The 144,179-nt window shown below is 42.6% G+C and overlaps 2 protein-coding genes and 1 pseudogene across 4 annotated transcripts; 1 reads left to right on the top strand and 2 right to left on the bottom strand.

The window, feature by feature from the left end:
- Positions 1-32,327: 32,327 nt before the first annotated feature.
- Positions 32,328-95,283, top strand: LOC139392391 (alpha-tubulin N-acetyltransferase 1-like). 3 transcript variants are annotated; one of them, XM_071140348.1, is made up of 12 exons: positions 32,328-32,714; positions 36,397-36,457; positions 36,555-36,646; positions 37,269-37,326; positions 71,099-71,212; positions 72,553-72,654; positions 75,519-75,564; positions 85,139-85,213; positions 89,417-89,636; positions 93,705-93,808; positions 94,049-94,121; positions 94,671-95,283. In XM_071140348.1, exons 1-12 carry the CDS (start codon positions 32,623-32,625, stop codon positions 95,065-95,067), a joined length of 1,434 nt encoding a protein of 477 aa, XP_070996449.1. In that variant the 5' UTR covers positions 32,328-32,622; the 3' UTR covers positions 95,068-95,283. The 3 variants fall into 3 exon arrangements, with proteins under 3 accessions (XP_070996449.1, XP_070996451.1, XP_070996450.1); XM_071140349.1 differs by lacking the exon at positions 94,049-94,121 and adding an exon at positions 79,702-79,747 and having other exon boundaries at positions 32,414-32,714; XM_071140350.1 differs by lacking the exons at positions 93,705-93,808; positions 94,049-94,121; positions 94,671-95,283 and adding an exon at positions 90,575-90,708 and having other exon boundaries at positions 32,330-32,714.
- A 2,596-nt stretch (positions 95,284-97,879) lies between these two features.
- LOC139391610 (uncharacterized) lies at positions 97,880-112,884 on the bottom strand. The gene is made up of 5 exons (XM_071138981.1): positions 112,360-112,884; positions 111,136-111,185; positions 109,971-110,101; positions 102,192-102,358; positions 97,880-101,444 (listed from the first exon to the last, which is right to left on the bottom strand). The coding sequence occupies exons 1-5, from the start codon at positions 112,882-112,884 to the stop codon at positions 101,274-101,276; spliced, it is 1,044 nt and encodes a 347-aa protein (XP_070995082.1). The 3' UTR covers positions 97,880-101,273.
- Positions 112,885-118,599: 5,715 nt separating this feature from the next.
- Positions 118,600-119,520, bottom strand: LOC139391609 (uncharacterized; annotated as a pseudogene).
- Between the last annotated feature and the right edge of the window lie 24,659 nt (positions 119,521-144,179).

Raw genomic sequence — 144,179 nt, 5'->3', positions numbered from 1 at the left:
AGCAACGTCATATCATAGTAAAGTGAAATGTTTTATTTCTTATAGTTCCCCTATACAAAGATATAGATTATAAAAACAAATTATTAATTCATAAATAAGAAAATAAGTATATCTCATGCCTTATATATACATTTGCATTAAATACTTAGAGAGGAGGGGGGATGGTGACTTAAAATTTGATGAGGACTCTCCCCCCGCCCCCCCCCCCCCCCCCTCCCCCTCCCCCTCCCCTTGTGTGCTTGGCCTAGTTTAAAGAGATGGAAGGAAGTGACTGATACACCATTACAAACAGCAGCCATGACACTTATCTTTTGGCCCATATTTGGCAAATGAGGAAATTTGCATGTGAGAACTTACAGTGCATTCTGAAAATATTCAGACCTCTCCCCCTTTTGTCTATATTTATTCTCCAATGGATTAAATACACATATTTTCCTCATCAATGTAGTAATACATGATTCTAGCGTGTGGTTTTGCTCCAGACCGACCACATCAAGGCCACCACTGGGCTGGAACACGGCAGAGGTGATTACCCACTGAGGAGGTGGGCTTCACCAGAAAGGTGAAACGGGGATGAAGGTGGGGCATTTCTAGGTGACTAATCTGACAACGTGAAAGGACAAAGAGAGAGCGTCACCTTCACATAAGAACAAGGGGAAGACCCATATTTTTACCGACTAGCTTTGAATCAACTTGAACCATCAAAGCTTTTTAGTGGCCTTTATTCAACCTCTATTTAAAAGCTGGTTCTGAAATCATGTACATAATTGTCAAATGAAAAACTTTATTTATCACATGCGTCGAATACAACAAGTGCAGACTTTAAAATGAAATGCTTTACTTACAAGCCCTTAATTAACCAACAACGGAGTTCAAGAAATAGAGTTAAGAAATTTTTTATCAAATATATATATTTTTTAATAATAAAAAGCAATACAATAAAATAACGTGATAATAGCAATAACGAGACTATATACAAGGGGTACCGGTACAGAGTCAATGTGGAGGCTATATACAGGGTGTACCGGTACAGAGTCAATGTGGAGGCTATATACAGGGGGTACCGGTACAGAGTCAATGTGGAGACTATATACAGGGGGTACCGGTACCGAGTCAATGTGGAGGCTATATACAGGGGGTACCGGTACAGAGTCAATGTGGAGGCTATACACAGGGGGTACCGGTACAGAGTCAACGTGGAGGCTATATACAGGGGGTACCGGTACAGAGTCAATGTGGAGACTATATACAGGGGGTACCGGTACAGAGTCAATGTGGAGGCTATATACAGGGGGTACCGGTACAGAGTCAACGTGGAGGCTATATACAAGGGGTACCGGTACAGAGTCAATGTGGAGACTATATACAGGGGGTACCGGTACAGAGTCAACGTGGAGGCTATATACAGGGGGTACCGGTACAGAGTCAATGTGGAGACTATATACAGGGGGTACCGGTACAGAGTCAATGTGGAGGCTATATACAGGGGGTACCGGTACAGAGTCAACGTGGAGGCTATATACAAGGGGTACCGGTACAGAGTCAACGTGGAGGCTATATACAGGGGGTACCGGTACAGAGTCAACGTGGAGGCTATATACAGGGGGTACCGGTACAGAGTCAACGTGGAGGCTATATACAGGGGGTACCGGTACAGAGTCAATGTGGAGGCTATATACAGGGGGTACCGGTACAGAGTCAACGTGGAGGCTATATACAGGGGGTACCGGTACAGAGTCAATGTGGAGGCTATATACAGGGGGTACCGGTACAGAGTCAACGTGGAGGCTATATACAGGGGGTACCGGTACAGAGTCAATGTGGAGGCTATATACAGGGGGTACCGGTACAGAGTCAATGTGGAGGCTATATACAGGGGGTACCGGTACAGAGTCAATGTGGAGGCTATATACAGGGGGGTACCGGTACCGAGTCAATGTGGAGGCTATATACAGGGGGTACCGGTACAGAGTCAATGTGGAGGCTATATACAGGGGGGTACCGGTACAGAGTCAATGTGGAGGCTATATACAAGGGGGTACCGGTACAGAGTCAATGTGGAGGCTATATACAGGGGGTACCGGTACAGAGTCAATGTGGAGGCTATATACAGGGGGTACCGGTACAGAGTCAATGTGGAGGCTATATACAGGGGGTACCGGTACAGAGTCAATATGGAGGGTATATACAGGGGGTACCGGTACCGAGTCAATGTGGAGGCTATATACAAGGGGGTACCGGTACAGAGTCAATGTGGAGGCTATATACAAGGGGTACCGGTACAGAGTCAATGTGGAGGCTATATACAGGGGGTACCGGTACAGAGTCAATGTGGAGGCTATATACAGGGGGTACCGGTACAGAGTCAATGTGGAGACTATATACAGGGGGTACCGGTACAGAGTCAATGTGGAGACTATATACAGGGGGTACCGGTACAGAGTCAATGTGGAGGCTATATACAGGGGGTACCGGTACAGAGTCAATGTGGAGGCTATATACAGGGGGTACCGGTACTGAGTCAATGTGGAGGCTATATACAGGGGGTACCGGTACAGAGTCAATGTGGAGGCTATATACAGGGGGTACCGGTACCGAGTCAATGTGGAGGCTATATACAAGGGGGTACCGGTACCGAGTCAATGTGGAGGCTATACACAGGGGGTACCGGTACCGAGTCAATGTGGAGGCTATATACAGGGGGTACCAGTACAGAGTCAATGTGGAGGCTATATACAGGGGGTACCGGTACAGAGTCAATGTGGAGGCTATATACAGGGGGTACCGGTATAGAGTCAATGTGGAGACTATATACAGGGGGTACCGGTACAGAGTCAATGTGGAGACTATATACAGGGGGTACCGGTACAGAATCAATGTGGAGGCTATATACAGGGGGTACCGGTACAGAGTCAATGTGGAGGCTATATACAGGGGGTACCGGTACTGAGTCAATGTGGAGGCTATATACAGGGGGTACCGGTACAGAGTCAATGTGGAGGCTATATACAGGGGGTACCGGTACCGAGTCAATGTGGAGGCTATATACAAGGGGGTACCGGTACCGAGTCAATGTGGAGGCTATACACAGGGGGTACCGGTACCGAGTCAATGTGGAGGCTATATACAGGGGGTACCAGTACAGAGTCAATGTGGAGGCTATATACAGGGGGTACCGGTACCGAGTCAATGTGGAGGCTATACACAGGGGGTACCGGTACAGAGTCAATGTGGAGGCTATATACAGGGGGTACCGGTACAGAGTCAATGTGGAGGCTATATACAGGGGGTACCGGTACAGAGTCAATGTGGAGGCTATATACAGGGTGTTACGGTACAGAGTCAATGTGGAGGCTATATACAAGGGGGTACCGGTACCGAGTCAATGTGGAGGCTATACACAGGGGGTACCGGTACAGAGTCAATGTGGAGGCTATATACAGGGGGTACCGGTACAGAGTCAATGTGGAGGCTATATACAGGGGGTACCGGTACAGAGTCAATATGGAGGCTATATACAGGGGGGTGCCAGTACAGAGTCAATGTGGAGACTATATACAGGGGGTACCGGTACAGAGTCAATGTGGAGACTATATACAGGGGGTACCGGTACAGAGTCAATGTGGAGGCTATATACAGGGGGTACCGGTACAGAGTCAATGTGGAGGCTATATACAGGGGGTACCGGTACAGAGTCAATGTGGAGGCTATATACAGGGGATACCGGTACAGAGTCAATGTGGAGGCTATATACAGGGGGTACCGGTACAGAGTCAATGTGGAGGCTATATACAGGGGGTACCGGTACAGAGTCAATGTGGAGGCTATATACAGGGGGTACCGGTACAGAGTCAATGTGGAGGCTATATACAGGGGGTACCGGTACCGAGTCAATGTGGAGACTATATACAGGGGGTACCGGTACAGAGTCAATGTGGAGGCTATATACAGGGGGTACCGGTACAGAGTCAATGTGGAGGCTATATACAGGGGGGTACCGGTACAGAGTCAATGTGGAGGCTATATACAGGGGGTACAGAGTCAATGTGGAGGCTATATACAGGGGGTACCGAGTCAATATGGAGGCTATATACAGGGGGTACCGGTACAGAGTCAATGTGGAGGCTATATACAGGGGGTACCTGTACAGAGTCAATGTGGAGACTATATACAGGGGGTACCGGTACAGAGTCAATGTGGAGGCTATATACAGGGGGTACCTGTACAGAGTCAATGTGGAGGCTATATACAGGGGGTACCCGTACAGAGTCAATATGGAGGCTATATACAGGGGGTACCGGTACCGAGTCAATGTGGAGGCTATATACAGGGGGTACCGGTACAGAGTCAATGTGGAGGCTATATACAGGGGGTACCGGTACAGAGTCAATGTGGAGGCTATATACAGGGGGTACCGATACCGAGTCAATATGGAGGCTATATACAGGGGGTACCGGTACAGAGTCAATATGGAGGCTATATACAGGGGGCACCGGTACAGAGTCAATATGGAGGCTATATACAGGGGGTACCGGTACTGAGTCAATGTGGAGGCTATATACAGTGTTGTACCCGTACAGAGTCAATGTTGTGGGGAAATCTGCACAGAGCCTTCACCGTGCACTGCCACTTTAAGAGCGCATGAGCAGTAAGGCTAAGAATATAAAGAGAGCTCGTTCAGCTCTTTGGGGAGGGGCTCTTTGGTGGCGCGACAGTTTGATTGTGTGTGCTGTGCTGCAGACGTTTTGTTTGTTTTCAGCGTGTGTAGTTTATAGAGTGTTTAACTCAATCATCGGTGTGATCGCTCTAGGTCGTGGTTGTTTTCGTTTGGGACCACGCCCGTTATGGATCGCATGGATTAGTAGCAACATTGTTGCGAAGCTTTAACATACAAACCATCGGACAGTCAGACAGTACACCTGCACGCCTGAAGACCACAGCTAAGATCTCTCTTGTTCTCTTTCTCTTGTTCTCTTCCCTCTATCGTTCCAGTGCTTTACCCTGAAACAGACTCTCTATTTTTCCAATGCACTTCCCATTGAAGTGCATTAGAGCTGGACTATTATTGCCCTGCCTGAAGTATTTGGACATTTTAGTTAAAAGGGAGGTTGCTTGCCAATTGTGTATTGTTATGTGAACTGTATTGAGATGTACTAATGACATGTGGCCGAGAAGACTGGACATTTTTAAGGCCTTTGTTGTGTCGATGAACACCCCCCACATTCATACCCTCTGCACTCATCTACTAGAAAATAATACAGATTATTGCAAATCCTATGTTGATGACTGGGTTCGTTCTTGTATGAAGTTGCTGTTGAATTGCTCTGCCATTATTAGTATTAGTATTATTGTATGAGGTATTCTTGTTTGGGTTACCCCTGTGCTGTGATGTGGGTTTTATATGGTGTGTATTCTCTTTTCTCTCCACTGGCTATCTGGTAAACAGGCTACACTCTAGGCAGTCTCTTCTGCTGATGTGTGTGGGTCTGGTAGTGGTTCTCTCTATTCTACTCTTTTCCTTTCGGCATGGTTAATACCTGCCTGGCGCCCGAACAAAAGCTTTCTTTACCCCTCTCTAATAAATACCGCTACAGAATTGGCACCCGAACAGGGACTTGAAGAGAAACACCCATGACACCATCCACACAAGGTTGAATCATGTCTTTTGTTGGAACCCCATACTGTGTCAATGTGGACACACCTGATGGTAATCATGTTCGGGATTCTTTCATTCAGGAAGGACTTAATGAACTAATGGAGTTGGATAGCACTGACCCTAATCCCCAGGTTTCTGGCTCACCTATAACATCTCCACCATTACCCTCTCAAACCCTTCCGGTTACCCTGTCCAGAGAGACTGGGAGAGGTGTCTCTGTGATCCCTGGACAACTGGAACATCAATGGACACACACCAATCATAGTTTGACAATGCATGAGAATGCCATTCGCAAACCCAGTGAATGTGTGGAGGCTCATCAGACAGATGTGCAGAGGAGGTTGGATTACCTTCCCTGTCAAATGGAGGAAAACCAACAACAAATTGTTCAGAGACAGAAATATTTACAAGATTCTCTGAAGCAGGATATTCAAGGAAAACTGCACCGGTTCAAAACACAAATGGAAACTAACCATCATCAAGTCATACTCTTTCTTGAGGACGAACAAAAACAGAGAGCAGAGGAGTCAGCCTCTGTTGTGAAGGGAGTGTGTTCTTATCTGAAGGAAGTTATGGAGGACATGAAGAACTCTCTCACAGGGGAACTACGATTTTTGATTGAACAGACTCAAAAGGACACCGTTAATGAGATGGAAAAAGCACAGAAGGCCACAGACCTTCAACTGGAAGGGCTGCACCAGGAGGTAATGCAGTGCTTTTCCCTTCTGGACAAATCTTCTGCACCGCCCTCAGGTTTTACCTCTGCCACTGGCTTGGCCAGTAAGGGAATAGGAACAGGTAGCACTACAAAAACCCCTCTGAAGATACTGTTAAACAGAACTCCCGCTGCCACTGTCATGCCTCCTCTAGAGAGCTCCCTCCCTATTAAACTACTTTTCCCCACTTTTGGCAGTCCAGAAGATGATGTTGATCCACTGTTTTTCTTATCTAAGTGTAATGATTTTCTTTCTATCCGGCCCCTTACTGACTTGGAGGTTCTTGCCACCCTCCGCAGTGTTCTCCATGGTACAGCAAGAGACTGGTGGGAGATAGCCCGTGAACATGTGTCAACCTGGGAGGAGTTTCAAAAAATATTCCTCTTAGCCTTCCTCTCAGAGGACTATGGGGATGAACTGGCGGAACGTGTTCGTAACAGAGTCCAGGGTGAAGCAGAGCCAATACGGGACTTTGCCTTCTCCTATCGAGTTCTATGTAGGAGATGGAAGGCTGACATTACTGAGCAGGAGATGGTCAAACTCCTTCTTAAGAACATGGTTCCCCGCCTTGCTAGTCAACTTCGAGAACGTGTGCAAAATGTGGATGATCTGGTTCGTCTTGGGACTCAGTTTGAGAAGGACTGGAAGCGCCACCTCCAAACTAAAAACCCGGTTCCCTCATCCCAGTATACCAATAACTCTCCTGGGGCTAAACCGTCTCAGATATTTGTACCCAAGATCCAGGACAAAAGTCCAGTTATGTGTTGGAGGTGTAAAGTTCAACATCCTCCAGATTCTTGCCCGCTCTATGTCCAGCGTCAGGATTCAGGAAAAGGTCAGAAAGGACCGAAGACTGAAAGTCTAGACAGGCGTGGTGGCTTGCATACAATTGGGTCAGCCTTAATGCCCACCATGAAGCCTTTAGACAGCACAGCTAGCGGTCTTATTCCTATTCCGCAACAACTATTGGTTCCTCTGACTGTTAGGAACTGGAGAGGGAAGGCCATAATCGACACAGGGGCATCTTACACCCTGATGCAAGAGGCCCTGTGGCAGAACATGGCATTACCTCATGAGGAGCTACAAACATGGGAGGAGGGACCATTGTACTTGGCCAATGGAGAACCTACCACTCCCTTGGGCTGGATTAGTATAATAATACAACTGCATGGTGAGACTATTAACCTTCCTGTGGCAATTCTTGCAGATTCAAGCCTTGCATTTGCTGTAGTCCTTGGCCTAGACTTCCTGTTCTTCAGTGGACTGACCATCTCGATGTCCGAACCCTCCTATCGGCTGCACTCTGACTATTCTCAGCCTCATCCATTTCAACCTGGTAATGCACTGATTTCAGGTTGGAGCCTGCTACATTATGCAGAGTCCGGACAAGGTCAAGTCAGAGACAGAGAAAATATAAAGAGACAAAGACAAAAACATGTTCCACCAGTGAAGTCTGAGAACCCAACTATCACCCTGATTACCGCCGTACCCCCCCTTCTATCCGAGAGCAAAAGCGAACCTGATGCTGATTTCTACATCAAACAAGCGGTGGAACAGGCATGTCTGTCGGATGATGAAAGGTGGCAGCTATCCCAGATGTTGGACGTGAACAGTGAGGTCTGTACTCTTACACTCGGCCGTACAACCGTCTTCAAACATAAAATCTATACCCGGCATGAGGTCCCCATTAAGCAGCGTCCCTACAGGCTGTCCCCCGCCAAACTGGCAATTCTCAATGAACAGCTCAAAAGCATGTTGGAGAATGGAATTGTGGAACCTTCTTTTTCCGGATGGGCTTCTCCGGTTGTCCTGATTCCTAAGAAAGATGGTGGATATCGATTCTGTGTGGACTACAGGAAGCCGAATGCCATAACAGAAAGTGATGCCTACCCTCTACCAAACATAAATGACATACTGGAATCTCTGGCAGGAGCATCCATCTTTAGTAATCTGGATCTGAACAGTGGCTATTGGCAGGTGTCAATGGATCCCGCTAGTCAGGACAAGACTGCCTTTGTCACCCCTGCTGGTTTGTACTCCTTCAAAGTCATGCCTTTTGGTTTGAAGAATGCTCCAGCAACCTTCCAAAGGTTGATGGAGACTGTCCTGGGAGATCTGAGGGGTAGAAATTGTCTTGTTTACCTGGATGACATCATAATCTACTCCTCCTCTGTTGCGGAACATCTGCAAGACATTCAGTCCGTCTTCGACAGACTAAAGGCTGCAGGTTTGACCTTGAACTTGAAGAAGTGTCGTTTCTGTCTGCCAGAACTCAAGTTCCTTGGTCATGTGGTTAATGCTGAAGGTATCCATGCAGATCCAGACAAAGTTGCAGCCGTGCAGGAATTCCCAATTCCCACATCCCTCAAGGCTGTTCAGCGGTTTCTGGGTATGGCTGGATGGTACCACAGGTTTGTGCCTGACTTTTCAAAGGTAGCCGAACCCCTCAATCACCTTAAGAAGAAAGGTGTGAAATTCCAATGGACCCCTGCATGCCAAGGTGCATTTGAAGCACTCAAAAACAGTCTAATTACTCCTCCAGTGCTTGGACATCCTAACCTGAATGCTCATTTCATTGTGTACACGGATGCAAGTCAAACAGGACTTGGAGCAGTCTTGGCTCAACAAACAGGACTTGGAACAGAAGAAGTTCTTGCCTATGCAAGTCGCACCCTTAATTCAGCCGAGAGGAATTATTCAACGACTGAAAGGGAATGCCTCGCTGTGGTCTGGGCTTTGGAGAAATGGAGCTACTACTTGGAGGCAAAGATCTTCACCGTTGTCACAGACCACGCTGCTCTGCAGTGGGTTCTGGCATCAGGCGAGACCAACAGCCGTCTTATTCGCTGGTCTATCAGACTGCAGAAGTTTGACTTCATCATTGAGTATCGCAAAGGAAAACTGAACGTTGTACCAGATGCCCTTTCTCGGATTACAGAGACTGCCAATGTTTGTCCTCCCTTGTGCAGTACCTATACTACCGCTAAATGTCTGGATGATTCCTTTCCTCTGGATGATGAGAGTGTATGGAGAGCACAGCAGAAGGATGCTGCCATCATGGCGATCCACAAGAGTCTGTCTGAAGAAGACTCCAAGAGTCGCTTCAATGATAAGTATAGCATAATTCAGGATAAAGTGTATCGAAAAACTCCAAGAGGGGATGGAATACACAGCACCCATTATCGCGTCTTCATTCCCTCTACATTGTGTGACCAGATAATCCAAGCTTATCATGCCAATCCCATGAGTGGCCATCTTGGAGTTTTTAAAACTTATCGAAGACTACAAGAGGTGGTTTACTGGCCAGGGTTGATACCCGGAAGTTTGTACAGCAGTGTGAAGTCTGCCAGAAATACAAACCAGACATTGGCAGACCTGCCGGGAAAATGCAGCAGACCGTGGTGAACCATCCAAATGAAATGTTGGGAATTGACCTCATGGGACCTTTTCCTCCCAGCCGGGGGACACGGAATGAATTTTTATTGGTGGTAGTGGACTACTACACACACTGGGTGGAGTTGTTTCCCCTCCGCAAAGCCACTGCATCAGCCATTGCTCTAATTCTGCGAAGGGAGGTTTTTACCAGATTCGGAATTCCGGACCAAATCCTCTCTGACCGAGGTCCGCAGTTCATATCAGGAATATACAAAGAGCTCTGTACCTACTGGGGTGTAATTGCCAAGTTGACCACAGCCTACCATCCTCAGACCAACCTGACCGAGAGGGTAAACCGAACCCTGAAGGGGATGATTGCTTCATTCGTGGGGGATCAGCACACAAGGTGGGATCAGCATCTTCCAGAATTTCGCTTTGCACTGAACTCTGCCGTGCAGGAGACTTCTGGGGTCACTCCCGCCGAACTCCACCTGGGAAGACCACTAAAAGGACCGATGGACAGGGTCTTGCAAAGTTCGAATGTTTCACCTGACTGCCCAGCGTTTGATGCCGTACAACACCACCACACCTTGCTAGCCAGAGTGGAGGCCAGCAAAACCAAAGCCAAACAACGACAGCTGAGAAACTATGACAAACATAGACGAGACGTGTGTTTTCCACCCCAGTCTCGTGTCTGGGTACGTTCACATCATCTGTCAAAGGCATCTAAGAAGTTCACTGCCAAGCTAGCTTCGAGATGGAAAGGTCCATACCGTGTAGTGCAGCAGTTGGGACCAGTGAACTACTTGGTCTGTTTGGAGGACACTGGGGAAGATGTCAGGACAGTGCATGTTGTTGACCTAAAGCCCTGCTACCCTACGGCAGAAGAGCTGGATCGCAGGCAAAAGCAACACCTGCAGGACCTCTTCGTGGAGGACTCTGATGAGGAGGACTTCCCTGGTTTTGTGTAGCAGGAACATGAACCTGTCAAAGCCTGCATCCTCTCTGTTTCTACAGGCATTGTTTTTTCATGGGGGGAGGAGTGTGGCGAAATCTGCACAGAGCCTTCACCGTGCACTGCCACTTTAAGAGCGCATGAGCAGTAAGGCTAAGAATATAAAGAGAGCTCGTTCAGCTCTTTGGGGAGGGGCTCTTTGGTGGCGCGACAGTTTGATTGTGTGTGCTGTGCTGCAGACGTTTTGTTTGTTTTCAGCGTGTGTAGTTTATAGAGTGTTTAACTCAATCATCGGTGTAATCGCTCTAGGTCGTGGTTGTTTTCGTTTGGGACCACGCCCGTTATGGATCGCATGGATTAGTAGCAACATTGTTGCGAAGCTTTAACATACAAACCATCGGACAGTCAGACAGTACACCTGCACGCCTGAAGACCACAGCTAAGATCTCTCTTGTTCTCTTTCTCTTGTTCTCTTCCCTCTATCGTTCCAGTGCTTTACCCTGAAACAGACTCTCTATTTTTCCAATGCACTTCCCATTGAAGTGCATTAGAGCTGGACTATTATTGCCCTGCCTGAAGTATTTGGACATTTTAGTTAAAAGGGAGGTTGCTTGCCAATTGTGTATTGTTATGTGAACTGTATTGAGATGTACTAATGACATGTGGCCGAGAAGACTGGACATTTTTAAGGCCTTTGTTGTGTCGATGAACACCCCCCACATTCATACCCTCTGCACTCATCTACTAGAAAATAATACAGATTATTGCAAATCCTATGTTGATGACTGGGTTCGTTCTTGTATGAAGTTGCTGTTGAATTGCTCTGCCATTATTAGTATTAGTATTATTGTATGAGGTATTCTTGTTTGGGTTACCCCTGTGCTGTGATGTGGGTTTTATATGGTGTGTATTCTCTTTTCTCTCCACTGGCTATCTGGTAAACAGGCTACACTCTAGGCAGTCTCTTCTGCTGATGTGTGTGGGTCTGGTAGTGGTTCTCTCTATTCTACTCTTTTCCTTTCGGCATGGTTAATACCTGCCTGGCGCCCGAACAAAAGCTTTCTTTACCCCTCTCTAATAAATACCGCTACAGAATTGGCACCCGAACAGGGACTTGAAGAGAAACACCCATGACACCATCCACACAAGGTTGAATCATGTCTTTTGTTGGAACCCCATACTGTGTCAATGTGGACACACCTGATGGTAATCATGTTCGGGATTCTTTCATTCAGGAAGGACTTAATGAACTAATGGAGTTGGATAGCACTGACCCTAATCCCCAGGTTTCTGGCTCACCTATAACATCTCCACCATTACCCTCTCAAACCCTTCCGGTTACCCTGTCCAGAGAGACTGGGAGAGGTGTCTCTGTGATCCCTGGACAACTGGAACATCAATGGACACACACCAATCATAGTTTGACAATGCATGAGAATGCCATTCGCAAACCCAGTGAATGTGTGGAGGCTCATCAGACAGATGTGCAGAGGAGGTTGGATTACCTTCCCTGTCAAATGGAGGAAAACCAACAACAAATTGTTCAGAGACAGAAATATTTACAAGATTCTCTGAAGCAGGATATTCAAGGAAAACTGCACCGGTTCAAAACACAAATGGAAACTAACCATCATCAAGTCATACTCTTTCTTGAGGACGAACAAAAACAGAGAGCAGAGGAGTCAGCCTCTGTTGTGAAGGGAGTGTGTTCTTATCTGAAGGAAGTTATGGAGGACATGAAGAACTCTCTCACAGGGGAACTACGATTTTTGATTGAACAGACTCAAAAGGACACCGTTAATGAGATGGAAAAAGCACAGAAGGCCACAGACCTTCAACTGGAAGGGCTGCACCAGGAGGTAATGCAGTGCTTTTCCCTTCTGGACAAATCTTCTGCACCGCCCTCAGGTTTTACCTCTGCCACTGGCTTGGCCAGTAAGGGAATAGGAACAGGTAGCACTACAAAAACCCCTCTGAAGATACTGTTAAACAGAACTCCCGCTGCCACTGTCATGCCTCCTCTAGAGAGCTCCCTCCCTATTAAACTACTTTTCCCCACTTTTGGCAGTCCAGAAGATGATGTTGATCCACTGTTTTTCTTATCTAAGTGTAATGATTTTCTTTCTATCCGGCCCCTTACTGACTTGGAGGTTCTTGCCACCCTCCGCAGTGTTCTCCATGGTACAGCAAGAGACTGGTGGGAGATAGCCCGTGAACATGTGTCAACCTGGGAGGAGTTTCAAAAAATATTCCTCTTAGCCTTCCTCTCAGAGGACTATGGGGATGAACTGGCGGAACGTGTTCGTAACAGAGTCCAGGGTGAAGCAGAGCCAATACGGGACTTTGCCTTCTCCTATCGAGTTCTATGTAGGAGATGGAAGGCTGACATTACTGAGCAGGAGATGGTCAAACTCCTTCTTAAGAACATGGTTCCCCGCCTTGCTAGTCAACTTCGAGAACGTGTGCAAAATGTGGATGATCTGGTTCGTCTTGGGACTCAGTTTGAGAAGGACTGGAAGCGCCACCTCCAAACTAAAAACCCGGTTCCCTCATCCCAGTATACCAATAACTCTCCTGGGGCTAAACCGTCTCAGATATTTGTACCCAAGATCCAGGACAAAAGTCCAGTTATGTGTTGGAGGTGTAAAGTTCAACATCCTCCAGATTCTTGCCCGCTCTATGTCCAGCGTCAGGATTCAGGAAAAGGTCAGAAAGGACCGAAGACTGAAAGTCTAGACAGGCGTGGTGGCTTGCATACAATTGGGTCAGCCTTAATGCCCACCATGAAGCCTTTAGACAGCACAGCTAGCGGTCTTATTCCTATTCCGCAACAACTATTGGTTCCTCTGACTGTTAGGAACTGGAGAGGGAAGGCCATAATCGACACAGGGGCATCTTACACCCTGATGCAAGAGGCCCTGTGGCAGAACATGGCATTACCTCATGAGGAGCTACAAACATGGGAGGAGGGACCATTGTACTTGGCCAATGGAGAACCTACCACTCCCTTGGGCTGGATTAGTATAATAATACAACTGCATGGTGAGACTATTAACCTTCCTGTGGCAATTCTTGCAGATTCAAGCCTTGCATTTGCTGTAGTCCTTGGCCTAGACTTCCTGTTCTTCAGTGGACTGACCATCTCGATGTCCGAACCCTCCTATCGGCTGCACTCTGACTATTCTCAGCCTCATCCATTTCAACCTGGTAATGCACTGATTTCAGGTTGGAGCCTGCTACATTATGCAGAGTCCGGACAAGGTCAAGTCAGAGACAGAGAAAATATAAAGAGACAAAGACAAAAACATGTTCCACCAGTGAAGTCTGAGAACCCAACTATCACCCTGATTACCGCCGTACCCCCCCTTCTATCCGAGAGCAAAAGCGAACCTGATGCTGATTTCTACATCAAACAAGCGGTGGAACAGGCATGTCTGTCGGATGATGAAAGGTGGCAGCTATCCCAGATGTTGGACGTGAACAGTGAGGTCTGTACTCTTACACTCGGCCGTACAACCGTCTTCAAACATAAAATCTATACCCGGCATGAGGTCCCCATTAAGCAGCGTCCCTACAGGCTGTCCCCCGCCAAACTGGCAATTCTCAATGAACAGCTCAAAAGCATGTTGGAGAATGGAATTGTGGAACCTTCTTTTTCCGGATGGGCTTCTCCGGTTGTCCTGATTCCTAAGAAAGATGGTGGATATCGATTCTGTGTGGACTACAGGAAGCCGAATGCCATAACAGAAAGTGATGCCTACCCTCTACCAAACATAAATGACATACTGGAATCTCTGGCAGGAGCATCCATCTTTAGTAATCTGGATCTGAACAGTGGCTATTGGCAGGTGTCAATGGATCCCGCTAGTCAGGACAAGACTGCCTTTGTCACCCCTGCTGGTTTGTACTCCTTCAAAGTCATGCCTTTTGGTTTGAAGAATGCTCCAGCAACCTTCCAAAGGTTGATGGAGACTGTCCTGGGAGATCTGAGGGGTAGAAATTGTCTTGTTTACCTGGATGACATCATAATCTACTCCTCCTCTGTTGCGGAACATCTGCAAGACATTCAGTCCGTCTTCGACAGACTAAAGGCTGCAGGTTTGACCTTGAACTTGAAGAAGTGTCGTTTCTGTCTGCCAGAACTCAAGTTCCTTGGTCATGTGGTTAATGCTGAAGGTATCCATGCAGATCCAGACAAAGTTGCAGCCGTGCAGGAATTCCCAATTCCCACATCCCTCAAGGCTGTTCAGCGGTTTCTGGGTATGGCTGGATGGTACCACAGGTTTGTGCCTGACTTTTCAAAGGTAGCCGAACCCCTCAATCACCTTAAGAAGAAAGGTGTGAAATTCCAATGGACCCCTGCATGCCAAGGTGCATTTGAAGCACTCAAAAACAGTCTAATTACTCCTCCAGTGCTTGGACATCCTAACCTGAATGCTCATTTCATTGTGTACACGGATGCAAGTCAAACAGGACTTGGAGCAGTCTTGGCTCAACAAACAGGACTTGGAACAGAAGAAGTTCTTGCCTATGCAAGTCGCACCCTTAATTCAGCCGAGAGGAATTATTCAACGACTGAAAGGGAATGCCTCGCTGTGGTCTGGGCTTTGGAGAAATGGAGCTACTACTTGGAGGCAAAGATCTTCACCGTTGTCACAGACCACGCTGCTCTGCAGTGGGTTCTGGCATCAGGCGAGACCAACAGCCGTCTTATTCGCTGGTCTATCAGACTGCAGAAGTTTGACTTCATCATTGAGTATCGCAAAGGAAAACTGAACGTTGTACCAGATGCCCTTTCTCGGATTACAGAGACTGCCAATGTTTGTCCTCCCTTGTGCAGTACCTATACTACCGCTAAATGTCTGGATGATTCCTTTCCTCTGGATGATGAGAGTGTATGGAGAGCACAGCAGAAGGATGCTGCCATCATGGCGATCCACAAGAGTCTGTCTGAAGAAGACTCCAAGAGTCGCTTCAATGATAAGTATAGCATAATTCAGGATAAAGTGTATCGAAAAACTCCAAGAGGGGATGGAATACACAGCACCCATTATCGCGTCTTCATTCCCTCTACATTGTGTGACCAGATAATCCAAGCTTATCATGCCAATCCCATGAGTGGCCATCTTGGAGTTTTTAAAACTTATCGAAGACTACAAGAGGTGGTTTACTGGCCAGGGTTGATACCCGGAAGTTTGTACAGCAGTGTGAAGTCTGCCAGAAATACAAACCAGACATTGGCAGACCTGCCGGGAAAATGCAGCAGACCGTGGTGAACCATCCAAATGAAATGTTGGGAATTGACCTCATGGGACCTTTTCCTCCCAGCCGGGGGACACGGAATGAATTTTTATTGGTGGTAGTGGACTACTACACACACTGGGTGGAGTTGTTTCCCCTCCGCAAAGCCACTGCATCAGCCATTGCTCTAATTCTGCGAAGGGAGGTTTTTACCAGATTCGGAATTCCGGACCAAATCCTCTCTGACCGAGGTCCGCAGTTCATATCAGGAATATACAAAGAGCTCTGTACCTACTGGGGTGTAATTGCCAAGTTGACCACAGCCTACCATCCTCAGACCAACCTGACCGAGAGGGTAAACCGAACCCTGAAGGGGATGATTGCTTCATTCGTGGGGGATCAGCACACAAGGTGGGATCAGCATCTTCCAGAATTTCGCTTTGCACTGAACTCTGCCGTGCAGGAGACTTCTGGGGTCACTCCCGCCGAACTCCACCTGGGAAGACCACTAAAAGGACCGATGGACAGGGTCTTGCAAAGTTCGAATGTTTCACCTGACTGCCCAGCGTTTGATGCCGTACAACACCACCACACCTTGCTAGCCAGAGTGGAGGCCAGCAAAACCAAAGCCAAACAACGACAGCTGAGAAACTATGACAAACATAGACGAGACGTGTGTTTTCCACCCCAGTCTCGTGTCTGGGTACGTTCACATCATCTGTCAAAGGCATCTAAGAAGTTCACTGCCAAGCTAGCTTCGAGATGGAAAGGTCCATACCGTGTAGTGCAGCAGTTGGGACCAGTGAACTACTTGGTCTGTTTGGAGGACACTGGGGAAGATGTCAGGACAGTGCATGTTGTTGACCTAAAGCCCTGCTACCCTACGGCAGAAGAGCTGGATCGCAGGCAAAAGCAACACCTGCAGGACCTCTTCGTGGAGGACTCTGATGAGGAGGACTTCCCTGGTTTTGTGTAGCAGGAACATGAACCTGTCAAAGCCTGCATCCTCTCTGTTTCTACAGGCATTGTTTTTTCATGGGGGGAGGAGTGTGGCGAAATCTGCACAGAGCCTTCACCGTGCACTGCCACTTTAAGAGCGCATGAGCAGTAAGGCTAAGAATATAAAGAGAGCTCGTTCAGCTCTTTGGGGAGGGGCTCTTTGGTGGCGCGACAGTTTGATTGTGTGTGCTGTGCTGCAGACGTTTTGTTTGTTTTCAGCGTGTGTAGTTTATAGAGTGTTTAACTCAATCATCGGTGTAATCGCTCTAGGTCGTGGTTGTTTTCGTTTGGGACCACGCCCGTTATGGATCGCATGGATTAGTAGCAACATTGTTGCGAAGCTTTAACATACAAACCATCGGACAGTCAGACAGTACACCTGCACGCCTGAAGACCACAGCTAAGATCTCTCTTGTTCTCTTTCTCTTGTTCTCTTCCCTCTATCGTTCCAGTGCTTTACCCTGAAACAGACTCTCTATTTGTCCAATGCACTTCCCATTGAAGTGCATTAGAGCTGGACTATTATTGCCCTGCCTGAAGTATTTGGACATTTTAGTTAAAAGGGAGGTTGCTTGCCAATTGTGTATTGTTATGTGAACTGTATTGAGATGTACTAATGACATGTGGCCGAGAAGACTGGACATTTTTAAGGCCTTTGTTGTGTCGATGAACACCCCCCACATTCATACCCTCTGCACTCATCTACTAGAAAATAATACAGATTATTGCAAATCCTATGTTGATGACTGGGTTCGTTCTTGTATGAAGTTGCTGTTGAATTGCTCTGCCATTATTAGTATTATTGTATGAGGTATTCTTGTTTGGGTTACCCCTGTGCTGTGATGTGGGTTTTATATGGTGTGTATTCTCTTTTCTCTCCACTGGCTATCTGGTAAACAGGCTACACTCTAGGCAGTCTCTTCTGCTGATGTGTGTGGGTCTGGTAGTGGTTCTCTCTATTCTACTCTTTTCCTTTCGGCATGGTTAATACCTGCCTGGCGCCCGAACAAAAGCTTTCTTTACCCCTCTCTAATAAATACCGCTACAATGTGGAGGCTATATACAGGGGGGTACCGGTACAGAGTCAATGTGGAGGCTATATACAGGGGGTACCAGTACAGAGTCAATGTGGAGGCTATATACAGGGGGTACCGGTACAGACTCAATGTGGAGCCTATATACAGGGGGTACCGGTACCGAGTCAATGTGGAGGCTATATACAGGGGGGTACCAGTACAGAGTCAATGTGGAGGCTATATACAGGGGGTACCGGTACAGACTCAATGTGGAGCCTATATACAGGGGGTACCGGTACAGAGTCAACGTGGAGGCTATATACAGGGGGTACCGGTACAGAGTCAATGTGGAGGCTATATACAGGGGGTACTGGTAGAGAGTCAATGTGGAGGCTATATACAGGGGGTACCGGTAGAGAGTCAATGTGGAGGCTATATACAGTGGGTACCGGTACCGAGTCTATGTGGAGGCTATATACAGGGAGTACCGGTACAGAGTCAATGTGGAGGCTATATACAGGGGGTACCGGTACAGAGTCAATGTGGAGGCTATATACAGGGGGTACCGGTACAGAGTCAATGTGGAGGCTATATACAGGGGGTACAGAGTCAATGTGGAGGCTATATACAGGGGGTACCGAGTCAATATGGAGGCTATATACAGGGGGTACCGAGTCAATGTGGAGGCTATATACAGGGGGTACCGGTACAGAGTCAATGTGGAGGCTATATACAGGGGGTACCGAGTCAATGTGGAGGCTATATACAGGGGGTACCGGTACAGAGTCAATGTGCAGGCTATATACAGGGGGTACCGGTACCGAGTCAGTGTGCTGGGTACAGGTTAATTGAGGTAATTTGTACATGTAGGTAGGGGTGAAGTGACTATGCATAGATAATAAACAGAGAGTAGCAGCAGTGTACAAAACAAATGGGGGGGGGGGGGTCAATTTAATAGTCTGGTGGCCATTTGATTAATTGTTCAGCAGTCTTATGTCTTGGGGGTAGAAGCTGTTAAGGAGCCCTTTGGTCCTAAAATAGGCATTCCGGTACAGCTTGCCGTGCGGTAGCAGAGAGAACAGTCTATGACTAGGGGTCAAACTTTTTGAGGATCTGAGGACCCATGACAAAATGTTTCAGTCTCCTGAGGTGGAAAAGGTGTTGTCGTGCCCTCTTCACGACTGTCTTGGTGTGTTTGGACCACGATAGTTCGTTGGTGATGTGGACACAAACAATGCGAAAAAGCTAACTAAATAGCACAGTTGGTTAGAAGCCCGTAAAATGGCAGCCACCCCCCTCCGCCTCCATTCCCAGATGCTATAACCTCAACATTGATAACAAAAAATAAAAATGACAACAACAAAAAATCCCATATCAAATGCAACAGTAGTCATATGATATTAAAAGGAGGTACTTCAACAGACTAAAGAAAGTTTTATTCAATGTGAAAGTCACGTTAGCTGGAAAAGCCCATGAAGGAGAGTTGACAGGGAAGTAAAACCTAAAACCGCATTAAACCAAAAGGGGAATTGAAAGATAGAAGGCCATTCTAGGCAGTAAGATACAACACTGTGAAATCACGGCAGGAAGGAACAGACATTATTGTGGAGTATTGGTGTTTCCTTTCTCCCCCCCCATTTCTATTTTTATTGTTCTTGGTGTTGGCCTGAAGGTGACACGGTAAGCCCTTCCTGTCTTAAAGCCCAGCGTTATGAGACTATTAACATGACTGTGTCTTGAGAAAAAGTAGAATTAATTTTACCTTTATTTAACTCGGCAAATCAGTTAAGAACAAATTCTTATTTACAATGACGGCCTAGACCGGCCAAGCCCAGACGACGCTGGAACAATTTTGCGTCGCCCTATGGGACTCCCAATCACAGCCGGTTGTGATACAGCCTGGAATCGAACCAGGATGTCTGTAGTGACGCACTGAATCTCAGCGCTTGTGGCCTTAGACCGCTGCGCCACTCGGGAGTGAGAGAATGGAAGGAGTGAGAGAGGATGGAAGGAGTGAGAGAATGGAAGGAGTGAGAGAGGATGGAAGGAGTGAGAGGAAGGTGATCACAGGTATAATGGTATGACAAGTGAAACTGACAGAGAGGAGGAGGATAAGAGGGGCATTCAGAACTCTGACTAAGTGAAACTCTGTGGCTTCCCTCCTTCCTCTCTTTAGTATCCGTTACGCTGCTGGTGGTGGTAGTGGAAGGTGTGAGTGGCAAATATTGGAAGGAGTGAGCTTAAGTTTGTGGAGACAATGCACAACACACTGGTTGTAAAGTGTTGTGGAGACACTGCACAACACACTGGTTGTAAAGTGTTGTGGAGACAATGCACAACACACTGGTTGTAAAGTGTTGTGGAGACAATGCACAACACACTGGTTGTAAAGTGTTGTGGAGACAATGCACAACACACTGGTTGTGGAAAACAATTTGTACAGACAAACTCCATTATTCCACAGAAATATTGGTGAAATATCACAACCATTGTGTCGTAGGCCTACATTAGTTGTAGTGCGGGATCAAATGAGAGTCCAGATGTAGTGCAGACGCACGGCGTCATTTCATTGCCAGTTCAGTGGAATGTAGTAATATATGATTCTAGGGTGTGGTTTTGCTCCAGACCGACCACATCAAGGCCACCACTGGGCTGGAACACGGCAGAGGTGATTACCCACTGAGGAGGTGGGCTTCACCAGAAAGGTGAAACGGGGATGAAGGTGGGGCATTTCTAGGTGACTAATCTGACAATATGAAATGACAAAGAGAGAGCTTCACATACAGTGCATTGGTAAAGTATGCAGACTCCTCGACTTTTTGTTACTTACAGCCTTATTTTAAAATGGATTTAAAAAAAAAAATGAAATCCTCTATTCTGCCCTGGAATGGCGTTCCCATGCAAAACTAGACAGATAGTTGTTATCTAAGTCTTCAATAAAACTCACAAAGGCATGACTTTTCTTGAATGAATATATTGAAAACGTTTGTTGTTTATTAACTGCAAAAATACAGAAAATAATATACTTTAGTATTCAGTTTACGTCGACATACTGTAGCTGTACATTATACATTTCAAATTGAAGTTGCATAAATACAAAGAACGTGCCAAGGTACCATGTATCGGGCACGATGCCAAACCATATAACTAATTGTGACTCATATGGTAATTGGCTAACTCATTTCATTACGCTAATAATGTGCAACCACCTCTGTACAATAACAAAGCATATTACACTCGAAGAGCAAAGTAATACAGCTAACGGCGTACATGAAAGGAAAGGCAATTTGTATGAGTACATGCAACCAACTAACATTGATAAGTAAGCAATTCTATCAATAACAAGATTATCATCGCTAGCAATATGCTTGAATCGAATTTACAAACAAATGTTTTCAGAGGTTGAATCGTGACATGTATCAACTGCACCGAAAGACCGGCACCTCAGTGTTGTTTTTAGCTGCTTCTCTGCGTGTCTCTTCCTGTTTCCTTACAGTCTTTCTAGGTACCAGAAAGATCCACTAGGGGGCGATAAATAACAATGGAACACAATGAAAATCCATTTTAACCACTGTAATAAAATAATCTGATACCTTCTAATAGGATGGCAGCACACTCCCCGCTTGGTATAATGAAATTGTGCCACTATGAAATAAAACATGTATCAAAGAAAACAAATAATGTCCTTTTTATTTATTTTTATATTTTGTCTCTAGGATGCTTCAGAAAGAACAACAACAATCTCTGAGATTGGTCTCAGAAACACCTTAGCAGCTCCTTGCTTGACCATTTTTAGTTCTACTTTCCTAACCTTTTTTATCAGTACTGGGAAAGGTTTTTACCACAAGCCCGACTGGCCAGTCATTTCTGTGTGCCTGACTGTCTTTCAATAAGACAACATCTCACACTTTTACATTTGGCTTTTCTGCTGTCCATTTTCTGCGTCTCTGCAGCGTTGTCAGGTACCCCTGTCTCCACCTTTACCAGAAGGTGTCCAATGTCTCGCTGACTTGATTCCACTGTTTTCCATGAAGGTCGTTCATGCTGAAGTATCCAGAAGGGGCAGAAGGTAGCGCTGGTCTTTTGTGTCAGTAACATGGATGAGGTGAGAATGGCAGGCATGTCAGGGTCGGTTGACACTGACACTAGGGGTTTCGCATTGATTATTGCCATAACTTCAGACATAAGAGTAACGTGGTTCTTCCTGGGAAGGAGAGGCGGACCAAAACGCAACGCGATTATTTTTATACATCTTTAATAAAGATGATAACTTGGACAATGTATAATACAAAATAATAAACGTGAAAAACCGAAACAGCCCTATCTGGTGCAACAAACACAGAGACAGGAACAATCACCCACAAAGAATATGGCTGCCTAAATATGGTTCCCCATCAGAGACAACGATAAACACCTGCCTCTGATTGAGAACCACTCTAGGCAACCATAGACTTACCTAGACTACTTCACTAAACCACAATCCCATAACCTACAAAAAACCCCAAGACAAAACACAACACATAAATAACCCATGTCACACCCTGGCCTGACCAAAATAATAAAGAAAACACAAAATACTAAGACAAGGGCGTGACAATAAGAGTGCTCAAGACCTCATGTGTGAGACGAGTGGAGCCCGTCTGAAACAGCAAAGCATCAAGGATACGTCTGGCAACCCCAATGATTGTAGACCGAACATCTAGGATACGTCTGGCAACCCCAATGAGTCTCTCCCAAGAACCACCCATATGAGATGAATGTGGGGGTTTAAATATCCAAGTACATCCCTTGTCTGAGAGGTATTTAGTCAGTTCTGAGTCATTTGTGTCGATACCCAGTTCCCTGCAGGCACCTTTAAAGTTTGTACCTCGATCAGAGCGTAGCACTTTTGCTGGACCACGGACAGAGAAAAAAACGCCTCGTTGATGAAGCTGGATGTGGACATGGATTCGATGAGCTCAATATGGGACTGCTCTAGTAGACATACATGTAAAGAGCACCGTCCAGCGCTCGGAGTCTGCACTACCACCTCTAGTGAGATGAGTGATGACATTCCATGGTCCAAACACATCAAGTCCAACGCTGGTGAATAGTGGTTCAGATGTGAGTCTGTCTGCAGGCAAGTCAGCCATCTTTTGGTCAACTAACCTCCCTCTAACATTGCGGCAGGTGACACACGTGTGAATGATACCAGAGACCAGACGTTTGCTCCCAATAATCCAGAAGCCTGCTGCTTGAATAGCTCCATCTGAAAAATGACGGCCCTGGTGAGCCACTTTCTCGTGATAATGTCTTACCAGCAGAGTGGCGACATGATGTGTCCGTGGGATGATGAGAGGATGTTTTTCGTCTTGTAACATGTCGGCGGAGGATAAGCGGCCTCCCACCCTCAGCAACCCATCCTCATCAATCACTGGGTTCAGCTTTTTGAGTGTACTTTGTTTTGGGAACTCTTTTCCTTTTTTCAATGCATTTGAATTCCTCTTTTAATGCCTCTTTTCATGCCAGTCTTTTTGTCTAAAGTCCTGCGAAGTGATGTGAGACGGTTCATGACCTGCTCCCTGTTATTAGGAAGTGATGTGAGACGGCTCATGACCTGCTCCCTGTTATTAGGAAGTGATGTGAGACGGCTCATGGCCTGCTCCCTGTTATTAGGAAGTGATGTGAGACGGTTCATGGCCTGCTCCCTGTTATTAGGAAGTGATGTGAGACGGTTCATGGCCTGCTCCCTGTTATTAGGAAGTGATGTGAGACAGTTCATGGCCTGCTCCCTGTTATTAGGAAGTGATGTGAGACGGTTCATGGCCTGCTCCCTGTTATTAGGAAGTGATGTGAGACGGTTCATGGCCTGCTCCCTGTTATTAGGAAGTGATGTGAGACGGTTCATGGCCTGCTCCCTGTTATTAGGAAGTGATGTGAGACGGTTCATGGCCTGCTCCCTGTTATTAGGAAGTGATGTGAGACGGTTCATGGCCTGCTCCCTGTTATTAGGAAGTGATGTGAGACGGCTCATGGCCTGCTCCCTGTTATTAGGAAGTGATGTGAGACGGTTCATGGCCTGCTCCGTTATTAGGAAGTGATGTGAGACGGTTCATGGCCTGCTCCCTGTTATTAGGAAGTGATGTGAGACGGTTCATGGCCTGCTCCCTGTTATTAGGAAGTGATGTGAGGCGGTTCATGGCCTGCTCCCTGTTATTAGGAAATGATGTGAGACGGTTCATGGCATGCTCCCTGTTATTAGGAAGTGATGTGAGACGGTTCATGGCCTGCTCCCTGTTATTAGGAAGTGATGTGAGGCGGTTCATGGCCTGCTCCCTGTTATTAGGAAGTGATGTGAGACGGCTCATGGCCTGCTCCCTGTTATTAGGAAGTGATGTGAGACGGTTCATGGCCTGCTCCCTGTTATTAGGAAGTGATGTGAGACGGTTCATGGCCTGCTCCCTGTTATTAGGAAGGCGACGTCTAGCGCGGCGAAAGGGTAGTGGAGCCACCCAGTTGTTTCCATCATCCTGGAAAACCTGTTTGTCCATAATGTCCAAGAAGGCTTTGTCCTCCACTGATGGTGCTGGTTTATCATCGTCTTGTGTTTTGTCGAACACGGAACATCCCAGGCTGTCTGTGTTCACAGTTGTGCTTGGATCTCTTGAGTGCACTGTAGAGAGAGAGAGAGATGTATTTCTGAGCTAGTTCTCTTTCACCTGGATGATGTCAGGGCAAGGGCTCAGATAGGATGTGTGAAGGAATTTTGAAGTCTGTTTGTCCGGAACACGTTGAACCTGGCTGGTCGGTGAGCAGGTACCCTTCTACTTTAGCACTCTCCAGTTCGAGAAGAATGTCACCCAGTTCTCTTAGTTTGTGATTGTCTTTGTTAGCCAGTTTTGGAAAATCATCAATTTTCTTCAACAGTGCATTCTAGATCACTTCGGGTGTACCATAGCACTCTTCTAGTCGTTGCCAGACCATGTTAAGCCCTGCTGTTGCGTTGAAAATATGGACAGATCTAATTCTGTTTGCTTGCTCAGACGACTCTGCCCCATGCCACTTAGTAATTAGATCTAACTCTTCCCTGGCTGATAAATTCAAGTCTCTGGTCGCATTAAGAAAGGATGCTTTCCATGCCCAATGATTTTCAGGGCGATCATCAAACTTCAGGAGTCCTGAACTCACCATCTCACGGCGTAGGAGGTACTAGATGAGGTCTGGTGACACTTGTGACTCAGGGAAGCTTTGTGTGTGTGACTGGAAGTGGGCTTGTTTTCCATTTCCACCATGCTGCTGTTCATTCCTTTTTAACGGAGAGTCTCTGCTTATGCTCCGTTGTTTGCTACTTTCTGGATTATGGCATGTAGCTGGGTCAACACTAAGCTCTTGTTTCTCTACTTCAAATGGAAGTTCAGCAAAGTAGGGCCTAGCATGTTGTTGCACATATTCACAAGTACGTTGGACTGGACTTAAGGGCTGTGTCCCTGTGTCTAGTTCTTTGCGAAGCTCAATGCTTTCTGATCCTACAGCTTCTTCAAAGGCTGCAGCTTCAGCCAACGCAGCAGCAGCTTTAGCCAACGCAGCAGCAGCTTCAGCCAACGCAGCAGCAGCTTCAGCCAACGCAGCAGCAGCTTCAGCCAACGCAGCAGCAGCTTCAGCCAACGCAGCAGCAGCTTCAGCCAACGCAGCAGCAGCTTCAGCCAACGCAGCAGCAGCTTCAGCCAACACAGCAGCAGCTTCAGCCAACACAGCAGCAGCTGCTCTCTCAACTTGGAGAACATATTAACTTGCCTCAAGGTCAGCCTTTTGCTTCAACAAGCTGGCCTCTATTTCTGCCTTTTGTTTCATCACAGAAGCTTCCTCAGCATAGGAGACTTGTGCATGTGCTGTGTCCGCCTTGTCGCGTGCTTTGACGGCTGCAGAACTCACCGTTGAGGATCTGCTTGACTGTTTTGATGACCTTGATCTTGTAGACTGAAACTTGGTCCCAATGTGCTGAAGAGGCTCCTCCATCTCTCTCTGTCGAACACTTGGCTCTGGTTGTTGCATGGTAGACTGCTGGTCTTCCCTAGGATCAGATGCTTTGTTGGCTGATGAACGTAGAAACATAACCACCGTGTGCAGTTATTCTTGTGCTTGAGCCCGCCGTGGTGATTTTTCTCTCTCACTATTCTGTCCTGGAATCGCGTTCCAATGCAAAACTAGACAACGAAGTCTCCAATAAACCTCCCAAGGCGTGACTTTTCTTGAATGAATATATTGAAAATGTTTGTTGTGAAAAAACAAATGTTTTCAGAGGTTGAATCGTGACAAGAAATAACTGCACCGAAAGACCGTCACCGTAGCGTTGTTTTTAGCTGCTTCTCTGCGTGTCTCTTCCTGTTTCCTTACAGTCTTTCTAGGTACCAGAAAGCTCCATGAAAATCCCTTTTTAACCATTGTAATAAAATAATCTGTTACCTTCTGACAGGAAGCACATCCTCATTAACCTAAACACAATACCCCAAATTACAAAGCGAAACGCGAAGCGTTTTTACAAATGTATTACAAAACAAAAAACAGAAATACCTTATTTACATAAGTAGCCAGACATTTTGCTAAAAGACCCGAAATTGAGTCAGGCGCATCCTGTTTCCCTTGATCATCCTTGAGAAGTTCTACAACTTGATTAGAGTCCACCTGTGATAAATTACATTGATTGGTCATGACAGCCCGCTTGGAGTTTGCCAAAAGGTACCTGAAGACTCTCAGACCACGAGGAACAAGATTCTCTGGTATGATGAAACCAAGATTGAACTCTTTGGCCTGAATGCCAAGTGTCACATCTGGAGGAAACCTGGCACCATCTGTACAATGAAGCATGGTGGTGGCAGCATCATGCTGTGGGGATGTCTTTCAGCAGCAACCGACCGAGGGAAAGATTAATGGCGCAAAGTACAGAGAGATCCTTGATGAAAACCTGCTCCAGAGCACTCAGGACCTCAGACTGGGGCGAAGGTTCACCTTCCATCAGGACAACGACCCTAAGCACACAGTCAAGACAACGTAGGTGTGGCTTCGGTACAAGCTCTCTAAATGTCCTTGAGTGGCCCAGCCAGATCGTGGACTTGAACCTGATCGAACATCTCTGGAGAGACCTGAAAATAGCTGTGCAGCGACGCTCCCCATCCAACCTGACAGAGCTTGAGAGGATCTGCAGAGAAGAATGGGAGAAACTCCCCAAATACAGGTGTGCCAAGTTTGTAGCGTCATACCCAAGAAGACCCAAGGCTGTAATCGCTGCCAAAGGTGCTTCAACAAGGTACTGAATACTTACGTAAATATGATATTTCAGTTGTATTTTTTTAAAAATTTGCAAACATTTTTAAAAACCTGTTTTTGATTTGTCATTATGGGGTATTATGTGTAGATTGGTGATATAATATATATCTTTAAATCCATTTCAGAATAAGGCTTTAACGTAACAAAAAGCCACCATAAGTACACGGGGAAGTCCCATCTTTTTACCTTTGAGCTATGATTTAACTTGAACCACAAGAGATTTTTAGTGGTCTGTTTCAATCTCTATTTAAAAATTGGGTCTTGAAATCATGTACATAATTGTCAGGTGCTATAGCCTCAACATTGATAACAAAAATACCCCCCAAAAATTCGATATCAACTGAAACAGTTGTCATTTATGGTATTAAATGTACTTCCAATGACCTAAGTAAGTTTTATTCAATGTCATGTGACAGTCACTTACTTTTTTTAAAGACCATTTAAGGAGAGTTGACAGGGAAGTAAAACCTAAAACCGCATTAAACCAAAAGGGGAATTGAAAGATAGAAGGCCATTCTAGGCAGTAAGATACAACACTGTGAAATCACGGCAGGAAGGAACAGACATTATTGTGGAGTATTGGTGTTTCCTTTCCCCCCCCCCCATTTATATTTTTATTGTTCTTGGTGTTGGCCTGAAGGTGACACGGTAAGCCCCTCCTGTCCTAAAGCCCAGTGTTATGAGACTATTTACATGACTGTGTCTTGAGAAAAAGTAGAATGGAAGGAGTGAGAGAGGATGGAAGGAGTGAGAGAGGATGGAAGGAGTGAGAGAGGATGGAAGGAGTGAGAGAGGATGGAAGGAGTGAGAGAATGAAAGGAGTGAGAGAATGAAGGAGTGAGAGAGGATGAAAGGAGTGAGAGGAAGGTGATCACAGGTATAATGATATGACAAGTGAAACTGACAGAGAGAGGAGGATAAGAGGGGCATTCAGAACTCTGACTAAGTGAAACTCTGTGGCTTCCCTCCTTCCTCTCTTTAGTATCCGTTACGCTGCTGGTGGTGGTAGTGGAAGGTGTGAGTGGCAAGTTTTGGTCCACTAGTGGTTTAAGGTTAGGTTAGGTCAGACCTCCCGAGCCGCGCAGCACTCGAAGGCCCAGGTTTGATCCCAGGCTGTGTCACAACCGGCTGTGACTCTGGGAGTCCCATAGGGGGAAGGTGACTATATACAGGGTCAGCACCATATTAACAATGTACAGGGATACTGGAGTGATGGAGGTTGATATGTACAGGGATACTGGAGTGATGGAGGTAGATATGTATAGGGGTAAGGTGACTATATACAGGGTCAGTTCAGTACCATATTAACAATGTACAGGGATACTGGAGTGATATAGGTAGATATGTAGAGGTGTAAGGTGACTATGTACAGGGTCAATACCATGTTAACAATGTACAGGGATACTGGAGTGATGGAGGTAGATATGTATAGGGGTAAAATGACTAGGCATATAAGTCAGAAGTCTACATATACATCAGCCAAATACATTTAAATTCAGTTTTTCACAATTCTTGACATATAATCCGAGTAAAAATTCCCTGTTTTAGGTCAGTTAGGATCACCACATTATTTAAAGAATGTGAAATGTCAGAATAATAGTAGAGAGTGATTTCTATTTTTCATCAAATTCTCAGTGGGTCAGAAGTTTACATACATACACTCAATTAGTACTTGGTAGCATTGCCATTAAATTGTTTAACTTGGGTCAAACGTTTTAGGTAGCCTTCCACAAGCTTCCCACAATAAGTTGGGTGAATGTTGGCCCATTCCTCCTGACAGAGCTGTTGAAACTGAGTCAGGTTTGTAGACCTCCTTGCTCGCACACGCTTTTTCAGATCTGCCCACACATTTTCTATAAGCTTGAGGACAGGGCTTTGTGATAGCCACTCCAATACCTTGAATTTCTTGTCCTTAAGCCATTTTGCCACAACTTTGGAAGTATGCTTGTGGTCATTGTCCATTTGGAAGACCCATTTGAGACCAAGTTTTAACTTGACTGATGTCTTGAGATGTTGCTTCAATATATCCACCTATTTCCCCCCTCATGATGCCATCTATTTTGTGAAGTGCACAAGTCCCTCCTGCAGCAAAGCACCCCCACAACATGATGCTGCCACCCCCGTGCTTCACGGTTGGGATGGTGTTCTTCGGCTTGCAAGTTTCTACCTTTTTCCTCCAAACATAACAATGGTCATTATGGTCAAATAGTTATGTTTGTTTCAACAGACCAGAGGACATTTCTCCAAAAAGTACGATCTTTGTCCCCATGTGCAGTTGCAAACCGTAGTCTGGCTTTTTTTATGGCGGTTTTGGAGCAGTGGCTTCTTCCTTGCTGAGCGGCCTTTCAGGTTATGTCGATATAGGACTCGTTTTACTGTGGATATAGATAATTTTGCACCTGTTTCCTCCAGCGTCTTCACAAGGTCCTTTGCTGTTGTTCTGGAATTGATTTTCACTTTTCGCTACAAAGTACGTTCATGTCTAGGAGACAGAATGCGTCTCCTTCCTGAGCGGTATGGCGGTTGCGTGGTCCCATGGTGTTTATGCTTGCGTACTATTGTTTGTACTGATGAACGTGGTACCTTCAGGCATTTGTAAATTGCTCCCAAGGATGAACCAGACTTGTGGAGGTCTACAATTGTTTTCTGAGGTCTTGGGTGATTTCTTTTGATTTTCCCATGATGTCAAGCAAAGACGCACTGCGTTTGATGGTAGGACTTGAAATACATCCACAGATACACCTCCAATTGATTAAAATGATGTCAATTAGCCTATCAGAAGCTTATAAAGCCATGGCATAATTTTCTGGAATTTTTAAAGGCACAGTCAATTTAGTGTATGTAAATTCCAGGGGGTCATAAATTGGGATACAGTGAATTATAAGTGAAATAATCTGTCTGTAAACAATTGTTGGAAAAATTACTTGCGTCATGCACAAAGTAGATGTCCTAACCGACTTGCCAAAACTATACTTTGTTAACAAGAAATTTGTGGAGTGGTTGAAATACGAGTTTTAATGACTCCAACCTAAATGTATGTAAACTTTCGACTTCAACTGTATATAGCCCGTGCAGCCATTTTGCTTGCAAACTGATATGTGACACATATTAATGCCAAAATAACATGCATATATATATGTATATATGTGTATATGTATATATGTGTATATGTATATATGTTTAACTAAACAGGCTTTGCCCCACCTTCCCTGAATGACACGTCACCACTATACTACATTGTTATTGATTGCTGCGTTGTTGGGTTTAGAGCTGCAAGAAAGACATTTCACTGTACTTGTGCAACTGACATTACAACGTTAAACTTAACTATTGCAATGCTGTGAAATCCAAAATTGGAAACAACTGACTTAATGTTTTTATTTTGTATGTGCAATTATTATAATTTTGTCCAAACCTGAGAATATTCTAGATATTTAGAACATTTTATCTCTGAATTATGCCCAATTGTGAGTTGACACTAACACACAATTTTGCACACTGACTAAGGAGGAAGTGAAAAGTTAGCACTACATGCTAAAACGTTCCCTACCATGCATAAATTAATACATGTTATATTTTAACCTTCTACTGCAGTGGGCTAAATCATGGTCACACAAGAGTGTTTCTTGGTAGTCTTAAACAAATCTAGTTTGAAACAAAAGTATACACATCAGACACATGGTTATGGGCTTAAAAAAAAAGAAGGCACCTGTATCATGTCAGATATAGAGTTGAAATGTATTACATTTTGAGTTTGTATCCTGATATTACACTTTATATGCATCACAGAAGACTGAAATAGAACAAAGCTGTTTGACAAAGAAACACTGGATTTCAGCGATTAAAAAAAATAATTATGTTGATTAATTATGAAAAATATTAATAACATTCCGACCATGAGGCAACTAGGTCATTTGAATGCAGGGAAGGGCTTCCTATGTAGGGGAGGTGAGGAGGCTGATATTTTACAGTTGTAGATGTTCCAACTCTGGGTGAGTAGGCTATAACGATACCTTGACTCATCATATGCGTCCCAAATGGCATCCTATTGCCTAAACGGTGCACTACCAATAGGGCTCTGGTCAAAAGTAATGCACTATACAGGGAATAGAGTGTCACTTGGGAATCAGAAAATGAATAACTTTACTCTTCAACTCTTGTTATATTGACTGGTTTTGCCTGTTTCTCTGAGGGCATAGCGGGATTTCTTATAAGCGTCCGGATTAGTGTCCCACTCCTTGAAAGCGGCAGGTGCGAATGTTGCCTGTAATCCATGGCTTCTGGTTGGGAAATGTACGTACGGTCACTATGGGGACAACGTCTTCGATGCACTTATTGATGAAGCCGGTGATTGAGGAGTATACCACCTCAAATGTCATTTTTTTTACTGACATGGCTAAGGGCTACTGGCACAATATAGAACAGAGCAATAACACATTCTAGGTGCCTGCTCATCTGCAATACGTAATATTATGATATCTTCCAAAGTCAGGCAGTTGCTGGTGCATTGGCTTGATACAGTAAGGCCTTTATCAATTATATTACATATCACTATATAATTAAATTATTTGGTCTCAGATTGACAATCCCTTAGCCTATGCTAAATGGATACATTTGACTTTATAGTTTGTGGAAACAAACACTACTGTATTATAATGTTTTTTTTTGTGGACAGACAATAACCCCTTACCCGACAGTCTATCAACAACAACAAAAAATAGCATCTTGCAGCGACCTTTGACGACAGAGAACAGGTGCGAATGTTAGAATGCTCTGGGCTTGTTCACATTGGCTTTCCTAACCACGTTATCGAAAAAAAGAGAGCCCGGAAACATTTACCGTAGTGCAATGTATAAATGCACATATTTAATTTCAGGCTGCGTCACACGAACTAATACGGATTTTCAATCGAAGCATTTTAAAGTCTTGTGTATGTTGCTATTGTTAAATTTACATGTTTTGAATTTTGAACGTTTTAGTAGACTAGGTTTTCAGAAAATGGTGGGCCGTGTTTTTGGTTGTACTATGGTATTGGGTAACCTGGGAGTGGCTCCAGTCCACAACAGACACACAATGGATAGACGGACAGGATTGATACATTATTACCACTGCTTGGTCGGCCTTTTGATACTGTAGCTCGTAGGCAATTGATAACATGGTTTTTAGTGACTGTAAAATCATATTGCAATTACAGTGTGTCTTCAGTGGCCAATGTTGCTATCGTCGTTAGTTAGCTTTGCTAACAGCAGTGATATTGTTTAGCCGAAATCTCTAGCTGGCTAGCCTACCCCCACGTTAGCGAGCAGTAACACCTGCGGGAAAACTGTTTTTATACTCCGAGATAGCCGCCTTTCAAAGAATATGGAAACCACTTTTGATGTAAACCATCTTTTCCCTGAAACGATTACAGTTTTGGACCAAAACCTAATTGCAGGTGGAAAATCGCTGGGAAGGTAACGTTAGGCTTATCGTTTTCAGCAGCCAGAACAGCTTTTCATTTAGCATAATTATTTTCATTTGGCAGATTATATGCAAAAAAATGTTTTGAAGCAAAGTTTACGACCTCTGGCTACATGTGATGTTCTTTACAACATGATTGCAGAGAGCATCCGCCCTGTCAACCCAATACAGTTGTGCATGACGTCAATAGTGTATCGATATGCGGTGTTCATGTGCTAGTCTGAACTAGTGGAGCGTTAAAAACAACTGGGATTTAGGAAATCTCAGACTTTAGACTTCAGTGTGTTTTTAAGACAACTGTGAAAAATCGTTTTGAATTGTCAGGAATTCGGGAATTCCAAGTCAGAAACTTGTGCATCTTTTATAAAACGGACTTTCCGAACTGAAGATACAATGTGAATTTAACCTAATGTTTTCTCTCGAGTTCCCAGTTGTCTTGAAAGCACCACAAGAAAAGGACATTTCAGACTCGCTGAACTGCTTGTAATACACATGCCGCATTCAAAAAGTTAGCATGTCAGAAATGTCCGAGTTTCTACTAATCATTCAATCCCTTCCCCAGCATGCTAATGCAAAGTGACACACTGGCTATAAAGCCTATATGTAACCAACATTTATATTCTAACATTTTGGATAAAAGATCACTAAGCAGTATGAAACACTAGGCTACCATATCAGACCAATACTTTAAAATACACTTGAGATCAATAGAGCCCCACAGTGGAGGTGTCATAATGCCCATAAAACCTAGCGGTCAAACAAGGAAATGGTTCCAAGCGTTTTCCCATTATTCATTTTTCCAAAAGGGAATTTTAAAAACACTTATAATAAGGGCTGTGTTTCGTGTAGGCTTACCCCGGAGTGACATTTTGATAACCATGGAAATCTCTCTTGGACAAGGTGACTTAACAATAAATTTGGCTCTATTTACTCCCTGATTTGAACATGCTAATTATAATCAAAGTAGACATCATGCAAGTGTAAGAGTACAGACTTCTACGTCCGTCCCCTCGCCCCGAACCAGGGACGCTCTGCACACGTCAACAGTCACCCTCACAGCACCGTTACCCATCGCTCCACAAAAGCCGCCGCCCTTGTATAGCAAGGGGAACAACTACTTCAAGGTCTCAGAGCAAGTGACGTCACCGATTGAAACGCTACTAGCGCGCCCCACCGCTAACTAGCTAGCCATTTCACATCGGCTACGCAAGACCAAAAAAATCCCTGCAAGCTCTAGCACGTCATCTTTTGCTGGCACTTTTGTTAACAGGTATTGTCAATATAAAACATGCACGAGACAGTTCACGGAATTGTCAATTTAAAGAAGTGTAGCCAATTTACTAATTACAAAATGTAGCTAGCATTAGATAGTTACCTCCCTTTACCTCATTCGGTAATCTCATCCAGATCATCATGGGATTTGTAGTTCTTTATGAAAGCCACATTAGCAGCTAATTAGCGTTTCCTTTTTTTTTTTTCTTGTCCTAAATTGATTTACACTGTTAACAAAACGTCACGCCAGGGTAAAACTACACCAAACACAGACCTTATTTTAAGCGTTTCTAAAGTCCCCTATGGGGAAAAATTATTGGAACCATTTCCTTGTTTGACAGCTAGGTTTTATGGGTATCAATAACAAGATGCAACGAGCTACCACAAGGCAGCTTCTTGTCATTGTTGGTAGCTATCTGACGGTTCAGAATCATAACGACGCACGGCTTCCGGCCACATCAATGAGCAAGCATCATTTTGGTGTCAGCCAACCTGTCTATAGATCTCCAGGGACCTGTCCCAGTATCTATGCCTGAGTTTTTTCTCCTTTATTTAATTAACTAGGCAAGTCAGTTAAGAAAAAAATCTTATTTTCAAATGACTGCCTAGGAACAGTGGGTTAACTGCCTTGTTCAGGGGCAGAACGACAGACCTTATCAGCTCGGGGATTCGATCTTGCAACCGTCCAACGCTCTAACCACTAGGCTACCTGCCGCCCAGATGTCTCTAATGCCCAAGGATGCTCCAATTCAAATTCCCATTAGACGTCTCTGCAAGCGTTTTAATGTCAAAATATGTTTCTCACCAAATATGGAGTTTTGCTGAGCAACTATTTTCATTTACTGCCATTATTCACTTCTAAAAAAAGGTATAAATTGGAAGTACATACCGGCCGTAACGGGGATACATTTAAAGAAAGTTGCTCAGCGAAACTCCATATTTGGTGAGAAAATAACTTATTTTGACATTATTAAAACGCTTGCAAAGCTGTTTAATGGGAATTTGAATCTGAGCTTCCTGGGCGTTACGCCTCAAGCACACCGACAGCGGCACCAAACAGGACGCAGCAGTCATCTGGATGTGTGTGCAACAACAGTTCAACATTCACCTTCTGCTACCATTTCTGTCAAGTCGTCTACACATACAGTCTGATGCATACGTTCCATAAATCCAACACCAAAAGGCACCTAAAGACTCTCAGACCATGAGAAACAAGATTTTCAGGTCTGATGAAACCAAGATTGAACTCTTTGGCCTGAATGCCAAGTGTCACATCTGGAGGAAACCTGGCATCACCCCTACGGTGAAGCATGGTGGTAGCAGCATCATGCTGTGGGGATGATTTTCAGCAGCAGGGAACGGAGCAAAGTACAGAGATCCTTGATGAAAAGCTTCTCCAGAGTGCTCAGGACCTCAGACTGGGGCGAAGGTTCACCTTCCAACAGGACAACGACCCTAAGCACACAGCCAAGACAACGCAGGAGTGGCTTCTGGACAAGTCTCTGAATGTCCTCGAGTGGCACAGCCAGAGCCCGGACTTGAACCCTATCAAACATCTATGAAGAGACCTGAAAATACCTGAGCAGCAACGTTCCCCATCCAACCTAACAGAGCTTGAGAGGATCTGCAGAGAGGAATAGGAGACACTCCACAAATACAGGCGTGCCAAGCTTGTCGTGTCATACTCAAGAAGACTCGAGACTGTAATCGCTGCCGAAGGTGCTTCAACAAAGTACTGAGTAAAGGGTCTGAATACTTATGTAAATGTGATATTTCAGATTTTGAATTTTTAATGAATTAGTATAAAAAAATAACAGTCTATGCTTTGTAATTATAAGGGTATTGTGTGTGTGTCTGGATTGATGAGGGAATAAAACTATTTAATCCATTTTAGAATAAGGCTGTAACCTAACAAAATGTGAAAAAAAGTCAAGGGGCTGAATACTTTCCGAAGGCCATTCTGCCTTCTCCCGTGTATATATACCGAACAAGAATATAAGCCATTAGGTGATAATAACTCTCTAGGAGCTGATCCGTCGTCAGTATTGTGGAATAATTCTAATGTTAAGGTAATACTTTGAATGGAGAAAGCTGATCTGAGAGCAGCGATGCCTTTTTTTTTCTTCCTTTCGTTCCAATCAGTATCAACACACGCCTCAACGACACAGTTAGTGACTGTTCTCCCTGCTTGGTGTTTTTTTGGGGGAAAAGCATGTTACGTCTTCGGCCGTTGTAGGAAAGAGGAGTGTTTATAAAGCACTCGGAAGCCTAGAGAAGTTCCATCACTGTGTGGAAAGCTGTCCCTGATTGGTTCGCTGTTACAGTATGAAATGAATCAAACCTCCCTATCTCCTCTCTTCACATTTCTCCTCTTTTTCTTTTTTTGAAAATTCTTTAATATAGGTCAGATCCCCAACCCCAAATTGCAGCAGTCATTGATGAACTTGGAAGAGCCTCAGCCAAGGTGTGTAGCCAAGCTACTGTGGGTGGTTGGGTTCGTGCTGTGTCCTATTTGTGTTGCCGTAGGCTCTGGTTTCATTCACTCTATTGTCTTTCCCCAGGCCCAATACTTGACAGCCCCAATCACAAGTGCATCCAAGCTGCAGACCAACAAGCACCATCTCTACCTGCTTAAGGACGGAGAAAGCAATGGGTACCGCTACCTACCTACCTCACTCACTCACTCACTCACTCACTCACTCACTCATCACAGAACATGCATGCACAGCTCTCTGTTTCTATCCTCTTCTGGAACATAGAAATAGTATTACTAGAATGGGGAAAAAGCCTCCTAAAGCCTCATTCCCCATCACAGATTGCATTAGAAAACGTAATCATCTACTACTGAGGACATTTTGTCCAGCATTCAAACAGAATCCGACAACAGAACATGCATGCACATCTGTTTCTGTTCAGACCTCTCTTTTTGGAAGTCGTTTCAAGAATGAGCTAATGTTCACTGATACAGTAGCAAGAGCTTTTCAAGGCCACCTTGGCATGTCCACTACTGTCACAGAATGTTTTCCTTTCTTTACTTCCTCGTTTCTGTAATGAGTTGTGAGGTGACGAAGAGGGTGCAGTTAGTAGATAAACGGTATGGTGCTGAAACCAACACTAGCTGTTTACTACTTCTGCTTTCTCTCAGTGGAATTCACTCCAATGGAAAACTAAGTGAGTCATTTTATGACTTCTGCCTTCCTCTTGCTTCCAATGTAGCAGCTTGACTCTCTCTCTCTCTCTCTCTCTCTCTCTTCCTCCTCCCCCCACGCACACAGAGGAAGGGGACTTGCGGTGGGGTTTCTGAAGGTTGGCTATAAGAAGTTATTTCTGCTTGTGAGTCCCACTTTCTTCATTTGGTTTTTCCACAATGTATTTGATGCAACATAGGCAAACGGTTTGTTTCTATTAACGCAAAAGTGTGTTGTTGCCTGTTTGCAACGTTTACTCAGTAAGAGGGAGTGAACAGTTCATTCAAGTGTAGGACTGTGACAGTCTTGGAATTTTGGATGATGGCAATTGGCCAGCTAAAATAGCAAAACAAATAAGCATATGTCCTCCACTCCTGATTGGAGCATGTGCTGCCATAGAAATAGAATGAATAGAATGGGAGTCCCCATTCCAGTCAATGATGGCATAATGGGTGGACTGGCGGTCATTGCAAGTACACCCATAGCAACAAAGCAGGAATTAAAACATGTGCTGTGATTTGTTGATTCAACCGAAATGCATTCCGTTGCATGATCATTTTAAATGAACATTCTACATTACCATGGAAATGATTGCATCACAATACCAGGCAGCAATAGATCTAGGTTAATAATATACAGGTTAAGACAAGGATTCTAATATCCCATAACCCTTTGTGCCACTATTCAACAAGGGACTAGTGATGGAAGTCTCTCTTTTTCCTGACTCTGATCTTTTCCAATCGTTCAGTCAAAATGACTAATCTTTTGACTCATTTAGTACATTTGAGGCTGTCATTTGAGTCGGTAATGCCCCGAGCATGCAGGACTCCCTACCGGCGAACGATCAACTGAAAACATGAAAGAGTCAAGATTCTACAAGCCTCTCATTCACGTCTCGTTCTGCGTAGGGGACTTATTGCAGCTGCCAGAAATTAGACTTGTAAACGTGTGTTTTAAACATTTGTTGATTGCCAGGCATAAAAATATGTCCGCTTTGGACTGACTAGCAGGTCAAGCGAACGTTCAGAAATAACCAATCGTTCATCACTACAAGGGATAAGCTTCCGCATTTGGAATGACTGGGGAGGGAATTGTATCAGTACAGAAAGTTTACCTTCAAAGTGAAAAATAAACACAATCATAGTGAATTTTAGCTAAATACTCAGAAAAGACATAACATAACCATAGCCCTAGTAGACTCCATTACAATATTATCACCAGTGTTAATTCAATCCATTGGTCAAATGATTGTATTATTTCAGGTGACTTTAATAAGAATTGGCTAGATAAATCCTCTGCTAAGGATAGAAAAACGACTGAAAATATGTATTTTACTCAATTAATTGAAGAACCAACGAGAATCAACCAACACATTTCTAATGGGACTTTGCCTCTGTTGGCTCTTGGTGACACGTCCTGTCAGGATTCTAAATTCAGGTGTTCCTCCAGACTGCTTCAGTGATCATTCCATCATCTACTATATATAGAAAATTAACATACCTAAAGCACCACCCAAATTATTGATTTATTCAAGACAATGTAAAAATGTAAATATTGAGGACTTGTTATCCATAAAAGAGATAATGTAGTGGTGATTGTCATATGAAAAGCCACAGGAGAGAGCTGTCCATAACACGGCCACAAGAATCAGCTTTCCAAACGTTACTCTTTTCAGGTGAACTTCCCATTTATTGCGTATATAAAATATAAATAGCTCCAAAACACATATTCCTATAGAAAAGGTACATTCTATAAGCTGTCTCTGTCTCTGCATGTGCTCTCCTCTCATCTGTGCTAAACCCTTCCTATATATACACACACACACACACACACACACACACACACACACACACACACACACACACATACACACACACACACACACACACACACACACACACACACACACACACACACACACGATCAGCGACCCTTGACCCCAACATATAGTGCCCTCTAGTGTACAAAACAAGTAAAAACAAGCCTTGACAGACAACACATAAACCGGCAAACACAGCTCCTATATAGTCTTACAAAATAAAATAACAAAGAAATCCACAGCAGTTCTGGAAATACACAAATAACTTTTAAATACGTTCAAATAATCAACCTATTCAGCGAAATAATCCTAAACCACCGTGTCATTTAAGAACCGGCAGATATAGCTGATGTTTTAATCTATTACATCAATATATGTTACATCAGATAATCATTTCACCCACAATTCCACCAATGCTGGGGTATACAGTGCCTTCAGGAAGTAGTCACACCCCTTGGCTTTACACACATTTTTTGTAGTGTTATGGCCTGAATATAAAATGGATTCAATTGACATTTGGAATCACTGACCTACACACGATGCCCCATAATGTTAAAGAGGAATTATGTTATTATTATTATTATTTTGTTACAAATGAAAAGATGAAATGTCTTTAAGTCAGTAAGCGTTCAAACTCCTTTGTTATAGCAAGCCTGGATAAGTTCAGGAGTAAAACAGTGCTTAAACAAGTCACATAAGTTTCATGGACTCTGTGTGCAATAATAGTGTTTAACGTGATTTTTTGAATGACTGCTTCTTCTCTGTGCCCCCACACATACAATTATCTCTAAGGTTCCTCAGTCGAGCAGTGAATTTCAAACACAGATTCAACCACAAAGACCAGGGAGGTTTTCCAATGCCTCGTAAAGAATGGAACCTGTTGGTATATGGGTAAACATTTTTAAAGAGCAGACATTGAATATCTCTTTGAGCATGGTGAAGTTATTAACTACACTTTGGATGGTGTTTAAACAACCCAGTCATAGTGCTGAGTGATTAGTGCTTTTCTTAGTCTGTTCAATTTCGTTTGAATTATTTCAAAACAATCATGCTTTTTTTCCCGATTTTATATACATTTTTTAAACATTCAATGCATTACGGAAAAATGACATAAATAATTTGAGTCTTTTAATGGAAATTCCAAATCCCCAAATTGTGAACATTCAATTGCCAAAACATTGAAAATATTCCATTGTCTCTGTCAGGTCCACATTGAGTAAACATCAATAGAAATGTAGAAAATGTAGAAAAGTACTATGAAATTCTAAAATATATCAGTCGTTTTTAAATTTGACTTCATTATTTTTCATTCCTTATTAAAGTCATCATCTCATCTCTGCTAAGGTTGCAGCATCCAATCAGCCAGACATCGTTATCTCTGTGCTCCCCATACTGTACTGTCTGTAGTCATCATCTCATCTCTGCTAAGGTTGTAGCATCCAATCAGCCAGACATCGTTATCTCTGTGCTCCCCATACTGTACTGTCTGTAGTCATCATCTCATCTCTGCTAAGGTTGTAGCATCCAATCAGCCAGACATCGTTATCTCTGTGCTCCCCATACTGTACTGTCTGTAGTCATCATCCCATCTCTGCTAAGGTTGTAGCATCCAAGCAGCTAGACATCGTTATCTCTGTGCTCCCCATACTGTACTGTCTGTCATCCTATTTAGCTAGGCCTTAGCATGCTGCAGAGTTGTCTGACAAAATCATTTTACTAGTTCTTCCAAGTAGATAAGGCATACTTTCACCTCTCTCTCTCGTCTTTGTACTGTGTACATTAGTCTCTTATGCGGTTTTTGTGTTTCTAACCTAACGTAGCAGGTGTAAAAGTGTATCCCCATCTTATGCATCCGTGGATTATGGTCATTGTAGTTAATTACCGCGTTTCTATGCTGAACTAGATTGAATGTTTGCTCAGTGAAAACTACAACTCCCTTCAGCCCAGCGTCCCACATAGTTCCTAAGTTGATTTTATCTGGTGAATGATTTGATTTCTCTCAAGAGAAATGGCACATTGAGCTCACAAACAAAACACTAAACTAAATGGAATTCAAGTAATTTAACAAATTAATTAACTACAATGGTGAATTAGTTGTTTAATAACAACACCAAAAAACAAACTGTTAATTGCTCACCACTACTCACTAGTCACTACAAAGATACAGGCGTCCTTCCTAACTCAGCGGTTTCCTTCCTATCCGGCAACAAAGGGATTTCGCCATGAGTTTAATGGCTGTGATAGGAGAAAACTGAGGAGTTACCCCACAATACTAACCTAAATGACAGAGTGAAAAGAAAGAATCCTGTACAGAAAAAAATCCTGTTTGCAATAAGGCACTAAAGTAAAACTGCAAAAAATGTGTCAAATAAATGATCTGTATGTCCTGAATACAAAGTGATATGACCAGATGCTGCTGGAAGTGTCGTTGGAGGGCAAGTAGGAGGCACTCTTTCCTCTGGTCTAAAAAAATATCCCAAAGCCCCAGGGCAGTGATTGGGGACATTGCCCTGTGTAGGGCGTCGTCTTTCAGATGGGACGTTAAACTGGTGTCCTGACTCTGAGGTCACTAAAGATCCTATGGCACTTATCGTAAGAGTAGGGGTGTTAACCTGGCTATGTACCACTCTGCATCATTTTATGGGTATGCTTGTCATTGGCAAGACTAGGGAGTTTTTTTGGGATAAAAGGAAACGGAATAGAGCTAAGCACAGGTGAAATCCTAGAGGAAAACCTGATTCAGTCTGCTTTCCAGCAGACACTGGGAGACAAATTAACCTTTCATCAGGACAATAACTTAAAACACAAGGCCAAAAATACACTGGAGTTGTTTACCAAGATGACATTGAATGTTCCTGAGTTGCCTGGGTACAGTTTTGACTTAAATAATCTTGAAAATCTATGGCAGGACTTGAAAATGGCTGTCTAGCAATGAACAACAACCAATTTGACAGAGTTTGAAGATTTAAAAAAAAATATTAATGTGCAAGTATTATACAATCCAGATATACAAAGCTCTTAGAGACTTAGAAAGACTCACAGCTGTAATTGCTGCCAAAGGTGATTTAAACATGTATTGACTTGCGGTGTGAATATTTGTGTAAATTAGATACTTCTGTATTTCATTTTTAATAAATTTGCAAAAACTTGTTTTTAATTTTTTTAATCCATTTTCAGTTCAGGCTGCAACAAAATGTGGAATCGGTCAGAATACTTTCTGAGGAGACCAACACCCCAAATCAGACATCTCACTTTAGAAAGATTAAGAAAGATTAAGCCAAGTAAATACAGTGGCTTGTGAAAGTATTCACCCCCCTTGGCGTTTTTCCTATTTTGTTGCATTACAACCTGGAATTAAAAGGGATTTTTTTTTTGGGGGGGGGGATTCTCAATTGGATTGAGGTCTGGGCTTTGACTAGGCCATTTCAAGACATTTAAATGTTTCCCCTTTAACCACTTGAGTGTTGCTTTAGCAGTAGACTTAGGGTCATTGTCCTGCTGGAAGGTGAACCTCCGTCCCAGTCTCAAACCTCTGGAAGACTGAAACCGGTTTCCCTCAAGAATTTCCCTGTATTTAGCGCCATTCATCATTCCTTCAATTATGACCAGTTTCTCAATCCCCGCCGATGGAAAAACATCCCCACAGCATGATGCTGCCACCACCATGCTGATGGTGGCACCGTCATGGTGATGGTGTTCTCGGGGTGACGAGAGGTGTTGGGTTTGCGCCAGACAGTGTTTTCCTTGATGGCCAAAAAGCTACATTTTAGTTTCATTTGACCAGAGTATCTTCTTCCATATGTTAGGGGAGTCTCTCACACCAAACGTTCTTTAAGCGATGGCTTTTGTCAGGCCACTCTTCCGTAAAGCCCAGTTCTGTGGAGTGTACGGCTTAAAGTGGTCCTATGGACAGATACTCCAATCTCCGCTGTGGAGCTTTGCAGCTTCTTCAGGGTTATCTTTGGTCTCTTTGTTGTATCTCTGGTTACTGCCCTCCTTGCCTGGTCCGAGGGTTTTGGTGGATGGCCCTCTCTTGGCAGGTTTGTTGTGGTGCCATATTCTTTACATTTTTTAAATAATAGATTTAATGGTGCTCCGCGGGATGTTCAAAGTTTCGGATATTTTTTCATAATCCAACCCTGATCTGTACTTCTCCACAACTTGGTCCCTGACCTGTTTGGAGAGCTCATTAGTCTTCATGGTGCCACTTGCTTGGTGGTGCCCCTTGCTCAGTGGTGTTGCAGACTCTGGGACCTTTCGGGACAGGTGTATATATATACTGAGATCATGTGACAGATCATGTGACACTTAGATTGCACACAGGTGGACTTTATTTAACTAATTCTGTGACTTCTGAAGGTAATTGGTTGCACCAGATCTAATTTAGGGGCTTCATAGTAAAGGGGAGGGGCTTCATAGCAGAGGGGAGGGGCTTCATAGTAAAGGGGGTGAATACATATGCATGCACTACTTTTCCTTTTTTATATATATATATCACATTTTTTGAAACATTTTTTTTTCATTTCACTTCACCAATTTGGACAATTTTGTGTACGTCCATTTCATGAAATCCAAATAAAAATCAATTTAAATTACAGGTTGTAATGCAACAAAATAGGAAAAACAACAAGAGGGATGAATACTTTTGCAAGGCACTGTACTGCATCTCCTCAATGAAATGAATTACAGGAGCAGGTCTAGATGGACTGGAACCCACATGTATAAAGTGGTCTACTAATGTTATTACCTCTACTACTAATGTTATTACCTCTAGCACAGTGGTACCAGGAGCAGCGGACTCTCAAATGTTGTTTATTTATAAGCCTGCCACACACACACACACTATACAATACATTTATTAAACATAAGAATGAGTGTGAGTTTTTGTCACAAACCGGCTCGTGGGAAGTGACAAAGAGCTCTTTTAGGACCAGGGCACAAATAATAATATATTATACTTATAAAACCTTATTTGTTAATCAAAAATTGTGAACAACTCACCACAGGTGAATGAGAAGGGTGTGCTTGAAAGGATGCATATAACTCTGCAATGTTGGGTTGTATTGGAGAGAGTCTCAGTGTTAAATCATTTTCCACACACAGTCTATACCTGTATTTAGTTTTCATGCTAGTGAGAACTGAGACTCCGCTCTCACATAGGAACGTGGTTGCAAAGGGCATCAGTGTCTTAACAGAGCGATTTGCCAAGGCAGGATACTCTGAGTGCAGCCCTATCCAGAAATATGGCAGTGGCTTCTGATTTAAATTCAATTTTCACAGAACCACTTGTTGCAATTTCAATGAGGCTCTCTTGTTCAGATATCAGTAAGTGGAGAGGAGGCAGGGCATGAAAAGGCTAACAAATCCCGTTGTTTGTGTCATCTGTTATTAGTTGTAGTTTATTAGTTGTAGTTTATTACTTGTAGCGGTAGTGTTTATTAGTTGTAGTGTTTATTAGTTGTAGTGTTTATTAGTTGTAGTGTTTATTAGTTGTGGCGGTAGTGTTTATTAGTTCTGGCGGTAGTGTTTATTAGTTGTGGCAGTAGTGTATATTAGCTGGAGCGGTAGTGTTTATTAGTTGTGGCGGTAGTGTTTATTGGTTGTAGTGGTAGTGTTTATTAGTTGTAGCGGTAGTGTTTATTAGTTGTAGTGGTAGTGTTTATTAGTTGTGGCGGTAGTGTTTATTAGTTGTAGTGTTTATTAGTTGTAGTGTTTACTAGTTATAGTGTTTATTAGTTGTAGCGGTAGTGTTTATTAGTTGTAGCGGTAGTGTTTATTAGTTGTAGCGGTAGTGTTTATTAGTGGTAGTGTTTATTAGTTGTAGCGGTAGTGTTTATTAGTTGTAGCGGTAGTGTTTATTAGTTGTAGTGGTAGTGTTTATTAGTTGTGGCGGTAGTGTTTATTAGTTGTAGTGTTTACTAGTTATAGTGTTTATTAGTTGTAGCGGTAGTGTTTATTAGTTGTAGCGGTAGTGTTTATTAGTTGTGGCGGTAGTGTTTATTAGTTGCAGTGTTTATTAGTTGTAGTGTTTATTAGTTGTAGTGTTTATTAGTTGTAGCGGTAGTGTTTATTAGTTGTAGTGTTTATTAGTTGTGGCGGTAGTGTTTATTAGTTGTAGTGTTTATTAGTTGTGGCGGTAGTGTTTATTAGTTGTAGTGTTTATTAGTTGTAGTGTTTATTAGTTGTGGTGGTAGTGTTTATTAGTTGTAGTGTTTATTAGTTGTAGCGGTAGTGTTTATTAGTTGTGGCGGTAGTGTTTATTAGTTGTAGCGGTAGTGTTTATTAGTTGTAGTGTTTATTAGCTGGAGTGGTAGTGTTTATTAGTTGTAGTGTTTATTAGTTGTAGTGTTTATTAGTTGTAGTGTTTATTAGTTGTAGCGGTAGTGTTTATTTGCTGTAGTGTTTATTAGTTGTAGTGTTTATTAGCTGTAGTGTTTATTAGTTGTAGTGTTTATTAGTTGTAGTTTATTAGTTGTAGCGGTAGTGTTTATTAGTTGTAGCGGTAGTGTTTATTAGGTGTAGCGGTAGTGTTTATTAGTTGTGGCGGTAGTGTTTAATAATTTGTGGCGGTAGTGTTTATTAGTTGTAGCGGTAGTGTTTATTAGTTGTAGCGGTATTGTTTATTAGTTGTAGCAGTAGTGTTTATTAGTTGTAGTGTTTATTAGTTGTGGCGGTAGTGTTTATTAGTTGTGGCGGTAGTGTTTATTAGTTGTAGTGTTTATTAGTTGTAGCGGTAGTGTTTATTAGTTGTAGTGTTTATTAGCGGTAGTGTTTATTAGTTGGAGCGGTAGTGTTTATTAGTTGTAGCGGTAGTGTCTATTAGTTGTAGTGTTTATTAGTTGTAGCGGTAGTGTTTATTAGTTGTAGCGGTAGTGTTTATTAGTTGTAGCGGTAGTGTTTATTAGTTGTGGCGGTAGTGTTTATTAGTTGTAGCGGTAGTGTTTAGTAGTTGTAGTGGTAGTGTTTATTAGTTGTGGCGGTAGTGTTTATTAGTTGTAGCGGTAGTGTTTATTAGTTGTAGCGGTAGTGTTTATTTGTTGTGGCGGTAGTGTATATTAGTTGTAGCGGTAGTGTTTATTAGTTGTGGTGGTAGTGTTTATTAGTGGTAGTGTTTATTAGTTGTGGCGGTAGTGTTTATTTGTTGTGGCGGTAGTGTTTATTAGTTGTGGCGGTAGTGTTTATTAGTTGTAGCGGTAGTGTTTATTTGTTGTGGCGGTAGTGTTTATTAGTTGTGGCGGTAGTGTTTATTAGTTGTAGCGGTAGTGTTTATTAGCTGTGGCGGTAGTGTTTATTAGCTGTGGCTGTAGTGTTTATTAGTTGTGGCGGTAGTGTTTATTAGTTGTAGCGGTAGTGTTTATTAGTTGTGGCGGTAGTGTTTATTAGTTGTGGCGGTAGTGTTTATTAGTTGTGGCGGTAGTGTTTATTAGTTGTGGCGGTAGTGTTTATTAGTTGTAGCGGTAGTGTTTATTAGTTGTGGCTGTAGTGTTTATTAGTTGTAGCGGTAGTGTTTATTAGTTGTAGTGGTAGTGTTTATTAGTTGTGGCGGTAGTGTTTATTAGTTGTAGCGGTAGTGTTTATTAGTTGTAGCGGTAGTGTTTATTTGTTGTGGCGGTAGTGTATATTAGTTGTAGCGGTAGTGTTTATTAGTTGTGGTGGTAGTGTTTATTAGTTGTAGTGTTTATTAGTTGTAGTTTATTAGTTGTGGCGGTAGTGTTTATTAGTTGTGGCGGTAGTGTTTATTAGTTGTGGCGGTAGTGTTTATTAGTTGTAGCGGTAGTGTTTATTAGCTGTGGCGGTAGTGTTTATTAGCTGTGGCTGTAGTGTTTATTAGTTGTGGCGGTAGTGTTTATTAGTTGTAGCGGTAGTGTTTATTAGTTGTGGCGGTAGTGTTTATTAGTTGTGGCGGTAGTGTTTATTAGTTTTAGCGGTAGTGTTTATTAGCTGTGGCTGTAGTGTATTAGTTGTGGCGGTAGTGTTTATTAGTTGTGGCGGTAGTGTTTATTAGTTGTGGCGGTAGTGTTTATTAGTTGTGGCGGTAGTGTTTATTAGTTGTAGCGGTAGTGTTTATTAGTTGTAGCGGTTAGTGTTTATTAGTTGTAGTGTTTATTAGTTGGAGCGGTAGTGTTTATTAGTTGTAGCGGTAGTGTTTATTAGTTGTAGTGTTTATTAGTTGTAGCGGTAGTGTTTATTAGTTGTAGCGGTAGTGTTTATTAGTTGTAGCGGTAGTGTTTATTAGTTGTAGCGGTAGTGTTTATTAGTTGTAGCGGTAGTGTTTATTAGTTGTAGTGTTTATTAGTTGTAGCGGTAGTGTTTATTAGTTGTAGTGTTTATTAGTTGTAGCGGTAGTGTTTTTTAGTTGTAGTGTTTATTAGTTGTAGCGGTAGTGTTTATTAGTTGGAGCGGTAGTGTTTATTAGTTGTAGAGGTAGTGTTTATTAGTTGTAGTGTTTATTAGTTGTAGCGGTAGTGTTTATTAGTTGTAGTGTTTATTAGTTGTAGCGGTAGTGTTTATTAGTTGTAGCGGTAGTGTTTATTAGTTGGAGCGGTAGTGTTTATTAGTTGTAGCGGTAGTGTTTATTAGTTGTGGCGGTAGTATTTATTAGTTGTGGCGGTAGTGTTTATTAGTTGTAGCGGTAGTGTTTATTAGTTGTAGTGTTTATTAGTTGTAGTGTTTATTAGTTGTAGTGTTTATTAGTTGTAGCGGTAGTGTTTATTAGTTGTAGTGTTTATTAGTTGTAGCGGTAGTGTTTATTAGTTTGAGCGGTAGTGTTTATTAGTTGGAGCGGTAGTGTTTATTAGTTGTGGCGGTAGTGTTTATTAGTTGTAGCGGTAGTGTTTATTAGTTGTAGCGGTAGTGTTTATTAGTTGTAGTGTTTATTAGTTGTAGCGGTAGTGTTTATTAGTTGTAGTGTTTATTAGTTGTAGCGGTAGTGTTTATTAGTTGTAGTGTTTATTAGTTGTAGCGGTAGTGTTTATTAGTTGTAGCGGTAGTGTTTATTAGTTGTAGCGGTAGTGTTTATTAGTTGTGGCGGTAGTGTTTATTAGTTGTGGCGGTAGTGTTTATTAGTTGTGACGGTAGTGTTTATTAGTTGTAGCGGTAGTGTTTATTTGGAGCGGTAGTGTTTATTAGTTGTAGCGGTAGTGTTTATTAGTTGTAGCGGTAGTGTATATTAGTTGTGGCGGTAGTGTTTATTAGTTGTAGCGGTAGTGTTTATTTGTTGTAGTGTTTATTAGCTGTAGCGGTATTGTTTATTAGTTGTAGCGGTAGTGTTTCTTTGTTGTAGTGTTTATTAGTTGTAGCGGTAGTGTTTATTAGTTGTAGCGGTAGTGTTTATTAGTTGTAGCGGTAGTGTTTATTAGTTGTTGCGGTAGTGTTTATTAGTTGTAGTGTTTATTAGTTGTGGTGGTAGTGTTTATTTGTTGTAGTGTTTATTAGTTGTAGCAGTAGTGTTTAGTAGTAGTGGTAGTAGTTTATATTAGCAGTGGTAGTAGTTTATATTAGCTGTGGTAGTAGTTTATATTAGCTGTGGCTGTAGTTTATATTCGCTGTGGCTGTAGTTTATATTAGCTGTGGCTGTAGTTTATATTAGCTGTGGCTGTAGTTTATATTAGCTGTGGCTGTAGTTTATATTAGCTGTGGCTGTAGTTTATATTAGCTGTGGCTGTAGTTTATATTAGCTGTGACTGTAGTTTATATTAGCTGTGGCTGTAGTTTATATTAGCTGTGGCTGTAGTTTATATTACCTGTGGCTGTAGTTTATATTACAATACATCAATCATTACAGACTGTTACAATACATCAATCATTACAGACTGTTACAATACATCAATCATTACAGACTGTTACAATACATCAATCATTACAGACTGTTACAATACATCAATCATTAGACTGTTACAATACATCAATCATTAGACTGTTACAATACATCAATCATTACAGACTGTTACAATACATCAATCATTAGACTGTTACAATACATCAATCATTACAGACTGTTACAATACATCAATCATTACAGACTGTTACAATACATCAATCATTAGACTGTTACAATACATCAATCATTACAGACTGTTACAATACATCAATCATTAGACTGTTACAATACATCAATCATTACAGACTGTTACAATACATCAATCATTACAGACTGTTACATTACATCAATCATTAGACTGTTACAATACATCAATCATTACAGACTATTCTATTCATTCTATGTACCAGTCATATTACCAGGGTTAGAGGTTCTATTCATTCTATTTACCAGTCATATTACCAGGGTTAGAGGTTCTATTCATTCTATTTACCAGTCATATTACCAGGGTTACAGGTTCTATTCATTCTATTTACCTGTCATATTACCAGGGTTACAGGTTCTATTCATTCTATTTACCAGTCATATTACCAGGGTTACAGGTTCTATTCATTCTATTTACCAGTCATATTACCAGGGTTAGAGGTTCTATTCATTCTATTTACCAGGGTTAGAGGTTCTATTCATTCTATTTACCAGTCATATTACCAGGGTTAGAGGTTCTATTCATTCTATTTACCAGTCATATTACCAGGGTTACAGGTTCTATTCATTCTATTTACCAGGGTTACAGGTTCTATTCATTCTATTTACCAGTCATATTACCAGGGTTAGAGGTTCTATTCATTCTATTTACCAGGGTTACAGGTTCTATTCATTCTATTTACCAGTCATATTACCAGGGTTATAGGTTCTATTCATTCTATTTACCAGGGTTAGAGGTTCTATTAATTTTATTTACCAGTCATATTACCAGGGTTACAGGTTCTATTCATTCTATTTACCTGTCATATTACCAGGGTTACAGGTTCTATTCATTCTATTTACCAGTCATATTACCAGGGTTAGAGGTTCTATTCATTCTATTTACCTGTCATATTACCAGGGTTACAGGTTCTATTCATTCTATTTACCAGTCATATTACCAGGGTTAGAGGTTCTATTCATTCTATTTACCAGGGTTAGAGGTTCTATTCATTCTATTTACCAGTCATATTACCAGGGTTAGAGGTTCTATTCATTCTATTTACCAGGGTTACAGGTTCTATTCATTCTATTTACCAGTCATATTACCAGGGTTAGAGGTTCTATTCATTCTATTTACCAGTCATATTACCAGGGTTAGAGGTTCTATTCATTCTATTTACCTGTCATATTACCAGGGTTATAGGTTCTATTCATTCTATTTACCAGGGTTACAGGTTCTATTCATTCTATTTACCAGTCATATTACCAGGGTTATAGGTTCTATTCATTCTATTTACCAGTCATATTACCAGGGTTACAGGTTCTATTCATTCTATTTACCTGTCATATTACCAGGGTTAGAGGTTCTATTCATTCTATTTACCAGGGTTAGAGGTTCTATTCATTCTATTTACCAGTCATATTACCAGGGTTACAGGTTCTATTCATTCTATTTACCAGTCATATTACCAGGGTTAGAGGTTCTATTCATTCTATTTACCAGTCATATTACCAGGGTTAGAGGTTCTATTCATTATATTTACCAGTCATATTACCAGGGTTAGAGGTTCTATTCATTTTATTTACCAGTCATTTTACCAGGGTTAGAGGTTCTATTCATTCTATTTACCAGGGTTACAGGTTCTATTCATTCTATTTACCAGTCATATTACCAGGGTTAGAGGTTCTATTCATTCTATTTACCAGGGTTAGAGGTTCTATTCATTCTATTTACCAGTCATATTACCAGGGTTAGAGGTTCTATTCATTCTATTCACCAGTCATATTACCAGGGTTAGTGGTTCTATTCATTTTATTTACCAGGGTTAGAGGTTCTATTCATTCTATTTACCAGTCATATTACCAGGTTTAGAGGTTCTATTCATTCTATTTACCAGGGTTAGAGGTTCTATTCATTCTATTTACCAGTCATATTACCAGGGTTAGAGGTTCTATTCATTCTATTTACCAGGGTTACAGGTTCTATTCATTCTATTTACCAGTCATATTACCAGGGTTATAGGTTCTATTCATTCTATTTACCAGTCATATTACCAGGGTTACAGGTTCTATTCATTCTATTTACCTGTCATATTACCAGGGTTAGAGGTTCTATTCATTCTATTTACCAGGGTTAGAGGTTCTATTCATTCTATTTACCAGTCATATTACCAGGGTTACAGGTTCTATTCATTCTATTTACCAGTCATATTACCAGGGTTAGAGGTTCTATTCATTATATTTACCAGTCATATTACCAGGGTTAGAGGTTCTATTCATTCTATTTACCAGTCATATTACCAGGGTTAGAGGTTCTATTCATTTTATTTACCAGTCATTTTACCAGGGTTAGAGGTTCTATTCATTCTATTTACCAGGGTTACAGGTTCTATTCATTCTATTTACCAGTCATATTACCAGGGTTAGAGGTTCTATTCATTCTATTTACCAGGGTTAGAGGTTCTATTCATTCTATTTACCAGTCATATTACCAGGGTTAGAGGTTCTATTCATTCTATTCACCAGTCATATTACCAGGGTTAGTGGTTCTATTCATTTTATTTACCAGGGTTAGAGGTTCTATTCATTCTATTTACCAGTCATATTACCAGGGTTAGAGGTTCTATTCATTCTATTTACCAGTCATATTACCAGGGTTAGAGGTTCTATTCATTCTATTTACCAGGGTTAGAGGTTCTATTCATTCTATTTACCAGTCATATTACCAGGGTTACAGGTTCTATTCATTATATTTACCAGTCATATTACCAGGGTTACAGGTTCTATTCATTCTATTTACCAGGGTTAGAGGTTCTATTCATTCTATTTACCAGTCATATGACCAGGGTTACAGGTTCTATTCATTCTATTTACCAGTCATATTACCAGGGTTAGAGGTTCTATTCATTCTATTTACCAGTCATATTACCAGGGTTAGAGGTTCTATTCATTCTATTTACCAGTCATATTACCAGGGTTAGAGGTTCTATTCATTCTATTTACCAGTCATATTACCAGGGTTAGAGGTTCTATTCATTCTATTTACCAGTCATATTACCAGGGTTACAGGTTCTATTCATTCTATTTACCAGGGTTAGAGGTTCTATTCATTCTATTTACCAGTCATATGACCAGGGTTACAGGTTCTATTCATTCTATTTACCAGTCATATTACCAGGGTTACAGGTTCTATTCATTCTATTTACCAGGGTTAGAGGTTCTATTCATTCTATTTACCAGTCATATTACCAGGGTTACAGGTTCTATTCATTCTATTTACCAGTCATATTACCAGGGTTAGAGGTTATATTCAGTCCATTTACCAGTCATATTACCAGGGTTACAGGTTCTATTCATTCTATTTACCAGTCATATTTCCAGGGTTAGAGGTTCTATTCATTCTATTTACCAGTCACATTACCAGGGTTAGAGGTTCTATTCATTCTATTTACCAGTCATATTACCAGGGTTATAGGTTCTATTCATTCTATTTACCAGGGTTAGAGGTTATATTCATTCTATTTACCAGTCATATTACCAGGGTTAGAGGTTCTATTCATTCTATTTACCAGTCATATTACCAGGGTTATATGTTCTATTCATTCTATTTACCAGGGTTAGAGGTTCTATTCATTCTATTTACCAGTCATATTACCAGGGTTACAGGTTCTATTCATTCTATTTACCAGTCATATTACCAGGGTTAGAGGTTCTATTCATTATATTTACCAGTCATATTACCAGGGTTAGAGGTTCTATTCATTCTATTTACCAGTCATATTACCAGGGTTAGAGGTTCTATTCATTTTATTTACCAGTCATATTACCAGGGTTAGAGGTTCTATTCATTCTATTTACCAGGGTTACAGGTTCTATTCATTCTATTTACCAGTCATATTACCAGGGTTAGAGGTTCTATTCATTCTATTTACCAGTCATATTACCAGGGTTAGAGGTTCTATTCATTCTATTTACCAGTCATATTACCAGGGTTACAGGTTCTATTCATTCTATTTACCAGTCATATTACCAGGGTTACAGGTTCTATTCATTCTATTTACCAGGGTTAGAGGTTCTATTCATTCTATTTACCAGTCATATGACCAGGGTTACAGGTTCTATTCATTCTATTTACCAGTCATATTACCAGGGTTACAGGTTCTATTCATTCTATTTACCAGGGTTAGAGGTTCTATTCATTCTATTTACCAGTCATATTACCAGGGTTACAGGTTCTATTCATTCTATTTACCAGTCATATTACCAGGGTTAGAGGTTCTATTCATTCCATTTACCAGCCATATTACCAGGGTTACAGGTTCTATTCATTCTATTTACCAGTCATATTTCCAGGGTTAGAGGTTCTATTCATTCTATTTACCAGTCATATTACCAGGGTTAGAGGTTCTATTCATTCTATTTACCAGTCATATTACCAGGGTTATAGGTTCTATTCATTCTATTTACCAGGGTTAGAGGTTATATTCATTCTATTTACCAGTCATATTACCAGGGTTAGAGGTTCTATTCATTCTATTTACCAGTCATATTACCAGGGTTATATGTTCTATTCATTCTATTTACCAGGGTTAGAGGTTCTATTCATTCTATTTACCAGTCATATTACCAGGGTTACAGGTTCTATTCATTCTATTTACCAGTCATATTACCAGGGTTAGAGGTTCTATTCATTATATTTACCAGTCATATTACCAGGGTTAGAGGTTCTATTCATTCTATTTACCAGTCATATTACCAGGGTTAGAGGTTCTATTCATTTTATTTACCAGTCATATTACCAGGGTTAGAGGTTCTATTCATTCTATTTACCAGGGTTACAGGTTCTATTCATTCTATTTACCAGTCATATTACCAGGGTTAGAGGTTCTATTCATTCTATTTACCAGGGTTAGAGGTTCTATTCATTCTATTTACCAGTCATATTACCAGGGTTAGAGGTTCTATTCATTCTATTCACCAGTCATATTACCAGGGTTAGAGGTTCTATTCATTCTATTTACCAGGGTTAGAGTTTCTATTCATTCTATTTACCAGTCATATTACCAGGGTTACAGGTTCTATTCATTCTATTTACCAGTCATATTACCAGGGTTACAGGTTCTATTCATTCTATTTACCAGGGTTAGAGGTTCTATTCATTCTATTTACCAGTCATATGACCAGGGTTACAGGTTCTATTCATTCTATTTACCAGTCATATTACCAGGGTTAGAGGTTCTATTCATTCTATTTACCAGTCATATTACCAGGGTTAGAGGTTCTATTCATTCTATTTACCAGTCATATTACCAGGGTTAGAGGTTCTATTCATTCTATTTACCAGTCATATTACCAGGGTTACAGGTTCTATTCATTCTATTTACCAGTCATATTACCAGGGTTACAGGTTCTATTCATTCTATTTACCAGGGTTAGAGGTTCTATTCATTTTATTTACCAGTCATATTACCAGGGTTAGAGGTTCTATTCATTCTATTTACCAGGGTTACAGGTTCTATTCATTCTATTTACCAGTCATATTACCAGGGTTAGAAGTTCTATTCATTCTATTTACCAGGGTTAGAGGTTCTATTCATTCTATTTACCAGTCATATTACCAGGGTTAGAGGTTCTATTCATTCTATTTACCAGTCATATTACCAGGGTTAGAGGTTCTATTCATTCTATTTACCAGTCATATTACCAGGGTTAGAGGTTCTATTCATTCTATTTACCAGTCATATTACCAGGGTTAGAGGTTCTATTCATTCTATTTACCAGTCATATTACCAGGGTTACAGGTTCTATTCATTCTATTTACCAGGGTTAGAGGTTCTTTTCATTCTATTTACCAGTCATATGACCAGGGTTACAGGTTCTATTCATTCTATTTACCAGTCATATTACCAGGGTTACAGGTTCTATTCATTCTATTTACCAGGGTTAGAGGTTCTATTCATTCTATTTACCAGTCATATTACCAGGGTTACAGGTTCTATTCATTCTATTTACCAGTCATATTACCAGGGTTAGAGGTTATATTCATTCCATTTACCAGTCATATTACCAGGGTTACAGGTTCTATTCATTCTATTTACCAGTCATATTTCCAGGGTTAGAGGTTCTATTCATTCTATTTACCAGTCACATTACCAGGGTTAGAGGTTCTATTCATTCTATTTACCAGTCATATTACCAGGGTTATAGGTTCTATTCATTCTATTTACCAGGGTTAGAGGTTATATTCATTCTATTTACCAGTCATATTACCAGGGTTAGAGGTTCTATTCATTCTATTTACCAGTCATATTACCAGGGGTTATTATGTTCATTCTATTTACCAGTCATATTACCAGGGTTACCATTTACCAGGGTTAGAGGTTCTATTCATTCTATTTACCAGTCATATTACCAGGGTTACAGGTTCTATTCATTCTATTTACCAGTCATATTACCAGGGTTAGAGGTTCTATTCATTATATTTACCAGTCATATTACCAGGGTTAGAGGTTCTATTCATTCTATTTACCAGTCATATTACCAGGGTTAGAGGTTCTATTCATTTTATTTACCAGTCATATTACCAGGGTTAGAGGTTCTATTCATTCTATTTACCAGGGTTACAGGTTCTATTCATTCTATTTACCAGTCATATTACCAGGGTTAGAGGTTCTATTCATTCTATTTACCAGTCATATTACCAGGGTTAGAGGTTCTATTCATTCTATTTACCAGTCATATTACCAGGGTTAGAGGTTCTATTCATTCTATTTACCAGTCATATTACCAGGGTTACAGGTTCTATTCATTCTATTTACCAGTCATATTACCAGGGTTACAGGTTCTATTCATTCTATTTACCAGGGTTAGAGGTTCTATTCATTCTATTTACCAGTCATATTACCAGGGTTACAGGTTCTATTCATTCTATTTACCAGGGTTAGAGGTTCTATTCATTCTATTTACCAGTCATATTACCAGGGTTACAGGTTCTATTCATTCTATTTACCAGTCATATTACCAGGGTTAGAGGTTCTATTCATTCCATTTACCAGCCATATTACCAGGGTTACAGGTTCTATTCATTCTATTTACCAGTCATATTTCCAGGGTTAGAGGTTCTATTCATTCTATTTACCAGTCATATTACCAGGGTTAGAGGTTCTATTCATTCTATTTACCAGTCATATTACCAGGGTTATAGGTTCTATTCATTCTATTTACCAGGGTTAGAGGTTATATTCATTCTATTTACCAGTCATATTACCAGGGTTAGAGGTTCTATTCATTCTATTTACCAGTCATATTACCAGGGTTATATGTTCTATTCATTCTATTTACCAGGGTTAGAGGTTCTATTCATTCTATTTACCAGTCATATTACCAGGGTTACAGGTTCTATTCATTCTATTTACCAGTCATATTACCAGGGTTAGAGGTTCTATTCATTATATTTACCAGTCATATTACCAGGGTTAGAGGTTCTATTCATTCTATTTACCAGTCATATTACCAGGGTTAGAGGTTCTATTCATTTTATTTACCAGTCATATTACCAGGGTTAGAGGTTCTATTCATTCTATTTACCAGGGTTACAGGTTCTATTCATTCTATTTACCAGTCATATTACCAGGGTTAGAGGTTCTATTCATTCTATTTACCAGGGTTAGAGGTTCTATTCATTCTATTTACCAGTCATATTACCAGGGTTAGAGGTTCTATTCATTCTATTCACCAGTCATATTACCAGGGTTAGAGGTTCTATTCATTTTATTTACCAGGGTTAGAGGTTCTATTCATTCTATTTACCAGTCATATTACCAGGGTTAGAGGTTCTATTCATTCTATTTACCAGTCATATTACCAGGGTTAGAGGTTCTATTCATTCTATTTACCAGGGTTAGAGTTTCTATTCATTCTATTTACCAGTCATATTACCAGGGTTACAGGTTCTATTCATTCTATTTACCAGTCATATTACCAGGGTTACAGGTTCTATTCATTCTATTTACCAGGGTTAGAGGTTCTATTCATTCTATTTACCAGTCATATGACCAGGGTTACAGGTTCTATTCATTCTATTTACCAGTCATATTACCAGGGTTAGAGGTTCTATTCATTCTATTTACCAGTCATATTACCAGGGTTAGAGGTTCTATTCATTCTATTTACCAGTCATATTACCAGGGTTAGAGGTTCTATTCATTCTATTTACCAGTCATATTACCAGGGTTACAGGTTCTATTCATTCTATTTACCAGTCATATTACCAGGGTTACAGGTTCTATTCATTCTATTTACCAGGGTTAGAGGTTCTATTCATTCTATTTACCAGTCATATGACCAGGGTTACAGGTTCTATTCATTCTATTTACCAGTCATATTACCAGGGTTACAGGTTCTATTCATTCTATTTACCAGGGTTAGAGGTTCTATTCATTCTATTTACCAGTCATATTACCAGGGTTACAGGTTCTATTCATTCTATTTACCAGTCATATTACCAGGGTTAGAGGTTCTATTCATTCCATTTACCAGTCATATTACCAGGGTTACAGGTTCTATTCATTCTATTTACCAGTCATATTTCCAGGGTTAGAGGTTCTATTCATTCTATTTACCAGTCATATTACCAGGGTTAGAGGTTCTATTCATTCTATTTACCAGTCATATTACCAGGGTTATATGTTCTATTCATTCTATTTACCAGGGTTAGAGGTTCTATTCATTCTATTTACCAGTCATATTACCAGGGTTACAGGTTCTATTCATTATATTTACCAGTCATATTACCAGGGTTAGAGGTTCTATTCATTCTATTTACCAGTCATATTACCAGGGTTAGAGGTTCTATTCATTTTATTTACCAGTCATATTACCAGGGTTAGAGGTTCTATTCATTCTATTTACCAGGGTTAGAGGTTCTATTCATTCTATTTACCAGTCATATGACCAGGGTTACAGGTTCTATTCATTCTATTTACCAGTCATATTACCAGGGTTAGAAGTTCTATTCATTCTATTTACCAGGGTTAGAGGTTCTATTCATTCTATTTACCAGTCATATTACCAGGGTTAGAGGTTCTATTCATTCTATTTACCAGTCATATTACCAGGGTTAGAGGTTCTATTCATTCTATTTACCAGGGTTAGAGGTTCTATTCATTCTATTTACCAGTCATATTACCAGGGTTACAGGTTCTATTCATTATATTTACCAGTCATATTACCAGGGTTACAGGTTCTATTCATTCTATTTACCAGGGTTAGAGGTTCTATTCATTCTATTTACCAGTCATATGACCAGGGTTACAGGTTCTATTCATTCTATTTACCAGTCATATTACCAGGGTTAGAGGTTCTATTCATTCTATTTACCAGTCATATTACCAGGGTTAGAGGTTCTATTCATTCTATTTACCAGTCATATTACCAGGGTTAGAGGTTCTATTCATTCTATTTACCAGTCATATTACCAGGGTTAGAGGTTCTATTCATTCTATTTACCAGTCATATTACCAGGGTTACAGGTTCTATTCATTCTATTTACCAGGGTTAGAGGTTCTATTCATTCTATTTACCAGTCATATGACCAGGGTTACAGGTTCTATTCATTCTATTTACCAGTCATATTACCAGGGTTACAGGTTCTATTCATTCTATTTACCAGTCATATTACCAGGGTTAGAGGTTATATTCATTCCATTTACCAGTCATATTACCAGGGTTACAGGTTCTATTCATTCTATTTACCAGTCATATTTCCAGGGTTAGAGGTTCTATTCATTCTATTTACCAGTCACATTACCAGGGTTAGAGGTTCTATTCATTCTATTTACCAGTCATATTACCAGGGTTATAGGTTCTATTCATTCTATTTACCAGGGTTAGAGGTTATATTCATTCTATTTACCAGTCATATTACCAGGGTTAGAGGTTCTATTCATTCTATTTACCAGTCATATTACCAGGGTTATATGTTCTATTCATTCTATTTACCAGGGTTAGAGGTTCTATTCATTCTATTTACCAGTCATATTACCAGGGTTACAGGTTCTATTCATTCTATTTACCAGTCATATTACCAGGGTTAGAGGTTCTATTCATTATATTTACCAGTCATATTACCAGGGTTAGAGGTTCTATTCATTCTATTTACCAGTCATATTACCAGGGTTAGAGGTTCTATTCATTTTATTTACCAGTCATATTACCAGGGTTAGAGGTTCTATTCATTCTATTTACCAGGGTTACAGGTTCTATTCATTCTATTTACCAGTCATATTACCAGGGTTACAGGTTCTATTCATTCTATTTACCAGTCATATTACCAGGGTTAGAGGTTCTATTCATTCTATTTACCAGTCATATTACCAGGGTTACAGGTTCTATTCATTCTATTTACCAGTCATATTACCAGGGTTACAGGTTCTATTCATTCTATTTACCAGGGTTAGAGGTTCTATTCATTCTATTTACCAGTCATATGACCAGGGTTACAGGTTCTATTCATTCTATTTACCAGTCATATTACCAGGGTTACAGGTTCTATTCATTCTATTTACCAGGGTTAGAGGTTCTATTCATTCTATTTACCAGTCATATTACCAGGGTTACAGGTTCTATTCATTCTATTTACCAGTCATATTACCAGGGTTAGAGGTTCTATTCATTCCATTTACCAGCCATATTACCAGGGTTACAGGTTCTATTCATTCTATTTACCAGTCATATTTCCAGGGTTAGAGGTTCTATTCATTCTATTTACCAGTCATATTACCAGGGTTAGAGGTTCTATTCATTCTATTTACCAGTCATATTACCAGGGTTATAGGTTCTATTCATTCTATTTACCAGGGTTAGAGGTTATATTCATTCTATTTACCAGTCATATTACCAGGGTTAGAGGTTCTATTCATTCTATTTACCAGTCATATTACCAGGGTTATATGTTCTATTCATTCTATTTACCAGGGTTAGAGGTTCTATTCATTCTATTTACCAGTCATATTACCAGGGTTACAGGTTCTATTCATTCTATTTACCAGTCATATTACCAGGGTTAGAGGTTCTATTCATTCTATTTACCAGTCATATTACCAGGGTTAGAGGTTCTATTCATTTTATTTACCAGTCATATTTCCAGGGTTAGAGGTTCTATTCATTCTATTTACCAGGGTTACAGGTTCTATTCATTCTATTTACCAGTCATATTACCAGGGTTAGAGGTTCTATTCATTCTATTTACCAGGGTTAGAGGTTCTATTCATTCTATTTACCAGTCATATTACCAGGGTTAGAGGTTCTATTCATTCTATTCACCAGTCATATTACCAGGGTTAGAGGTTCTATTCATTTTATTTACCAGGGTTAGAGGTTCTATTCATTCTATTTACCAGTCATATTACCAGGGTTAGAGGTTCTATTCATTCTATTTACCAGTCATATTACCAGGGTTAGAGGTTCTATTCATTCTATTTACCAGGGTTAGAGTTTCTATTCATTCTATTTACCAGTCATATTACCAGGGTTACAGGTTCTATTCATTCTATTTACTAGTCATATTACCAGGGTTACAGGTTCTATTCATTCTATTTACCAGGGTTAGAGGTTCTATTCATTCTATTTACCAGTCATATGACCAGGGTTACAGGTTCTATCCATTCTATTTACCAGTCATATTACCAGGGTTAGAGGTTCTATTCATTCTATTTACCAGTCATATTACCAGGGTTAGAGGTTCTATTCATTCTATTTACCAGTCATATTACCAGGGTTAGAGGTTCTATTCATTCTATTTACCAGTCATATTACCAGGGTTACAGGTTCTATTCATTCTATTTACCAGTCATATTACCAGGGTTACAGGTTCTATTCATTCTATTTACCAGGGTTAGAGGTTCTATTCATTCTATTTACCAGTCATATGACCAGGGTTACAGGTTCTATTCATTCTATTTACCAGTCATATTACCAGGGTTACAGGTTCTATTCATTCTATTTACCAGGGTTAGAGGTTCTATTCATTCTATTTACCAGTCATATTACCAGGGTTACAGGTTCTATTCATTCTATTTACCAGTCATATTACCAGGGTTAGAGGTTCTATTCATTCCATTTACCAGTCATATTACCAGGGTTACAGGTTCTATTCATTCTATTTACCAGTCATATTTCCAGGGTTAGAGGTTCTATTCATTCTATTTACCAGTCATATTACCAGGGTTAGAGGTTCTATTCATTCTATTTACCAGTCATATTACCAGGGTTATAGGTTCTATTCATTCTATTTACCAGGGTTAGAGGTTATATTCATTCTATTTACCAGTCATATTACCAGGGTTAGAGGTTCTATTCATTCTATTTACCAGTCATATTACCAGGGTTATATGTTCTATTCATTCTATTTACCAGGGTTAGAGGTTCTATTCATTCTATTTACCAGTCATATTACCAGGGTTACAGGTTCTATTCATTCTATTTACCAGTCATATTACCAGGGTTAGAGGTTCTATTCATTATATTTACCAGTCATATTACCAGGGTTAGAGGTTCTATTCATTCTATTTACCAGTCATATTACCAGGGTTAGAGGTTCTATTCATTTTATTTACCAGTCATATTACCAGGGTTAGAGGTTCTATTCATTCTATTTACCAGGGTTACAGGTTCTATTCATTCTATTTACCAGTCATATTACCAGGGTTAGAAGTTCTATTCATTCTATTTACCAGGGTTAGAGGTTCTATTCATTCTATTTACCAGTCATATTACCAGGGTTAGAGGTTCTATTCATTCTATTCACCAGTCATATTACCAGGGTTAGAGGTTCTATTCATTTTATTTACCAGGGTTAGAGGTTCTATTCATTCTATTTGCCAGTCATATTACCAGGGTTAGAGGTTCTATTCATTCTATTTACCAGTCATATTACCAGGGTTAGAGGTTCTATTCATTCTATTTACCAGGGTTAGAGTTTCTATTCATTCTATTTACCAGTCATATTACCAGGGTTACAGGTTCTATTCATTCTATTTACCAGGGTTAGAGGTTCTATTAATTCTATTTACCAGTCATATGACCAGGGTTACAGGTTCTATTCATTCTATTTACCAGTCATATTACCAGGGTTAGAGGTTCTATTCATTCTATTTACCAGTCATATTACCAGGGTTAGAGGTTCTATTCATTCTATTTACCAGTCATATTACCAGGGTTAGAGGTTCTATTCATTCTATTTACCAGTCATATTACCAGGGTTACAGGTTCTATTCATTCTATTTACCAGTCATATTACCAGGGTTACAGGTTCTATTCATTCTATTTACCAGGGTTAGAGGTTCTATTCATTCTATTTACCAGTCATATGACCAGGGTTACAGGTTCTATTCATTCTATTTACCAGTCATATTACCAGGGTTACAGGTTCTATTCATTCTATTTACCAGGGTTAGAGGTAATATTCATTCTATTTACCAGTCATATTACCAGGGTTACAGGTTCTATTCATTCTATTTACCAGTCATATTACCAGGGTTAGAGGTTCTATTCATTCTATTTACCAGTCATATTACCAGGGTTACAGGTTCTATTCATTCTATTTACCAGTCATATTACCAGGGTTAGAGGTTCTATTCATTCTATTTACCAGTCATATTACCAGGGTTAGAGGTTCTATTCATTCTATTTACCAGTCATATTACCAGGGTTATAGGTTCTATTCATTCTATTTACCAGGGTTAGAGGTTCTATTCATTCTATTTACCAGTCATATTACCAGGGTTAGAGGTTCTATTCATTCTATTTACCAGTCATATTACCAGGGTTATAGGTTCTATTCATTCTATTTACCAGGGTTAGAGGTTCTATTCATTCTCTTTACCAGTCATATTACCAGGGTTACAGGTTCTATTCATTCTATTTACCAGTCATATGACCAGGGTTAGAGGTTCTATTCATTCTATTTACCTGTCATATTACCAGGGTTAGAGGTTCTATTCATTCTATTTACCAGGGTTACAGGTTCTATTCATTCTATTTACCAGTCATATTACCAGGGTTAGAGGTTCTATTCATTCTATTTACCAGGGTTAGAGGTTCTATTCATTCTATTTACCAGTCATATTACCAGGGTTAGAGGTTCTATTCATTCTATTCACCAGTCATATTACCAGGGTTAGAGGTTCTATTCATTTTATTTACCAGGGTTAGAGGTTCTATTCATTCTATTTACCAGTCATATTACCAGGGTTAGAGGTTCTATTCATTCTATTTACCAGTCATATTACCAGGGTTAGAGGTTCTATTCATTCTATTTACCAGGGTTAGAGTTTCTATTCATTCTATTTACCAGTCATATGACCAGGGTTACAGGTTCTATTCATTCTATTTACCAGTCATATTACCAGGGTTAGAGGTTCTATTCATTCTATTTACCAGTCATATTACCAGGGTTAGAGGTTCTATTCATTCTATTCACCAGTCATATTACCAGGGTTAGAGGTTCTATTCATTTTATTTACCAGGGTTAGAGGTTCTATTCATTCTATTTACCAGTCATATTACCAGGGTTAGAGGTTCTATTCATTCTATTTACCAGTCATATTACCAGGGTTAGAGGTTCTATTCATTCTATTTACCAGGGTTAGAGTTTCTATTCATTCTATTTACCAGTCATATTACCAGGGTTACAGGTTCTATTCATTCTATTTACCAGTCATATTACCAGGGTTACAGGTTCTATTCATTCTATTTACCAGGGTTAGAGGTTCTATTCATTCTATTTGCCAGTCATATTACCAGGGTTAGAGGTTCTATTCATTCTATTTACCAGTCATATTACCAGGGTTAGAGGTTCTATTCATTCTATTTACCAGGGTTAGAGTTTCTATTCATTCTATTTACCAGTCATATTACCAGGGTTACAGGTTCTATTCATTCTATTTACCAGTCATATTACCAGGGTTACAGGTTCTATTCATTCTATTTACCAGGGTTAGAGGTTCTATTTATTCTATTTACCAGTCATATGACCAGGGTTACAGGTTCTATTCATTCTATTTACCAGTCATATTACCAGGGTTAGAGGTTCTATTCATTCTATTTACCAGTCATATTACCAGGGTTAGAGGTTCTATTCATTCTATTTACCAGTCATATTACCAGGGTTAGAGGTTCTATTCATTCTATTTACCAGTCATATTACCAGGGTTACAGGTTCTATTCATTCTATTTACCAGTCATATTACCAGGGTTACAGGTTCTATTCATTCTATTTACCAGGGTTAGAGGTTCTATTCATTCTATTTACCAGTCATATGACCAGGGTTACAGGTTCTATTCATTCTATTTACCAGTCATATTACCAGGGTTACAGGTTCTATTCATTCTATTTACCAGGGTTAGAGGTAATATTCATTCTATTTACCAGTCATATTACCAGGGTTACAGGTTCTATTCATTCTATTTACCAGTCATATTACCAGGGTTAGAGGTTCTATTCATTCTATTTACCAGTCATATTACCAGGGTTACAGGTTCTATTCATTCTATTTACCAGTCATATTACCAGGGTTAGAGGTTCTATTCATTCTATTTACCAGTCATATTACCAGGGTTAGAGGTTCTATTCATTCTATTTACCAGTCATATTACCAGGGTTATAGGTTCTATTCATTCTATTTACCAGGGTTAGAGGTTCTATTCATTCTATTTACCAGTCATATTACCAGGGTTAGAGGTTCTATTCATTCTATTTACCAGTCATATTACCAGGGTTATAGGTTCTATTCATTCTATTTACCAGGGTTAGAGGTTCTATTCATTCTCTTTACCAGTCATATTACCAGGGTTACAGGTTCTATTCATTCTATTTACCAGTCATATGACCAGGGTTAGAGGTTCTATTCATTCTATTTACCTGTCATATTACCAGGGTTAGAGGTTCTATTCATTCTATTTACCAGGGTTACAGGTTCTATTCATTCTATTTACCAGTCATATTACCAGGGTTAGAGGTTCTATTCATTCTATTTACCAGGGTTAGAGGTTCTATTCATTCTATTTACCAGTCATATTACCAGGGTTAGAGGTTCTATTCATTCTATTTACCAGTCATATTACCAGGGTTAGAGGTTCTATTCATTCTATTTACCAGTCATATTACCAGGGTTAGAGGTTCTATTCATTCTATTTACCAGTCATATTACCAGGGTTACAGGTTCTATTCATTCTATTTACCAGTCATATTACCAGGGTTACAGGTTCTATTCATTCTATTTACCAGGGTTAGAGGTTCTATTCATTCTATTTACCAGTCATATGACCAGGGTTACAGGTTCTATTCATTCTATTTACCAGTCATATTACCAGGGTTACAGGTTCTATTCATTCTATTTACCAGTCATATGACCAGGGTTAGAGGTTCTATTCATTCTATTTACCTGTCATATTACCAGGGTTAGAGGTTCTATTCATTCTATTTACCAGGGTTACAGGTTCTATTCATTCTATTTACCAGTCATATTACCAGGGTTAGAGGTTCTATTCATTCTATTTACCAGGGTTAGAGGTTCTATTCATTCTATTTACCAGTCATATTACCAGGGTTAGAGGTTCTATTCATTCTATTCACCAGTCATATTACCAGGGTTAGAGGTTCTATTCATTTTATTTACCAGGTTTAGAGGTTCTATTCATTCTATTTACCAGTCATATTACCAGGGTTAGAGGTTCTATTCATTCTATTTACCAGTCATATTACCAGGGTTAGAGGTTCTATTCATTCTATTTACCAGGGTTAGAGTTTCTATTCATTCTATTTACCAGTCATATTACCAGGGTTACAGGTTCTATTCATTCTATTTACCAGTCATATTACCAGGGTTACAGGTTCTATTCATTCTATTTACCAGGGTTAGAGGTTCTATTCATTCTATTTACCAGTCATATGACCAGGGTTACAGGTTCTATTCATTCTATTTACCAGTCATATTACCAGGGTTAGAGGTTCTATTCATTCTATTTACCAGTAATATTACCAGGGTTAGAGGTTCTATTCATTCTATTTACCAGTCATATTACCAGGGTTAGAGGTTCTATTCATTCTATTTACCAGTCATATTACCAGGGTTACAGGTTCTATTCATTCTATTTACCAGTCATATTACCAGGGTTACAGGTTCTATTCATTCTATTTACCAGGGTTAGAGGTTCTATTCATTCTATTTACCAGTCATATGACCAGGGTTACAGGTTCTATTCATTCTATTTACCAGTCATATTACCAGGGTTACAGGTTCTATTCATTCTATTTACCAGGGTTAGAGGTTCTATTCATTCTATTTACCAGTCATATTACCAGGGTTACAGGTTCTATTCATTCTATTTACCAGTCATATTACCAGGGTTAGAGGTTCTATTCATTCCATTTACCAGTCATATTACCAGGGTTACAGGTTCTATTCATTCTATTTACCAGTCATATTTCCAGGGTTAGAGGTTCTATTCATTCTATTTACCAGTCATATTACCAGGGTTAGAGGTTCTATTCATTCTATTTACCAGTCATATTACCAGGGTTATAGGTTCTATTCATTCTATTTACCAGGGTTAGAGGTTATATTCATTCTATTTACCAGTCATATTACCAGGGTTAGAGGTTCTATTCATTCTATTTACCAGTCATATTACCAGGGTTATATGTTCTATTCATTCTATTTACCAGGGTTAGAGGTTCTATTCATTCTATTTACCAGTCATATTACCAGGGTTACAGGTTCTATTCATTCTATTTACCAGTCATATTACCAGGGTTAGAGGTTCTATTCATTTTATTTACCAGTCATATTACCAGGGTTAGAGGTTCTATTCATTCTATTTACCAGGGTTACAGGTTCTATTCATTCTATTTACCAGTCATATTACCAGGGTTAGAAGTTCTATTCATTCTATTTACCAGGGTTAGAGGTTCTATTCATTCTATTTACCAGTCATATTACCAGGGTTAGAGGTTCTATTCATTCTATTTACCAGTCATATTACCAGGGTTAGAGGTTCTATTCATTCTATTTACCAGTCATATTACCAGGGTTATAGGTTCTATTCATTCTATTTACCAGGGTTAGAGGTTCTATTCATTCTATTTACCAGTCATATTACCAGGGTTAGAGGTTCTATTCATTCTATTTACCAGTCATATTACCAGGGTTATAGGTTCTATTCATTCTATTTACCAGGGTTAGAGGTTCTATTCATTCTCTTTACCAGTCATATTACCAGGGTTACAGGTTCTATTCATTCTATTTACCAGTCATATGACCAGGGTTAGAGGTTCTATTCATTCTATTTACCTGTCATATTACCAGGGTTAGAGGTTCTATTCATTCTATTTACCAGGGTTACAGGTTCTATTCATTCTATTTACCAGTCATATTACCAGGGTTAGAGGTTCTATTCATTCTATTTACCAGGGTTAGAGGTTCTATTCATTCTATTTACCAGTCATATTACCAGGGTTAGAGGTTCTATTCATTCTATTTACCAGTCATATTACCAGGGTTAGAGGTTCTATTCATTCTATTTACCAGTCATATTACCAGGGTTAGAGGTTCTATTCATTCTATTTACCAGTCATATTACCAGGGTTACAGGTTCTATTCATTCTATTTACCAGTCATATTACCAGGGTTACAGGTTCTATTCATTCTATTTACCAGGGTTAGAGGTTCTATTCATTCTATTTACCAGTCATATGACCAGGGTTACAGGTTCTATTCATTCTATTTACCAGTCATATTACCAGGGTTACAGGTTCTATTCATTCTATTTACCAGTCATATGACCAGGGTTAGAGGTTCTATTCATTCTATTTACCTGTCATATTACCAGGGTTAGAGGTTCTATTCATTCTATTTACCAGGGTTACAGGTTCTATTCATTCTATTTACCAGTCATATTACCAGGGTTAGAGGTTCTATTCATTCTATTTACCAGGGTTAGAGGTTCTATTCATTCTATTTACCAGTCATATTACCAGGGTTAGAGGTTCTATTCATTCTATTCACCAGTCATATTACCAGGGTTAGAGGTTCTATTCATTTTATTTACCAGGTTTAGAGGTTCTATTCATTCTATTTACCAGTCATATTACCAGGGTTAGAGGTTCTATTCATTCTATTTACCAGTCATATTACCAGGGTTAGAGGTTCTATTCATTCTATTTACCAGGGTTAGAGTTTCTATTCATTCTATTTACCAGTCATATTACCAGGGTTACAGGTTCTATTCATTCTATTTACCAGTCATATTACCAGGGTTACAGGTTCTATTCATTCTATTTACCAGGGTTAGAGGTTCTATTCATTCTATTTACCAGTCATATGACCAGGGTTACAGGTTCTATTCATTCTATTTACCAGTCATATTACCAGGGTTAGAGGTTCTATTCATTCTATTTACCAGTAATATTACCAGGGTTAGAGGTTCTATTCATTCTATTTACCAGTCATATTACCAGGGTTAGAGGTTCTATTCATTCTATTTACCAGTCATATTACCAGGGTTACAGGTTCTATTCATTCTATTTACCAGTCATATTACCAGGGTTACAGGTTCTATTCATTCTATTTACCAGGGTTAGAGGTTCTATTCATTCTATTTACCAGTCATATGACCAGGGTTACAGGTTCTATTCATTCTATTTACCAGTCATATTACCAGGGTTACAGGTTCTATTCATTCTATTTACCAGGGTTAGAGGTTCTATTCATTCTATTTACCAGTCATATTACCAGGGTTACAGGTTCTATTCATTCTATTTACCAGTCATATTACCAGGGTTAGAGGTTCTATTCATTCCATTTACCAGTCATATTACCAGGGTTACAGGTTCTATTCATTCTATTTACCAGTCATATTTCCAGGGTTAGAGGTTCTATTCATTCTATTTACCAGTCATATTACCAGGGTTAGAGGTTCTATTCATTCTATTTACCAGTCATATTACCAGGGTTATAGGTTCTATTCATTCTATTTACCAGGGTTAGAGGTTATATTCATTCTATTTACCAGTCATATTACCAGGGTTAGAGGTTCTATTCATTCTATTTACCAGTCATATTACCAGGGTTATATGTTCTATTCATTCTATTTACCAGGGTTAGAGGTTCTATTCATTCTATTTACCAGTCATATTACCAGGGTTACAGGTTCTATTCATTCTATTTACCAGTCATATTACCAGGGTTAGAGGTTCTATTCATTTTATTTACCAGTCATATTACCAGGGTTAGAGGTTCTATTCATTCTATTTACCAGGGTTACAGGTTCTATTCATTCTATTTACCAGTCATATTACCAGGGTTAGAAGTTCTATTCATTCTATTTACCAGGGTTAGAGGTTCTATTCATTCTATTTACCAGTCATATTACCAGGGTTAGAGGTTCTATTCATTCTATTCACCAGTCATATTACCAGGGTTAGAGGTTCTATTCATTTTATTTACCAGGGTTAGAGGTTCTATTCATTCTATTTGCCAGTCATATTACCAGGGTTAGAGGTTCTATTCATTCTATTTACCAGTCATATTACCAGGGTTAGAGGTTCTATTCATTCTATTTACCAGGGTTAGAGTTTCTATTCATTCTATTTACCAGTCATATTACCAGGGTTACAGGTTCTATTCATTCTATTTACCAGTCATATTACCAGGGTTACAGGTTCTATTCATTCTATTTACCAGGGTTAGAGGTTCTATTCATTCTATTTACCAGTCATATGACCAGGGTTACAGGTTCTATTCATTCTATTTACCAGTCATATTACCAGGGTTAGAGGTTCTATTCATTCTATTTACCAGTCATATTACCAGGGTTAGAGGTTCTATTCATTCTATTTACCAGTCATATTACCAGGGTTAGAGGTTCTATTCATTCTATTTACCAGTCATATTACCAGGGTTACAGGTTCTATTCATTCTATTTACCAGTCATATTACCAGGGTTACAGGTTCTATTCATTCTATTTACCAGGGTTAGAGGTTCTATTCATTCTATTTACCAGTCATATGACCAGGGTTACAGGTTCTATTCATTCTATTTACCAGTCATATTACCAGGGTTACAGGTTCTATTCATTCTATTTACCAGGGTTAGAGGTAATATTCATTCTATTTACCAGTCATATTACCAGGGTTACAGGTTCTATTCATTCTATTTACCAGTCATATTACCAGGGTTAGAGGTTCTATTCATTCTATTTACCAGTCATATTACCAGGGTTACAGGTTCTATTCATTCTATTTACCAGTCATATTACCAGGGTTAGAGGTTCTATTCATTCTATTTACCAGTCATATTACCAGGGTTAGAGGTTCTATTAATTCTATTTACCAGTCATATTACCAGGGTTATAGGTTCTATTCATTCTATTTACCAGGGTTAGAGGTTCTATTCATTCTATTTACCAGTCATATTACCAGGGTTAGAGGTTCTATTCATTCTATTTACCAGTCATATTACCAGGGTTATAGGTTCTATTCATTCTATTTACCAGGGTTAGAGGTTCTATTCATTCTCTTTACCAGTCATATTACCAGGGTTACAGGTTCTATTCATTCTATTTACCAGTCATATTACCAGGGTTACAGGTTCTATTCATTCTATTTACCTGTCATATTACCAGGGTTAGAGGTTCTATTCATTCTATTTACCAGTCATATTACCAGGGTTAGAGGTTCTATTCATTCTATTTACCAGGGTTAGAGGTTCCAAGACTGTTCTATTCATTCTATTTGTATGTGTGCTGCTGCTTTGTGGCCAAAAAACAACTAAACGAATATATATATATTTATATATATATATTTTTTTTAACCTGTTATGACGGTTATTTTATTTTCATGAGTCTTCATCCAGAACCATAATTGTGACAGGCCTATTCAAATGTACTAGTTTCCCTATGTATAATGCTTTTGATTACTCCTAATTGCCCCTGAAGGGATTAGTCAAAGCTGAATTCGATTCAGTTGAGAATTGACTTGAATTTTGAATTGCATGACGTTGTGTTGAATCTAATTCATTGTAATGTCTCCCTAGGACCAGCAGGGGGCGCATGTCGAGACAGAGCCTCTGTGTGTCTTGGATTTCTTTGTGAAAGAGAACCTTCAGAGGCATGGCTACGGACTGGAGCTGTTTAGTTTCATGCTGCAGGTGAGACAGACACCACGCCTTTACCTGGGACAGATGCAGGGTTGGGGTTTACCTGGGACAGATGCAGGGTTGGGGTTTACCTGGGACAGATGCAGGGTTGGGCTTTACCTGGGACAGATGCAGGGTTGAGGTTTACCTGGGACAGATGCAGGGTTGAGGTTTACCTGGGACAGATGCAGGGTTGAGGTTTACCTGGGACAGATGCAGGGTTGGGGTTTACCTGGGACAGAAGCAGGGTTGGGGTTTACCTGGGACAGAAGCAGGGTTGGGGTTTACCTGGGATGGAAGCAGGGTTGGGGTTTACCTGGGATGGAAGCAGGGGTGGGGTTCACCTGGGACGGGGTCAATTCGAATTGGAGTAAACTGAAATCCAATTCAATAATTGAAAAATTGCATTTGTCAGTAATGATTTCTCAATAAACTGTGAAGGAGATATTTATTTTTAAATGTTTTACATTTGTCCATTGTAAATTCAAATCACTTCCTGAATTGAGATGTTTCGATTCAAATTGACTCCAACCCTGGACAGAAGGGATGAACACTGAATGGTTACGCCTGACTGAATGCTGGGGTATATTCACTAAGAAAGCAAACGGCAAGGGACCTACCTGAATTTGTCCGATAAGAAACTTGTTTTCATTAGAAGTTTTTTGTTACAAAGCTTTTTCCTACAGTTTGCACTAATGAATACACCCCTGCTCTCATGTATGTTGAGCGGAGCACTCAGTCTGGTTTGACTCGGGGTGTATTGATTACGACGATTCTTTTACAAAACATTTTGAAACAGAAACCGTTTAATGTAAACTCTGTTGAGTTCCGTTTTGTTCTTAAAGGGAAGTTGTAGTTCAGTCGTGTCTCTCTTTAAAACAAAAAAAAATAAGGGTCTGGAAGAAGTTGGAAGGAACCCCGTGGAAGAATCTATAATTTATAGATGTGCAACTTGTGCCAAGTACTTTGTAGACTATTCAGATTGGAATGGCAGCTTGTGGAAACCATACAATTAAAATTAAACTACCACTTCCACTTTAAGAACACAGCAGCTTTTATGTCGTGTTGAAGAGCGTTTGGGAGTAAACGGTCTCTGTTGCAAAACGTTTTTGTTTTTTTTGCAACAGATTACATTTTTTTTTGCAACAGAATCAGTGTAATGAACACACCCCAGGCTATGAAAACTAGAGCACACAGACTGGAATGTGTTGGAGGCAGAGTCGCTACACTAGAAGTGATATTGCTAGAGATTACAGAGGGTTGTCAAGAGGGTGCTTTCCCAAATGTCAGTTTGCTCGTTGAGACGTGTGGTAATTGCTCCGTTTGTTTTCTCCCCCCCCCTCCATGTTCAGCACAAAAAGGTAGAGCCAGTGATGATGGCTTACGACAGGCCCTCCCCTAAGTTCCTCTCTTTCCTGGAGAAGCATTACTGTCTGAAAAACAGTGTACCTCAGGTATGATTTCGGGGCGGTCTCTCCGACCCCAACACCTTATCGTCACTCTGGTAAATGATTATACAGGCCTGACACCAACAGCCTAATATAATGAAAATAGCTATGGAAATATCATAAACGAACGGTTTCAGACTGAGATAAGACCGGAGGTGAAGGGGGTATGGGCTAAATATAGAAAGCATGACTGGTGCAATTAAGATATGATTTGATATGGATATGACGCAGGCAGGATGGTACTATTAGATAAAAGTACATGTAGATTTCCATTAGTCCCCTGGGCATATCAAACTCAGATACAGTCAGCCGCCAAGCTGAGATACAGTCAGCCATCAAACTGAGATACAGTCAGCCATCAAACTGAGATACAGTCAGCCGCCAAGCTGAGATACAGTCAGCCATCAAACTCAGATACAGTCAGCCATCAAACTGAGATACAGTCAGCCGCCAAGCTGAGATACAGTCAGCCATCAAACTGAGATACAGTCAGCCGCCAAGCTGAGATACAGTCAGCCGCCAAGCTGAGATACAGTCAGCCGCCAAGCTGAGATACAGTCAGCCGCCAAGCTGAGATACAGTCAGCCGTCAAACTGAGATACAGTCAGCCGCCAAACTGAGATACAGTCAGCTGTCAATCTCAGATACAGTCAGCCGCCAAACTGAGATACAGTCAGCCGCCAAGCTGAGATACAGTCAGCCATCAAGCTGAGATACAGTCAGCCGCCAAACTGAGATACAGTCAGCCGCCAAACTGAGATACAGTCAGCCATCAAACTGAGATACAGTCAGCCATCAAACTGAGATACAGTCAGCCATCAAGCTGAGATACAGTCAGCCGTCATCAGTCATGTGACTCCTCACCTCCAGACGACTAAAGCAAAGTAGGTCAATTAAATAGTCCTATTTCAAGAAAAAAACGTTTTGTAAGCAGAGATGGAATTATACAGTACCACCAACATTTTAGGAGTATTCAATCAATAAATCAGTTGAACACATTTTAAACCCGTTTATGGAGATGTATCATTTCTTATAATTATAAAAGTTCAAGTTTTAGCCTCATGTTTTCGTGTTTTATCTGATGAGACAATATTTCACTTGAGATCAAAATCAGGTTGTAAAAAAAAAAAGCTGAGGGTGTTGTTGTTAAAAGGGTGTTGTTGTTACAAGGGTGTTGTTGTTACAAGGGTGTTGTTGTTAAAAGGGTGTTGTTGTTAAAAGGGTGTTGTTGTTACAAGGGTGTTGTTGTTAAAAGGGTGTTGTTGTTAAAAGGGTGTTGTTGTTAAAAGGGTGTTGTTGTTAAAAGGGTGTTGTTGTTAAAAGGGTGTTGTTGTTAAAAGGGTGTTGTTGTTAAAAGGGTGTTGTTGTTAAAAGGGTGTTGTTGTTAAAAGGGTGTTGTTGTTAAAAGGGTGTTGTTGTTACAAGGGTGTTGTTGTTACAAGGGTGTTGTTGTTACAAGGGTGTTGTTGTTACAAGGGTGTTGTTGTTACAAGGGTGTTGTTGTTACAAGGGTGTTGTTGTTACAAGGGTGTTGTTGTTACAAGGGTGTTGTTGTTACAAGGGTGTTGTTGTTACAAGGGTGTTGTTGTTAAAAGGGTGTTGTTGTTAAAAGGGTGTTGTTGTTAAAAGGGTGTTGTTGTTAAAAGGGTGTTGTTGTTAAAAGGGTGTTGTTGTTAAAAGGGTGTTGTTGTTAAAAGGGTGTTGGTGTTAAAAGGGTGTTGGTGTTAAAAGGGTGTTGGTGTTATAAGGGTGGTGGTGTTGTTGTTATGAGTGTGTTGTTAAAAGGGTGATGTTGTTATGAGGGTGTTGTTAAAAGGGTGATGTTGTTATGAGGGTGTTGTTAAAAGGGTGTTATGGAAAGGTGAGGATAAACAGCGTGTTGGTCAATGAGTGTGTCCCAAGGGGCCCTGGTCAGAAGTAGTGCACTAAGTTACCCATAGGGCTCTGGTACGAAGTAGTGGACTATAAAGAGAATAGGGAACACGATGAGTCACTTCCTGTTTGTGATTACACCACAGTGTGTCCTCCAGACTGAGATAACCTCCAAAGCTTTACTCATTATGCTGGCCCTATGGTTAACGATTCTGTTAATAACCTCCAAAGCCTTACTCATCATGCTGGCCCTATGGTTAACGATTCTGTTAATAACCTCTAAAGCCTTACTCATCATGCTGGTCCTATGGTTAACGATTCTGTTAATAACCTCCAAAGCCTTACTCATCATGCTGGCCCTATGGTTAACGATTCTGTTAATAACCTCCAAAGCCTTACTCATCATGCTGGCCCTATGGTTAATGATTCTGTTAAACAGACTAAATACATTACCTGGATGTCATGTATCTATCATCTACCTGGTGATTTATTTATCTTCCTTCATGTCATCAGTCTTTCTCTCTCTCTCTCTCTCTCTCTCTCTCTCTCTCTCTTGACCCTGTCCCCTTCTCTCTCTCTCTCTCTTCTTGACCCTGTCCCCTTCTCTCTCTCTCTCTCTCTCTCTCTCTCTCTCTCTCTCTCTCTCTCTCTCTCTCTCTCTCTCTCTCTCTCTTGACCCTGTCCCCTTCTCTCTCTCTCTCTCTCTCTCTCTCTCTCTCTCTCTCTCTCTCTCTCTCTCTCTCTCTCTCTCTCTTCTTGACCCTGTCCCCTTTTCTTTCTCTCTCTCTCTCTCTCTCTTCTTGACCCTGTCCCCTTTTCTCTCTCGCTCTCTCTCTCTCTCTCTCTCTCTCTCTCTCTCTCTTCCTGACCCTGTCCCCTTTTCTCTCTCTCTCTCTCTATCTCTCTCTCTTCCTGACCCTGTCCCCTTTTTTTTCTCTCTCTCTCTCTCTCTCTCTTTCTCTCTCTCTCTTCTGACCCCCCTCCCTCTCTCTTTCTAGGTCAATAACTTTGTGGTGTTTGACGGTTTCTTCGCCAAAAAATCAGGTAATATTCCAGAATATTCTGCCTATATATATCTCAATTCTATCTGTGTTGTTTTGGATGAATAGTGTTGTGTAACTGCCTGTGTACCAAATGGTTCTCTTTTCCCTATACAGTGCACTACTTTATACTAGAGCCCTGTGGGTCCTGGTCAAGAGTAGTGCACTAAATAGGAAATAGAGTGCCATTTGGCCGCACAAACAGTTGTCTCTTCATGCCTGTGGTGGTGTGGTAATAGTATGGTTTGGACTAGTGTAGGCATCCACACCCTCACAGGTGCCTTCTAGTGGCACGTCTAATGTGTAGTAGGCTGCCTCTCTCTGTTCCCGTTAAAACAGACACCCGAGTGTTTTCAGCTGACTTATGGCTTCCGGATTCTTCCAAAACAGTTCAGAAGAGTTTGCATGTATTATGATGCCATTTTATGACGATTTTTGAACTTTTTTTTTTCGGGTGTTCGCGCACGCAAAACATTTTCTGGAGGCAAGCCGGAGTCTACGCCACTTCGTTGGTGATTGGTCAACAGTAGGGATTCTTCAATAAAGTCTTTTACGCACCTAATATCTCCTCTGCAAAAACGTCCAAATGAATGACAGATTTCTGACTTTTTTGAGGAAGTGACGTCTAGCTATGGAGTCTCAAAATGGACAAACAGTATATTACTGTTTTTTTTCCTTGTTTTTCAAGTGAAGGTCTTTTAATGGAGAATGCGAGCACACTCGTTCGGTTCATCAAGCCGAGTTTCGATAGGGGCCAGCCGAACTGAAGCTTGCAGAGGCCTTTATACCCCCTTGACTTTTTACAGCCTGAATTCAAAATGTATTAAATATTTTTTGTTCTACATAACTACCCCATAATGACAGGTGAAACAGGTTTTTACAAATGTATTGAAAATTAAATATCTAATTTACATAAGTGTTCATACCCCTGAGTCAGTACTTTGTAGAAGCACATTTGGCAGCGATTACAGCTTTGCGTCGTCTTGGGTATGTCTGTAACCACTTTGGACATCTGGATTTGAGGATTTTCTGCCATTCTTCCTTGCATATTTTCTCAAGCTCTGTTAAAATTAGATGGGGAGTGGTGGTGAACAGCAATCTTCAAGTCTTTCCATATATTCTGGGTTTTGGCTGTTCTGAAGCCATTCCAGCATTGCTTTGACCCAATTTAAGGTTGTTTGCACTCTGAAGCAGGTTCTCGTGAAGGATTTGCCTGTATTTGGCTCCATTCATTGTTCCTTCTATCCTTACCAGTCTCCTAGTCCCTGGCACTGAAAAGCTTCCTCATAGCGTGATGCTGCCACCACCATGCTTCACGGTAGGGATGGTGTTAGACAGGTGATGAGCTGTGCCCGGTTTTCTCCAGACATAGCACTTTGCAATCAGGCCAAAGAGTTAAATGTTTGTCTCATCAGGCCACAGAATATTTTCAAATTACTTTTTTTGCAAACTGCAGGTGTGCTGTCATGTGCCTTTTTCTCAGGAGTGCCTTCAGTCTGTCCACTCGCCCATAAAGTCCATATTGGTGAAGTGCTGTAGAGACTGTGTCCTTCAAGGCAGGTTCTACCATCTCAGCCAAGGAACTCTGTAGTTCTGTCAGAGTGGTCAAATGGTTATTGGTCACCTCCCTGACCAAGGTCCTTCTTGCTCAGTTGCTCAGTTTGGTCGCACGGCCAGCTCTCCCAATAATGGAGACCACTGTGATCTTGGAAACATACACGGAAATGTTTTATACCCTTCCCCAGATATATGCCTCATCACAATTCTATATCTGAGATCTTATGGTATAGTTTCTGCTCTAACATGCACTGTCAACAGTGGGACCTTATATAGACAGGTGTGTTTCTTTCTAAATCATGCCCAAGCAATGGAATTTACCACAGGTGGACCCCAATCAAGATGTAATGACATCTCAAGGATGGCGAAAGGAAATTGGATGCACCTGAGCTCAATTTGGAGTGTCATAGCAAAGAGGTGTGAATACTCACAGTACCAGTCAAAAGTTTGGAAACCTACAATGTTTTCACTTTTTCATTATGGGGTATTCTGTGTAGATGGGTGTGAAAAAATAATAATATTGAATCCATTTTTAAATTCAAGCTGTAACACAACAATATGTGGATTAAGTCAAGGGGAGTGAATACTTTCTGTAGATAGAAAGATGGGTAGATACAGGGCCTCCGCAAAGTATTCAGACCCCTTGACTTATTCCACATTTTGTTACGTTACCGCCTTATTCTAAAATTGATTAAATGTTTTTTTATTTTTATCCTCAATACCCCATAATAACAAAGCAAAAACTGTTTTGGGGATTTTTTTTTGCAAATGTATCAAAATATAAAAAACAGACATATCTTATTTACGTAAGTGTTCAGATCCTTTTGCTATGAGACTCGAAATTGTGCTCAGGTGCATCCTGTTTCCATTGATCATCCTTGAGATGTTTCTACAACTTGAGTCCACCTGTGGTAAATTCAATTGATTGGACATGATTTGGAAAGGCACACACCTGTCTATATAAGGTCCCATAGTTGACAGTGCATGTCAGAGCAAAAAACATACCACGAGGTTGAAGGAATTGTCCGTAGAGCTATGAGACAGGATTTTGTCAAGGCACAGATCTGGAGAAGGGTACCCAAACATTTCTGCAACATTGAAGGTCCTCAAGAACACAGTGGACTCCATCATTCTTAAATGGAAGCCACCAATACTCTTCCTAGAGCTGGCCGCCCAGCCAAACTGAACAATCAGGGTAGAAGGGCCTTGGTCAGGAAGGTGACCAAGAACCCGATGGTCACTCTGACAGAGCTCCAGAGTTCCTCTGTGGAGGTGGGATAACCTTCCAGAAGGACAAGCATCTCTGCAGCACTCCACCAATCAGGCCTTTATGGTAAAGTGGCCAGACAGAAGCCACACATGACAGCCCACTTGGAGTTTGCCAAATGGCACCTAAAGACTCTCAGAGCATGAGAAACAAGATTCTCTGGTCTGATGAAACCAAGATTGAAAACATTGGCCTGAGTACCAAGTTTCACATCTGGAGGAAACCTGGCACCATCCCTACGGTGAAGCATGGTGGTGGTGTCAGCATCATGCTGTGGGGATATTTTTCAGTGGCAGGGGATAAAAGACTAGTCAGGATCGAGGGAAAGATGAACGGAGCAAAGTACAGAGAGATCCTTGATGAAAACCTGCTCCAGAGCGCTCAGGACCTCAGACTGGGGCAAAAGTTCACCTTCCAACAGGACAACGACCCTAAGCACACAGCCAAGACAATGCAGGAGTGGCTTCGGGAGAAGTCTTTGAATGTCCTTGAATGGCCCAGCCAGAGTCCGGATTGAACCCGACCGAACATCTCTGGAGAGACCTGATAATAGCTGTGCAGCAACGCTCCCCATCCAACCTGACAGAACTTGTGAGGATCTGCAGAGAAGAAACTCCTCCAATGCAGGTGTGCCAAGCTTGTAGCGTCATACCCAAGAAGACTCGAGGCCGTACTCGCTGCCAAAGGTGCTTCAACAAAGTACTGAGTAAAGGGGTCTGAATACTTATGTAAATGTGATATAATTTTTATTTGTATAAATTTGCAAACATTTCTTAACTTGTTTTTGCTTTGTCATTATAGGATTTTGTGTGTAGATTAAGGATTTTATTATTTAAAAAACAAATCAATTTTAAGTCCATGGGTCTGAATACTTTCCGAAGGCATCGCAGATAGATAGATTTGACATAATCCTGTCAATGTATGTATTTGGTCTTTCATACCAGACCCAAACCTGTAGCAGCGTGTTTATGATTTGATAATACTGTCTTTATATACATTGCCAATACAAGCATGTAGCAGACATTTCGTATTTCAGTCCCCAGAAGCATGTCGATCTGAACTCCATAGTATGAGGAGCTGGAAAAACACTTTTTCTGGGATATTGTTATACTATATTGTAATATTTTCATTAAATGAACGAGTAGGCTACAACAACAAAAACGTCCCAATTCCCCATTTGCACCCTCCTCCAGGACAATGTACATTTTTGGAGAGTCACTATCCCTGGAAAGGGCTGTTCTGTGACACTATTTCCCAATTAAATTTTCTGTTATTCCGGTTTCCAAACGCGGCTTTTGTTTCACCAAACTTTCACAGGCTCGACTCCCTCTCCTCCGACGGATCAGGGAATGTATGGCTTTTTGTAAGGAACTCTCAATCTCTTTCTTTTCTTCTTCTCCTCCTTTCTCGCATCCACTTCCTCTTTATGTTCTCCTTTAGCTGCTCTGTCCCTTTGTTGATCTCAGGGCCCCTGTTTCTCCTGTCTCTCTCTTGTCCTCTCTCTCTTTCTACCTCTCTTTCCCCTCTCTCTCTCTCTTTCTACCTCTCTTTCCTCTCTCTCTCTCTCTTTCTACCTCTCTTTCTCTCTCTTTTGCTCTTTCTCTCTCTCTCTTTCTACCTCTCTCTCTCTCTTTCTACCTCTCTCTCTCTCTTTCTACCTCTCTCGCTCTCTCTTTCTACCTCTCTCTCTCTTTCTACCTCTCTCTCTCTTTCTACCTCTCTTTCTACCTCTCTCTCTCTTTCTACCTCTCTCTCTCTTTCTACCTCTCTCTCTCTTTCTACCTCTCTTTCTCTCTCTTTCTACCTCTCTTTCTCTCTCTATTTCTACCTCTTTCTCTTTCTACCTCTCTCTTTCTCTTTCTACCTCTCTCTCTCTCTTTCTACCTCTCTCTTTCTCTCTTGTCTCTCTTTGTTTTCTCTCGTGTATCACTACCCTGCTTCTCTCCCATGCTGGGTCCAATATATGACACAATCTACAATATACTGTAGATATATGATCATATATTGGAGCTAGCCTCCCAGGTACCAGGCTGCTATGGTTACCCTGATATCAGATACACTGCCCCTAACAATGTCCCTGGCTGCCTTCCCCACACCACTGATAATAATAGACCTGTTTGTAGTCCCACCCACTACCAGAGCCATATACACACATATGAGACTAGTAGAGATATGTTTGTATTTATGGCTCTTCCTGTTTGTATTGATGGCTCTTCCTGTGTGTGTATATGGCTCTACCTACCTGTGTGTGTGTATATGGCTCTACCTACCTGTGTGTGTGTATATGGCTCTACCTACCTGTGTGTGTGTATATGGCTCTACCTACCTGTGTGTGTGTATATGGCTCTACCTACCTGTGTGTGTGTGTGTGTATATGGCTCTAACTACCTGTGTGTGTGTGTGTGTGTGTGTGTGTGTATATATGGCTCTACCTACCTGTGTGTGTATATGGCTCTACCTACCTGTGTGTGTGTGTGTGTATATATGGCTCTACCTACCTGTGTGTGTGTGTGTGTGTATATGGCTCTACCTACCCGTGTGTGTGTGTGTGTGTATGGCTCTACCTACCTGTGTGTGTGTGTGTATGGCTCTACCTACCTGTGTGTGTGTGTGTGTATATGGCTCTACCTACGTGTGTGTGTGTGTGTGTGTGTGTGTGTGTGTGTGTATGGCTCTACCTACATGTGTGTGTGTGTGTATATGGCTCTACCTACCTGTGTGTGCATATGGCTCTACCTACCTGTGTGTGCATATGGCTCTACCTACCTGTGTGTGTGTAGGGCTCTACCTACATGTGTGCATATATGGCTCTACCTACCTGTGTGTGTGTGTGTGTATATGGCTCTACCTACCTGTGTGTGTGTATATGGCTCTACCTACCTGTGTGTGCATATGGCTCTACCTACCTGTGTGTGTGTGTATATCTGGCTCTACCTACCTGTGTGTGTGTAGGGCTCTACCTACCTGTGTGTGTGTTTATGGCTCTACCTACCTGTGTGTGTGTGTGTGTGTATATGGCTCTACCTACCTGTGTGTGTATATGGCTCTACCTACCTGTGTGTGTGTGTATATGGCTCTACCTACCTGTGTGTGTGTGCATATATGGCTCCACCTACCTGTGTGTGTGTGTATATGGCTCTACCTACCTGTGTGTGTGTGTGTGTGTGTGTGTGTGTGTGTGTGTGTGTGTGTGTGTGTGTGTGTGTGTGTGTGTGTGTGTGTGTGTGTGTGTGTGTGTGTGTGTGTGTGTGTGTGTGTGTGTGTGTGTGTGTGTGTGTGTGTGTGTGTGTGTATGTATGGCTCTACCTACCTGTGTGTGTGTGTGTGTGTATATGGCTCTACCTACCTGTGTGTGTGTGTGTGTATATATGGCTCTACCTACCTGTGTGTATATATGGCTCTACCTACCTGTGTGTGTAGATGGCTCTACCTACCTGTGTGTGTGTGTGTGTGTGTGTGTGTATGGCTCTACCTACCTGTTTGTGTGTGTGTGTGTATATGGCTCTACCTACCTGTGTGTGTGTGTGTATATGGCTCTACCTACCTGTGTGTGTGTGTGTGTGTGTGTGTGTGTGTGTGTGTGTGTGTGTATATATTGCTCTACCTACCTGTGTGTGTATATGGCTCTACCTACCTGTGTGTGTGTGTGTGTGTGTGTGTATATATGGCTCTACCTACCTGTGTGTGTGTGTGTGTGTATATGGCTCTACCTACCCGTGTGTGTGTGTATGGCTCTACCTACCTGTGTGTGTGTGTGTATGGCTCTACCTACCTGTGTGTGTGTGTGTGTATATGGCTCTACCTACGTGTGTGTGTGTGTGTGTGTGTGTGTGTGTATGGCTCTACCTACATGTGTGCATATATGGCTCTACCTACCTGTGTGTGTGTGTGTGTATATGGCTCTACCTACCTGTGTGTGCATATGGCTCTACCTACCTGTGTGTGCATATGGCTCTACCTACCTGTGTGTGTGTAGGGCTCTACCTACATGTGTGCATATATGGCTCTACCTACCTGTGTGTGTGTGTGTGTATATGGCTCTACCTACCTGTGTGTGTATATGGCTCTACCTACCTGTGTGTGCATATGGCTCTACCTACCTGTGTGTGTGTGTATATCTGGCTCTACCTACCTGTGTGTGTGTAGGGCTCTACCTACCTGTGTGTGTGTATATGGCTCTACCTACCTGTGTGTGTGTGTGTGTGTGTATATGGCTCTACCTACCTGTGTGTGTATATGGCTCTACCTACCTGTGTGTGTATATGGCTCTACCTACCTGTGTGTGTGTGCATATATGGCTCCACCTACCTGTGTGTGTGTGTATATGGCTCTACCTACCTGTGTGTGTGTGTGTGTGTGTGTGTGTGTGTGTGTGTGTGTGTGTATGTATGGCTCTACCTACCTGTGTGTGTGTGTGTGTGTATATGGCTCTACCTACCTGTGTGTGTGTGTGTGTGTATATATGGCTCTACCTACCTGTGTGTATATATGGCTCTACCTACCTGTGTGTGTAGATGGCTCTACCTACCTGTGTGTGTGTGTGTGTGTGTGTGTGTGTGTGTGTGTATGGCTCTACCTACCTGTTTGTGTGTGTGTGTGTATATGGCTCTACCTACCTGTGTGTGTGTGTGTATATGGCTCTACCTACCTGTGTGTGTGTGTGTGTGTGTATATGGCTCTACCTACCTGTGTGTGTGTGTGTGTGTGTGTGTGTGTGTGTGTGTGTGTGTATATATTGCTCTACCTACCTGTGTGTGTGTATATATGGCTCTACCTACCTGTGTGTGTGTGTATATGGCTCTACCTACCTGTGTGTGTGTATATGGCTCTACCTACCTGTGTGTATATATGGCTCTACCTACCTGATTGTATATGGCTCTACCTACCTGTGTGTGTGTGTATATGGCTCTACCTACCTGTGTGTGTATATGGCTCTACCTACCTGTGTGTATATGGCTCTACCTACCTGTGTGTATATGTCTCTACCTACCTGTGTGTATATGTCTCTACCTACCTGTGTGTATATGGCTCTACCTACCTGTGTGTATATGGCTCTACCTACCTGTGTGTATATGGCTCTACCTACCTGTGTGTATATGTCTCTACCTACCTGTGTGTATATGGCTCTACCTACCTGTGTGTATATGGCTCTACCTACCTGTGTGTATATGTCTCTACCTACCTGTGTGTATATGGCTCTACCTACCTGTGTATATATGGCTCTACCCACTATAATTCAATGTCTCATCAAAATGCCCACCATAATGCTCTTGGACAAAAACATTTGCTCAGGATTATAGTAAACTCAGCAAAAAAAGAAACGTCCCTTTTTCAGGACCCTGTCTTTCAAAGATAATTCGTAAAAATCCAAATAAGTTCACAGATCTTCATTGTGAAGGGTTTAAACACTGTTTCCCATGTTTGTTCAATAAACCATAAACAATTAATGAACATGCACCTGTGGAACGGTCGTTTAGACACTGACAGCTTACAGACGCTAGGCAATTAAGGTCACAGTTCTGAAAACTTAGGACACTAAAGAGGCCTTTCTACTGACTCTGAAAAACACTGAAAGGAAGATGCCCAGGGTCCGTGCTCATCTGCGTGAACATGCCTTAGGCATGCTGCAAGGAGGCATGAAGCATGCAGATGTGGCCAGTGCAATGAATTGCAATGCCTGTACTGTGAGACGCCTAAAGACAGTGCTACAGGGAGACAGGATGGACAGCTGATCGTCCTCGCAGTGGCAGACCACATGTAGCAACATCTGCACAGGATCGGTACATCTGAACATCACACCAGGTACAGGATGGCAACAATAACTGCCCCGAGTTACACCAGGAACGCACAAGCCCTCCATCAGTGTTCAGACTGTCCGCAATAGGCTGAGAGAGGCTGGACTGAGGGCTTGTAGGCCTGTTGTAAGGCAGGTCCTCACCAGACATCACCGGAAACAACGTCACCTATGGGCACAAACCCACCGTTGCTGGACCAGACAGGACTGGCAAAAAGTGCTCTTCACTGACGAGTTGCGGTTTTGTCTCACCAGGGGTGATGGTCGGATTCGCGTTTATCGTCGAAGGAATGAGCGTTACACCGAGGCCTGTACTCTGGAGCGGGATCGATTTGGAGGTGAAGGGTCCGTCATGGTCTGGGACGGTGTGTCACAGCATCATCGGACTGAGCTAGTTGTCATTGCACGTCTGGGACCTGTTGGATCGGAGGGTGAGGGCTAGGGCCATTCCCCCCCAGAAATGTCCAGGAACTTGCAGGTGCCTTGGTGGAAGAGTGGGGTAACATCTCACAGCAAGAACTGGTCAATCTGGTGCAGTCCATGAGGAAGAGATGCACTGCAGTACTTAATGCAGCTGGTGGCCACACCAGATACTGACTGTTACTTTTGATTTTGACCCCCCCCTTTGTTCAGGGAAACATTATTCCATTTCTGTTAGTCACATGTCTGTGGAACTTGTTCAGTTTATGTTTCAGTTGTTGAATCTTGTCATGTTCACACAAATATTTACACATGTTAAGTGTGCTGAAAATGAACACAGTTGACAATGAGAGGACGTTTCTTTTTTTGCTGAGTTTAGGTATAGTCCAGTAGGATGCTTGTTTATATGGAGGTAAGACGGCATGTTTAGGTCTACTCACTTTGTACCCAGGGTTGCCATAAGGTTGCCATAAGGTTGCCATAAGGTTGCCATAATGTTGCCATAATGTTTTCCCCATTGCTGACTGTATTCTTCAACAGCGGCCCAGTTGAGAAAGGTTCCCCCCAAAAAGCCGGACGGAGAGATCAAGCCCTACTCACTAACGGAGAGAGAAGGTGAGACACCATTGACCTATGGACAGGAACACATACAGGCTAAACCCTAATGGGCCAGTTTCCCAGACCCAGATTAAGGCTAGTCCTGGATTAAAACCCATGTCATTGAGATTCTTCTTAGTCCAGGACTAGGCATAACCTGTGTCCAGGAAACCAGAAAAAAAAACAGGAATCCAGCCCATGTACAGTACATAGTAAACTGTAGCTGGAACATACACTACATGACCAAAAGTATGTGGACACCTGCTCGTCAAACATCTCATTCTAAAATTATGGGCATTAATATGGAGTTGGTCCACCCTTTGCTGCTATAACAGCCTCCAGTCTTCTGGAAAGGCTTTCCACTAGATGTTGGACCATCGCTGCGGGGACTTGCTTCCATTCAGCCACAAGAGCATTAGTGAGGTTGGGCACTGATGTTGGGCAATTAGGCCTGGCTTGTAGTCGGTGTTCCAATTCATCCCAAAGTTGTTCGATGGGGTTGAGATCAGGGAGGCAGTCAAGTTCTTCCACACCAATCTCGACAAACCATTTCTGTATGGACCTCACTTTGTGCATGGGGGCATTGTCATGCTGAAACAGGAAAGGACCTTCCCCTACCAAAAATGTTGCCACAAAGTTGGAAGCACAGAATCATCTCAAATGTAATGCTTTTGTTGAAATTTCCCTTCACTGGAACTAAGGGGCCTAGCCTGAACCATGAAAACAGCCCCACACCAATTTTCCTCCTCCACCAAACTTTACAGTTGGTACTGTGCATTCGGGCAGGTAACGTTCTCCTGGCGTCCACCAAACCCAGATTCGTCCGTCGGACTGCCAGATGGTGTAGCGGGATTCATCAATCCAGAGAACGAGTTTCCACTGCTCCAGAGTCCAATGACGGTGGTGATCTTATGTGCTCGGCCATGGAAACCCATTTCATGACATTGTTTCCAGAGGCAGTTTGGAATTCGGTAGTGATTGTTACAACTGAGGACTGATTATTTTTATGCGCTACGCCACGTTGACGATGACACGTTGACGTTGACACGTTGACGGTGACACATTGACGGTGAAACGTTGACATGTTGACGGTGACACGTTGACGGTGCACGTTGACACGGTGACACGTTGACGGTGACACGTTGACACGTTGACACGGTGACACGGTGACACGTTGACGGTGACACGTTGACGCGGTGACGCGTTGATGGTGACACGTTGACACGTTGAAAGTCACTGAGCTCTTCAGTAAGACCATTCTACTGCCAATGTTTGTCTATGGAGATTGCATGGCTGTGTGCTTCGATTTTTATACACCTGTCAGCAAACGGGTATGGCTGAAATAGCCACTAATTTGAAGGGGGTGTCCACATACTTTTGTATATATAGTGTAGCAGCGTGACACAATTTACGTTGTACTAAAATACACAGTCGTGACATCGTATGACAGCCCGATGAAGATTCATATTATTTTCTCTGGAGTAAACATCATTACTTGTAGAGATTTCCCACTTCATTGCACCCATTGTAAACACAGTGCTGTAGGGCGGTTGGCATCTGTGTGGCATCTATTCTGCCTGGTTAGGTCAGTTTAGGTTTGAAAGCCACTGAGCCATTCACCAGGGTAAGCATTGATAACAGCTTTGTAAACATTAGGATATACCGCCGACACTCATGGTCAAATGTACTGTAGAACCTCTCTGTCCAGTCACATTTCATAGTGTCTCTGTGCAGTTGGTTGGATCGTCTTCTGGCCTCAGTAAAATGTACTGTAGAACCTCTCTGTCCAGTCACATTTCACAGTGTCTCTGTGCAGTTGGTTGGTTCGTCTTCTGGCCTCAGTAAAATGTACTGTAGAACCTCTCTGTCCAGTCACATTTCACAGTGTCTCTGTGCAGTTGGTTGGATCGTCTTCTGGCCTCAGTAAAATGTACTGTAGAACCTCTCTGTCCAGTCACATTTCACAGTGTCTCTGTGCAGTTGGTTGGTTCGTCTTCTGGCCTCAGTAAAATGTACTGTAGAACCTCTCTGTCCAGTCACATTTCATAGTGTCTGTGCAGTTGGTTGGTTCGTCTTCTGGCCTCAGTAAAATGTACTGTAGAACCTCTCTGTCCAGTCACATTTCATAGTGTCTCTGTGCAGTTGGTTGGATCGTCTTCTGGCCTCAGTAAAATGTACTGTAGAACCTCTCTGTCCAGTCACATTTCATAGTGTCTGTGCAGTTGGTTGGTTCGTCTTCTGGCCTCAGTAAAATGTACTGTAGAACCTCTCTGTCCAGTCACATTTCATAGTGTCTCTGTGCAGTTGGTTGGTTCGTCTTCTGGCCTCAGTAAAATGTACTGTAGAACCTCTCTGTCCAGTCACATTTCATAGTGTCTGTGCAGTTGGTTGGTTCGTCTTCTGGCCTCAGTAAAATGTCACCATAGTTGGATAGAGTTTATATAACCATTGTTTATGAGTGGAGCAGTGAAATTCACGAAGCCTTAATCAAATCTTGCTGTTTATGAATGTCTGTCAGAGACACTAGTCAGCCTAGTGATGATGCACTGTACAGAGATCAGTTTGTGTTAGATTCTGAATAATGTAGTAGCAGTGGTACTCTGTTTGACAGTCATCACTGTGTCTCCCCCTCTCCCTCGTGGTATTGTCTCCCCCTCTCCCTCGTGGTATTGTCTCCCCCTCTCCCTCGTGGTATTGTCTCCCCCTCTCCCTCGTGGTATTGTCTCCCCCTCTCCCTCGTGGTATTGTCTCCCCCTCTCCCTCATGGTATTGTCTTCCTCGTGGTATTGTCTCTCCCTCGTGGTATTGTCTCTCCCTCGTGGTATTGTCTCCTCCTCGTGGTATTGTCTCCCCCTCTCCCTCGTGGTATTGTCTCCCCCTCTCCCTCGTGGTATTGTCTCCCCCTCTCCCTCGTCATATTGTCTCCCCCTCTCCCTCGTCGTATTGTCTCCCCCTCTCCCTCGTGGTATTGTCTCCCCCTCTCCCTCGTGGTATTGTCTCCCCCTCTCCCTCGTCGTATTGTCTCCCCCTCTCCCTCGTCGTATTGTCTCCCCCTCTCCCTTGTGGTATTGTCTCCCCCTCTCCCTCGTGGTATTGTCTCCCCCTCTCCCTCGTGGTATTGTCTCCCCCTCTCCCTCGTGGTATTGTCTCCCTTGTGGTATTGTCTCCCTCGTGGTATTGTCTCCCTCGTGGTATTGTCTCCCTCGTGGTATTGTCTCCCTCGTGGTATTGTCTCCCTCGTTGTATTGTCTCCCCCTCGTGGTATTGTCTCTCCCTCGTGGTATTGTCTCCCCCTCTCCCTTGTGGCATTGTCTCCCCCTCGTGGTATTGTCTCCCCCTGTCCCTCGTCGTATTGTCTCCCCCTCTCCCTCGTCGTATTGTCTCCCCCTCTCCCTCGTGGCATTGTCTCCCCCTCTCCCTCGTGGTATTGTCTCCCCCTCTCCCTCGTGGTATTGTCTCCCTCGTGGTATTGTCTCCCTCGTGGTATTGTCTCCCTCGTGGTATTGTCTCCCTCGTGGTATTGTCTCCCTCGTTGTATTGTCTCCCCCTCGTGGTATTGTCTCCCCCTCTCCCTTGTGGCATTGTCTCCCCCTCGTGGTATTGTCTCCCCCTGTCCCTCGTGGTATTGTCTCCCCCTCTCCCTCGTCGTATTGTCTCCCCCTCTCCCTCGTGGCATTGTCTCCCCCTCTCCCTCGTGGTATTGTCTCCCCCTCTCCCTCGTGGTATTGTCTCCCCCTCTCCCTCGTGGCATTGTCTCCCCCTCTCCCTCGTCGTATTGTCTCCCCCTCTCCCTCGTGGCATTGTCTCCCCCTCTCCCTCGTGGTATTGTCTCCCCCTCTCCCTCGTCGTATTGTCTCCCCCTCTCCCTCGTCGCATTGTCTCCCCCTCTCCCTCGTGGCATTGTCTCCCCCTCTCCCTCGTGTTATTGTCTCCCCCTCTCCCTCGTGGTATTGTCTCCCCCTCTCCCACGTCGTATTGTCTCCCTCATTGTATTGTCTCCCCCTGTCCCTCGTGGTATTGTCTCCCCCTCTCCCTCGTGGTATTGTCTCCCCCTCTCCCTCGTCGTATTGTCTCCCCCTCTCCCTCGTGGTATTGTCTCCCCCTCTCCCTCGTGGTATTGTCTCCCCCTCTCCCTCGTCGTATTGTCTCCCCCTCATTGTATTGTCTCCCCCTCTCCCTCGTGGTATTGTCTCCCCCTCTCCCTCGTGGTTTTGTCTACAGCTGTGCGAGAGGAGCAGAGGGCTCTTCCCTGGCCTTTGTGTCGCCACGCGGCTCCTCCCCTCTCTCCCCCATTGTCGGTATCCTCCCCGTGCTCCCCAAGCAGGGGCCGCCAGCGTCCCGATCCGGCCCTGGCCCCGGCACCTGCCCCTGGGGTCAACAGGGGCCCGAACCCCCACCCTCCACTCATCAACAGCCTCAACTGCAGGGCAAAGCGCACCAGGTATGGTATTCCCGAGAATAGGTCCCGAATTGTCCTGGTTTTCCAGGAATCTCGGTTGGAGTGATTCCTGATTCACGGGAATCAGGAGGGAAGAAGCAGAGGGAATCATCCGACGTGGGAATTTTTGGGAACGTTGCGTGAAATTTGCAACCCTACTTCTACTACTTGACTGAAAACTCTATGTAACGGAACCCAGGATTGTGGGAGAGGTGCTACAGCAGTATATCTGAATGGCAGAGTGTGTTCTATGCTGAGGGCCTGTCTGTCTCTGCCAGGGTTGGAAGGCTTGGCAGTGGGACACAGCATTCCTCTCATTAAGAGTATTGTTCCATGCAAAAGAGCCAGCCTCAGGGCACTGTGTGTATATCTCTTCTCTCTAATTGTCCAGTGTGACCAGAAGTGCTCTCTCTCTCTCTCTCTTCTATCTAATTGTCCAGTGTGACCAGAAGTGCTCTCTCTCTCTCTCTCTCGCTCTCTCTCTCTCCTATCTAATTGTCCTGTGTGACCAGAAGTGCTCTCTCTCTCTCTCTCTCTCCTATCTAATTGTCCTGTGTGACCAGAAGTGCTCTCTCTCTTCTCTAATTGTCCTGTGTGACCAGACGTGCTCTCTCTCTCTCTCTCTCTCTCTTCTCTAATTGTCCTGTGTGACCAGAAGTGCTCTCTCTCTCTCTCTCCTATCTAATTGTCCTGTGTGACCAGAAGTGCTCTCTCTCTTCTCTAATTGTCCTGCGTGACCAGAAGTGCTCTCTCTCTCTCTGTGGCCTGTCTTTCTAAACACTGTTTCTCTGTCTGTCTTTCTCTTGTTCTCTCAATTGTGTTCACCATCCCCTTTTATTTCATTTGTCCACTCTCACAAATACAATCATCTAATCCTCCTCCTTCCTCACATCCTCCTCTCTCTGCCTCCTCCTCCTCCTCCATCGTTAACATGAGGACAGTTCCCTTAACCGATCGCAGCTCAGCTTCCATTGACCACCTTTTGACTCCCCCCACCACAGTTTGCGCCTTTTTTTAAAGGAAGGACTGTGGTTTTTAGCCTGTTAGCTAGCCTGTGTCTGCATCCCAATTCTCCACCCTCCTCTTGAAGTGTGTACTTGCACACTTCCCATCATGGATTTAACAACGGTGGAACCCCCCCCTCCCCCCCACGATGTTTACACCATTGATAAATCCATGACGGGAAGTGTACACGATCAGGATGCAACCTACCGATCTGTCTGTCATGGCCCCCTGAGGGAGTTTAGTATTATTTCAAATGATTCATTTACTATGAAACAGAAGGGATATGACTCCCTATGTCTGTTAGAAGTCGTTCAACCTTTCCCAGTTGCGTTGGTCGTCCCGTTGAGGGACTTATGATGCTGCCTGTACCTTTTCGCCTGACGTTTTCTAGAAGAAGTTATTAAAACTTATCTCCCAACAAAATGAGAAAAGTGAGATTTCTTTCTGTTCAACCTGGTCCCGCCATTTTGGAGCTTGTATTTCACTAATTCACCTTTAACCTTCAATACTCTCAATAACAATGTATGAGGCTACTAAAATAACACGAAGACTTTCGTAGTCATATTCATTGTACAGCAGTTAACGTGTTTATTTATTAATTACAATTTTTCTCACAATAGTCTTTTTTTTATATATATAAAACTTGACACATTGTCATGAAAAGCATGTGGCCAATAACAAACATTACCTAGAATTTGATATTGACCAGAACATGTTTTTTTTTCTATCAGCCACTACTTGTTCCACTAACTCCTCCCCCATGACTCTAAGCATCTATTCTGACATCACATGGTTATTGACCTTTTTGTTATTGTATGTATGAGTTGTCAAGCATTCCCTTATACCTTTGTTTTAGCTAATTATGTTTTCATTTTGTTTTTCTTATGTTGAATTCTGTTGCTTTTTTTTCTTCCATTCAAACACAATTCCTTCTCTTTTATCTTTTTCCTTGACCCTGTTTCTGTCTCGCTCCCCTACCTCATTTCTCCCACATCATTCTCTGTGCCCTGTTCTCTCCCCTACCTCATTTCTCCCACATCATTCTCTGTGCCCTGTTCTCTCCCCTACCTCATTTCTCCCACATCATTCTCTGTGCCCTGTTCTCTCCCCTACCTCATTTCTCCCACATCATTCTCTGTGCCCTGTTCTCTCCCCTACCTCATTTCTCCCACATCATTCTCTGTGCCCTGTTCTCTCCCCTACCTCATTTCTCCCACATCATTCTCTGTGCCCTGTTCTCTCCCCTACCTCATTTCTCCCACATCATTCTCTGTGCCCTGTTCTCTCCCCTACCTCATTTCTCCCACATCATTCTCTGTGCCCTGTTCTCTCCCCTACCTCATTTCTCCCACATCATTCTCTGTGCCCTGTTCTCTCCCCTACCTCATTTCTCCCACATCATTCTCTGTGCCCTGTTCTCTCCCCTACCTCATTTCTCCCACATCATTCTCTGTGCCCTGTTCTCTCCCCTACCTCATTTCTCCCACATCATTCTCTGTGCCCTGTTCTCTCCCCTACCTCATTTCTCCCACATCATTCTCTGTGCCCTGTTCTCTCCCCTACCTCATTTCTCCCACATCATTCTCTGTGCCCTGTTCTCTCCCCTACCTCATTTCTCCCACATCATTCTCTGTGCCCTGTTCTCTCCCCTACCTCATTTCTCCCACATCATTCTCTGTGCCCTGTTCTCTCCCCTACCTCATTTCTCCCACATCATTCTCTGTGCCCTGTTCTCTCCCCTACCTCATTTCTCCCACATCATTCTCTGTGCCCTGTTCTCTCCCCTACCTCATTTCTCCCACATCATTCTCTGTGCCCTGTTCTCTCCCCTACCTCATTTCTCCCACATCATTCTCTGTGCCCTGTTCTCTCCCCTACCTCATTTCTCCCACATCATTCTCTGTGCCCTGTTCTCTCCCCTACCTCATTTCTCCCACATCATTCTCTGTGCCCTGTTCTCTCCCCTACCTCATTTCTCCCACATCATTCTCTGTGCCCTGTTCTCTCCCCTACCTCATTTCTCCCACATCATTCTCTGTGCCCTGTTCTCTCCCCTACCTCATTTCTCCCACATCATTCTCTGTGCCCTGTTCTCTCCCCTACCTCATTTCTCCCACATCATTCTCTGTGCCCTGTTCTCTCCCCTACCTCATTTCTCCCACATCATTCTCTGTGCCCTGTTCTCTCCCCTACCTCATTTCTCCCACATCATTCTCTGTGCCCTGTTCTCTCCCCTACCTCATTTCTCCCACATCATTCTCTGTGCCCTGTTCTCTCCCCTACCTCATTTCTCCCACATCATTCTCTGTGCCCTGTTCTCTCCCCTACCTCATTTCTCCCACATCATTCTCTGTGCCCTGTTCTCTCCCCTACCTCATTTCTCCCACATCATTCTCTGTGCCCTGTTCTCTCCCCTACCTCATTTCTCCCACATCATTCTCTGTGCCCTGTTCTCTCCCCTACCTCATTTCTCCCACATCATTCTCTGTGCCCTGTTCTCTCCCCTACCTCATTTCTCCCACATCATTCTCTGTGCCCTGTTCTCTCCCCTACCTCATTTCTCCCACATCATTCTCTGTGCCCTGTTCTCTCCCCTACCTCATTTCTCCCACATCATTCTCTGTGCCCTGTTCTCTCCCCTACCTCATTTCTCCCACATCATTCTCTGTGCCCTGTTCTCTCCACTACCTCATTTCTCCCACATCATTCTCTGTGTCCTGTTCTCTCCCCTACCTCATTTCTCCCACATCATTCTCTGTGCCCTGTTCTCTCCCCTACCTCATTTCTCCCACATCATTCTCTGTGCCCTGTTCTCTCCCCTACCTCATTTCTCCCACATCATTCTCTGTGCCCTGTTCTCTCCCCTACCTCATTTCTCCCACATCATTCTCTGTGCCCTGTTCTCTCCCCTACCTCATTTCTCCCACATCATTCTCTGTGCCCTGTTCTCTCCCCTACCTCATTTCTCCCACATCATTCTCTGTGCCCTGTTCTCTCCTCTACCCCTGGTCTTTTCTTCTTTTTTTTACATTCCCTTGCTCTTCCCTGCTCCCATCGCCGTGGTAGCCAACAGGGCCTGGTTGCCAGGGGCAACCTCTACAGCCGCCACGTCAACACCTGGGGTTTTGGGCAGTTGTTGGAGACACAGCCGAACATCTTCAAACTGCCAGGTAATCAGATTTGATTGGCTACGGGACGTGTGTAGTACACCGTAATAACACGCCATTAAGAACTACGGGTTATATCCCAAAAGGCTCCCTTTCCTGGGCCCTAGGGACCCTGGTTAAAAGTAGTGCACTACATAGGGAATAGGGTGCCATTTGGGACAAACTACATTACACAGCATGCCCATGGATGTACTGTGTGGTCCATTCTGACCTCTGACCTGTTAGTGCTGTGTGTCTCCTCAGGTTTGAGACCAGTGTTGAGAGACAGAGAGACTGACATAGGAGGACAAAGAGAGCCACTGGGACACAGAGACAGGTTTGACAGCCAAGGAGTCCTAACTCACCCTCACATAGAAACACTACTAGAAGGTTATACATCTCACAGACTGTGCATCATAAATGTATGCAGTGGATTGGAAAGGCATTGAATAGTGGGCGGATACAAATGGCAGAATGACAATGACCTCTTCTTTGTTCTCCCTCTGCGGCACACAAATGATTTATCTTCCTTCTTTACTCTCCTCTTCCTCTTCTCTTCATCCCTCCGTTTCAACCAGGTCCCTGCCTGTATACAGTGAGCTACAAAAAGTATGGGGACAATGACACATTTTGTTGTTTTGGCTCTGGACTCCAGCACTTTGATTTGAAATGATACAATGACTATGAGGTTAAGGTGCAGACTGTCAGCTTCAATTTTATAGTATTTTCATCCATACCGGGGTGAACTGTTTAGAAATTACACCACTTTTTGGACATAGTCTCCCCATTTTAGGGGACCAAAAGTATTCGCACAAATTCAGTTGTGTATTAATGTGCAAAGTTACTGTCTCAATAATTTTGGACCTCACGTGTCTCTCCCATCTAGGAAGGAGCCGCCCCCATCCAGGAAGGAGCCGCTCCGTTCCCAGACCATCATGATGACCACCAGAGAACCAGACAGACAGGCCGAGACGGAGACCAGGGTGCTGGAGAAGGGGCTCCGGAAGGGGTTAGCAGGAGAGCCCTTTCCAGGAAGGGGTAGGGGAGAAGGAGGTGGGCCTCTGGAGGTGGTTGAGAAGGGACCATCGGAGCCTGAGCGGGACCGAGGTAGAGGAGGAAGCTCCTGGGGAGTAGGAGGAGGGCCCCTGGTGGTGGTTGAGAAGGGACCATCAAAGCCTGAGAGGGACATGGGGACAGGAGGGTGGTCGTGGATGCTGGGAGAGAGCTGCTGTAACACAGCCCAGTGGGCCAGGCAGGACTATAGAAACACCAGACCCTGGTGACGCACATGGACAAACAGACTGATGATTTGGGAGAAAAGAGAAGAAAGCCACATATGCATACAGATGAAGAGAAAAGAGAGATAAAGAGAGAAGAAATCCAATCCTCCACTTCCCTTCATCCCTCTTTCCTGATCACTAATTAGTGGTACTATGTTTATAACAAGACAGAATAAGTGAGGGGTTTGGTCGGTACGCAGCAATAGTCAGCCAGATGTCTCTTATCACTGAGTGTTGTATCTGTCCCAAATGGCACCCTTTTTAGTGCACTACTTTCTACCAGAGCCAAGGTCGTAGGGTGCCATTTGGGATGTACATAGACCGTGCGAGAGTGTAACATGATGGGTTACAGCACAATGATCAGAATGTGGCAGTGAATGGCGAAGTTTTACACACCTCCTAAAATCTGCAAAGGCAATGGAGCCATGCTTGAAATTCCATTAGACTTGAGTTTACCAGACATATTTTATGGCACTTTTTCATTCAAATGTGTTTTTTTTTGTTGTTTTTTTTAATCTGAAGAGAAAGTACTATGCTATGAATGTTTTTTTTTCTATAAATAAATTGGCTACACAGACGATCACAGAAACGGACTCGTCCCTAATGTTGATGGAATAGCATTATGAGTTAGCCCTGTGTTATGTATTATGAATCAGAATCAATGAAATGTTCAATCAAATCCCCTCCACAATAATAGTCTGTTGAACCAGCTGCAGCACTCTTTACTGGCTGGGTGGGTCCAGTACTACCACTAAAACCTCAGACATGTCAGTACAAAGCAGGGTTGTGTTCATTAGGCACCAAATGGAAGAACATTTTGAAAAAACAGAGAGGAACTACTTGGATTTATCCAATTAAAGTTCCCTTTCCTCGGCTTTGGAATGGTACGACCCAATTAAAGTTCCCTTTCCTCGGCTTTGGAATGGTACGACCCAATTAAAGTTCCCTTTCCTCGGCTTTGGAATGGTACGACCCAATTTAAAGTTCCCTTTCCTCGGCTTTGGAATGGTACGACCCAATTAAAAGTTCCCTTTCCTCGGCTTTGGAATGGTACGACCCAATTAAGTTCCCTTTCCTCGGCTTTGGAATGGTACGACCCAATTAAAAGTTCCCTTTCCTCGGCTTTGGAATGGTACGACCCAATTAAAAGTTCCCTTTCCTCGGCTTTGGAATGGTACGACCCAATGAAAGTTTTGAATTATGGCTATTACTAATTCATGTACAGAGGGGATAGACGTACACTGTGTGGACAAAACATTAAGAACACCTTCCTGATATTGAGTTGTCTTGCCCTTTCACCCTCTGAACGACACAAACCATGTCTCAATTGTCTCAAGGCTTAAACATCCTTCTTTAACCCGTCTCCTCCCCTTCATCTACACTGATTTAAAGTGGATTTAACAAAGTGACATCAATAAGGGATCATAGACTGACTAGGGGAATCCAGGTGAAAGCTGTCATGGAAAGAGCAGATGTTCTTAATGTTTTATACAATCAGCGTATGTCAACATGTATCATTAACCAAGACAGAAAGTGCAACAGACTGCTCACGATGACTGTATCATTAACCAGCCAGACAGAAAGACCAACACAGACTGCTCACGATGACTGTATCATTAACCAGCCAGACAGAAAGACCAACACAGACTGCTCACGATGACTGTATCATTAACCAGCCAGACAGAAAGACCAACACAGACTGCTCACGATGACTGTATCATTAACCAGCCAGACAGAAAGACCAACACAGAATGCTCACGATGACTGTATCATTAACCAGCCAGACAGAAAGACCAACACAGACTGCTCACGATGACTGTATCATTAACCAGCCAGACAGAAAGACCAACACAGACTGCTCACGATGACTGTATCATTAACCAGCCAGACAGAAAGACCAACACAGACTGCTCACGATCACCATCGAAACTGACTCCAAGGCTTTCTTGCTATTTGTTTTTTTTGTCTAGGAGTCGTGTTCCATGATGATGCGTACAGCACGTCCCGTCCATCTGGCTCTTTCCCCTTGTCATGACACGTACTGTACAGACAGGCTTGGTATCCCGGCAACACTTCCACAAGCTAAGAGGGGGGGGGGGGGGGGGGTCACACCATATAAGTATAATCTATAGAAAGGGCTTAGGAACCTCCATCCCATTATGCCATTGACTTGAATGGGGCGGTTCATTCTAAAGATTCTATTTGTAATGGGTCACACAGCATGGCATAGAACACAGCGTGGTTCATTCTAAAGATTCTATTTGTAATGGGTCACACAGCTTGAATGGGGCGGTTCATTCTAAAGATTATATTTGTAATGGGTCACACAGCATGGCATAGAACACAGCGTGGTTCATTCTAAAGATTCTATTTGCAATGGGTCACAGCATGGCATAGAACACAGCGTGGTTCATTCTAAAGATTCTATTTGTAATGGGTCACACAGCATGGCATAGAACATGTAGAACACAGCGTGGTTCATTCTAAAGGTTCTATTTGTAATGGGTCACACAGCATGGTATAGAACATGTAGAACACAGCGTGGTTCATTCTAAAGGTTCTATTTGTAATGGGTCACACAGCATGGTATAGAACATGTAGAACACAGCGTGGTTCATTCTAAAGGTTCTATTTGTAATGGGTCACACAGCATGGTATAGAACATGTAGAACACAGCGTGGTTCATTCTAAAGGTTCTATTTGTAATGGGTCACACAGCATGGCATAGAACATGTAGAACACAGCGTGTTAAGTTATTGTTCTCACTGAACAACCGCACCAACGCTTAATGTCCAAGGACTACTGTCATCATGTACAAAAATCTGGATTTATTTTTCTTTAAAATAGTCTGACAACCAACATTTAACATGAGGTTCAGTACAAACAAATGATACACTTGAAATAAATCATATATCCTTTGTTTATCTGTTGGATTCTCTTCAGATTTCTGTTTAAAATATTTACAAATGTAGCATGAAGTGTAAGGGTTTCTGTCTGTCTCTCTCGGTTTCCCACAATTAAATGGAGTCTGTTGTCATATACTGTTCAGAACACTGCAGTCATAAAGAACAGCATCAAACCAACACTGAGTTTTGTTTGCCAAGGCCTGATGGGGCATTCCCTACTTGGGTACAAAGTTACGGTGAGATGGCCTACTTGGAAGCGATACAGCTTTTGAATGATCTAGTAGTGCCAAATCATTTGTTGCTAGATCGCAAATCATCTGTCTTGATGTGTTAATAAAACCATTCATCTGAGGGATGTATTTGAAGGAAATTGCTCCTGCTCCCCCCCCCCCCAGAGTCTTTAAAAAGGCTACTTCCTTGAGCGGGCCTCTATCAGTGTGAACTGCGTTGGGTTTCACATGCACTACACACTACACACACTACACACTACACACTACACACGCTACACGCTACACACTACACTACAAAACGGCACTTTCAGAAAGTATTCACACCTTGACTTTTTCCACATTTTGTTGTTAGAGCCTGAAATTTCAAAAGGATTCAATTAAGATGAAAAAAATAAATAATAATTGTCACTGGCCACTGCCAAAATACCCCATCATGTCAAAGTGGAATTATGTTTTTAAAAAATGAATTACACATGAAAAGCTGAAATGTCTTTAGTTAATAAGTATTCAACCCCTTTGTTATGGAAAAGCCTAAATAGGTTCTGGAGTAAAAAAATGTGCTTAAGAAGTCACATAACTTTGTACCCAAGTAGAGACTAACATTATTTTTTAAATGACTACCTCATCTCTGTACCCCACACATAACTGGAAGGTCCCTCTGTCCAGCAGTGAATTTCAAACAGATTCAATCACAAAGACCAGGGAGGTTTTTCAATGCCTCAAACAGCACCTATTGGTAGATGGGTTCATTTTTTTTTAACTCAGACATTTGAATATCCGTTTGAGTATGGTGGAGTTGTTAAAATACACTTTAGATGGTGTATCAATACACCCAGTCACTACAAAGATACAGGTGTCCTACCTAACTCAGTTGCCGGAGAGGAAGGAAACCGCTCACGGATTTCACTATGAGACCAGTGACTTTAAAAACAGTTAAAGAGTTTAATGGCTTTAATAGGAGAAAACTGAGGATGGATCAACAACATTGTTGTTACTCCACAAAACGAACCTAATTGACAGAATGAAAATAACTTTTTGTCCCGGAATACAAAGTGATATGTTCGGGATAAACTCTCCAGATGTTCAAGCAAAGTGGTTGCTGCATCATGTTATGTGTATGCTTGTAATCATTAAGGATTGTGGAGTTTTTCAGGATAAAACAAAATAAATGGAATCGAGCTAAGCACAGACAAATCCTAGAGGGAAAACCTTGTTCAGTCTGCTTTCCACTAGACACTGGGAGATGAATTCACCTTTCAGCAGGATAATAACATAAAACACAAGGCCAAATCTAAACTGGAGTTGCTTACCAAGAAGACAGTGAATGTTCTCGAGTTACAGTTTTGACTTAAATCTACGGCAAGACTTGAAAATGGTTGTCTAGCAAGGATGACAGAGCTTGAAGAATTTTAAAAAGAATAATGGGCAAATGTTGCACAATCCAGGTGTTTAAAGCTCTTAGAGATTTACACAGAGAGGTGCCAGAGGTGCTTCTACAAAGTATTGACTCAGGTGTGTGAATACTTATGTAAAAAAATAAATAAATAAAAAACATGTTTTTACTTTGTCATTATGGGATAGTGTGTACATGGGTTAGAATTTTTTTTAAAGTTATTTAATAAATGTTCAAGTCAGGTTGTAACAACAACATGAGAGAGAGAGAGAGAGAGACAGAGAGAGACAGAGAGAGAGACAGAGAGAAACAGACAGACAGAGAGAGCGAGAGACAGACAGAGAGAAACAGACAGACAGAGAGAGCGAGAGACAGACAGAGAGCGAGAGACAGACAGACAGAGAGAGAGAGAGCAAGAGAGAGCGAGAGAGAGACAGACCGAGAGAGACAGACAGACAGAGAGAGACAGAGAGAGACAGACAGACAGACAGAGAGAGACAGACAGACAGAGAGAGAGACAGAGAGAGAGAGACAGAGAGAGAGACAGACAGACAGACACAGAGAGACAGACACAGAGATACAGAGAGAGAGAGACAGAGAGAGAGAGACAGAGAGAGAGAGACAGAGAGAGAGAGAGAGAGAGAGAGACAGAGAGAGAGAGACAGACAGAGAGAGAGACAGAGAGAGAGACAGAGAGACAGACAGACAGAGAGACAGAGAGAGAGAGACAGAGAGAGAGAGAGAGAGAGACAGAGAGAGACAGAGAGAGAGAGACAGAGAGAGACAGAGAGAGACAGAGAGAGAGACAGAGAGAGAGAGAGACAGAGAGAGAGACAGAGAGAGAGAGAGAGAGACAGAGAGACAGACAGAGAGACAGGGGTATGAATACTTTCTGAAGGCACTGCAAGTAACTCAGTTCTTTAACTAGAGCTCCGTCTTGGCTGTTTTTTTTCCTTTCTGTTGGCGCTTTTCCGTACGTGCTCATTGGACCGTGGGGGACCTATCGAGTTAAAAAGAGGATGTTTAATGATTACAAACATTGAGATCTGCATAGTTTCACGCCACCTCGGGTTGCACCTCTCTAAGTCATGGAAAAAACAGACCCCCTGTCTCGTAACCTGAGTTTATCGCTTGGCAAGCTCCTTCCATCCAAACCCCTTTCCCTGCTTTTACCTCCCTTAAGCCCCTTTCACACCCCAAGCAGTACAAAAACCTGGGTCATGTTCATTAGGCATCGAATTAAGAAAAAAACCTGACTGAAACAGTGGAGGGACTATCTGGACTTGTCCAATGAAAAACACTCTTGTTTTCTGTTGCAAAAGAAACAAAAAATGTCAAGTGCTTCTGTTCCCTAATGAATGAAACACCAGCCTGCTCATCTACTGGAATTCAAACCCTTTAAACCCTCTTTAACTCTGCATTGTAACTGTCCCCACCACTGCTCCGTATCTACAAAAGTACTTTGGGAGAAAGGATGAAGAGCGGAGAATAAGGATGCAGCCACAGGGATGCGGCCTTTAGGTCTCCATTCATTTTGTGGAAGTTCAGAGATTTGAGACAAAATGTGCAGTAGCGTTTAACGTGAATTCTCCGCGAACGCAGGAACATTGCCATTAAAAATGTCAAATTGTACTATAGTGCTGAATTTCTGCGATATGGATGGACTGGAGCGCTTAGTCTCTAGTCAGCCTGGCCCAGCAAGGTGAGGTAGATGGTGGACTGGAGGAAGCGAGGGTAGCAGTCTGTATCCAGGAGGGAGTAGATGCGTTTCTGGGCGTGGGACAGGGAGGTGTGTGATGGGGCCTGTAGGAGCTGTGTGGTTAGATCTCTGGTCTTACTGTCCAAGTTCACCTGAGAAGAGAGAAAGAGAGCGAGAGAGAAAAGAGAGCGAGAGAAAAGAGAGCAGAGAGAAAAGAGAGCAGAGAGAAAAGAGAAAAGAGCAGAGAGAATAGAGAAAAGAGCAGAGAGAATAGAGAGCAAAAGAGAATAGAGAGCGAGAGAGAATAGAGAGCGAGAGAGAATAGAGAGAATAGAGAGCGAGAGAGAATAGAGAGCGAGAGAGAATAGAGAGCGAGAGAGAATAGAGAGCGAGAGAGAGAGCGAGAGAGAAAGAGCGAGAGAGAAAGAGAGAAAAGAGAGAATAGAGAGCGAGAGAGAATAGAGAGCGAGAGAGAATAGAGAGCGAGAGAGAATAGAGAGCGAGAGAGAATAGAGAGCGAGAGAGAATAGAGAGCGAGAGAGAATAGAGAGCGAGAGAGAAAAGAGCGAGAGAGAAAAGAGCGAGAGAAAAGAGAGCGAGAGAAAAAGAGAGCGGAGAGAGCGGAGAGAAAAGAGAGCGAGAGAGAATAGAGAGCGAGAATGAACTGGGTCCAGATCAGTTAAAAAGACACTGATTAATAAACTTCCATGCAGGTTGTAGTAGATAGGAAAGATAACCATGGCAACATAATCCTGGTAGATGGATGGAGACACTGACAGTTAGAAAGGCCAGCCGGAACAACAGATAGACCGACAGCCAGCCAGGCAGGGAGGACCACAGACAGAAACAGGCCCGCCCGCCAGCCAGCCCAAGTCAATGTATAGACAAAGTCTGTATACCTCTCGCGGTGCCCCTGCCTCGATATAGGTGACAGTGATCTCCTTGGCCCGTCTGTGCAGGCTGAAGTTGTTGGAGGAGTTTCTGTACTGCTCACAGGCCAGATAGAACTGCAGATTCTCCTCACTAAACTCTGAGCGAAGGAATGCTCCAAACACAGACACACCCACTGGAGAGGGTTAGGGGGGGGTTGAAGAAGAGAGAGAGGGGGAGGAGTATTAGGGTTTATGAAAGTACACCACATCTAGGACGTCACTAGAGAGGAAGAGGAGACAGATGGGATGTTCACACACTTGGCCAATACAGTGACATGCAAACAAACACGTACATACTGCACACACACACACGTACACACTATTGGCCAATACAGTGACATGCAAACAAACACGCACATACTGTGCACACACACACACACACACACGTACACGCCATTGGCCAATAGAGTGACATGCAAACACACACGTACACGCCTTGGCCAATGCAGTGACATGCAAACACACACGTACACGCCATTGGCCAATACAGTGACATACAAACACACACTTAGAAATATTTACATAGATACAGCACGTAAATATGCACAAACTGTAAAAGCCCTAAAATCAAATCATAGGATTTTTTTCACTACATTTTCATTATTGCCATCTAAAATCAGTCATATATACATCCCCTCCATACTCCCTCTCTCCCCCTCCCCTACTTCTCTCCCCCCCTCCCCTACTTCTCTTTCTCCCACCCCTCCCCTACTTCTCTCTCTCCCCCTCCGCCAATTCTCTCTCTCCCCCTCCCCTACTTCTCCCTCTCCCCTACTTCTCCCTCTCCCCTACTTCTCCCTCCCTCTCCCCCTCCCCTACTTCTCCCTCCCTCTCCCCCTCCCCTACTTCTCCCTCCCTCTCCCCCTCCCCTACTTCTCCCTCCCTCTCCCCCTCCCCTACTTATTTCTCTCTCTCCCCCTCCCCTACTTCTTTCTCTCTCCCCCCTCCCCTACTTCTTTCTCTCTCTCCCCCTCCCCTACTTCTTTCTCTCTCTCCCCCTCCCCTACTTCTTTCTCTCTCTCCCCCTCCCCTACTTCTTTCTCTCTCTCCCCCTCCCCTACTTCTCTCTCTCTCCCCCTCCCCTACTTCTCTCTCTCTCTCCTCCCCTACTTCTTTCTCTCTCTCCCCCTCCTACTTCTTTCTCTCCCTCCCCTACTTTTTTCTCTCCCCCCCTACTTCTTTCTCTCTCCCTCCCTCCCCTACTTGTTTCTCTCCCTCACCCTCCCCTACTTCTTTCTCTCTCTCTCCCCCTCCCCTACTTCTTTCTCTCTCCTCCTCCCCTACTTCTTTGTCTCTCCTCCTCCCCTACTTCTTTGTCTCGCTCTCCCTCCCTCCCCTACTTTCTCTCCCTCCCTCCCCTACTTCTTTCTCTCTCTCCCCCTCCCCTACTTCTTTCTCTCTCCCCCTCCCCTACTTCTTTCTCTCTCTCCCCCTCCCCTACTTCTTTCTCTCTCTCCCCCTCCCCTACTTCTTTCTCTCTCCCCCTCCCCTATTTCTTTATCTCTCCCCCTCCCCTACTTATTTCTCTCTCCCCCTCCCCTACTTATTTCTCTCTCCCCCTCCCCTACTTATTTCTCTCTCCCCCTCCCCTACTTCTTTCTCTCTCTCCCCCTCCCCTACTTCTTTTTCTCTCTCCCCCTCCCCTACTTCTTTCTCTCTCTCCCCCTCCCCTACTTCTTTCTCTCTCTCCCCCTCCCCTACTTCTTTCTCTCTCTCCCCCCCCCTACTTCTTTCTCTCTCCCCCCTCCCCTACTTCTTTCTCTCTCTCCCCCTCCCCTACTTCTTTCTCTCTCTCCCCCTCCCCTACTTCTTTCTCTCCCCCCTACTTATTTCTCTCCCCCCTACTTATTTCTCTCTCCCTCCCTCCCCTACTTTTTTTTCTCCCTCCCCTACTTTTTTCTCTCTCTCTCTCCCCTAATTCTTTTTCTCTCTCCCCCTCCCCTACTTATTTCTCTCTCCCCCTCCCCAACTTCTTTCTCTCTCTCCCCCTCCCCTACTTCTTTCTCTCTCTCCCCCTCACCTACTTCTTTCTCTCTCCCCCTAACCTACTTTTTTCTCTCCACCCTACTTCTTTCTCTCCCTCCCTCCCCTACTCTTTTCTCTCCCTCCCCCTCCCCTACTTATTTCTCTCTCCCCCTCCCCAACTTCTTTCTCTCTCTCCTCCTCCCCTACTTCTTTTTCTCTCCCTCCCTCCCCTACTTTTCTCTCCCTCTCCCCTACTTTTCTCTCCCCCTCCCCTACTTCTTTCTCTCTCTCCCCTACTTCTTTCTTTCTCCCTCCCCCTCCCCTACTTCTTTCTCTCTCTCCCCCTCCCCTACTTCTTTCTCTCTCCCTCCCTCCCCTACTTTTCTCTCCCCCTCCCCTACTTCTTTCTCTCTCTCCCCTACTTCTTTCTTTCTCCCTCCCCCTCCCCTACTTCTTTCTCTCTCCCCCTCCCCTACTTCTTTCTCTCTCTCCCCCTCCCCTACTTCTTTCTCTCTCCCTCCCTCCCCTACTTCTTTCTCTCTCCCTCCCTCCCCTACTTTTCTCTCCCCCTCCCCTACTTCTTTCTCTCTCTCCCCTACTTCTTTCTTTCTCCCTCCCCCTCCCCTACTTCTCTCTCTCTCCCCTACTTCTTTCTTTCTCCCTCCCTCCCCTACTTTTCTCTCCCCCTCCCCTACTTCTTTCTCTCTCTCCCCTACTTCTTTCTTTCTCCCTCCCCCTCCCCTACTTCTTTCTCTCTCCCCCTCCCCTACTTCTTTCTCTCTCTCCCCCTCCCCTACTTCTTTCTCTCTCCCTCCCTCCCCTACTTCTTTCTCTCTCCCTCCCTCCCCTACTTTTCTCTCCCCCTCCCCTACTTCTTTCTCTCTCTCCCCTACTTCTTTCTTTCTCCCTCCCCCTCCCCTACTTCTCTCTCTCTCCCCTACTTCTTTCTTTCTCCCTCCCCCTCCCCTACTTCTCTCTCTCTCCCCTACTTCTTTCTTTCTCCCTCCCCCTCCCCTACTTCTTTCTCTCTCTCCCCTACTTCTTTCTTTCTCCCTCCCCCTCCCCTACTTCTTTCTCTCTCTCCCCCTCCCCTACTTCTTTCTCTCTCTCCCCCTCCCCTACTTCTTTCTCTCTCTCCCCCTCCCCTACTTCTTTCTCTCTCTCTCCCCCTCCCCTACTTCTTTCTCTCTCTCCCCCTCCCCTACTTCTCTCTCTCTCCCCCTCCCCTACTTCTCTCTCTCTCCCCCTCCCCTACTTCTCTCTCTCTCTCCCTCCCCTACTTCTTTCTCTCTCTCCCCCTCCCCTACTTCTTTCTCTCCCTCCCCTACTTTTTTCTCTCCCCCCTACTTCTTTCTCCCTCCCTCCCCTACTTGTTTCTCTCCCTCCCCCTCCCCTACTTCTTTCTCTCTCCCCCTCCCCTACTTCTTTCTCTCCCTCCCCTACTTTTTTCTCTCCCCCCCTACTTCTTTCTCTCTCCCTCCCTCCCCTACTTGTTTCTCTCCCTCCCCCTCCCCTACTTCTTTCTCTCCCTCCCCCTCCCCTACTTCTTTCTCTCTCCCCCTCCCTTACTTCTTTCTCTCCCTCCCCTACTTTTTTCTCTCCCTCCCCCTCCCCTACTTCTTTCTCTCTCCCCCTCCCCTACTTATTTCTCTCTCTCCTCCTCCCCTACTTCTTTTTCTCTCCCTCCCTCCCCTACTTTTCTCTCCCCCTCCCCTACTTTTCTCTCCCCCTCCCCTACTTTTTTCTTTCTCTCTCTCCCCCTCCCCTACTTCTTTCTCTCTCTCCCCCTCCCCTACTTCTTTCTCTCTCTCTCTCTCCCCCTCCCCTACTTCTTTCTCTCTCTCCCCCTCCCCTACTTCTTTCTCTCTCTCCCCCTCCTTCTTTCTCTCTCTCCCCCTCCTTCTTTCTCTCTCCCCCTCCTTCTTTCTCTCTCTCCCCCTCCCCTACTTTTCTCTCCCCCTCCCCTACTTCTTTCTCTCTCTCCCCTACTTCTTTCTTTCTCCCTCCCCCTCCCCTACTTCTTTCTCTCTCCCCCTCCCCTACTTCTTTCTCTCTCTCCCCCTCCCCTACTTCTTTCTCTCTCTCCCCCTCCCCTACTTCTTTCTCTCTCCCTCCCTCCCCTACTTTTCTCTCTCTCCCTCCCTCCCCTACTTCTCTCTCTCCCTCCCTCCCCTACTTCTTTCTCTCTCTCCCCTACTTCTTTCTTTCTCCCTCCCCCCCCCCCCTACTTCTTTCTCTCACTCCCCTACTTCTTTCTTTCTCCCTCCCCCTCCCCTACTTCTTTCTCTCTCTCCCCCTCCCCTACTTCTTTCTCTCTCTCCCCCTCCCCTACTTCTTTCTCTCTCTCCCCCTCCCCTACTTCTTTCTCTCTCTCCCCCTCCCCTACTTTCTCTCTCTCTCTCTCTCTCTCATTCACTTCTTGTTTTTGCTTAGACACTGGGTTACAACATATTTTTGTGCAAAGAGGAAATATAAGAGGGCAGCAGATTGCGGACACAGTGGTTACTATACAGTGGTTATCCTCGTAAACAGCCTCTATGTTAAAGTTATCCTCGCAAAACAGGCTGTATGTGGTGTTCAAGTTGTGCAGACTGTCAGACTAAGCTTGGCCACCACAATCAATGCATGCTTTCCAAAACCTCTAGCTATTGACCTTTAACTAAGTGCTTGAGCAACCTTTTAAAGTTCACAATGTGTTTACACTACGTATTCAAGATTGTGTACTCGGCTCTTGTATACATATTACTAACATTAGAGTGGTGTGTATGTGCGTGTGTGTGTGTGTGTGTGTGTGTGTGTGTGTGTGTGTGTGTGTGTGTGCATGTATGTGTGTTTGTGTGTGTGTGTATGTGCGTGTGTGTGTGTGTGTGTGTGTGTGTGTGTGTGTGTATGTGCGTGTGTGTGTGTATGTGTGTATGTGCGTGTTTGTGTGTGTGTGTGGTGTGTGTGTATGTGTATGTGCGTGTGTGTGTGTGTGTATGTGCGTGTTTGTGTGTGTGTGTGGTGTGTGTATGTGCGTGTGTGTGTGTGTATGTGCGTGTGTGTGTGTATGTGCGCGTGTGTGTGTGCGTGCGTATGTGTGTGTGTGTGTGCACGCGAATGTAAATCAAATAAAGAAACTACTTTGATCTATATGACATTCAATCCCTCAGGTAGGAGTTTATATTTCTAATAACAGTAGACTGATCTTATTTAAGTGTTTACGATGCTGTCATTTATATTCTCTGTAAATATAGGACATGTCCATTCTATAAGAATGGACAATAATGATTTGAATCCCGAATCTGAAAAGGGACAATTGGTCAAAAGACAAGTGCAAATGCAGCCAATAAGATCAGTTCTTTTTTTTTGCCAATCATTAAGACAAAAGATCAGAATTGGGCTGCCTGTTTAAACTCAGCCATTGAGACATGTGGCCCATAGACATGTGGCCCATAGACTTGTGGCCCATAGACATGTGGCCCATGCGTCTACAGGCTACCTATAAGCAGAAACGGGTTCTCCAATGTCCCAGGTTCCTGTAGAACTATAACTGTTGTTATGTAACTAGGCAAGTCAGTTAACAACAAATTCTTATTTACACATGGCAAAATCCAGACGACGACCGTTCCAATTGTGCGCCGCCCTATCGGACTCCCAATCACGTCCGGATGTGATCGAGCCTGTATTCGAACCAGGGACTGACACCGTTTGCAATGAGATGCAGTGCCTTAGATCGCTGCACCACTCGGGAGCCTCATATACATATCACATGGGGCATGTGTAGCCCTTACAGTGAAATACTTACTTACAAGCCCTTAATATCTTAACTTCTTAAAGAATTGTAAATAAAAGTAACAAATAATTAAACTGCAGCAGTGAAATAAAGTTCCAGTTTGCTTCTTAATATAAATCCACTTTGCTTCTTAATATAAATCCACTTTGCTTCCTAATATAAATCCACTTTGCTTCCTAATATAAATCCACTTTGCTTCCTAATATAAATCCACTTTGCTTCCTAATATAAATCCACTTTGCTTCCTAATATAAATCCACTTTGCTTCCTAATATAAATCCACTTTGCTTCCTAATATAAATCCACTTTGCTTCCTAATATAAATCCACTTTGCTTCCTAATATAAATCCACTTTGCTTCCTAATATAAATCCACTTTGCTTCCTAATATAAATCCACTTTGCTTCCTAATATAAATCCACTTTGCTACCTAATATAAATCCACTTTGCTTCCTAATATAAATCCACTTTGCTTCCTAATATAAATCCACTTTGCTTCCTAATATAAATCCACTTTGCTTCCTAATATAAATCCACTTTGCTTCCTAATATAAATCCATTTTGCTTCCTAATATAAATCCACTTTGCTTCCTAATATAAATCCACTTTGCTTCCTAATATAAATCCACTTTGCTTCCTAATATAAATCCACTTTGCTTCTTAATATAAATCCACTTTGCTTCCTAATATAAATCCACTTTGCTTCCTAATATAAATCCACTTTGCTTCTTAATATAAATCCACTTTGCTTCCTAATATAAATCCACTTTGCTTCTTAATATAAATCCATATTGCTTCCTAATATAAATCCACTTTGCTTCCTAATATAAATCCACTTTGCTTTCCTAATATAAATCCACTTTGCTTCCTAATATAAATCCACTTTGCTTCCTAATATAAATCCACTTTGCTTCTTAATATAAATCCACTTTGCTTCCTAATATAAATCCACTTTGCTTCCTAATATAAATCCACTTTGCTTCTATAATTAAAATATTAGTTTGTATTTCTTACAGCTAGTTTACACTTTCTTTGCAAATTGTCACTAAATCATGTTAGCAGCTAATGTTAATCGCTAGTTAGCTGACTAGCTAATAAAATGTACTGAGTCAGAGTAAATGTAGCTAGCTAATACAGCCTGATACTGGTACTGGTGGAGGCCTAAATCAGCATGTTTGTGTATCAGTATCTTCTAAATCAAAGTGGAGCTGGCAAATCGCAATTGCAACACTTGGTTAAAAATATCATGCAGCCTTTACGTGGCAATGTAGAAATGATCTCATTTTAGATCAACGTTTGGTTGAAGTTTGATTGAACAGTATTAAACAATCAGAATGGAGAAAGCCCCATTGCATTCTCACACAATCAGAATGGAGAAAGCTCCATTGCATTCTCACACAATCAGAATGGAGGAAGCCCCATTGCATTCTCACACAATCAGAATGGAGAAAGTCCCATTGCATTCTCAAACAATCAGAATGGAGAAAGCCCCATTACATTCTCACACAATCAGAATGGAGAAAGTCCCATTTACAAGTTATTTCACAGTAGAGGGTGGCCTGGTCTACCGGCCAGGAGGGTGGCCTGGTCTACCGGCCAGGAGGGTGGCCTGGTCTACTTACTCCGACTAGCCAGGAGGGTGGCCTGGTCTACTTACTCCGACTAGCCAGGAAGGTGGCCTGGTCTTCTTACTCCGACTAGCCAGGAGAGTGACCTGGTCTACTTACTCCGACTAGCCAGGAGGGTGACCTGGTCTACTTACTCCGACTAGCCAGGAGGGTGGCCTGGTCTACTTACTCCGACCAGCCAGGAGGGTGGCCTGGTCTACTTACTCCGACCATCCAGGAGGGTGGCCTGGTCTACTTACTCCGACTAGCCAGGAGGGTGGCCTGGTCTACTTACTCCGACTAGCCAGGAAGGTGGCCTGGTCTACTTACTCCGACTAGCCAGGAGGGTGGCCTGGTCTACTTACTCCGACTACCCAGGAGGGTGGCCTGGTCTACTTACTCCGACTAGCCAGGAGGGCGTCCAGCGACTCAGCCCACTTATCCAGTTCCTCCCGGCTGAACTGGACCTTGCTGTGGCCCACCTGACTCCATTGGCGAAGGAACGGGAGGCGGGACCGCTGCTCTTTAACACTGGAGAGGAAGAGACAGGGGAGAGAGGGGAGAGAGGGAGAGACATGAAGGGGGAGAGAGGGAGAGACATGGAGAGAGGGAGAGACAGGGGAGATAGGGAGAGACAGGGGAGATAGGGAGAGACATGGAGAGAGGGGGAGACAGGGAGAGACATGGAGAGAGGGGGAGACAGGGAGAAACATGGAGAGAGGGGGAGACAGGGAGAAACATGGAAAGAGGGGAGACAGGGAGAAACATGGAGAGAGGAGAGACATGGAGAGAGGGGGAGACAGGGAAAGAGAATGAGAGAGAGGGAAAGAGAGAAAGGAGGGGTAAGGAGACAGGGGGAGACAGGGAAAGGGAGAGACAATGAGAAGTAGAGAGAGACAGGGAGAGCGAGAGAGACAGGGAGAGAGGGGGGGTAAGGAGAGAGGGGGAGACAAGGACAGAGAGATGAGGACAGACAGAGAGACAAGGAGATAAGAGTAGGTTTTGGTGTGGTTGGATCTGATTCCATGACGACACCACCCTCCTTTCCACAACTGGTTGGCTCAGTATCATTACAACCTCAAGGGTGGCATCCTTCCAAACGGAACTTCTTACTGTACATCCCAAATGGCACCCTATTCCCTATGTCGTTCCAGACGGCACCCTATTCCCTATGTCGTTCCAGACGGCACCCTATTCCCTATGTCGTTCCAGACAGCACCCTATTCCCTATGTCGTTCCAGACAGCACCCTATTCCCTATGTCGTTCCAGACAGCACCCTATTCCCTATGTCGTTCCAGACAGCACCCTATTCCCTATGTCGTTCCAGACGGCACCCTATTCCCTATGTCGTTTCCTCTTTGAAAGAAACCTCGTCCCCATGCTATTGGCCACAGTGGAGGAAATGTACTATTGCTAAGACAGTTACTGAATACCAATGAAGTGACGAGGATATTTTAGTATATCCGTGTGACATCAGTGTTGAAAATCAAAAAAAAATTCCCCCCCCCAAACTGACTTTGTATTACGATCGGAATGCAATGCCCAGGCACATTGATGAGCTTACCGATCTTTCTGCTCTGGGTTAAACAGGTTGGAGTGTGACGAATGGGGACTCTGAAAATAGAGACACGATTAGTTTATTTCCAAATTTAAAATCATCGGCATGTGTCACACACACAGACACACAGACACACAGACACACAGACACACAGACACACAGACACACAGACAGACCAGACAGGACAGACAGGACAGACAGGCAACACACACACCTCAGCGGTATGACCTTGGTTTTAGGCCCAATCGTAATATATCATTTAAGGAAGTTCTGTTTGAGCAATATTTTTCCGTCATCGTCGCCATAAGAAAACAACGTTGCCTCCGGGAAAGACTGTGGTTGAACTCAATGTGTGTGCCAATAGGAGAAGGACTTGTCACCACCAAACTTGGTATTCATTGCTTTTGCCATTTAGCAGATCAGATGCTATTATACAAAGGATAAAATGATGGATTTTAAGAGCGCTTAATGAGTTACACATAATTTCAATCAAATTTTGAATATATGACTAAAAACGTAAATGTGATTGAATATGAAATCCTTAATTCTGTCTTACTTTGACTTTTGATACTTAAGGATATTTAAAACCAAATACTTTTAGTAACTTTCTATTAAGGTATCTATACTTTAACTCAAGTATGACAATTGGGTAGTTTTTCCACCACTGGGTGCAGGACACTACAGGGGGTGCAGTACACTACAGGGGGTGCAGGACACTACAGGGGGTGCAGTACACTACAGGGGGTGCAGGACACTACAGGGGACTATAACTTATGTAGAACTAATCTAGAACTAATGTAGAACTAATGTAGAACTAATGTAGAACTAATCTAGAACTAATCTAGAACTGATCTAGAACTAATGTAGAACTAATGTAGAACTAATCTAGAACTAATGTAGAACTAATGTAGAACTAATCTAGAACTGATCTAGAACTAATGTAGAACTAATCTAGAACTGATCTAGAACTAATGTAGAACTAATGTAGAACTAATCTAGAACTGATCTAGAACTAATGTAGAACTAATGTAGAACTAATCTAGAACTAATGTAGAACTAATGTAGAACAAATGTAGAACTAATGTAGAACTAAGCTAGAACTAAAGTAGTCAAAAGCCATCACACACACAAGCCATTCATTCCCATACATCCAGCCTAACACATCCAATACCAAACACACTGTCAGAGCCCACTCCTCTAGTGACCCTGACCTCCCACGTCACTCTTTACCTGCCCAAACAGGCTCTTCAGATGTAGCTTGGCTGCTGACAGCTTGGCTCTGGCGTGGGACCGTTGCTGTGACTTGAAGGAAAAGGGGCTGGAGTCAAAGGTTGAGTACGAGGGAGAGGGCGGAGGCCGGTCGTGCCTGCCCATGCTCTCTGTGCTGCTACCTGAAGTCGCCGGCGCCAACTGGCCGTCACTGTACGCCCTGCATCCTTCGCTGAGGTTCACCACTCTCAGATGACCCTTACCCTCTGGCCTCCCCAGTTCTGTGACGTTCTCCACGCTGACGCTGTGCTCCTTGCCCAGCTCCCCCCTCCCCGGTGTCCTCCCAGGGCTGGCCTCAGGCTCCAGGATGATGGGCGTGGGGGGGAGAGAGGTGGTTCGCCCATCCAGTTTGTCCTCTCCCAGGTGTGGGGTGTAGGTGCCTGACTCCCCGTCCCGGCTGTGGTAGTTCTGGTCCTTAAGCTCCACCTTCTTCCACGGCAGGAAGTCCATATTCAATAGGGACCCCTCGGAGCTGAACCGACGCATGATGGCAGCGCCGCCGGATGGAGGGAAGGAGGGATATAGGTGCAGGTAGGGAACCACAGAAGGGAAGCCAAGCGGGTATGGGAAATGGAAGAGAGAGAGAGAGACAGAGAGAGACAGAGACAGAGAGAGACAGAGAGAGAGACAGAGACAGAGAGAGGGAGAGACACTGGAGGAAAGACTGCAGCAAAGAACAGTGTGTAAAAGAAAACAGAGACGGGAGGAAGATCAAATCGGACAATCACAGAAAATGTAGAAATTCATCAGGGTCTACCGTTTCATATCATTGGTACACTTTTACAGAGTTAAGGTACACTTTTACAGAGTTAAGGTACACTTTTACAGAGTTAAGGTACACTTTTACAGAGTTAAGGTACACTTTTACAGAGTTAAGGTACACTTTTACAGAGTTAAGGTATACTTTTACAGAGTTATGTCTGCAAGCTGCTGAGTCAAAGCCAGCCACTCTGACATGCTCACAAGTCTGTACAGCTACAGGTAGAAACACAGGGCCGAATCCCAAAAGCTACCCTCTATTCCCTAAAATAGTGTTCTACTTTTGAACAGAGATCATGAGTATGTATGATCAGGAGTACCATGTCAGTTGCTGTCGAGTCCATGACACATTTAATTTGAAAAAAAAAGTCGCGAGTTCGAATACCCGAACCCACAAGGGTTGTGGGGGAGAGTCTGTCGATATGCCCTGGAGCAAGGCATCTACCATCATTTGCTCCAGAGGTACTGTACTATGGCTGACTCTGTAAAGCTAAATTTCACTGCATCTATCCAGTGTATGTAACATAACTGTTGACTACTGCTGCTGACTATTTTAAACAGAAGTCGTATCTCAATCCCACCGGAAGGGGAGTTTATTAATTCCCGCTTGTAAACACTACAGTGTAAACAAACAAAAAAGATCCGGGGGGGTAAAATGTATTACCTCGATGTTCTGCAGTTACTCTGCCACCTGTGCATTCATGACTTCGGCTCCAAAGGGTTCTCTGTCCCGGGAAGTAAGTCCTCTGTTTGAACCATATGTTAAGTCTCAGTTCGATTAGGTTTGGTTTAGCTTGAGCGTCTCACTTGTGATTTCGGAGCGTTGCCAGGGGTGTATTCACTAGAAACCAAACGGAAGAAAATGGAACGAAAAGGGGAAGGACCTTCCTAAATGTGCCTATTGAGAAACTCCCGTTTCCCGTTTGGAATAAACGATTTTCGTTCCAAAACGTTTTGAACTAATCATTACACCCCTGGCAAGAAGCGGATTCGCGGACGCCCACTCTCTCTCTCCCTCCACCAAGTGCTCTCAATCGTTAACAGTGTCCTGACGCTCCATGTGTTACCGAATAGCTGCAAATAAATAACAAGCGGACCGACACACGAACGAAATTACTAGCACCGAGAAAGTTTCTCTACCTCAAACTTCATTTTTGTAATTATTTCACACGTGAATGACCCAGAAGCGCCTCTTGTCTGTGTCGCCACCAAAAACTCCGTATCAGTTTGCCGTTGTCACTTGGAGCGTAATTCGCATAATTGTAGGTGTGTCCAGGAAAACCGCAATAAACCACTTAGGAGGAACTCACTGGGGTGGGCTTGCTATGGGTGGAATCATTAGCTATGTTACCGGGTAACTTGTCCAGTGATTTTTTTGTTGTTGTTGTCGACATTTAGAAAGTTTGCATAGAAAATAGATGCAACAATAGCCTGCTAGGGTGCGGTTCCATTAACAGCTGAAATGTGTACCTTTTTGGACAAATTCACATAGAAATGTGGGTTATAGATCTGTCATTCTCATTGAAATCAAATCTAAGAAATGGTAGATCTGTTCTATGGTCGTCTGTAGCGCTCAATCTATTGCTGCAATGCCTGTAATGCTTTCAAAGACAGTCTTGATTGAGTAATGCAATTATCCAGTAGACATTCTCAGGCATACACCACTCAAGAGCATGATAACTACACAGATATCATGTTCATCCCACTACATGCCAATTCTCTGCTACAATCAGTATTCCGCTATCCCTGAGTTCCCTGGCCCTAAACCAACCATGAGAGAGAGAGAGAGAGAGAGAGAGAGAGAGAGAGAGAGAGAGAGAGAAAAGAGATGGGTGGTGGACTAGACTACTCTGATAGTGTCTATTCAACAGTACATCTCTGGTAGTGTCTATTCAACAGTACATCTCTGATAGTGTCTATTCAACAGTACATCTCTGATAGTGTCTATTCAACAGTACATCTCTGGTAGTGTCTATTCAACAGTACATCTCTGATAGTGTCTATTCAACAGTACATCTCTGATAGTGTCTATTCAACAGTACATCTCTGGTAGTGTCTATTCAACAGTACATCTCTGATAGTGTCTATTCAACAGTACATCTCTGGTAGTGTCTATTCAACAGTACATCTCTAGTAGTGTCTATTCAACAGTACATCTCTGGTAGTGTCTATTCAACAGCACATATCTGGTCTATCCAACAGTTCAGTGAGCTCAACGCTGATGCTCCTTATCCAACTACCACCCTAGACAAATTAATTATTTCACATAATATAATTCAAGGTAATGTAAATATTTAAACCATCCTCGAGGGGGGAAAAATGGAGTTGCATAATCATTGTGTTGTGTGCATATCTGAGGTTCTGTGGCAGGTGGATGAGCAGAGGGAGCCACAGGAGGTAGCTACCCTCTCTGAGAGTCTTTCAACATCGACAACACAGGCAACACGACAGTGTTCATAAATGTTTTCAAGTCTACAATCACTGTACTTGGGGGGTTACGTTTCCAAAGCAGACAGGCTTTTGAAGTTACAGAGTGTGGTGAACTTGACATGTATAGAGATGGCGTTCCCTCTAGTGGTAGACTGGCCACTCTACACACTGAAATTGTGATGTCAGATGGCGCTTTTGTCGTTTGGAGGAGGTCTGTCCTGCATCGTTATGCTTGCCTTTGTTGTTATCATTGAGGCTGAACCGGATAGTGTGTGTAGTTAAAATGACATCAAGATCATCACGTGGATTTAACCTAGCAAACTAGCTAGATATTGATTTACTGCTGCTCTTTAATTATTTGTTACTTTATTTCTTTTTTTGGGGGGGTGGGGGGTATTTTTCTTAAAACTGCATTGTTGGCTAAGAGCTTGAAAGGTAGCATTTCACTGTAAGGTCTACCTACACCTGTTGTATTCGGTGCATGTGACAAATACAATTTGATAGGTCACTAAACTATCTTCCTCTGAGTGTTTTGCGTTGTTAGCTTGTCAGCTAGCTTAGCGTTTGTTAACTTCTTTAGCTTGTCAGCTAGCTTAGCGTTTGTTAACTTCATTAGCTTGTCAGCTAGTTTAGCGTTTGTTATCTTCATTAGCTTGTCAGCTAGCTTAGCGTTTGTTATCTTCATTAGCTTGTCAGCTAGCTTAGCGTTTGTTATCTTCATTAGCTTGTCAGCTAGCTTAGCGTTTGTTATCTTCATTAGCTTGTCAGCTAGCTTAGCGTTTGTTATCTTCATTAGCTTGTCAGCTAGCTTAGCGTTTGTTATCTTCATTAGCTTGTCAGCTAGCTTAGCGTTTGTTATCTTCATTAGCTTGTCAGCTAGCTTAGCGTTTGTTATCTTCATTGGCTTGTCAGCTAGCTTAGCGTTTGTTATCTTCATTAGCTTGTCAGCTAGCGAGTATTAGCTAGCTAAGTGGCTTGCTAGTTCAAATAAAGCTTAACTGACAAACTTTTTACAAACTTTTATTCGTCATGAACATTACAAGTCAAAAGGGATTTCCCTTGTAATAACATATTAAAACATGTAATAACTGGTCTCGTTTCTCCAATAACTAATCATTAACACCCTCCACAAATTAACAACCGAAAATAAGGTAGAACTCTGTAATTATACATGAATAATTATACATGAAGAAAAAAAAACACCAATGATATTAGGCAAAGCTAAGCAAATGTATAAAAACAATTCCAGTGGCCTACTCACATGTTGTTCAATATTTACCTAGATGGGTAGACATGTAACCTAATTCAAGGATATTAGCTGAATTTCTAATTATAGAGAATTATCATTTAATTTCCATAGTGAATTATTGTAATGTTTGTTTATGTGGCAATTAAGCCCATAAGGGATGAATTGACAATTTGACACAAAAATAAAATGTTATTAACTACTTAATTAATTTTAAATTCAGAATTCATATAAAATGGAAGGACATTTGTCTATAACGTTGTGATGTTAATATCATAACTTTTCTGATAAAGTTCAGAACATCTAGGTTATTACATTTAGTTTATGTCTCACTGGTCTCTCCACCCCGGTGAAGATGGAGTCCCTGGTTTCCATGGCCACCCAGAGTTTCTGCCAGAAGATCCCGGTGTGCTCCCCAGCTCTGAGCCAGATCAGGTAGGTCGGTTTCTTCAGCTGCCTCCTCACGCGGTGGTAAGAGAGCTGCTGGTCTGGGATCTCTTCCAGGAACACGACTCCGGGGTGCTGGCCTTCTAGGCAGAGTTGCAAAGAAAAAAACATATCTCAGATTGGCCAATAAAAGATTAAGATGGGCAAAATTACACAGACACAGGACAGAGGAACTCTGCCTAGAAGGCCAGCTTCCCGGAGTCGACCCTTCACTGTTGACCTTGAGACTGGTGTTTTGCAGGTACTATTTAATGAAGCTGCCAGTTGAGGACTTGTGAGGTGTCTGTTTCTCAAACTAGACACTCTAATGTACTTGTCCTCTTGCTCAGTTGGGCCTCCCACTCCTCTTTCTATTCTGGTTAGAGCCAGTTTTGCTCTGTTCTGTGAAGGGAGTAGTACACAACGTTGTACAAGATCTATAGTTTCTTGGCAATTTCTCGCATGGAATAGCCTTAATTTCTCAGAATAAGAATAGACTGACGTGTTTCAGAAGAAAGTACTTTGTTTCTGTCCATTTTGAGCCTGTAATCGAACCCACAAATGCTGATGCTCCAGATACTCAACTAGTCTAAAGGCCAGTTTTATTGCTTCTTTAATCAGAACAGCAGTTTTCAGCTGTGCTAACATAATTGCAAAAGGGTTTTCTAATGATCAATTAGTCTTTTAAAATGATAAACTTGGATTAGCTAACACAACGAGCCATTGGAACACAGGAGTGATGGTTGCTGGTAATGGGCCTCTGTACGCCTATGTAGATATTCCATTAAAAATCAGCTGTTTCCAGCTACAATAGTCACTTGCAACATTAACAATGTCTACACTATATTTCTGATCAATTTGATGTTATTTTAATGGAGAAAAAAATGTGTTTTTCTTTTTAAAAACAAGGACATTTCTAAGTTTGACCCCAAACTTTTGAACGCGTGAAGGGATTTTATTTGCAGCTAGAGTGAGGGTTGTAAGGTTGACCAATCTCTCAATTTCCCCATTTTCCATACTGGTAATTTGATTCTCAATAAAAGCCAAACTGTTGAGTGATCGTAAACTTGTAAAGGTCTTCTTTATTGATTGGGTTCAGCTTATTTCCATTCAACTGCAGGGTCTCTATTGAAAGCACAATTCAAGGTTTTTTCATTCATTTTTTTCTACTGTATTATTGACTGTATGTTTTGTTTATTCCATGTGTAACTCTGTATTGTTGTATGTGTCGAACTGCTTTGCTTTATCTTGGCCAGGTCACAGTTGTAAATGAGAACTTGTTCTCAACTAGCCTACCTGGTTAAATAAAGGTAAAATAAAAATAAATAAATGTCCTTCCTTCAAATCCTTGGGAGATTCCTCATGGCATTTGTTACAGAGTAAAGCTTGTTGTGGCTTAGTCTTAGATTTATCAGCTGCTTAATGGATCTGAATGACGACTCAAGACAGCTCAGACATATTAATGTCTGATAAATCAAGCTTGGTTTGGGGGTTGACTGCAGCAAATCCTCAGATACAAAACTGATGTTGTTATTTTTTTTCGGTCGAAGTACACCCGGAGTAGATATGTGACAGGCAATATTGCCCACTTTTATAGCAAAGGATGTCTTTCTCCCTAAATTAGAAAAAGTGTCCGAGATGTTAACGAAGAATTGGTGAAGCTTTGGAGTACCATACTCATATTGTCAAAAGATATCTGGACGCCACTCTGGTCTAGCAAGGATATGTCACCCAGAAAAGACTGCCAACATCCCATTCCATGCTTCCATTTTGGCCACAGTAGGAGAGGTTTAAATTCTGAAGGTTAGGACGAACATCTGCTGTGATGCCTGGAACCTTTCCAATGGATTCTGGGATACATCCAGCAGCCTCAGGCCTACGGACATGTTTGCTATTTTCCTTAATTCCGACGAGGAAAATTTGTTCTTACAACTCCTCCTCCTCCTTCCAATTTGGTAAAATGTAAGAGGGGTTGAACATCCTTTAGATCAGGTACTTTGTTGTTGGTTTAAGTTCACTACATGTCGATCCAGAGAGAGGCAGGAGAGGATGACCCAATAGTTGTGATTAGGTTGTCATCCAGGTGTAGCGCTGAGAGGTTGTCCCTGAAACATGTGGACTGAGATGGTGGTGAGTTGGTTATAGCCCAGGTCTGGCCTTTGCAGGGCCACAAGGTGTAGAAAAGCTCTGTCTTCAACATGACAAATCACATTAGAGCAGTGTTTCCCAAACGTTTTATAGTCCCTTACCCCTTCAAACATTCATCCTCCAGCTGTACCCCTTCAAACATTCATCCTCCAGCTGTACCCCTTCAAACATTCATCCTCCAGCTGTACCCCTTCAAACATTCATCCTCCAGCTGTACCCCTTCAAACATTCATCCTCCAGCTGTACCCCTTCAAACATTCATCCTCCAGCTGTACCCCTTCAAACATTCATCCTCCAGCTGTACCCCTTCAAACATTCATCCTCCAGCTGTACCCCTTCAAACATTCAGCTGTACCCCTTCAAACATTCATCCTCCAGCTGTACCCCTTCAAACATTCATCCTCCAGCTGTACCCCTTCAAACATTCAACCTCCAGCTGTACCCCTTCAAACATTCATCCTCCAGCTGTACCCCTTCAAACATTCAGCTGTACCCCTTCAAACATTCAACCTCCAGCTGTACCCCTTCAAACATTCATCCTCCAGCTGTACCCCTTCAAACATTCATCCTCCAGCTGTACCCCTTCAAACATTCATCCTCCAGCTGTACCCCCTCAAACATTCAACCTCCAGCTGTACCCCTTCAAACATTCAGCTGTACCCCTTCAAACATTCAACCTCCAGCTGTACCCCTTCAAACATTCAACCTCCAGCTGTACCCCTTCAAACATTCATCCTCCAGCTGTACCCCTTCAAACATTCATCCTCCAGCTGTACCCCTTCAAACATTCAGCTGTACCCCTTCAAACATTCATCCTCCAGCTGTACCCCTTCAAACATTCAACCTCCAGCTGTACCCCTTCAAACATTCATCCTCCAGCTGTACCCCTTCAAACATTCATACTCCAGCTGTACCCCTTCAAACATTCATCCTCCAGCTGTACCCCTTCAAACATTCATCCTCCAGCTGTACCCCTTCAAACATTCATCCTCCAGCTGTACCCCTTCAAACATTCATCCTCCAGCTGTACCCCCTCAAACATTCAACCTCCAGCTGTATCCCTTCAAACATTCAGCTGTACCCCTTCAAACATTCATCCTCCAGCTGTACCCCTTCAAACATTCAAACTCCAGCTGTACCCCTTCAAACATTCATCCTCCAGCTGTACCCCTTCAAACATTCATCCTCCAGCTGTACCCCTTCAAACATTCATCCTCCAGCTGTACCCCTTCAAACATTCATCCTCCAGCTGTACCCCTTCAAACATTCAGCTGTACCCCTTCAAACATTCATCCTCCAGCTGTACCCCTTCAAACATTCAACCTCCAGCTGTACCCCTTCAAACATTCATCCTCCAGCTGTACTCCTTCAAACATTCATCCTCCAGCTGTACCCCTTCAAACATTCAACCTCCAGCTGTACCCCTTCAAACATTCATCCTCCAGCTGTACCCCTTCAAACATTCATCCTCCAGCTGTACCCCTTCAAACATTCATCCTCCAGCTGTACCCCTTCAAACATTCATCCTCCAGCTGTACCCCTTCAAACATTCATCCTCCAGCTGTACCCCTTCAAACATTCAACCTCCAGCTGTACCCCTTCAAACATTCATCCTCCAGCTGTACCCCTTCAAACATTCATCCTCCAGCTGTACCCCTTCAAACATTCATCCTCCAGCTGTACCCCTTCAAACATTCAACCTCCAGCTGTACCCCTTCAAACATTCATCCTCCAGCTGTACCCCCTCAAACATTCAACCTCCAGCTGTACCCCTTCAAACATTCAGCTGTACCCCTTCAAACATTCAACCTCCAGCTGTACCCCTTCAAACATTCAACCTCCAGCTGTACCCCTTCAAACATTCAACCTCCAGCTGTACCCCTTCAAACATTCATCCTCCAGCTGTACCCCTTCAAACATTCATCCTCCAGCTGTACCCCTTCAAACATTCAGCTGTACCCCTTCAAACATTCATCCTCCAGCTGTACCCCTTCAAACATTCAACCTCCAGCTGTACCCCTTCAAACATTCAACCTCCAGCTGTACCCCTTCAAACATTCATCCTCCAGCTGTACCCCTTCAAACATTCATCCTCCAGCTGTACCCCTTCAAACATTCATCCTCCAGCTGTACCCCTTCAAACATTCAACCTCCAGCTGTACCCCTTCAAACATTCATCCTCCAGCTGTACCCCTTCAAACATTCATCCTCCAGCTGTACCCCTTCAAACATTCATCCTCCAGCTGTACCCCTTCAAACATTCATCCTCCAGCTGTACCCCTTCAAACATTCAACCTCCAGCTGTACCCCTTCAAACATTCATCCTCCAGCTGTACCCCTTCAAACATTCATCCTCCAGCTGTACCCCTTCAAACATTCATCCTCCAGCTGTACCCCTTCAAACATTCAACCTCCAGCTGTACCCCTTCAAACATTCATCCTCCAGCTGTACCCCCTCAAACATTCAACCTCCAGCTGTACCCCTTCAAACATTCAGCTGTACCCCTTCAAACATTCAACCTCCAGCTGTACCCCTTCAAACATTCAACCTCCAGCTGTACCCCTTCAAACATTCATCCTCCAGCTGTACCCCTTCAAACATTCATCCTCCAGCTGTACCCCTTCAAACATTCAGCTGTACCCCTTCAAACATTCATCCTCCAGCTGTACCCCTTCAAACATTCATCCTCCAGCTGTACCCCTTCAAACATTCATCCTCCACCTGTACCCCTTCAAACATTCATCCTCCAGCTGTACCCCTTCAAACATTCATCCTCCAGCTGTACCCCTTCAAACATTCAACCTCCAGCTGTACCCCTTCAAACATTCATCCTCCAGCTGTACCCCTTCAAACATTCATCCTCCAGCTGTACCCCTTCAAACATTCATCCTCCAGCTGTACCCCTTCAAACATTCATCCTCCAGCTGTACCCCTTCAAACATTCAACCTCCAGCTGTACCCCTTCAAACATTCATCCTCCAGCTGTACCCCTTCAAACAATCAGCTGTACCCCTTCAAACATTCATCCTCCAGCTGTACCCCTTCAAACATTCATCCTCCAGCTGTACCCCTTCAAACATTCATCCTCCAGCTGTACCCCTTCAAACATTCATCCTCCAGCCGTACCCCTTCAAACATTCAACCTCCAGCTGTACCCCTTCAAACATTCATCCTCCAGCTGTACCCCTTCAAACATTCATCCTCCAGCCGTACCCCTTCAAACATTCATCCTCCAGCCGTACCCCTTCAAACATTCATCCTCCAGCTGTACCCCTTCAAACATTCAACCTCCAGCTGTACCCCTTCAAACATTCAACCTCCAGCTGTACCCCCTCTAGCACCAGGGTCAGCACACTCTCAAATGTAGTGTTTTTTGCCATCATTGTAAGCCTGCCACACACACACTATACGATACATTTATTAAACATAACAATGAGTGTGAGTTTTTGTCACAACCTGGCTTGTGGGAAATGACAAAGAACTCTTATAGGACCAGAGCACAAATAATAATATAATAATAATCAATAATTTTGCTCTTTATTTAACCATCTTACATATAAAACCGTATTTTTTCATTGGAGAGAGTCTCAGTCTTATATCATTTTCCACACACAGTCTGTGCCTGTATTTAGTTTTCGGATAAAAAAATTAAGTTGTTTGTGTCATCCGTTTCGGGAAAGTACCTGTGTAAATACGCACCCAGCTCACTCAGGTACTTCGCTATATCACATTTGACATTGTCCGTAAGCTTGAGTTAATTTGCACACCAAAAAATAATGTTAATTATTTGACTAGGCTACTTGTATTTGACATTGTGTTGTCATTTTGCTGAACACTAGATGGTTTAATTGTATTTTTGGCAGTGAAACGAGGCTACTCAGGCGAGAAAAAAACCTCACCCAAATGTATAGCCCCGTTGGAAAATATAAATGTACTGTTTGAAAATGTGAAGGGAAAAAATATATATATATATATTTAAAAAAAAATGTGAATCACATTTTTATTTGCATACCCCCGACAGCATTGCGCACCTGCCTTAGGCTATAATTATAATTTTCTGTTGTTGACAGAGTTACAGTATAAGGCTATTTTTGCACCTGAACAAAACATGCAAACTTAAAATAGCTTGTCGATCCTGTATTGGTGGTGTTGATGTCAACTTAATGGTCGACTGTAAGAAGGTCATTCACCTAATCATTACTTAAAACGTTTGCCTAATGATAATAATACGTTACGAATATGTGGTTCAAATGGAGTAGAGGAACGTAAAAAAATTAGATCCATGTTTGGCAAAATTGTTCCATTCCAAGCCCAGCACACCTGATTCAACTCATCGACGGTTTGCTAATTCATTTGGTGGAATCACGTGTGCTTGAACTTGGATTCACCAAATACTGTATGAAACGAGAAAAGAGATAAGAGAAAGAAAACATCTTCAGGGCAAATACGCTCAGAGAAAACACGGGCTGAAACAGGTACAAAATAGCTAATAGCTAATAGACGAAGCATACGCAGAAAAGTACCTCATAGTTACTGTAAAATATGGTGGTGGATCTTTGATGTCACGGGACTATTTTTGCTTACCTTTGCCATTGTTAAGGTCAACGGCATCATGAACGTTACCAAGTTCCCTGGACATTTTAGGCAAAAACATGGTTGCCTTTGCTAGAAGGCTGAAACAACAACAAAATAACAATAAACTGCATTGTCTAAAGAAGATTCAGTCCCTTATACAAATGACCAAATGTACAGAAGGAATAGATTTACCAGTTTTCAATCATAGGGAAATATCAAACAGCCATGTACTATGGCGCTCCCATCGTCTCAACTCCCCATTTAGCATATCTGAAACGTTTTAATTTGTGAAAGATTGATAACCCCATATCGAGGTTGTAATTGTCACGGATCCCTCCGGAACATTCATTACGCACGCCTGTCCCCTATTTCCGCTGATTAGTATTTGTGTAAGTGGGCCCTTTGGTTTCCATTGGGCTGACGATGATTGTTACAATGTCCGTTGGTGCGTGTGAGTACCTGTGCTGTGTTGTTTTTTGGCTTTCGTGCCCTTGTGGATTGTGCAGATGATTACGGGTCTGGTCCCGTGTGGTATCATTGTGCAGATGATTACGGGGTCTAGTCCCGTGTGGTATCATTGCGCAGATGATTACGGGTCTCGTCCCGTGTGGTATCATTGCGCAGATGATTACGGGGTCTAGTCCCGTGTGGTATCATTGTGCGCGTGTGTTATTTATTCAAGGTACTCCTCGCTCTTTTGTTTTGGGATTCTACCCTGTGTTTTTGTTACGTGTTTGTGCTTTTACACGGCACGCCGTAGTTTGGGGCTTAATAAAAAAACTATTACGCACGCTTCAACTGCAGTAGAGCCTGCTACAGATCTATATGGAACACGCTTCAACTGCAGTAGAGCCTGCTACAGATCTACATGGAACACGCTTCAACTGCAGTAGAGCCTGCTACAGATCTACATGGAACACGCTTCAACTGCAGTAGAGCCTGCTACAGATCTACATGGAACACGCTTCAACTGCAGTAGAGCCTGCTACAGATCTATATGGAACACGCTTCAACTGCAGTAGAGCCTGCTACAGATCTACATGGAACACGCTTCAACTGCAGTTGAGCCTGCTACAGATCTACATGGAACACGCTTCAACTGCAGTAGAGCCTGCTACAGATCTACATGGAACACGCTTCAACTGCAGTAGAGCCTGCTACAGATCTACATGGAACACGCTTCAACTGCAGTTGAGCCTGCTACAGATCTACATGGAACACTCTTCAACTGCAGTAGAGCCTGCTACAGATCTATATGGAACACGCTTCAACTGCAGTAGAGCCTGCTACAGATCTACATGGAACACGCTTCAACTGCAGTAGAGCCTGCTACAGATCTACATGGAACACGCTTCAACTGCAGTAGAGCCTGCTACAGATCTACATGGAACACGCTTCAACTGCAGTAGAGCCTGCTACAGATCTATATGGAACACGCTTCAACTGCAGTAGAGCCTGCTACAGATCTACATGGAACACGCTTCAACTGCAGTTGAGCCTGCTACAGATCTACATGGAACACGCTTCAACTGCAGTAGAGCCTGCTACAGATCTACATGGAACACGCTTCAACTGCAGTAGAGCCTGCTACAGATCTACATGGAACACACTTCAACTGCAGTAGAGCCTGCTACAGATCTACATGGAACACACTTCAACTGCAGTAGAGACCTACCTGGAACACACTTCAACTGCAATTTTACAACATCTGTATTGTTTCTGAGCAACTTCTCCAGTACTGCACCCCGCTGACAGGTCTGGTAATATCAGAGAATAATATGCTGTCCACAATCAAGAGTACATTCAGAACGATCACTAACGATGATTTTTGGATTACACAGTTGATACCTTACAAGGTTCCAGCCAGTCAGAATAGAGATCTGTGAGCAGTGTGAAACATGAAAAACCTGTAACTTGAAACATTCTTCCTCTATATATGGTTTCTGTATTACTCTATATTACTTCAACATAATCCTTATTCCAAGTACTACCATGACGTTGGAAAATAAACATATTAAAAACAGAAACATACAAATTAGGGAACTCAGAAGTAAAAAACTATAGTATACATTTTTGTCCCCCCCCCCCCCCCCCCCCCCCCCCCCCCAAAAAAAACGAAGGACTTACAGAACTTCCTGACATGGTTTCATGCTTGCATTCTCCCTGTTTGTTACAAATTGTATTTTTAAGCAATAAGGCCCAAGGGGTGTGGTATATGGCCAATGTACCACGGCTAATGTACCACGGCTAAGAGCTGTGCCTGGACACAGTCCTTAGCCGTGGTATATTGGCCATATACCACACACCCCCGAGGTGCCTTATTGCTATTAGAAACTGGTTACCATTGTAATTAGAGCAGAAAAATAAAATGTTTTGTCATACCCATGGTATACTGTCTGATATACCACAGCTTTCATCCAATCAGCAATCAGGGCTCGAACCACCCAGTTTATAATCTCCATTATAAACGGTCTGGTTGGAGCCCTGAATGCTGATTGGCTGAAAGCCGCGGTATATACCACATGTATGACAAATATTTTATTTGTACTGCTCTAATTACCATGGTAACCAGTTTATAATAGCAATAAGGCACCTCGGGGTTTGTGGTATACTGCTGCGTTGCGTCCTGCCTAAGAACAGCCCATAGCTGTGGTATACTGCTGCGTTGCGTCCTGCCTAAGAACAGCCCATAGCTGTGGTATACTGCTGCGTTGCGTCCTGCCTAAGAACAGCCCATAGCTGTGGTATATTGCTGCGTTGCGTCCTGCCTAAGAACAGCCCATAGCTGTGGTATACTGCTGCGTTGCGTCCTGCCTTAGAACAGCCCATAGCTGGTCACGTATCACACACCCTCTGGTCTTGCAGCTTAATTGGTTGACAAACAGAGAATAAGATAATATAGAAAAGAGATGAGATGTCTTATGTCTGTCAGATAATGGTCCTGTCTGTCAGATAATGGTCCTATGTCTGTCAGATAATGGTCCTATGTCTGTCAGATAATGGTCCTATGTCTGTCAGATAATGGTCCTATGTCGGTCAGATAATGGTCCTATGTCTGTCAGATAATGGTCCTATGTCTGTCAGATAATGGTCCTATGTCTGTCAGATAATGGTCCTATGTCTGTCAGATAATGGTCCTATGTCTGTCAGATAATGGTCCTATGTCGGTCAGATAATGGTCCTATGTCTGTCAGATAATGGTCCTATGTCTGTCAGATAATCTTATCATGTCATCATTCTGAACTGTTGTAACCTCATGCATCTGCAAAAAACCCAGCCTTGCTCATGATTCAGTAGTACACCCATTGGTTTAATAATCATTTATTTACTAGCTAACTAAATAATAACACAGAATAAACATACACCCCTTACAGAAGACAAAGGTCCCTAGTGGACTGACAAAATTTGATGGCTTGTTGAGAGAGAGAGAGAGAGAGAGAGAGAGAGTGTGAGAGAGAGAGAGAGAGAGAGACAGAGAGAGAGAACACTTGGATACGCTTGGAAACTACTCTCACAGGAATCATAATACTTTGCACACCAACTATTTGGAATAATAAATCATGAATGTATTTACTTCTGAGTGCCCTAGTTCACAGTCTATCTCTGTCAGAACCAGGTCTTCTTAGGAAGGAGTTGGTTTGGCCTTTCAGCAGCACACCTGTAAGGGTCCGGACCTCCCTCTTCTACTGTTGTTCACTCTGGGAGACAGCCAGCCGTGTCGACGATTCCCATTGGGGATGCTAGTCAGAGAATACAGTGATTTGAGACTCGTTGTCGGATGGGATGGTTTGGTCCCTCTTATTCCGGAGACTCCCAGCCATGTATTTAAACTTATTCCAGTTAAGGGATGGTGAACTGCTCCCCTGCTGGTCTCTGACTTAGAGTACGCATCCCAAAAGCAGCCCTGTTCCCTATATAGTACACTACGATAGACCAGAGCCCTATTCCCTATATAGTGCACTACTTTAGACCAGAGCCCTATTCCCTATATAGTACACTACTTTAGACCAGAGCCCTATTCCCTATATAGTGCACTACTTTAGACCAGAGCCCTATTCCCTATATAGTACACTACTTTAGACCAGAGCCCTATTCACTATATATTGCACTACTTTAGACCAGAGCCCTATTCTCTAAAGAGTGCACTACTTTAGACCAGAGCCCTATTCCATACATAGTGCACTAATTTAGACTAGAGCCCTATTCCCTAAATAGTGCACTACTTTAGACCAGAGCCCTATTCCCTAAATAGTGCACTACTTTAGACCAGAGCCCTATTCCCTAAATAGTGCACTACTTTAGACCAGAGCCCTATTCCCTAAATAGTGCACTACTTTAGACCAGAGCCCTATTCCCTATATAGTGCAATACTTTAGACAAGAGCCCTATTCCCTATATAGTGCACTACTTTAGACCAGAGCCCTATTCCCTAAATAGTGCACTACTTTAGACCAGAGCCCTATTCCCTAAATAGTGCACTACTTTAGACCAGAGCCCTATTCCCTAAATAGTGCACTACTTTAGACCAGAGCCCTATTCCCTAAATAGTGCACTACTTTAGGCCAGAGCCCTATTCCCTAAATAGTGCACTACTTTAGACCAGAGCCCTATTCCCTATATAGTGCAATACTTTAGACAAGCGCCCTATTCCCTATATAGTGCACTACTTTAGACCAGAGCCCTATTCCCTATATAGTGCAATACTTTAGACAAGAGCCCTATTCCCTATATAGTGCACTACTTTAGACCAGAGCCCTATTCCCTATATAGTGCACTACTTTAGACCAGAGCCCTATTCCCTATATAGTGCACTACTTTAGACAAGCGCCCTATTCCCTATATAGTGCACTACTTTAGACCAGGGCCCTATTCCCTATATAGTGCACTACTTTAGACCAGAGCCCTATTCCCTAAATAGTGCACTACTTTAGACCAGAGCCCTATTCCCTAAATAGTGCACTACTTTAGACCAGAGCCCTATTCCCTATATAGTGCACTACTTTAGACAAGCGCCCTATTCCCTATATAGTGCACTACTTTAGACCAGAGCCCTATTCCCTATATAGTGCACTACTTTAGACCAGAGCCCTATTCCCTATATAGTGCACTACTTTAGACCAGAGACCTATTCCCTATATAGTGCACTACTTTAGACCAGAGCCCTATTCCCTATATAGTTCACTACTTTAGACCAGAGCCCTATTCCCTATATAGTACACTACTTTAGACCAGAGGCCTATTCCCTATATAGTGCACTACTTTAGACCAGAGCACTATTCCCTACAGAGTGCACTACTTTAGACCAGAGCCCTATTCCATACATAGTGCACTAATTTAGACTAGAGCCCTATTCCCTAAATAGTGCACTACTTTAGACCAGAGCCCTATTCCCTAAATAGTGCACTACTTTAGACCAGAGCCCTATTCCCTAAATAGTGCACTACTTTAGACCAGAGCCCTATTCCCTAAATACTGCACTACTTTAGACCAGAGCCCTATTCCCTAAATAGTGCACTACTTTAGACCAGAGCCCTATTCCCTATATAGTGCACTACTATAGACCAGAGCCCTATTCCCTATATAGTGCACTACTTTAGACCAGAGCCCTATTCCCTATATAGTGTACTACTTTAGACCAGAGCCCTATTCCCTAAATAGTACACTACTTTAGACCAGAGCCCTATTCCCTAAATAGTGCACTACTTTAGACCAGAGCCCTATTCCCTAAATAGTACACTACTTTAGACCAGAGCCCTATTCCCTATATAGTGCACTACTTTAGACCAGAGCCCTATTCCCTATATAGTACACTACTTTAGACCAGAGCACTATTCCCTATATAGTACACTACTTTAGACCAGAGCCCTATTCCCTATATAGTACACTACTTTAGACCAGAGCCCTATTCCCTATATAGTACACTACTTTAGACCAGAGCCCTATTCCCTATATAGTGCACTACTTTAGACCAGAGCCCTATTCCCTATATAGTACACTACTATAGACCAGAGCCCTATTCCCTAAATAGTGCACTACTTTAGACCAGAGCCCTATTCCCTATATAGTGCACTACTATAGACCAGAGCCCTATTCCCTATATAGTGCACTACTTTAGACCAGAGCCCTATTCCCTATATAGTGTACTACTTTAGACCAGAGCCCTATTCCCTAAATAGTACACTACTTTAGACCAGAGCCCTATTCCCTAAATAGTGCACTACTTTAGACCAGAGCCCTATTCCCTAAATAGTACTCTACTTTAGACCAGAGCCCTCTTCCCTATATAGTGCACTACTTTAGACCAGAGCCCTATTCCCTATATAGTACACTACTTTAGACCAGAGCACTATTCCCTATATAGTACACTACTTTAGACCAGAGCCCTATTCCCTATATAGTACACAACTTTAGACCAGAGCCCTATTCCCTATATAGTACACTACTTTAGACCAGAGCCCTATTCCCTATATAGTACACTACTTTAGACCAGAGCCCTATTCCCTATATAGTACACTACTTTAGACCAGAGCCCTATTCCCTATATAGTACACTACTTTAGACCAGAGCCCTATTCCCTATATAGTGCACCTCTTTAGACCAGAGCCCTATTCCATACATAGTGCACTAATTTAGACTAGAGCCCTATTCCCTAAATAGTGCACTACTTTAGACCAGAGCCCTATTCCCTAAATAGTGCACTACTTTAGACCAGAGCCCTATTCCCTAAATAGTGCACTACTTTAGACCAGAGCCCTATTCCCTAAATAGTGCACTACTTTAGACCAGAGCCCTATTCCCTAAATAGTGCACTACTTTAGACCAGAGCCCTATTCCCTATATAGTGCAATACTTTAGACAAGAGCCCTATTCCCTATATAGTGCACTACTTTAGACCAGAGCCCTATTCCCTAAATAGTGCACTACTTTAGACCAGAGCCCTATTCCCTAAATAGTGCACTACTTTAGACCAGAGCCCTATTCCCTAAATAGTGCACTACTTTAGACCAGAGCCCTATTCCCTAAATAGTGCACTACTTTAGACCAGAGCCCTATTCCCTAAATAGTGCACTACTTTAGACCAGAGCCCTATTCCCTATATAGTGCACTACTTTAGACAAGCGCCCTATTCCCTATATAGTGCACTACTTTAGACCAGAGCCCTATTCCCTATATAGTGCACTACTTTAGACCAGAGCCCTATTCCCTATATAGTGCACTACTTTAGACCAGAGCCCTATTCCCTATATAGTGCACTACTTTAGACAAGCGCCCTATTCCCTATATAGTGCACTACTTTAGACCAGAGCCCTATTCCCTATATAGTGCACTACTTTAGACCAGAGCCCTATTCCCTATATAGTGCACTACTTTAGACCAGAGCCCTATTCCCTATATAGTGCACTACTTTAGACCAGAGCCCTATTCCCTATATAGTGCACTACTTTAGACCAGAGCCCTATTCCCTATATAGTGCACTACTTTAGACCAGAGCCCTATTCCCTATATAGTGCACTACTTTAGACCAGAGCCCTATTCCCTATATAGTGCACTACTTTAGACCAGAGCCCTATTCCCTATATAGTGCACTACTTTAGACCAGAGCCCTATTCCCTATATAGTACACTACTATAGACCAGAGCCCTATTCCCTATATAGTGCACTACTTTAGACCAGAGCCCTATTCCCTATATAGTGCACTACTTTAGACCAGAGCCCTATTCCCTATATAGTGCACTACTTTAGACCAGAGCCCTATTCCCTATATAGTGCACTACTTTAGACCAGAGGCCTATTCCCTATATACTGCACTACTTTAGACCAGAGCCCTATTCCCTATATAGTGCACTACTTCAGACCAGAGCCCTATTCCCTATATAGTGCACTACTTTAGACCAGAGCCCTATTCCCTATACAGTGCACTACTTTAGACCAGAGCCCTATTCCCTATATAGTGCACTACTTTAGACCAGAGCCCTATTCCCTATATAGTGCACTACTTTAGACCAGAGCCCTATTCCCTATATAGTACACTACTATAGACCAGAGCCCTATTCCCTAAATAGTGCACTACTTTAGACCAGAGCCCTATTCCCTATATAGTGCACTACTTTAGACCAGAGCCCTATTCCCTATATAGTGCACTACTTTAGACCAGAGCCCTATTCCCTATATAGTACACTACTTTAGACCAGAGCACTATTCCCTATATAGTACACTACTTTAGACCAGAGCCCTATTCCCTATATAGTACACTACTTTTGACCAGAGCCCTATTCCCTATATAGTACACTACTTTAGACCAGAGCCCTATTCCCTATATAGTACACTACTTTAGACCAGAGCCCTATTCCCTATATAGTACACTACTTTAGACCAGAGCCCTATTCCCTATATAGTACACTACTTTAGACCAGAGCCCTATTCCCTATATAGTACACTACTTTAGACCAGAGCCCTATTCCCTATATAGTGCAATACTTTAGACCAGAGCCCTATTCCCTATATAGTGCACTACTTTAGACCAGAGCCCTATTCCCTAAATAGTGCACTACTTTAGACCAGAGCCCTATTCCCTAAATAGTGCACTACTTTAGACCAGAGCCCTATTCCCTATATAGTGCAATACTTTAGACAAGAGCCCTATTCCCTATATAGTGCACTACTTTAGACCAGAGCCCTATTCCCTAAATAGTGCACTACTTTAGACCAGAGCCCTATTCCCTAAATAGTGCACTACTTTAGACCAGAGCCCTATTCCCTAAATAGTGCACTACTTTAGACCAGAGCCCTATTCCCTAAATAGTGCACTACTTTAGACCAGAGCCCTATTCCCTAAATAGTGCACTACTTTAGACCAGAGCCCTATTCCCTATATAGTGCAATACTTTAGACAAGCGCCCTATTCCCTATATAGTGCACTACTTTAGACCAGAGCCCTATTCCCTATATAGTGCACTACTTTAGACCAGAGCCCTATTCCCTATATAGTGCACTACTTTAGACCAGAGCCCTATTCCCTATATAGTGCACTACTTTAGACAAGCGCCCTATTCCCTATATAGTGCACTACTTTAGACCAGAGCCCTATTCCCTATATAGTGCACTACTTTAGACCAGAGCCCTATTCCCTATATAGTGCACTACTTTAGACCAGAGCCCTATTCCCTATATAGTGCACTACTTTAGACAAGCGCCCTATTCCCTATATAGTGCACTACTTTAGACCAGAGCCCTATTCCCTATATAGTGCACTACTTTAGACCAGAGCCCTATTCCCTATATAGTGCACTACTTTAGACCAGAGCCCTATTCCCTATATAGTGCACTACTTTAGACCAGAGCCCTATTCCCTATATAGTGCACTACTTTAGACCAGAGCCCTATTCCCTATATAGTACACTACTTTAGACCAGAGGCCTATTCCCTATATAGTGCACTACTTTAGACCAGAGCCCTATTCCATACATAGTGCACTAATTTAGACTAGAGCCCTATTCCCTAAATAGTGCACTACTTTAGACCAGAGCCCTATTCCCTAAATAGTGCACTACTTTAGACCAGAGCCCTATTCCCTAAATAGTGCACTACTTTAGACCAGAGCCCTATTCCCTAAATACTGCACTACTTTAGACCAGAGCCATATTCCCTAAATAGTACACTACTTTAGACCAGAGCCCTATTCCTTAAATAGTGCACTACTTTAGACCAGAGCCCTATTCCCTAAATAGTACACTACTTTAGACCAGAGCCCTATTCCCTATATAGTGCACTACTTTAGACCAGAGCCCTATTCCCTATATAGTACACTACTTTAGACCAGAGCACTATTCCCTATATAGTACACTACTTTAGACCAGAGCCCTATTCCCTATATAGTACACTACTTTTGACCAGAGCCCTATTCCCTATATAGTACACTACTTTAGACCAGAGCCCTATTCCCTATATAGTACACTACTTTAGACCAGAGCCCTATTCCCTATATAGTACACTACTTTAGACCAGAGCCCTATTCCCTATATAGTACACTACTTTAGACCAGAGCCCTATTCCCTATATAGTGCACCTCTTTAGACCAGAGCCCTATTCCATACATAGTGCACTAATTTAGACTAGAGCCCTATTCCCTAAATAGTGCACTACTTTAGACCAGAGCCCTATTCCCTAAATAGTGCACTACTTTAGACCAGAGCCCTATTCCCTAAATAGTGCACTACTTTAGACCAGAGCCCTATTCCCTAAATAGTGCACTACTTTAGACCAGAGCCCTATTCCCTATATAGTGCAATACTTTAGACAAGAGCCCTATTCCCTATATAGTGCACTACTTTAGACCAGAGCCCTATTCCCTAAATAGTGCACTACTTTAGACCAGAGCCCTATTCCCTAAATAGTGCACTACTTTAGACCAGAGCCCTATTCCCTATATAGTGCACTACTATAGACCAGAGCCCTATTCCCTATATAGTGCACTACTTTAGACCAGAGCCCTATTCCCTATATAGTGTACATCTTTAGACCAGAGCCCTATTCCCTAAATAGTACACTACTTTAGACCAGAGCCCTATTCCCTAAATAGTGCACTACTTTAGACCAGAGCCCTATTCCCTAAATAGTACACTACTTTAGACCAGAGCCCTATTCCCTATATAGTGCACTACTTTAGACCAGAGCCCTATTCCCTATATAGTACACTACTTTAGACCAGAGCACTATTCCCTATATAGTACACTACTTTAGACCAGAGCCCTATTCCCTATATAGTACACTACTTTTGACCAGAGCCCTATTCCCTATATAGTACACTACTTTAGACCAGAGCCCTATTCCCTATATAGTACACTACTTTAGACCAGAGCCCTATTCCATACATAGTGCACTAATTTAGACTAGAGCCCTATTCCCTAAATAGTGCACTACTTTAGACCAGAGCCCTATTCCCTAAATAGTGCACTACTTTAGACCAGAGCCCTATTCCCTAAATAGTGCACTACTTTAGACCAGAGCCCTATTCCATAAATAGTGCACTACTTTAGACCAGAGCCCTATTCCCTATATAGTGCAATACTTTAGACAAGAGCCCTATTCCCTATATAGTGCACTACTTTAGACCAGAGCCCTATTCCCTATATAGTGCAATACTTTAGACAAGAGCCCTATTCCCTATATAGTGCACTACTTTAGACCAGAGCCCTATTCCCTATATAGTGCAATACTTTAGACAAGAGCCCTATTCCCTATATAGTGCACTACTTTAGACCAGAGCCCTATTCCCTAAATAGTGCACTACTTTAGACCAGAGCCCTATTCCCTAAATAGTGCACTACTTTAGACCAGAGCCCTATTCCCTAAATAGTGCACTACTTTAGACCAGAGCCCTATTCCCTATATAGTGCACTACTATAGACCAGAGCCCTATTCCCTATATAGTGCACTACTTTAGACCAGAGCCCTATTCCCTATATAGTGTACATCTTTAGACCAGAGCCCTATTCCCTAAATAGTACACTACTTTAGACCAGAGCCCTATTCCCTAAATAGTGCACTACTTTAGACCAGAGCCCTATTCCCTAAATAGTACACTACTTTAGACCAGAGCCCTATTCCCTATATAGTGCACTACTTTAGACCAGAGCCCTATTCCCTATATAGTACACTACTTTAGACCAGAGCACTATTCCCTATATAGTACACTACTTTAGACCAGAGCCCTATTCCCTATATAGTACACTACTTTTGACCAGAGCCCTATTCCCTATATAGTACACTACTTTAGACCAGAGCCCTATTCCCTATATAGTACACTACTTTAGACCAGAGCCCTATTCCATACATAGTGCACTAATTTAGACTAGAGCCCTATTCCCTAAATAGTGCACTACTTTAGACCAGAGCCCTATTCCCTAAATAGTGCACTACTTTAGACCAGAGCCCTATTCCCTAAATAGTGCACTACTTTAGACCAGAGCCCTATTCCATAAATAGTGCACTACTTTAGACCAGAGCCCTATTCCCTATATAGTGCAATACTTTAGACAAGAGCCCTATTCCCTATATAGTGCACTACTTTAGACCAGAGCCCTATTCCCTATATAGTGCAATACTTTAGACAAGAGCCCTATTCCCTATATAGTGCACTACTTTAGACCAGAGCCCTATTCCCTATATAGTGCAATACTTTAGACAAGAGCCCTATTCCCTATATAGTGCACTACTTTAGACCAGAGCCCTATTCCCTAAATAGTGCACTACTTTAGACCAGAGCCCTATTCCCTAAATAGTGCACTACTTTAGACCAGAGCCCTATTCCCTAAATAGTGCACTACTTTAGACCAGAGCCCTATTCCCTAAATAGTGCACTACTTTAGACCAGAGCCCTATTCCCTAAATAGTGCACTACTTTAGACCAGAGCCCTATTCCCTATATAGTACACTACTTTAGACCAGAGCCCTATTCCCTATATAGTACACTACTTTTGACCAGAGCACTATTCCCTATATAGTACACTACTTTAGACCAGAGCCCTATTCCCTATATAGTACACTACTTTTGACCAGAGCCCTATTCCCTATATAGTACACTACTTTAGACCAGAGCCCTATTCCCTATATAGTACACTACTTTAGACCAGAGCCCTATTCCCTATATAGTACACTACTTTAGACCAGAGCCCTATTCCCTATATAGTACACTACTTTAGACCAGAGCCCTATTCCCTATATAGTACACTACTTTAGACCAGAGCCCTATTCCCTATATAGTGCAATACTTTAGACCAGAGCCCTATTCCCTATATAGTGCACTACTTTAGACCAGAGCCCTATTCCCTAAATAGTGCACTACTTTAGACCAGAGCCCTATTCCCTAAATAGTGCACTACTTTAGACCAGAGCCCTATTCCCTATATAGTGCAATACTTTAGACAAGAGCCCTATTCCCTATATAGTGCACTACTTTAGACCAGAGCCCTATTCCCTAAATAGTGCACTACTTTAGACCAGAGCCCTATTCCCTAAATAGTGCACTACTTTAGACCAGAGCCCTATTCCCTAAATAGTGCACTACTTTAGACCAGAGCCCTATTCCCTAAATAGTGCACTACTTTAGACCAGAGCCCTATTCCCTAAATAGTGCACTACTTTAGACCAGAGCCCTATTCCCTATATAGTGCAATACTTTAGACAAGCGCCCTATTCCCTATATAGTGCACTACTTTAGACCAGAGCCCTATTCCCTATATAGTGCACTACTTTAGACCAGAGCCCTATTCCCTATATAGTGCACTACTTTAGACCAGAGCCCTATTCCCTATATAGTGCACTACTTTAGACAAGCGCCCTATTCCCTATATAGTGCACTACTTTAGACCAGAGCCCTATTCCCTATATAGTGCACTACTTTAGACCAGAGCCCTATTCCCTATATAGTGCACTACTTTAGACCAGAGCCCTATTCCCTATATAGTGCACTACTTTAGACAAGCGCCCTATTCCCTATATAGTGCACTACTTTAGACCAGAGCCCTATTCCCTATATAGTGCACTACTTTAGACCAGAGCCCTATTCCCTATATAGTGCACTACTTTAGACCAGAGCCCTATTCCCTATATAGTGCACTACTTTAGACCAGAGCCCTATTCCCTATATAGTGCACTACTTTAGACCAGAGCCCTATTCCCTATATAGTACACTACTTTAGACCAGAGGCCTATTCCCTATATAGTGCACTACTTTAGACCAGAGCCCTATTCCATACATAGTGCACTAATTTAGACTAGAGCCCTATTCCCTAAATAGTGCACTACTTTAGACCAGAGCCCTATTCCCTAAATAGTGCACTACTTTAGACCAGAGCCCTATTCCCTAAATAGTGCACTACTTTAGACCAGAGCCCTATTCCCTAAATACTGCACTACTTTAGACCAGAGCCATATTCCCTAAATAGTACACTACTTTAGACCAGAGCCCTATTCCTTAAATAGTGCACTACTTTAGACCAGAGCCCTATTCCCTAAATAGTACACTACTTTAGACCAGAGCCCTATTCCCTATATAGTGCACTACTTTAGACCAGAGCCCTATTCCCTATATAGTACACTACTTTAGACCAGAGCACTATTCCCTATATAGTACACTACTTTAGACCAGAGCCCTATTCCCTATATAGTACACTACTTTTGACCAGAGCCCTATTCCCTATATAGTACACTACTTTAGACCAGAGCCCTATTCCCTATATAGTACACTACTTTAGACCAGAGCCCTATTCCCTATATAGTACACTACTTTAGACCAGAGCCCTATTCCCTATATAGTACACTACTTTAGACCAGAGCCCTATTCCCTATATAGTGCACCTCTTTAGACCAGAGCCCTATTCCATACATAGTGCACTAATTTAGACTAGAGCCCTATTCCCTAAATAGTGCACTACTTTAGACCAGAGCCCTATTCCCTAAATAGTGCACTACTTTAGACCAGAGCCCTATTCCCTAAATAGTGCACTACTTTAGACCAGAGCCCTATTCCCTAAATAGTGCACTACTTTAGACCAGAGCCCTATTCCCTATATAGTGCAATACTTTAGACAAGAGCCCTATTCCCTATATAGTGCACTACTTTAGACCAGAGCCCTATTCCCTAAATAGTGCACTACTTTAGACCAGAGCCCTATTCCCTAAATAGTGCACTACTTTAGACCAGAGCCCTATTCCCTATATAGTGCACTACTATAGACCAGAGCCCTATTCCCTATATAGTGCACTACTTTAGACCAGAGCCCTATTCCCTATATAGTGTACATCTTTAGACCAGAGCCCTATTCCCTAAATAGTACACTACTTTAGACCAGAGCCCTATTCCCTAAATAGTGCACTACTTTAGACCAGAGCCCTATTCCCTAAATAGTACACTACTTTAGACCAGAGCCCTATTCCCTATATAGTGCACTACTTTAGACCAGAGCCCTATTCCCTATATAGTACACTACTTTAGACCAGAGCACTATTCCCTATATAGTACACTACTTTAGACCAGAGCCCTATTCCCTATATAGTACACTACTTTTGACCAGAGCCCTATTCCCTATATAGTACACTACTTTAGACCAGAGCCCTATTCCCTATATAGTACACTACTTTAGACCAGAGCCCTATTCCCTATATAGTGCACCTCTTTAGACCAGAGCCCTATTCCATACATAGTGCACTAATTTAGACTAGAGCCCTATTCCCTAAATAGTGCACTACTTTAGACCAGAGCCCTATTCCCTAAATAGTGCACTACTTTAGACCAGAGCCCTATTCCCTAAATAGTGCACTACTTTAGACCAGAGCCCTATTCCATAAATAGTGCACTACTTTAGACCAGAGCCCTATTCCCTATATAGTGCAATACTTTAGACAAGAGCCCTATTCCCTATATAGTGCACTACTTTAGACCAGAGCCCTATTCCCTATATAGTGCAATACTTTAGACAAGAGCCCTATTCCCTATATAGTGCACTACTTTAGACCAGAGCCCTATTCCCTATATAGTGCAATACTTTAGACAAGAGCCCTATTCCCTATATAGTGCCCTACTTTAGACCAGAGCCCTATTCCCTAAATAGTGCACTACTTTAGACCAGAGCCCTATTCCCTAAATAGTGCACTACTTTAGACCAGAGCCCTATTCCCTAAATAGTGCACTACTTTAGACCAGAGCCCTATTCCCTAAATAGTGCACTACTTTAGACCAGAGCCCTATTCCCTAAATAGTGCACTACTTTAGACCAGAGCCCTATTCCCTATATAGTACACTACTTTAGACCAGAGCCCTATTCCCTATATAGTACACTACTTTTGACCAGAGCCCTATTCCCTATATAGTACACTACTTTAGACCAGAGCCCTATTCCCTATATAGTACACTACTTTAGACCAGAGCCCTATTCCCTAAATAGTGCACTACTTTAGACCAGAGGCCTATTCCCTATATAGTGCACTACTTTAGACCAGAGCCCTATTCCATACATAGTGCACTACTTTAGACCAGAGCCCTATTCCCTAAATAGTGCACTACTTTAGACCAGAGCCCTATTCCCTAAATAGTGCACTACTTTAGACCAGAGCCCTATTCCCTATATAGTTCAATACTTTAGACAAGCGCCCTATTCCCTATATAGTGCACTACTTTAGACCAGAGCCCTATTCCCTATATAGTGCACTACTTTAGACCAGAGCCCTATTCCCTATATAGTGCACTACTTCAGACCAGAGCCCTATTCCCTATATAGTGCACTACTTTAGACCAGAGCCCTATTCCCTATATAGTGCACTACTTTAGACCAGAGCCCTATTCCCTATATAGTGCACTACTTCAGACCAGAGCCCTATTCCCTATATAGTGCACTACTTTAGACCAGAGCCCTATTCCCTATATAGTGCACTACTTTAGACCAGAGCCCTATTCCCTATATAGTGCACTACTTTAGACCAGAGCCCTATTCCCTATATAGTGCACTACTTTAGACTAGAGCCCTATTCCCTATATAGTACACTACTATAGACCAGAGCCCTATTCCCTAAATAGTGCACTACTTTAGACCAGAGCCCTATTCCCTATATAGTGCACTACTTTAGACCAGAGCCCTATTCCCTATATAGTGCACTTCTTTAGACCAGAGCCCTATTCCCTATATAGTGCACTACTTTAGACCAGAGCCCTATTCCCTATATAGTACACTACTTTAGACCAGAGCCCTATTCCCTATATAGTGCACTACTTTAGACCAGAGGCCTATTCCCTATATAGTGCACTACTATAGACCAGAGCCCTATTCCCTATTTTGTGCACTACTTTAGACCAGAGCCCTATTCCCTATATAGTGCACTACTTTAGACCAGAGCCCTATTCCCTATATAGTGCACTACTTTAGACCAGAGCCCTATTCCCTATATAGTGCACTACTTTAGACTAGAGCCCTATTCCCTATATAGTACACTACTATAGACCAGAGCCCTATTCCCTAAATAGTGCACTACTTTAGACCAGAGCCCTATTCCCTATATAGTGCACTACTTTAGACCAGAGCCCTATTCCCTATATAGTGCACTTCTTTAGACCAGAGCCCTATTCCCTATATAGTGCACTACTTTAGACCAGAGCCCTATTCCCTATATAGTACACTACTTTAGACCAGAGCCCTATTCCCTATATAGTGCACTACTTTAGACCAGAGGCCTATTCCCTATATAGTGCACTACTATAGACCAGAGCCCTATTCCCTATTTAGTGCACTACTTTAGACCAGAGCCCTATTCCCTATATAGTGCACTACTATAGACCAGAGCCCTATTCCCTATATAGTGCACTACTTTAGACCAGAGCCCTATTCCCTATATAGTGCACTACTTCAGACCAGAGCCCTATTCCCTATATAGTGCACTACTTTAGACCAGAGCCCTATTCCCTATATAGTGCACTACTTTAGACCAGAGCCCTATTCCCTATATAGTGCACTACTTTAGACCAGAGCCCTATTCCCTATATAGTGCACTACTTTAGACCAGAGCCCTATTCCTTATATAGTACACTACTATAGACCAGAGCCCTATTCCCTAAATAGTGCACTACTTTAGACCAGAGCCCTATTCCCTATATAGTGCACTACTTTAGACCAGAGCCCTATTCCCTATATAGTGCACTACTATAGACCAGAGCCCTATTCCCTATTTAGTGCACTACTTTAGACCAGAGCCCTATTCCCTATATAGTGTACTACTTTAGACCAGAGCCCTATTCCCTAAATAGTACACTACTTTAGAATAGAGCCCTATTCCCTAAATAGTGCACTACTTTAGACCAGAGCCCTATTCCCTATATAGTGCACTTCTTTAGACCAGAGCCCTATTCCCTATATAGTGCACTACTTTAGACCAGAGCCCTATTCCCTATATAGTACACTACTTTAGACCAGAGCCCTATTCCCTATATAGTGCACTACTTCAGACCAGAGCCCTATTCCCTATATAGTGCACTACTTTAGACCAGAGCCCTATTCCCTATATACTGCACTACTTTAGACCAGAGCCCTATTCCCTATATAGTGCACTACTTCAGACCAGAGCCCTATTCCCTATATAGTGCACTACTTTAGACCAGAGCCCTATTCCCTATATAGTGCACTACTTTAGACCAGAGCCCTATTCCCTATATAGTGCACTACTTTAGACCAGAGCCCTATTCCCTATATAGTGCACTACTTTAGACTAGAGCCCTATTCCCTATATAGTACACTACTATAGACCAGAGCCCTATTCCCTAAATAGTGCACTACTTTAGACCAGAGCCCTATTCCCTATATAGTGCACTACTTTAGACCAGAGCCCTATTCCCTATATAGTGCACTTCTTTAGACCAGAGCCCTATTCCCTATATAGTGCACTACTTTAGACCAGAGCCCTATTCCCTATATAGTACACTACTTTAGACCAGAGCCCTATTCCCTATATAGTGCACTACTTTAGACCAGAGGCCTATTCCCTATATAGTGCACTACTATAGACCAGAGCCCTATTCCCTATTTAGTGCACTACTTTAGACCAGAGCCCTATTCCCTATATAGTGCACTACTTTAGACCAGAGCCCTATTCCCTATATAGTGCACTACTTTAGACCAGAGCCCTATTCCCTATATAGTGCACTACTTTAGACTAGAGCCCTATTCCCTATATAGTACACTACTATAGACCAGAGCCCTATTCCCTAAATAGTGCACTACTTTAGACCAGAGCCCTATTCCCTATATAGTGCACTACTTTAGACCAGAGCCCTATTCCCTATATAGTGCACTTCTTTAGACCAGAGCCCTATTCCCTATATAGTGCACTACTTTAGACCAGAGCCCTATTCCCTATATAGTACACTACTTTAGACCAGAGCCCTATTCCCTATATAGTGCACTACTTTAGACCAGAGGCCTATTCCCTATATAGTGCACTACTATAGACCAGAGCCCTATTCCCTATTTAGTGCACTACTTTAGACCAGAGCCCTATTCCCTATATAGTGCACTACTTTAGACCAGAGCCCTATTCCCTATATAGTGCACTACTTTAGACCAGAGCCCTATTCCCTATATAGTGCACTACTTCAGACCAGAGCCCTATTCCCTATATAGTGCACTACTTTAGACCAGAGCCCTATTCCCTATATAGTGCACTACTTTAGACCAGAGCCCTATTCCCTATATAGTGCACTACTTTAGACCAGAGCCCTATTCCCTATATAGTGCACTACTTTAGACCAGAGCCCTATTCCCTATATAGTACACTACTATAGACCAGAGCCCTATTCCCTAAATAGTGCACTACTTTAGACCAGAGCCCTATTCCCTATATAGTGCACTACTTTAGACCAGAGCCCTATTCCCTATATAGTGCACTACTATAGACCAGAGCCCTATTCCCTATTTAGTGCACTACTTTAGACCAGAGCCCTATTCCCTATATAGTGTACTACTTTAGACCAGAGCCCTATTCCCTAAATAGTACACTACTTTAGAATAGAGCCCTATTCCCTAAATAGTGCACTACTTTAGACCAGAGCCCTATTCCCTAAATAGTACACTACTTTAGACCAGAGCCCTATTCCCTATATAGTGCACTACTTTAGACCAGAGCCCTATTCCCTATATGGTACACTACTTTAGACCAGAGCACTATTCCCTATATAGTACACTACTTTAGACCAGAGCCCTATTCCCTATATAGTACACTACTTTAGACCAGAGCCCTATTCCCTATATAGTACACTACTTTAGACCAGAGCCCTATTCCCTATATAGTGCACTACTTTAGACCAGAGCCCTATTCCCTATATAGTGCACTACTTTAGACCAGAGCCCTATTCCCTATATAGTGCACTACTTTAGACCAGAGCCCTATTCCCTATATAGTACACTACTATAGACCAGAGCCCTATTCCCTATATAGTTCACTACTTTAGACCAGAGCCCTATTCCCTATATAGTGCACTACTATAGACCAGAGCCCTATTCCCTATTTAGTGCACTACTTTAGACCAGTGCCCTATTCCCTATATAGTGTACTACTTTAGACCAGAGCCCTATTCCCTAAATAGTACACTACTTTAGAATAGAGCCCTATTCCCTATATAGTGCACTACTTTAGACCAGAGCCCTATTCCCTATA

This window comes from Oncorhynchus clarkii, chromosome 32 (assembly GCF_045791955.1).
Source record: "Oncorhynchus clarkii lewisi isolate Uvic-CL-2024 chromosome 32, UVic_Ocla_1.0, whole genome shotgun sequence".
Classification (NCBI taxonomy): Eukaryota; Metazoa; Chordata; class Actinopteri; order Salmoniformes; family Salmonidae; genus Oncorhynchus; species Oncorhynchus clarkii.
The sequence above is the reverse complement of the archived record's forward strand: the minus strand, read 5'-3'. Positions and strand labels throughout refer to the sequence as shown.

Excerpts from the sequence above, each read along its gene's own strand:
- LOC139392391 (XM_071140348.1), top strand. The coding sequence starts at position 32,623 with ATGGAAACCACTTTTGATGTAAACCATCTTTTCCCTGAAACGATTACA. Across the intron at positions 37,327-71,098 it reads ATAAGAAGTTATTTCTGCTT|GACCAGCAGGGGGCGCATGT; the intron begins GTGAGTCCCACT and ends ATGTCTCCCTAG. Across the intron at positions 72,655-75,518 it reads TGAAAAACAGTGTACCTCAG|GTCAATAACTTTGTGGTGTT; the intron begins GTATGATTTCGG and ends CTCTCTTTCTAG.
- LOC139391610 (XM_071138981.1), bottom strand. The coding sequence starts at position 112,884 with ATGCGTCGGTTCAGCTCCGAGGGGTCCCTATTGAATATGGACTTCCTG. Across the intron at positions 111,186-112,359 it reads TGAAGAGCCTGTTTGGGCAG|AGTCCCCATTCGTCACACTC; the intron begins GTAAAGAGTGAC and ends CTCTATTTTCAG. Across the intron at positions 102,359-109,970 it reads CGCCCTCCTGGCTAGTCGGA|TGGGTGTGTCTGTGTTTGGA; the intron begins GTAAGTAGACCA and ends AACCCTCTCCAG.